This window comes from Rattus rattus, chromosome 16 (genome assembly GCF_011064425.1).
Source record: "Rattus rattus isolate New Zealand chromosome 16, Rrattus_CSIRO_v1, whole genome shotgun sequence".
Classification (NCBI taxonomy): domain Eukaryota; kingdom Metazoa; phylum Chordata; class Mammalia; order Rodentia; family Muridae; genus Rattus; species Rattus rattus.
The window spans coordinates 35,868,418-36,012,596 of NC_046169.1; the positions used below are offsets into that span (position 1 = coordinate 35,868,418).

Sequence of the window (144,179 nt, forward strand, 5' to 3'; positions counted from 1 at the left end):
CCCTTCCTTCCTGTTCCATCCCTTCCCTTCCTGTTCCATCCTTCCCTTCCTGCTCCATCCCTTCCTTCCTTCCATGTTCCATCCCCTTCCTTCCTGCTCCATCCCTTCCCTTCCTCCTTCCATCCCTCCATCCTTTCCTGCTCCATCCCTTCCCTTCCTGCTCCATCCCTTCCTTCCTGTTCCATCCCTTCCCCTTCCTTCCTCCTCCTTCCTTCCTTCATCCTTCCTTCCTGCTCCATCCCTTCCCTTCCTGTTCCATCCCTTCCCTTCCTGTTCCATCCCTTCCCTTCCTGCTCCATCCCTTCCCTTCCTGTTCCATCCCTTCCCTTCCTGTTCCATCCCTTCCCTTCCTGTTCCATCCCTTCCCTTCCTCCGTCCCTTCCCTTCCTGCTCCATCCCTTCCCTTCCTGCTCCATCCCTTCCCTTCCTGCTCCATCCCTTCCCTTCCTGCTCCATCCCTTCCCTTCCTGCTCCATCCCTTCCCTTCCTGCTCCATCCCTTCCCTTCCTGTTCCATCCCTTCCCTTCCTGCTCCATCCCTTCCCTTCCTGCTCCATCCCTTCCCTTCCTGTCCCATCCCTTCCCTTCCTGCTCCATCCCTTCACTTCCTGCTCCATCCCTTCCTTCCTGTTCCATCCCTTCCTTCCTGCTCCATCCCTTCCCCTTCCTGTTCCCTTCCTTCCTGTCCCATCCCTTCTTCCTGTTCCATTTCATCCCTTCTGTTCCATCCCTTCCTTCCTGCTCCATCCCTTCCTTCCTGCTCCATCCCTTCCTTCCTGCTCCATCCCTTCCTCCTGCCCATCCTTCCTGCTCCATCCCTTCCCCTTCCTGCTCCATCCATCCTTCCTTCCTTCCTGCTCCATCCTTCCCTTCCTGTCCCATCCCTTCCCTTCCTGTTCCATCCCTTCCCTTCCTGTTCCATCCCTTCCCTTCCTGCTCCATCCCTTCCCTTCCTGCTCCATCCCTTCCCTTCCTGCTCCATCCCTTCCCTTCCTGTTCCATCCCTTCCCTTCCTGCTCCATCCCTTCCCTTCCTGTTCCATCCCTTCCCTTCCTGTTCCATCCCTTCCCTTCCTGCCCCATCCCTTCCCTTCCTGCCCCATCCCTTCCCTTCCTGCTCCATCCCTTCCCTTCCTGTTCCATCCCTTCCCTTCCTGCTCCATCCCTTCCCTTCCTGTTCCATCCCTTCCCTTCCTGTTCTAATCCTTCCTGTTCCATTCCATCCCTTCCTGTCCCATCTATCCCATGGGATGTTGTAGAGGAGGGTGGCTATACATGGGGACTGGAGACTTAGTCCCTCCCTCCATCCTACCAGCATCCAGGAGTGTCCTCAGTGATCATTTGGCTAAAGAATACAGTGGCCCACAAGGGACTGAAAGATAAAAATCAGGGACTAGTCTCCTGGAAAACCTAGTCTCCTGGTCCCAAATCAAGACCCGAGAATCTTCATTTTTCCAACACTACACCTGTACCTGCTGCCTCTGGTCTCAATGTGATCTTCCTGGATACCCAGCCCGTGGCTGTGGTAGCGGGATGCGTGACATTCCAACACACAGTGCAACAAAAGACGCCAGCCGGCGGAGTCAGTCTGCATTTTCTTTTTAATAGTTTAACCATAATGCAAACAAGCATGAGTAGACTTTGTGTTGGATCCCATAGAATGAGAGGACGAGGGTTATATAGAAGAGAGAAGCAAGCGAGAACACAGCCTGGACAACCTCACGGAGGGCGGGCATGGCAGGCGGTTGGTGGCGGTGCTGGAGCACACGGGACACGTGGCAGAGATTAGCAGCTTAGAGATGCCGGAGGCGGGTGGGTGGGGCATCGGGTTTCTGACAGCTTATAGGTGTTGTGATGGAACCCAAGCTCTGCCCATTCTCTCCAGCCTCCCTGTAGCCCCACAGTGAACACCTCTGGGTGTAACCTGACCCTAATGTCTTGGGACTTCAGCAGGCAACTGCTGAGTCTGAAGTGGGTCGGTTGGTCGTACAGTCACAAGGACAACACAAGTGGGGAGACGGAGCTCAGGGCACAGACGGGGGATGGGGACGGGGATAACCTCAGACCCAGCACGAGAGATGGTGCCTTGGAACATCTATCTTAAAAACACGTAGCCCACCCTCTGGATTGGGACCCTCCGCAAAGCTTTCGGATCTCGGTTGGGAGCAGGGAAGCAACCATTCAACCGAGGCAGGTTCTGCTGACCTCCTCCAGATCTGTAAGCGGACGGCCCACAGCAGCAGGCAGACAGTTCTATGGCCCCTGAGACCCAGCAAGGATTTCTTGGTCCAATGGTTGAAGGTCCCGCCTGCCTTCCCAGGGAACACTCAGTACTTTCTGGTGACCATTGAGGCTGTCACACATGGCAGGAGCTTGCTAGTGACACCTAGTAGGGAAGGGCACAGATGCTGTTCAATCAGCGTCCTGCAATACCCTGTAATACAAAGACTTCTTCAGCTCTGAACAACATGGCGGCCAAGGTCAGCGGGCTCCTGACTACAATCTCCTAGAGGTCAGTTCCCGTTCTGACTTGTCTAGGAGACAGAGGTGATCAGTTCCTAAAGTCAACCCCACTTCTGCCTTCCAGGGACACCTCATGAGAAAAGGACTGACTGACTTGGGCCAGAGATGCCCAGTTATCCAGAACCACGCAGATATGTCTGAACCAAACAAATTCATAAACACGGCTGAGGCACTCTCACCCCCGGCATCACCCTTGCCTCTGATAGGTTGACTGGACTTTGAAGCTCATTCGACAAGAAGTGTTTCGGATTTGGGAATCATTTTTGATTTTGTAATATTTGCATATTTGTGACAAGATGTTTGGCAGGTGGGAGCTGCCTCTAAACATGAGATGGATTCATGTTTCACACAGACAGCCTGAGGCAATTTGTTTGCCGTGCTGGGATGGGGTCCAGGACTCGGCATGCTAGGTGAGCTCGATCCTTGAGCTTCACGTCCAGTCTACGTATTCTTTTAAATACTTTTGTAGAGGAACTGAAGTTTTTAGTTGTGGTAACCTGTTGGCGCTCAAAGCGCTTTAGATTCTGGACCATTTTGGCACTGGGGATTAAGATGAGAGAGAAACAGACAGACAGACAGACAGAGACACCCTGCAGGGATGGGGGTGTTCAGACATCAGGGTCAGAAACTTTCCATTTTGCCTACGGCTAGAACAAAATCTTCACCCTTGCATCCTGAAGCAGGGGGGCTCCATCAGGGAAACCGGCACCCTTGGTCCTGTGCTTTTTGGGCCAACTTAGCTTTCTCCCTTTGTACTGAGGCCCAATTCAACTTCCTTCTTCACCCAGAGGCTGGGATCTCTCTACTCTCTCTGTCTTCACTCTACCACCGACCGGTACCAGGTCTTGCTGATTTAGCTAAGAATCCATGACTCTGCCTGCCTCTCCCCTCCCTCAGGCTAGTTATCTTGCTGCTGGGAAGGGGCAGGTGGAAAGGAAAGGGAAGGTGGAGGCTTATCAGAGCTTGGGTTGGTACTGTCCCGGGACATTCTCTTGCTCAGGTACAATCCGGAATCACCTTCTGCATAAACGGGGCAGCAATAGAATGTGGGTCAGGTCTGCTTGCATCATAGTGGGACCTAAACCCCCCCACCCCCCAAAGAAAGGCACTGCTTTCTCCGAGGACGTGCAGGGAAGCCCTCCCACCTCCCGTGGGCTGAGCTCCTTGGGGACCACAGCCACAGGAACAGCAGAGAGCGTAAATGGGCAAACTTACTCTTGTGAAACAGTTGGAGCTACTGCGACAATGTAAACAAACCAGCTTACCCACTCGGTTCTCCTAGTCTAAGCCGTACTTTTGGGCTTGTTGCTGGGCTTGAACTAAAAACCACCAGCAGAGGGCAGTATTGACCCACCCCAGACGCCCACCTTTGCTTAGCCTTTGGATAAGCTGCTTAAGGCATTTTGAAAAAGGAGCGAAGTACCCAACTGACCTCCAGCCTCCTAGCCAGGAGCCAAGGAAGCTGCCTGTGTCAAGAGTTCAGATGTCTTTTAAAAATATTCTCTTTGCGGGTGGGGTTGGGGGTGGGGGTGGGGTTGGGGGCATAGCTCAGCCTGGAATGTGTGAGGTCCTGGGTCCCATCCCTAGCACTGATGAACAGAAGTCCCTCTTGAACCTGGTTATGTAACTGGTGTCTTTGGACTCTGGCAAATGACACGGGGCTTCCATCTGTCCACTCGCTACTGGCAGCACGGGGATATCCGGGGGTGGGGGTGGGGGTGGGGAGGAGCCTGTCACAGAGTAGCGTTCCTTATTCAGAGGTGTGTGTATGCATCTTGGCTTGCAGAGAGAGAGAGGGCTCTTCAACCGAGGTTGGGCCTAGCGGTTCAGATCAGGGGAATGAACTACTTCTTAAGCATTCCCAGAGGCTTGAAAGGTTGAGGAGAACGTCCCTGGGACTGTGTGTGGGGGTCTGTGTTTGAGGTCAGTAGGAGGTCACTGCCTTACCTTTGGGGTACAGAAGGTGGCTCTGGGGGTACTGAGGGCTGTGTCTCCACAGAGATGGAAGACTGAGTAGGAAACAGTGGTACTAAGGTAGGGCGGGTGTGAGATTTTAACTAGGACCAAGTTCACATGCTAGTGATGGGACCTGGCAGGGTTGTCCAGTGCCACGGGAGACCTGTCTCTGATCTTGGGGGTGGGGACTGAAGGCTGGGGATGTAGCTTGGCTGGTAGAGTGCTGGCCTAGCACGCAGGAGGTTCCGGCTTTGAGCCTCTGGCAAGATCACAAACAGGATGTGGTAGGGTTAGGAATTAGAGGTCATGAGTTCAAAGTCAGCCTGAGAAACGGGAGACTCTGGGGAAAGGAAAGGAAAGGGAAGGAAGGAAAAGAAAGAAGACAGAGAAAAAAAGTGGGTGGGGTTGGAACCCTTAGGGTTTTGGACCCCACAACTGTAAAGAATTTTCTATTTGACAGCCTTCATTTTTAGCATTAGGAAAGCAGGCCCCAGCAGGGTTTGTTTGGGTTTTTTTTTGTTTTTTCTTTCTGCCTCATGCAACCAAACAGGGACACAGAACATGGGACCCCAGAGCCAATCTCTTGAGCCTGGGGACTCTGGGGGTTTCTTGACTGACTGTCAGTAGCGTCTGATGTAACTTTTACTTATAGTAATAAGGGACCACCACACGGCCTCAGAAGATGCTTACCTCCGAGAGCCAACAGGCCACGGCTAGAATTCTGTTGCCTATGCTGCTTGTTTTGGGGGAAGGGAACCACTGTCTAGCAGGAGGCATGAAAAGCAGATACCCTATTCCTCCCTGACATCCGTCAAGGCTCCAAAGCACTGAGAAAGGCCTATCCGCTCGATTAATGAAGACGAACTTGGAAGGGTAACCCAAGTACCCTTGGTGGCAAAGACCTTACTCCCAGCATGCTTCCTGGTACAGTATGGCTGCTGGGCCCAGAGCTAGGGTTGCCTGGGAAAGACAGCTCAACATCCTGTTGGCCCCAGCTGGGGTTGGGGAGAATGGGGAGGAGCTTGGCCAATCCACTGTCTGGTGGATTTCCCAGACAGACCTCTGCCAAGAGGGTCAGACTCTGAACACCTCGGATTCTGTGGTTGGCTCCTCCACAGGGACACCTCCCTCTCCACGAGCGCCTGTCTCCTTCTGTGCTTAGTAAGGGGGCCTGATGTGCTTCCGGGAGGCTGACACAGGCCTGTCATGGTGGACGTGGGAGGGATTGCCAGTATCTAGGAACACGTTTCGTGGAACTGAACATCCTCTGAGAAGGCAGTGGGATCACAGGTCAGGTCAGCACGCATGTGCAGGCAAAAGGACAGAGAATGATCTATCTAGGACACTCTCTCTCTCTCTCTCTCTCTCTCTCTCTCTCTCTCTCTCTCTCTCTCTCTCACACACACACACACACACACACACACACACACACACACACCATCATAAAAAGAGGGTGGAAGGGGGCTTAAGTGGCCAAGGGACTGGCTCAGGGTGACCTGGGGCCCAGCGCCAGCCACCTTCAGACCCCAACAACAGGAGCAACAGCCATGCACCGCAACCTGCCCTTGGCAGCAATCGGGTGGGGGTGGGGAGGATGCGGTTTTGTGAGAGCCACTGCAGGGTACAAGGGTGATGCATCGTAGCCCAAGAGTCAAGGAGAAAACCCAGGGGTGGGGTTGAGAGAGCCCAGAGCAGGAAGAAGGACCAGGACACAGCAACAGGACAAGAGGCAGAGCAGGGCCACTCGGGGTCCCGTGGGGAAGGTTCAGCCGTGTGTGTCCGAGTTTAGTCAACCTGCGGCCGCCCTCGCTTGGGCACTTGGGGCAGCCGCCCCACATCGCACGCACGGGGGCAGGAGGATCCAGTTAGGAGCTGAAAACCCTGTTGGACGGAGAGAAGGCGTTAGTGGCGTGAAAACCAGGCTCCTTGGCTTTCTTCGGGGTGATCAGGGTGTGACAGTGGGGTGTGCCTGTAATCCTAATGCTGGGGAGACAGAAGCTGAAGGAAAGCAAGTTCAGACCAGCCGGGGATGTACAGACTCTGCCTCAAAAAGCAAATCATAAACAGACCAGAAGCCTTGAGGGCGGGAGAGATGTCTCAATGGTTCAAAGGTCCTTGCTGCTCTCCCAGAGAACCTGAGTTCCGTTGCTAACCCCTATGTGGGGCAGTTTACAATTGACCCAGACTCTCCAGGCACCTGTGCACGCAGGCGCAGGCACGCGCGTGCGCGCGCGCGCGCACACACACACACACAGATGCACACGCAGCAATAATGTAAACTGAATGGACTGAGTATGGAGACAGCTGAGCTGTCTGAAGGAGAGACAGCGAGAAGGCTCAGGTAACAGCTACTCTGACTGGGAAAGAGAGCCAGGGCCCACCTGCTTGAAGGGGAAGGGGGAAGGCAGGGGGCAGAGAGGGCAGGGGATGAGGATGGGGGCGGGCATCAACACACTGTTTATCTTGCTGCGTCCGAGAGGAGAAGGTTTAAAGAATGAGACTCCACACCACTGCCTCAGGCTGCTTCCAGCAATTCCTAAAGGCTGAGTGGAATTGTCAAGATACTATCTGTTTTAACTGCATCCAGGAGAGTGTCCCCAATGACTTCGGAGGGGAGGTTAGGGGTGGGGGGAGCAGCAAGAGCTACTGGTTATTGGGGGAAACCACCATTCCACAAGGGGGCACCCTAGACAGGTATCCAGGGCAGGAATTGCCTTGCCCTGGATCCTTGGAGTCCCCAGAGGGCTTGCTAACCACCTTCTGAATGCCAGCCTCAGCAGGACCGGGGTCACCTGGGAATGTACACACCCCCCCCTTTTTTTTTAATTGAGAGGAGGTCTCCATGTGCAGCTCCAGTGGACAACCTTCTGCCCACGTATCGGCAGGATCACAACCACGCATTCTGGTCTGGGGACTCCCTCCCCCACCTCCCATCCCCAGGCCCCTCCCCCAACCTAGACATGACCTACTCATCTGCGTCTTTTTTGCTCTCTTCAATGAAGGCGATGGACTCAGATCTAAGGCGGTTGGTCACTTCATACGTTCTGAGGGTGACTCCAAAGATGTCCTCGTGGTACCGGTTGTCATCCTATGAAGAGAAACAGCCGGGGTGGGGGGTGGTGGCGATCAAATGGCAGGTAAGGGCTTGGAGAGGGACAGAGCGATACACAGGAGAGATACACCTAGACATGACAAAGGCTGAGCTGAAGGCCCTAGGGTCCCTCGGGTCTCTAAGGCTGGGGTTAGCAGTGCTCCGCCATTTTGTGCCTTCTAGGTTAGGTAGCAAAGAATGCATGGGGTGAATGTTTAGAAAAAGGTCAGCTGCCTTGAGGATTCTGAGCATAGAAGGAGGGAGGGAGCTCTAAGTCTGTCTTTCCTTTCTAACTCACCCCTGATAGTTCAGATCCCAGTGAAAGGATGACACCAACTTTGTTTATCTCCATTTAAGGACCAGGCCTGACTTTGAAAAGAAAGCCATAGGCACCAGCTCCAGGAACAGACAGACAATCAGTCCCAGAAACTAGGCCATAAGACACCAGATCTGGGAACGGATCATAAAATCCAGAAACAAGGTCACAAAACCCCCTACCAAAGAACAGCCTGGGGATAGCCACAGGAATGGGAAAATATCTCATCCCAGGATGGGTCATCTGTGCTGGGCAACCCTATCTCGTCCTGTAGTTACACATCCATGACACAGAAATGCAGATCACTGACCAGCTGACGCAAGCCAGCCCCTGTGACCTCCCAGCATCCACCCATCGAATTTTAGAACACCCAACCCACTCTCTAAATATAGAAAAACTAACACAGTAGCCAATCAAAGTTACACTAATGTCACCCTTTGACCCCTGTCTATCACAGTAGAGATTACCTAATCTTCTAGGACTTCTAGAGAGTTCCACTGGTTCCCTGTTAAGGAGGCCGGTGTGCTTTTTGTCTGGGGTCGCCATTTTGAAAAATGGTTGACCCTCGCGTGCTGGTTGTTTCTGTTGTGTTTTTGCATACTAAGTCTGGGGTTTTCCTTTATCAATTGTTGGACTCTTACACCAGCCAGCCTGAACTAAGTCTGAAATGCTTCGGCTGGTTGGTACCAGCAGATGGAGAGGAACAGGAAGGTGGCTTCCTCCGCATACACAAGACCCTGGGTTTTGTCTCCAGCATGGAGGGTGGGGGCAGGTTCAGAAGTGACGGGAGTCCCCTTGGCAGAAGTGAGGGGCGGGTTGGTCAGTTAAGAAGAATATTATTTGAGGGTGACATTTTGGTGGTTGGGAGGCGAGATTCATCATACTCCTGATGAGGGCAGTGGCCAGGAGCTTGGCTTGGCCAGTAGGGTCCCTGGCATAGTCAGTTCTAGTACCCGGCTCCTGCAGCAAGGACAACATCTGGAGAGTGGTTCATTTCCAGTGGGGGGGGAGATTTCTCTGCCCTATTCTCTTCCTAGGAAGCTATTCAAGGATTCCTAGGGGACTGTGTCATCCCTCCTACCTGATACGTCTTTTTCCTTCCCCCTGTGAATGGGTTTGATCTCATCATTTTATGTACTGAGGCAGGGTCTCTCACCTGAGCCTAGAGCTAGTCTCCCAAGCCAGCTTGCTCTGGGAGTCCCCATCTCTGCTTTCCAAATGTGCCGGGAGCACAGGCAGGCTGTCATGTCCATCTGCATTTATGTAAGTTCCAGGGGATTTGAACTCTGGTCTTCATGCTTGCACCACAAGCACCTTTCCTGCGGAGCCCTCTCTATAGCCCCTGCCCAACTTCTAGCAGAAATCTCTCTTCCCTCATTGGGCTTTAGAATCAGGTTTACAGAAGAGATTCTAGAAAAATGTTTGGCTACTGACGGGGGCCACTGAGATGGCTCAGCTGGTAAAGGCGCTTGCCACCAGGCCTGATGACACGAGTTGGATCCCTGGAACCCACATGACAGAGCAGAACACTCTGCAAGGTGTCCTCTGACTCCACATGTGTACCATGACACATTCACGCCCCTCCCCCTGTTGAAAATTGTTGTTCATTTAAGAAAGCATTGTGGGATTCTGCCTCTGGGATTCAGTTTCTATTGGGGGAGGTGACTGGTCACATAGTTGGGATTCTGTTGGGGAAACTGTCATGGCTGCTGAGCTAGCCTTGGAACACAGTAAGAAAAGGCCTTTCCTTCGGGGGCAGCCACACCCAGCTTGTCAGGCGCAGGGTCTAGAGAGCAATCATGGTGGCTATCAGTTCAGATCCATCTGCCCTCTTTGGATGAGTCTTTTTGTTTGTTTGGTTTTGCCACAAACAAACTGTTTTATCCTGTTGTCCTGAAACCCACTCTGTGGACCAGGCTGGCCTCGAACTCACAGCGATCCACCTGCCTCTGCCTCCGGAGAGCTGCGATTAAAGACATGCACCAGAACCTGGTGAGCGAGCTTTTTCCTGAAATGCTAACCATAGGCAATCAATTGCATGGGGCTGAGGAGCAGCCTGACTTAGGAATTCCTCAGGATTCAGGAAGCGTTGAGTTAGGATTGCATCTGTAAAACTCCCAATAGGCTGTCCTAGTTTTCATATATTAGAACCTCTAACTCTATTGGCTGTGTGTACCTGCGTGCCATCTGTCCATCTGTCTCTGTGTCATAGCTAGGTTCAACCCCAGTTGTAAGGTCAGATGGAGCTCCCTGAATTGCTGGTAGAGGTTGGAAGGGAGGAAACTTCTGGATGCTGGCTGCTGCCACTCACCCTCAGCCTGCTGATGAACACACCAGCGTCCTCCTCTGAGAGTTTCCCCTGCTGGGTCATTATGCGCTGGATGGCTTTGAGGACATCGGCGGCCATGGTAACGTCCCCACAGACATAAATGTGGCCTCCTTGCTCCTTCAGGGCGCGGTACACAGACTCAGCCAGCTGTTCCTGCAGCACGTCCTGTACATATTTCTGCAGAAGAGGAGGACCGTGAGCTACCGCCACTGTGAGAGGCTTCTGTGCCCCGCCCACCAGGAAGCCGCCCGTGGTGCAGGGGCTTGTGGGTAGGGAGCTATTTTGTGAGCTAACCTCAGCAATGGGGCAAGGGACTAGAAAGAGTGAAATGGGACCAAACCACCATGTGCGAATGAGCTGATTCCAGCCTTGGGCAGCCGGAGCTTGGCTGCTGAGGGTCCTCTGGGGAGCTGGGAGAGGATTTGGGGGGGGGTGCTCTTTAGATAACCTATGTTGGGAGCACCCCAGAACGCATGGTTCATCTTGACTGTCAACTTGATAAACCTAGAGATGTCTAGGGGACAAACCTTGGGTCGTGTCTGTGAGGGAGTCTCTAGACTGAGTAAATGAGGGTGGTGGGTAAACCCTGTCTGAAAAAATGGCTGGCATTATTCCATGGGCTGGGGTTCTTGACTGGATAAAAGGAGAAATCAACCTGGGTACCAGCATTCGTCTCTCTCTGCTAGCAGACTGCGGCTGCAAATGTGGCCATCTGGTCATGACCCTGCTGCCACGCCCTCCTGGCCATGGCATACTGTAGACTGCATTCTCTAACTGTGGGTCCCAACCCTTCCTTATTTAAGCAGCCTTCTTCAAGTATTCCCCCCACCCCCCGCCATGAGTAACTGAAACGCAAGGGCCTTAGCTGCCTTCTCCTGTCCCCGAGGGGTGGTGGTCACTATTGGGTCAGAGAAACTTAGGGCAGAAAGCCAGGTATGGGCTGCCAGCCTCCACGCCCCTCCCACCTCCTCTGTAAGTTGGCAATCACAGCACGGATGGAAGTCAGGGGCGGGCTAGAAGCTTGTGAACTGAGCACAGAGGTGGGCCACTGCAGGTTTGTTTAATGGGCCAGAAACTCCTCCTATGTGAGGCTGCCATTCAGCTGGTAAATTCTGCTGATGACCGCCATTCTCCACTCCACCCCACCCCACCCCACCCCACCCCTGCCCGCCCCGCCCCCGCCCCGCCCCCCAGGTGCCAAACAGCCTCTTTCCACATCCCCTGATTGCTCTTCTCCCGTGCCATTGGTCCTAGTCTGGCCCCTGGGATCTCCAAACTGCCCCCAACAAGCCCAGTAGTTAGAGCACCAGTTTCATAGCTCATGTTTCTTCTGATTGGTGTTATCTCTTGTGGACTGTAAAAATAAATATATTTTGAGTTTCTTTTTAAATTTTAACTTTTTTTTTTTTTTTTGAAACTATGTGGCTCAGGCTGGCCTTGAACTCATCAATTTTTCTTCCTTAGCCTCTCAAGTACTGGGATCATAGCTGTGGGCTATCATGCTCAGCTAGGCTCCATTTAAAAGTATTTTTTTTTTAAAGATTTATTCATTTATTATATATAAGTACACTGTAGCTGTCTTCAGATACACCAGAAGAGGGCATCTGATCTCTTTACAGATGGTTGTGAGCCACCATGTGGTTGCTGGGAATTGAACTCATGACCTCTGGAAGAGTAGTTGGGTGCTCTTAACCGCTGAGCCATCTCTCCAGCCCCAAGTATTTATTTTTTATTGTTGGAGACATACACAACATAGTGCATACTGTGTTGAAGTATACACCTATAATCCCAGCGTTTGGGAGGTAGAGGCAGAAAGATTACAAATTCTAGACTGGGTTGAGTTAAAGAGGGAGTTCTGTGCCAGCCTGTGCTACATAGCAAGATCACATCATGTAGCTGTTAAATATTTCCAAGGGACTCAGCCCCCCCCCCAGGCTTTCTGAGGACAAAGCAGATTTGGGGATAGGGGGTAACACACTCAGAAGTGGGGTGTCTCAGTTTCCATTCTGTCATGTTGGAACACCCCAATAAGGCAACTGGGGGAGACAGGGTTGAGTTTTTAGTTCAGGTCCACCATACCGTGGGGCCGCCACAGTGGCTGGAACGTGAAGCAGTTAGTCAGGTCCACAGTCAAGGGTAGAGAGGAATGGATACATGATGCTCACTGCTCTCCTGCCTTTCATTCAGTCCAGGGTCACAGCCATGAAATGGTGCTGCGTACATTCAGACTAAGCCTTCCCACCTTGATGAACCCCAAATCCTATTGCAGACAGTCCCCCTCGAGTCTCTCTTCCTGGGCGATTCTAGATGGTTTCAGGTGGACAATAAAAACTGGCCACTGTGTGTTTGCATGTGCACACTCGTGCATGTGTGTAATGTGACATGCAGAAGCATACTCATGCTTGCACACTTGAGGGTGTCCGGGTGTGGGCCTGGTTACCTTTGGCCTGTCCGGTTCCCGGGAATAGGCAGTGTACAGCTCTCTGAAGACGCCCTTGTTCTTGGCCTGCAGGGTCTCCTCTCTGTAGATATGATCTATCTTGGATTGTCGACACCCGAAGACCAGAACCATGGGGCACGGATTCATTCCTGGGGACCGGGAAGACACATAACACAGATGGCTCTGATGCCCAAGTGGGCAGTTGAGCTACAGGCGTTGGGGCGCTGGGACCTCAGGGCATGTCTTGCTTAGGAAAGCTCACATGCATGGGGCAGGGGGTTAAACACACAGGTGCACCCATACATTTGCATCCACACACGCAGGCAAGCACAGTCTGTGCAGAACAGGGGGCATTCTCTAGACATTCCTTGCCTGGTCTCACTCCATTCCTATGCCCACCCGGCCCTGACTCCTTAGCAGCCCAGCCTGCTATTGGAAAATGCTAAGAGCCCAGACTGGAGTCCGATGGTCTGCATCTGAGTGAGTCCCAGCTCTGTGTGGCCCTGAGCACGCCAGCTCCCTCTCAGAACTTCAGTTTCCCCATTTGAAAACGGAAGCACCAGCTTCTTCAAGATGCAAGGAAAATGGGGCTCCCAGGGATCCCCTGGGTATGAATAGCATTCTCTAGAAGTCCCTAAACATCTTCCTTTGAACCCGTCAGTTACCTCTCCACTTAATACAGACTACATTCCATTTCAGTTGTTTGAGGTTGCCGGGGAATTAGATTCCGTGTGTGGGCCGATAGTAATACCCACAACCACCTCTTGGGGTCACTGTTCTGTCAGAAACACAGCTTGGTGTGGGACACAGAGCTATCTATCTATCTATCTATGTATCTATCTATGTATCTATGTATCTATGTATCTATCTATCATTCATCTATGTATCTAATATCTATCATCCATACCCAACCCGCTCGCCTGCCCATCCATCCATCTATCCATCCATCCATCCATCCATCCATCCATCCATCCATCATTTATCTGTGTCACCCACCTACTCACCCATCCACCCACCCACCTACCTACTTAACTACCTACCTAAACTAATCCTCGCTGGCCCAGAACTATGTAGACCAAGCTGGCCTGAAGCCAGTCCATCTGCCTCTGGGTCTTGCGGTTAAAGACGCGTGCTAGCACACCTGGTCTAGGTTTAAATTTGTGTTCATGCTGGCCTTCTCTCTTGTCCTGTTGGACTCCTTGTTTGCTCGATGAGTCTACAACTGGAGATCGCTCCTCTCTTTCTCCCAAACCTGAACTTCATCTCACACAGCAAGCCCTAATTCTTGGGACGGTTCATGAGGCAGTCACGCGCGCACTCCACGGATCCATTTGATAAGGACGCTCGCCTATCCTTGGTGGAATATTGGGCTTTTAGGACCAACTCTTAAGTCAAAGAGATGCCCTCTGAGGATGAGATTTCAGGCCCCTGGGACAGGCTGTGTAGCAGGTCTGAGTGGGCTGTTTATGGCACTTCTAGCCACACTGTGTGGGAGCCCCTCCCTCCCCTCCCCCTCTCCTCCTCTCTCTCCTCCCCTTCCCAGGCAGTGAGGAGGAGCAAGGGCCCGCCCTCTTTCCTGGGTCAGGGGTCAAGGGGTCAGGTCAGGTCGTTTATACCTTTGTGTTGGATGTCAAATTGTCGCTGTTGCCAGAAGCTTCGGAAGGGCGCGATGCCAGTGCCTGGGCCAACCAGGATGCAAGGCACCTGGGGGTTTCGAGGCAGGTGGAAGCTAGGGGCACTGGACAAAAAGAAACAGAAGTTTTGCCTCGTGCTGTTTCCAACCCCCACGATGGAACCCAGGGTAGACCAGGCAGCCATCTTAGAGACTCATGGGCCCTCTTTTAGGGTAAGAATTCACCAACTGGAGGGATTTAAAATGTAAGGGTTGCTGGGGTTTGGCTCTTTCTCCATTCCCACCGCTTGCCATCAGGCTGAGTCCCACAGACATCGAGCTTGAGCAAACCTGGACTTCCTACGTGTTCTGGCTCTGGGGATGGGGGCCCTTGTTTGGGGGGCTATTGTGTGCACTGTAGGAGTTCAGGTGCTACCATGAGCTCCTACCAGCTTGACGTCAGGGGTAACTCCACAGTTATGACAATCCAAGATGTCTTTGAGCGTTATTAAATGTCCCCATGGTGCAGAGGGAGTAAAATCACCCCGGGTTGAATTTTAACTTAAAAATGTTCATTCATATACACACACACATATATCCATGTGTAAGTATTATATGTATGTATGTATATATGTATTTATGATGTATGTATGTTTGTGTATGTGTGCATGTGGAGGTCAGAGGTCAACATTGAATGCCTTTCTATCATTTTTCCACTTTCTTTTTGAGCCAGGGTTTTTCACTGAACCAGGAGTTTCATTGATTTACCTTGGTTAACCACCGCTAAGCTCTGTGGGTCCATCCATCCCTGTCTCCCCAACCAAACGCTGGGGATACACCCTGGGGTTACAGGCCTGTGTCACCCTGCCTGGCTCTTAAGTGGGTGTGGGAATTCGAACTCAGATCCTCACATTTGCACAGCAGGTACTTGACCCACTGAGCCATCACCCTACCCTCGATTTCAACTTTCTACTCCACTCTTGAGAACCGGTCTTTGATCAGGGGGTTGCAGACACCAGTGCCTACACGAGCTTCCTGGGGATGCTAACATGTAGGTTCCTGGGCTACGTGGTTGGGCTGGGCTCAGGCCTCTGGTTTAAAAACCAGCTCCATGAGACTGATGTGGGCTCTAGGTGGACCAGACCACCAACATTCCACCATCAACAGGAGAAAAGAGCGGTAGGCCAAGTCAGTGTTGGAGCAGGGCTTCCACTGTGTATGGGGTGAGGGTCCCAGCTCAGAATCATCCTTAAAATGGGGTAAATCTCCTCTTGAAAGAGGTGTTTAGTACATCCCCATCTCTGAGAAACTGGGGTGAAAGGCAGAAGCACAAACACAACCCAGGGGACAGCTTAGCAGGTGGACACCTGCCGTGCAAGCTGGATGATCCTGGTTCGATCCCCAGAATCTCTGTAAAGGCGGAAGGGGAGAACTGTGACCTCCACATCTGTGACTACATTCACATACCACACACATGCTGATTAATAAAAAATGAAAAAAAGTCAACCTGGTGTGCCTTCCACCCTCTCCTTACCCCCTTGAGGGCATCTGACGACGTCTGAAGATGTTTTGGGTTGTTATGTCTTCAAGGAATAGAATGCCCACTGGTCTGGGCAGCCCGTGAAGGATGGGACCATCATTCCACGGTCTGGGGTACAAGTATGTATTGCTAGGATCGTCAGCTGGCTGTGTGCCCCTTGATCCTGTCTCCCTAGCAATGCAGATTGATGCAGGACATTGGTGTGACCCTTGCTTCCCCTGACATCTATGCAGAGCCCTTCAGGCTGGTCCCTCATACACTCCAATGCATGGCATCGATGCGTTGGTGGGAGACGGCCAAGCACCTCTCCTCACCAGCCACTCACCCTCTCACGAAGCAGGGGACTACATCGTCAGCCTGTATTCTGTTGAGCCAGGAGGAGCACACCCCGTGGTGGACCGGTCCTTCTCCATCTAACAGGATGACAAACGGCCTGTCTCGTTGCCAGTCACTGTCTCACTCCCCAGCCCCACCCTCAACCCCAGTGAAGTCTCTCCCAGCTCAAGGCCAAGTGTTATGCCTCGGAGTCCCAGCTCTGGATCCCTGCCTGTGAAAGCTAACACAACCAGTGTGAGGTTAGGTTGGCTTAGCCTCAAGGTTTGGATTGGTCTGGATGTGAACACTTGGACGCTGTCCGCTTGAGGACCTGGTCCAGGTACTCTGAATAGCTTGTCCACACGGGTCTCAGAGCCTCTAGGCACTGCTCAGTTCCTCGGTCACAAGGGAACGGATCACAGGGCAGTTGGTGTTATTAGCTCCAGCCAGGCCTGTGAGAGACCCCTGTGATCTCTGTGCAGCAGGCCGGACAGGGTGGAAGAGGCCTGTTGTAGGTACCGCTCGAGGTCTGAGACGACCAAGAGAATCAGAGCAGGACTCGGGCTCCCAAACGCACACCTTGCCTATTAACCACACTCAGGGTTAGCTCAGCCATGGGGGGGTGACTCAGCCTGCTGTCTATCTTTGCCCCATCCCCCAGGCTTGGCTAGGGGCATCCTGCCAGATTTGGGATCTGATCCCCAGGCAGTCTAGAGAGAGACCTCCAGACACCTCAGGGGAGAATACAGTTGTAAGGGTCTCCTAGTTGGAGTTTCCCCAAACGCGCACCTCGGGTGTGGTAGGAGACGATGGCCACGGTGAGGTGCACCTCGTCGGGGTACATGTCTGGAGAGGAGCTGATGGAGTAGTAGCGAGGCTGCAGCAGCGACAGCTGAGTGAGGAGAAGCGTAGCCGGCATCTGGATGGACGGGAACTCCTCCAGCACCTCCACCATTGTGGGGTTTTTGCCCCACTTCCACTCCTCATATTCCTGGAGCCCCTGTTGCAAGAGAGAACAGAGAGGGGTTTGAGTCCGGGTTCCAGATTTCTCGTGGGCCTGGAGGAGGGCCTGGGAGGAAGAGAACTGACCTGAGGGTATTCAGTACCAACAGTAGGGAAATGCGCCTCTGGCTTTGAATCAGATGGGCTTTTAACGGTTGTGAACTGTCCCCCAAAAGCTCATGCGTTTGGACACTTTGTTCACAGTGGCTAATACTGTTTTGGGAGGTTGTGGGATCTTTAGAAGGTGAAGCCCAGCTGGAGGAAGTGAGTTATTGGGGGTGGACCATCAAGTGTTAAGAGTCCAGTTCGTCTTCCTGTTCACCGTCTGCTTCCTGACTGCGGCTGCCCTGTGTGACTGTGGCCATACCTTTCCTGTCGGGACTGCTGCACCCTGGGAACTGTAAGCCCAGGAAAACCTTTCTTGCCTTAAGTTGCCTCTTATTGGGCATTTGGTCACAGAGATGGCCATGGATATTCTGAAATACCGTTGGCTGGTTAGTTTGCTCAATGGAAACCTATCATGCAGATCCTGGAGGTCTGTGACTGGGGTGCCGGCCGATCTGGTGTCTGGGAAGGGATGGCTATGCAGGTTCTACCTATGTGTTCTGGCATGGCAGAGGGGGAGGCAGTTTTCCCGGCTTATTTTTATAAAAATGTTGATCTAGTCTACAAGGGTGTAGTCTTTGACTCAATTGACTTTCAGAAGTCTCGCCCCATCTTCCTTCCTTCCTTCCTTCCTTCCTTCCTTCCTTCCTTCCTTCCTTCCTTCCTTCTTCCTTTCCCCTCTTTCTCTCTCCTTCCTTTCTTTGCCTCCCTCCTCTCTCTGCCCCCTCTTATACTGCCAGTCCTAGTGATCAAATTCAGTCCTGTGCGTACTCTACCCTCCTACCACCAAGCTGCATTCCCAGCCCAGTCCCCACCCTTTAACGTCACCCCCTTGTTAAGGGACACGCCTGATCTAACCGAGGGAGTTAAATTTTGATGTGAGACCTCTAGGGGCCATAGACACTCACTCAGCAGCAGCTGGCTATCCACATCCCATTTCTCAGATGAGGACACCGAGGCACGAGGCAGGGAGTCCTGGTTAGCTAGGACTAGGCTTTGCATCTGAGCCCGGGAGGGCAGCCTTTAGCTGGCACAACAATCCCTGACTGCAACATGTGTTGTGTGACCTGTGAGGTAAAAATAGTCTTTATGATTTGAAAAGACTTGCTTTAATTATTTGTGTGTCTGTGTCTCGTGTCTTGTGTCTGTCTGCATGTGTGTCTGTGTCTGTGGCTTGTGTCTCTCAGTGTGTGTGTCTGTGTGCGTGTGGTGTGTCTTGTGTCTGTGTTGTGTGCATGTGCATGTGCATGTGTGTGATTGCTTGCAGAGGCCAGAAGAGGACGTCAAAGTCTCTGGAGCTGGAATTATAGATAGTTGTGGGTCCCTTGATGTGAATGCCGAGAAAGAAGTACACTCCAGTCTTTGCAGGGACAGCAAGTTCTCTTAACTGCTGAGTCGCCTCTCCAGCCCCAAGTGGTTTTTTGTTTTTTTTGTAGAATTATTTATTTATTTTGTGTGTATCTGTCCTCAGACACACCAGAAGAGGGCATCAGATCCTGTTACAGATGGTTGTGAGCCACCATGTGTGCTGGGAATTGAACTTAGGACCTGTGAAAGATCAGACAGTGCTCTTAACGCTGAGCCATCTCTCCAGCCCCAAAGAGTGTTTTTTTTTTTTGTTTTTGTTTTGTTTTTTTTTAAAGATTTATTTATTCTATATAAATACATTGTTGTAGCTGTCTTCAGACACACCAGAACAGGGCATCAGATCTCATTACAGATGGTTGTGAGCCACCATGTGGCTGCTGGGAATCGAACTCAGGACCTTCAGACCTCTGGAAGAGCAGTCAGTGCTCTTAACCATTGAGCCATCTCTCCAGCCCCAGTGGTGATTTTAAGGGTCTCTATTTCAAGTGCTGAGCTGCACTGGCCCCCAGTTGCCGGAGGCTGTGTTACTGACATCTCTTGCTTGCTGTCTGAGTCCCTGACCAGAAGTGACCTAAAGAAAAGTGAGTTGCTTTCCATTTACAATTCAAGGAGATACAGGAAATCATGGTGGACAGGTGGCTGCAGGAACGTGAGGCAGCCATCTCGGCACACACATGCACAGCAGGAACAAACAGGGATGTGCGGCTGGGCTATGAGACCTCAAGACCCAGCCCTAATACCACTTTCCTCCAGGGAGGCCCTCCCTGCCTATTAAAAGTGCAGTGACCTCAAACAGCGCCACCAGCGGGGGACACCAAGTGTTCAAACTGCAGGAGTCTATGGGGACACTGCACATTAAAAAAAAAAATCATCTCTATTATTTTAAATTACACATAGGTGTGCGTGTTTCTCCAGGTGAGTATGTGCATATGTGCACTTGAGAGCAGGAGCCAGCAGAGGCCAGTGTCCCCAATCCCCTGGAGCTGGAGTTAACAGACGGTTGTGAGCCATGTGACGTGGGTGCTGGGAACCAAATTTAAGTCCCCTGGAAGAGCAGCAAGTTCTCTTAACTGCCCAACAATCTCTCCACATTCAGAGAACAACAGAGGTTTGGTGACCAAGAGTCTCTAGTGCAGGACTCTGTATGGGCATTCACCTAAAACTGACCCCCCACTCCCATCCCACCCCACCCCCATCCCACCCCACCCCACCCCACCCCACCCCCCACCCCACCCCACCCCGGCAGTGACTGCTACAGCTGTGTCTGCTGGGCACGGATTCCTGCAGAATGTTCAAGCTTGAGACACAAGTCAAGGTCACCCTTCTAGGGAACCATGACTTTAGCTGTGGGACTCCCCCAAGGACCTTGGCCAGATTTTCAGAAACCACACCGCAAGCTGGAAAACTTCCGCCTGACCACCCTCCCTTTCTTCTTCTCTGGGGTCAGCTTTGTTTTGCCATCTATTTCTTCTCAGTTTGCCTCTGGCCCAGTTCTCTCTCTCTCTCTCCTCTCCCTCTCTCTCTCTCTCTCTCTCTCTCTCTCTCTCCCCCCCTCAGGTGTTTCTGAGAACAATAATTAAAAAAAAATTCCAATTCGTTTATCCTGTCTGGCAACTTGGTGCTTTTAGGAAGAAACGGACTTTATACGGAAACCCTCTCTCAAAGAATGTTATGCAAAATGTTCCTTCTTCGTACTCACCCCACCACCACCACCACCGCTAATCACAAGTTTCCAGTCTAAATTATACATATTCTAAACGTTATAAGATCCCGCTCAGCTTAGGAGGCAGTGACTGCCTCCCGCTCTCCTGTGGCCATCTGTCTCCAGCTCCCCACTTCAGAGGCCCAGCTGGCTTCTGGTGTTTACTTTCACATCTCTTGATAATGTGCACCTGCTAATGAGCCTCTCCTTTTCTCCTCCCCCAGTTCCCCTTCCTGGATAGCAAAAGGAACCAGCCTCTGCTGGGGGCTTGTTTCCTGGGAAGGAGACACCCCTCCGTGGGAAACGCTGTGTTGGGTGGTCCCCCTAAGCAGGGAAGTGTCTTTATTTTAAACTATGTTAGTTTAAATAGACTAAATTTCAGATTTATTTTATGTGTCTGGATGTTTTGCTTGAATGTATGTATGTATGTATGTATGTATGTATGTATGTATGTATGTATACTATGAGTGTGCCTGGTGATTCCAGAGGTCACCATGTGGGTCCTGAACTGAACTCAGGTTCTCAGAATGCGCAGTAGGTACCCTTACACACTGAGCCTCTTGCCAACCCTGTTTGTTTGTTTGTAATTGAACTCTCTATGTAGTTGAAGATGCCCTCGAACTCACGATCCTCCTGCCTCCACGTCCTAAGTGCTGGAAGAACAAGCATGCACCACCGAGTCTAGTGTATGTTACCGGGGATCAAACCCAGGGCTTCCTGTGTGCTAGGCGAAAAGCTCTATCTACTGAGCCACATCTCCAGCCCTAGATACCGTTCTGAGCAAGGCCAGGCTTGGGGTGCGCACATTCATGGTGTCTAGGAAAGGGTTGTAAAGCTAAAGGGTTCATCTAATTATTAGAGGTCTCTTATCTAGCAGTCATTTTTTTGGTAGCTACTCTGCACCAGAAAACACCATTGTTTCTACAGCGGAACCAAACCCCTGCCTGTTAACCTGTTATGAGGGTCTCTGTTCCCTTTTTTTCCATGCATTGGACAAGAGTTCAACATCACAAAGGAAAGTGGTAAGAGTCACTCCAGCGCTGTGGATTGTCAGACCTTAGAGCCCGGGAGACAGAGCAAACAAGCCAATGGGACTGCCGTATGCAAATGAGGACACGCCCCTGCTCAAGACTGCCACCTGCTGTGAACAGTTGGAAGAGCATTTTCAGTGCGCCCCTATTCCCAAGCCTCGCGGGGCTCTCAGGACCCACCCACCTTACTGAGGACCAGCAACCGCTGCTTTTCTTTCTCATTGGTGGCCAGGGAGGCGAACTGCTGCAGCTGCAGAGGCGTGGGTGGTGTGGTGATGTCCAGGTAGTACTTGAAGGCCTGGAAGATGGTGCAGGGTGGGAGGCGAGATTCATCCTTCCAATTACTGATGACACCTGGGGAGGCACAGAGGGGATGAGGCTCCTGTCACTTTGTCCTCAGTCATCACTCCAGGTGAGGAAAAGGAAGCACAGAGAGGTTACAGAATCTGCCCGAGGTCACTCAGCTTTTGCGTGCACGCTTGTATGCGTGTGTATGCGTGTGTGCGTGTATGTGCACATGCACGTGCGCACACGCGGGCAGGCATTCTGGTCTCACACCTAGCTCTAACTACACTGTGATCCCAGCCCTCCATGTCCACAGATTCTGCATTTCAGAGCATTTGACAGAGGAACGAAGTCAATGGAAAGAAAAAGTAATCTCATTTGTACTAAACTGTACATTGTTTTCTTGTTATCCCTAAATGCTACAGTGTAACATAGCACTTATAAGCATTTACATTACATTGGAAAAGCCATCTAGAGAGGGGTTTAAAGCATACAGGGAGATTTGCAACAATATACATAAGTGTTATGTGCCCACAACACCTTTTCTATAAGGGACTTGGCTATATATGGATTCTGGAATCTTCTAGGTGTTCTAGAACTCTTCTTCTAAGAGGGAAGGCTATCCTGCCTCTATGTCCCTCCCAAACATGAGCCCCTGCCTCATTACCATGGACGTCATAAGAATTTCCATAAGATGCCACGGAACCCCTGGTCTAATATGAGAACTCTGTGGGGTTGGGTTCACTAAGGGAGGGGCTTGTCTTTTAACAGTGGCTCCTTCCAAGAGGGTTGGCAGGAGGAACTTGACAGATGGCATGCCATTTCCACATTCTAGTTAGCTCCCCTGTCAAGGTGACAGCCATGGTGTCACAGGCTGTCAGGTGTGGCCACTACAGCTCCTTGTACTGGAGCCTGGAGCCTACCCTTGTCTGTGAGGAGAAGGTGAAGCTTGGAGACCCATCGACTTTGAAGGTTCTTCAAGCCAGGTGTGGTGGCTTGTGTCTGTGGTCCTAGCACTCTGGAGGGTGAGGCAGGAGGATCGAAAGTTTGAAGTCAGTCTGGTCTACATAGAAAGAAGAGAGAAGAAAGGGGGAGAAGGAGGGAGGGGAGAGGGGAGAGGGACAGAGGGAAGGAAAGGGGAGGGGAGGAAGGAGGGGAAGGGGGGGAGGGAGAGAAGGGGAGGGAGAGAAGGAGGAGGGAGGGGAGATAGAGGGAAGGAGGGAGAGTGAGAAGGAGGAGGGAGAGAGGGGGAGGGAGAAGGGAGGGGAGATGGAGGGAAGGAGGAGGGAAAGAAGGGGGAAGGAGAAGAAGGGAGGGGAGATGGAGGGAAGGAAGAGGGAGAGAAGGGGGAGAGAGAAGAAGGGAGGGAGAAAGAGGGAGGAGGGAGGGGAGAGGAAGGAGGGAGAAGGAGGAGGAGGGAGATAAAAAACAGAAGCAAGGAGAGAAAGGGGAAAGAGAAGGGGAAAGAAAGAAGGAAGGGAAGGAGGGAAGGAGGCTATTGTTGACACATTTATTGGCAGGAGTGAGGTAGGAAGCCCTCACAGATAGGCCAATCATGCCCAGCAGCCCCTGCCCACTCGGGGCTGACGCCTTTCTAAGCAGTGCAGCCGGAAGCCTCACCCAGAGCAGTGTTCCTCTCCTCCAGCATCTCCACCTTCACCACGTGGTTGGCGGGCGGTGCATCCTCCAGCCGTTCAATGAGTGCATTCACGAGGTCCTCGTGGTTGCCGGGGAAGACACCCAGGTGGTCCCCTGGCTGGTACTGCAGCTCCTGATTCCCGTTGGTGTGGAGACGCACGAAGATGGTCGATCGGCTGCAGGGAACGAGGGGGAGCGTGGGACAAAGACCACGGCTCCGTCTCTCCTTTGCCCCTGGTCTGTCTCTCTAGGCTGCAGCACACCCTTCCTTCCATGATCCCTGGCTCTGGTCTGCTGAGGTGCAAGCCCATCACTCACCCTGTAGCTTCTGCCAAGCTTGACAGTCAGTTCCCCATCACAGAGCCAACAGCCAGGTCCTGGGCCAGGGACATCACACTTGGGATGACTCGCCTATCTTGGGGCTGGTCCCCAAGTTCTCATGACCTCTTTGATGCTCCCAGCTCAGTTTTCTGCACTGGTCCCTTCTCATCTCCCAAGCCCCGAGCCCAGCCACAACCTGCTTGTATCTGAGATATATCTGTCCCCCATATCTTCCTGCCCCTCCCCTGCTCTCATTACGGTATCCCTTACTTCCTTACTTCTGTGACTAGTGACGATTCTAGGATAATAGGAACAGGATGACACAAGGCATTTATCTACTACGGCTGTGACTTTATCCCCATGATGGGGACTGGCACATAGGTTTGTCCTAAGTCCTTCAGGGTTTCAAGTTAACTAACTGCTAGCCATGTCCTTTGTATCCATCATGGCGCTCTCAGGAACGAGCCGCTCACTGTAGTCACAAGCAGGACGTCTCTGATTCATGAAGCTCTATGCTCTATTTATCATCTCTCATAGAATTCCATGCTCTTGTATTTAACGTGTGTATACACGCATGCACATAGTGGTGACAGTGGCATGTGCTTTCCCTGGTGCATGGGTAGCGGACAACTTAAGTGGCTCAGTTCTTTGTTTCTACTTTGTTGGTCTCAGGGATTGAACTCAGGCTGTCAGGTTTGGCAGCAAGCACCTTTAAAAACTGAGCCCTCCTGCTGGCCCTCTGCTCTCTTTTGCAAGCACTGCCCATTTGTAGTAGAAGGAAGGGCCCGCCAGAGGCTCAGAGTCTCTTGTGTATAGATGTGTGGGAGTGAGGGACTCTAGGAATAATCTGTGTACCACATCACACCTGCTTGGGTTTGTGTGTTACAAGTTCAGGAGGCCCATGTGAACCAGCTGCTTCAAGAACGAATCCCTGGAACTGGAGCGATGGCTCAGTGAGATGGCTCAGTGGTTAAGAGCTCCTGCTGCTCTGGCAGAGGACCCAGGTTCAATTCCCAGTACTGGAGTGGCAGCTCCCAATCCCCTGTCACTTCAGTTCCAAGGGACTAGGATTCCCTCTTCTGGGTACTGCATGTACACAGTACACAGACACACATGCAGGTAAAACATCCACACACATACAATCAAATAAAACTTAAACCAAAAGAAGGAATTCTTGGGGCTGGGGAGTGTTGGCTCAGTGGTTAAGAGCACTGGCTGTTCTAGGCTTGGTGCCCAGCACCCACGTGATGGCTCATGGGTATCTTCAACTCCAGTTCCAGGGGGTCAGATGCCCAATTCTGAGCTCTGGTTCCAGGCATGTGAGTGGTGCACAGACATACAAATGGGCTCAACAGTTATAGGCATGAGCAAATTCCATTTTTGGCCAGGTATAGTAATGTATGCCTTTGATTCCGACACTCAGGAGGCAGAGGCAGGCAGATCTTTGTGAGCTTGAGTCCAGACTGGTCTCAAGAGAGTTCCAGGATAGCCAAGGCTACAGAGTAAGACGCTATAAATTTTTGTTTTTTTGCTGGTTCTCAGTAGAGGTCTTTAATCGATAGTCACCAAGAAGGCTGAGGCAGGAGTATTCCAGATATATGGCTACTGAGTTCAAGACCAGACTGAGCAGGCTAGGAAGAGCCTGCCACATAATACAAAAGCAAAGTAAAGAGGGGGCTGGAGCTGTAGCCCTTGCTTGTGAGCACAGGCAGCCCCTTGTCTGTTAGGTCTCAGACAGTCCTTTTATCTAGAGCTCAATTTGTACTACAGGTGAAACCAGTTCCCATCTGCCCCAAGTAATTAATTACTAGTTAACTAGAGTATCTTCTTAAGTAAGATACTCTAAGTGTGACCATTAAAAAGTTTTAAGGCTGGGGCTGGAGAGATGGCTCAGCGGTTAAGAGCACTGGCTATTCTTCCAGAGGTCCTGATTTTAATTCCCAGCAACCACAGGGTGGCTCACAACCATCTGTGACTCCAGGTCCAGGGGCTCCTTCCCCACCTCTGGGGAGATGGCTCAGTAGTTAAAGTGTTTGCTTTGGAAATAAGAGTGCAAGCTTTACACGCCCTAAACGCACTGAGTACGAGGTGGGCACGGTGGTCCCTCATCCATTTTAGCTTCAGGAAGTGGGACATGGGATCTCTGGAGCAAACCACCTAGCAAGAGTCTCAGGGAGAGCTCTGGGTTTGATGGAGAGATCCTGCCTCACAGAATAAGGCAGAAAGAGTTCCAGCATTAACCTGGGGCTTCCGTGGGCATGCAGGCTTACATGCGTATGTGAGCCCTGTACACGTGAACAGGTATACAGGTAAAAAGAAGAAAATGAATAAAATTGTCCTGGGGCAGATTGATTTCATTTTATATAACATATGTAGATCTAGGTAGGGGTTAACAATGGTAGTCTGCAACCAAGCCAGTCTGTTCTTGGGCAACTCTGAACCTGGGTGAGCCTGCACCTGGATGAGCCTGCACCTGGGTGAGCCTGCACCTGGGTGAGCCTGCACCTGGGTGAGCCTGCACCTGGGGGCCTGCACCTGGTGAACCTGCACCTGGGTGAGCCTGCACCTGGTGAACCTGCACCTGGGTGAGCCTGCACCTGGTGAACCTGCACCTGGGTGAACCTGCACCTGGGTGAGCCTGCACCTGGGTAAGCCTATGCCTTGATGAGTCTGTACTTGGGTGAGTCTGTACTCTGAGCCACAGGCTGCCATGGCTCTCCAGACCTCACATTCTTCCCTCCTTGCCAACTGGTCTCAGCGGAGGGAGAAGCTCGTGTTCTCCCCATGTAAATCACACTTGAATAGACCAAAAGCACTTGCTATTTAGGGAGGTTTTTGGCACAACCAAGAGCCCCTTTGTGCTACGAATAGCCACCGATATTAAAAATAGCTAAACTGGCACAAATCTCCGTGTGTAAGTGGGGTTGGGAGAGCGGGAAGCCATTTCTTGAAGATTGACACCCTGTTTGTGATATGGTGGACAGCCTAGGAGGCTTTACTGTGTGTTCCTAGGGTTCAGGACGTCCCTTTCCTCTCCCAAGAGGGTCTTGTACTCTCTGGGATACTGAGTTTGTCAGTTACAGCATCTCTCTAGCTCTGATCAGCCTTTGGTTCCTGGGAGCAAAGACATCACACGTCACTGTGGTGACAGGGAGAGTGTAGCAGAAGAAACCAACCAGCAGGGGGCGCTGCAAGGCCTCTAATTCAAGAGCCGGCTGCTCAGGCACAGTTAAAGTCCGTGAAAGGCATTCAAAGCAATTTGCATTTTCTTCCTGGAACTTGTTGCCAACGGGAAGGCCAAAAACCTCAACCCCTCGCTGACCTGGCTGACACTCAATTGCTTCCCCCAAAGCCCCATGTTCCTGCCTGTGATCCAGCAATAAAGGAGGGGACAGGATGTGGCCAACAGGTGCATGGAAGGTGTGTCCAGGTGACCGGAAGGTGGGTCCAGGTGCCACAACATCTGGGAATTTGCACGAGATGACTTTACAAGTGACTAGCTGGGCATTTCTGGGTAACCTCAATCCTCAATGTTTTGCTATGATGTTGAGTCTCCCCGGCCACCCCCGATTCAGCTGCAGTTTTAAATGTTCATAGCTTTGGGATAGAGAATTTTTCTTTCCCTTTCTTCATTCATTCACTTCCTTCTTCACCCCGCCCCTTCACAGAGAGGGGGTCTCACATGGTCGCTCAGGCTGGCCTGGAGCTCATTACGTAGCCCAGACTGGCTTTGAACTCTTGCTTCCAGCGTGCCAAGTGCTAAGATTATAGGTGTGAACCACAACCCATATGGTCCATTGAGAAGCGGTGGGGGAGAAGGGCAATTTGGGAAGCAGTCGATTCAGGGCTTGTAATTTCTCTCTCCTCACAGCCTGTCCTGGGTCTATCTCATTTCTTTTAGATACAGGAGTGTTATTTACGTGTACAAATACACACACACACACACACACACACACACACTCTCACATAGACACATACAGAGATTCAAAGACAGACAGGCAGACATTACAGTGGTTCATATTGGCTCACAGGTTTGACAACAATTGCCTAATGCCCCACGTTAAATAGAAAAATCCAACTATCCAATTGCTCCATTCTACCGGGAGGGTAATGAGAGTCACCAGCTAGCCGCCCTCAACAAGGCCATCAATACATATACATAGAGCTTTAGGCTCTGGGGGAGGGGGATGGGAGAGAAGGGCAGGATGTCTTATTCTCACTGAGGGGTCATAGGAGGGGATGTGTGGCAGCAGTGGGTGGCTCGAGGGAGACAGCGGGCGAAGGTGGCTGTTCTGTGGGCTGATATTTGAACATAACGAGGACTCAGCACACAAACAGCCCTGCTCAGGGTGATCTAGAGGGAGGGACGGCAACAGCGTAGTGTAGAAAAAGAGGCAGCATGCTAGGCTAGCATGCTCTTTGTCCTTTCGCATTTTACATTAGCAGTGCCTTTCTATGTTGCCCAAGCTCCCTTCAAACTCATGATGTCTCTGGATGAGCGGTACATGCTAGGGTGATCAGGATGTAACACTCCTCTCGCCTCAGCATTCTGGGGTACTAAAATTAAAGGTATGCACCACCATGCCAGAACATGACTGCAGTTTGAGAGGGGTGATGGCTGGATCCCAGAGACCTCTTCATGACCTGTGTGATCTCCCAGGGACCTCTTCATGATCTGTCTGATCTCAGGGACCTCTCCATGACCTGTATGACCCCAGGGACCTCTCCATGACCTGTATGACCCCAGAGACCTCTCCATGACCTGTGTGACCCCAGGGACCTCTCCACGACCTGTGTGATCCTCTAGAGACCTCTTTATGACCTGAGTGACCCCAGGGACCTCTCCATGACCTGTGTGATCCTCCAGAGACCTCTTTATGACCTGAGTGACCCCAGGGACCTCTCCATGACCTGTGTGATCCCCTAGAGACCTCTTTATGACCTGAGTGACCCCAGGGACCTCTTCATGACCTGTGTGATCCCCTAGGGACCTCTTCATGACCTGTGTGATCCCAGGGACCTCTCCATGACCTGTGTGATCCCCTAGGGACCTCTTCATGACCTGTGTGATCCTCTAGAGACCTCTTTATGACCTGAGTGACCCCAGGGACCTCTCCATGACCTGTGTGATCCCTTAGAGACCTCTTCATGACCTGAGTGACCCCAGGGACCTCTTCATGACCTGTGTGATCCCCTAGGGAACCTCTTCATGACCTGTGTGATCTCCTAGGGACCTCTCCATGACCCGTCTGGCAAAGATTTCAGAGAATCCCCTTTGATCTACAGAAAGCACTGCAGGCTGAGAAGCCGAGAGCTCATCTGCTTCAATTAACATTTTAAAGTGAATTTTTGGGCTACCCTTATTAAAAACCGAAAACAAAAAGCAGGGTTCTTAGGATGGGTAGATATACAGGAATAAGTGTGCTTGCCATGAAAGCAGAGGGCCTGAGTTCAATTCCCACTCGGAAGTGAAAAGCTGGGTGAGGAAGTGTGCATCTGTAATCCTACAGCTGGAGAGGAAGGTGCCTGGGCTCACCGATCAGCTGTTTGGTTGAATCAATGCTCTCCAGGTTCAGTGAGAGCCTATGGCAAAAAGTAAGCTGAGAATGATTGAGGGGGATTCTATCTGTCACCTAGGGTCTCTATACATATATGTACACACATGCACACACATGTGCATACAAGCACATGCATGTACACATGTGCACGTGCACATGCACACAGGTATAAACATGTACACAGATACATATGAACACACGTGCACATACATGCACACAAGGTACACATAGCTACACACATGCACACATGTACACATGCACAGAGATACGAACATGTACATACATACACATGAACACAATGCATACCCAGGCACACACATGCACACATATACACATACATACAAACAAACACACATGCACACATGCATACATATGCACACACATACGCACAGGGCACATAACACATGCCCATGAGTTAGTTCTTCCTTTCCTAGGCATCCCCTTTCTTTTCTGAAGTCCACTCTTCTCAGCAGTTCATCTCAGTCCTTCATTCTCTCTCTTCCTGACTTCTAGAACTTTCTATGTCTACTCTGCCCACATTCACCCCATCACACCGCTTGTACAGATTGTTTTTCCTAATTACTGTTGCCTGTACCACAAGATTCATTTCCGGGCAGGATGCTGGGCAGGGTCGCTCTGGGAGGGTCACCTGCCAAAGGCCATTTACTTCCCTCTTGGCACTTTGCTTGCGATTAGGGATTGTTAGTGGGAAAAATCTGTGAGGTCTTGTTTATGGTTCCCCAGGCCAGAGAGCCATTGCTTTGGCCTTGATCTGGGCAGGTGGGTGAGTTACACCTTTTCCACTCAAAAAATTACACTGATGCACCACATGCTTGCCCTCAGATGTCAGAAGAGGGTACCAGATCCCCTGGAACCAGAGTTATCTGCAGTTGCGAGCCACTATATAGGTGCTGGGCATCAAACTTTGGAAGAACAGCCAGGGCTCTTAACCACTGGGCTACTGTTCCAGGCTGCAAGGTGGCATTACCTTAAAGAGATAGGCACACTTTGTTCCTTTCTCTGCCAATTCACAACCATTTTAACTCAGTTCCCGCTCCTAATGTTGCTTGGACTATTCCTTTGTTAATAATGTTTTGCGAGAGTCAGGTCCCTCCTGGCAGTGGACGGGGGGCAGATTTGAAGGCCATTTGCTGGTTTCCTTGCTGTCTAAGAACCATGATCCAGGGAGGACTCACCACACACTGACTTTTCATTATCCATGGCTCCTCAGAAAGCTTAAAACCTCTCTTCCAACAGTCCCTTCTCTATCAGATGTCCCTATTGCACCCGGTGCTGCATTTAATTGTTCTAAGACGCCTAATATATTCCATTAATGCCTGAGAGTCTTTGAGAGACAGTTCAAGAGGCTCGGGGCTCTGTCCTATTGACCTCTCATAATCAAAGGCTTAGAAGGGCATGCAGGAAGCATGCGTGCCAAATTCGCAGGTGACACGAGGAACCTGGGAGGAACAAGGAGTGTCACTGGATCTTGTACTGTGCCAGCAACTTCAGGAGGCTCCTTTGCAATGGTCACAGCAGTCTGGCAAATGGGATGGAGGCCATCTGTGGAGTCCTTTGGAGCGGCGGCCAGATAACCAGGTCAGCGTGACCTTGGGAAAGTCACTGGCATTTTCTCAGAGTCACTTCTCATATCTAACACGCGAGACACGTTATAATATATGTGTTATAACACAGCATAACGTGTTATAATAAACTGTGGCCTTTGCTGGTGTGGCTGGTGTGAGCGGGAAACTGCCTAGGGGGCTCAGCTCGGTGTGTGGAAGACAGAGTATACTAGATATGGGTGTGCAAACTTGATGCCAGCATTTCCAATATATATATATATATATATATATATATATATATACACACACACACACACACACATATATATACATACACATATATATACATACACATATATATATATATATATATATATATATATATATATATACATATATATATATATATATATATATATATATATATATATATATATATAGTTTGTCTATGGTTACTGCTGCTGCCCATGGAGGCCAGAAGGGGGAGCCAAATCTCTTTAGAACTGGAATCTAGTGAGAGAAAATTGCATGGATGCTGGGAACAGAAACGAGGCCCTCTGCCAGAGCAGCCAATGCTTTTAACCACTGAGCCATCTCTCTCCAGCTCCCCACCGTCTCCCCAGTGACTTTGCCAAAGCCATACAGACCCAATTTGTTTGTTGGGGTTAGTGCCTAGGGCTTTGAAAAAGAATTTAAAAGATCTACCTGAGTTATAACTGAAAAAAAATGGGAAAAAAATTCCTGAGAGGGATTGAGTGCAGAGACTTGAAAAGTGAGAGATGCAGACGGGCGGCCAGTCTGGGTGAGATCAGCCTGGACCCAAGGAGAACACGGGTTTAAAGGGTTGAGTGGGTTGGCTCTGAGGACAGTGATATTAGCATGTCCTGTTCAGACTGGCAATGGCAGTAACTGGTTTAGCACTGATGTTGGTGGGGATCATGCAACTCTGCTGCTGGTGGTAGGGTCTGAGAGTGTTATTTCCAGCGGGCAGTGAGAACCCCGTGATTAAATTCCAAAGCTCAGGAATTCATATATTAAGGGGAACAGCTTAGAGGCTCTGGGACCCAAAGGACAGTGTCCTTGGCCATCCAAATCTCTCATTAGGAAGAAGTGAATTTGTTTTGGGTGTCGCTGAATAGGGCTAACTGGATTTTATGCCAAGTGCTAAGACTTAAAATACAGTTCAGTGATCCAGAACTTGATTAGTGCTACAGGCTCAAGACCAGCATCACATAAAACTAAAGCCATCACCTCAAACGTGCTAAGACAAACACACTTTATGTCAGATAGCAAAGTGTTTGGCCAGATATTACAAAGTTTGCCTTTGTTGGGTAATAAGATAATTTCCAGGGCTGGGGAGATGGCTAGCGGGTAAAAGCATTTACCGTACAAGCCTAAGAGTTCAGAGCTTTATAAGCCAGATGAAAGGCTGGAGAGATGGCACAGTGGTTAAAGAGCACTGGTGGCCATCAGAGAAGACCCAGGTTTAGTTCCTAGCACCCATGTGGTGGCTCACAAATCACCTTTAACTCCAGTTTACAGGGAACTGGCACTCTTTTCCGGCCTTGGCAAGTCCTGCACTTAGTGCGCGCGCACACATACACTCTCTCTCTCTCTCTCTCTCTCTCTCTCTCTCTCTCTCTCTCTCTCTCTCCTCTCTCACACATACATGCACACACTCTTCTCTCTCTCTCTCATACACACACTCTCCTCTCTCTCTGTCTCTCTGTCTGTCTCTGTCTGTCTCTGTCTCTCTCTCTCTCACACACACACACACTCTCTCTCTCTCCTCTCTCACACATACATGCACACACTCTTCTTTCTCTTTCTCTCATACACTCTCCTCTCTCTTTCTGTCTCTCTGTCTCTCTCTCTCTCTCTCTCTCTCTCTCTCTCTCTCTCTCTCTCTCACACACACACACACACACACACACACACACACACGCTGAACGACCTCAAAGTCAAATGCAGAGGACACGTATCTGAATGCATCCCAGTAGGAAGAGACAGAAGGTTCTACAAAAGCCCCCAGGGCCATATCTCCTGGCTTATGTGGCTGTAAAGAGACCCTCTCTCAAACAAGGTGGGAAATGAGAATGCCCACCCAGAGGCTGTCCTCCACTCTCCCTAAGCATGTTGCAATGTGTGCAAGTCATGTGTTACAGTACTTTGTTTTTGAGCACCCATTGCTAATTCACAGTGCAGATGGCTTCTTTCCCAGCCCTCTAGAGCAGCAGTTCTCAGCCTTGCTAACACGGAGACCCTGTAAGTTCCTGGAGTTGTGGTGACCCCCTCCTCCCCAACCATAAAATTATTTTTGTTGCTACCTTGTAACTGAAAATTTGCTACTGTTATGAACCATAATGAACACATTTGTGTTTTCCAGCGATCCAAGGTGACTTCTGTGAAGGGGGTCATTGGACACCCCCACCCCTCCCCCCACCCCCGCCCAAAGGAGTCACAGCCCACAGTTTGAGATCCACTGCTCTAGATAAAAATAACCCACATTAAGAAAATACTTGGGCTAAGCACTTTCTGTTGGAGAAGCTGCCCGAAGAGAACATTTGAGACTCACGGGCGACCCCATGCTGAGATCACCCCAAAGCCCGTTTTCTTTGTCTGCCTCTCCTCTGTCCCTGTCTCTGTGGGGGCACAGGGAAAGCAAGGCAGGGGTCCTGGGACCTGGGGATGAGGGGAACTGCAGCACACTGCTGTGGTCTCTGGGGTCTGAGTTCCCCTTCCTGGCTATGGGTGGCAGTCGGGAGCCTCCCCAGAGGGGATTGATGCTGGGCAAACCTACCTGGACTTAGGGCTTTGCAGGTTTTGGCGGCTGAGGAGTCGAGCGGACGAGACTCGTTTTTTGTGAACATTGGAAAGACCTGTGGGGAGAGAAATAATGGTGGTGGTGAAAGGAGGGGGGTTAACGGTCCATAAAGCCTCCCCAGCTTTGGGTATGTGTGTGTGCATACGTGTAAATGTGTAATGGTGTGTGCACGGGGGCTTGTGTGTAGGTGTGTGTGTATAACCCAGAAAACAACCCAGGTTGTGAGTGCTTAGGTGCTGTGCAAGCGGATCTTTTGAGACAGGGCCTCTCAGCCAGCTACTGGCTAGGCCGGCAGGCTGGTGAGCCCCAAGATTCTTTTGCCCCCTCTTCCCCAGTGTTGGGACTACAAGCATGACCCAATCATGGCTGTCTCTTTCATGGGTTCAGGGGAACTGAACTCTTGGTCTTGGTGTCTGCGAACCCGATACATTAACAACCGAGCCATTTCCCCAGACCCCTCTTCAGAGCTTCCTCTGGAGTGGAGGGGATGAAAGAAAGGGGCGGGTATTCATGGGGCCAGGTGAGGTGGTTACAGACCCTGAACCAAACGCCAAAGTGACTGCAACAGAGGTGAGGATGCAGAGGGGCACAGTCCCCTGCCTGTGGGGACAGAAGTGTGGCCTGCATGTGCCAAGGGCCTCTCTGAAAGGAGGACCAGAGTGACACAGCTACTGTCCCCACACACCCCTGAGGGGAGCTCTCCAGCCCCACCCTCCCCAAGATGACAAAGGTGTCTCAAAGGACGAGTTGGGTACCTTGGGTCAGATCTGGAGCTTCCGCCACATACGTGAGGCGGAACTTGTTCCTCTTCCAGCTTCGGTCGTTGCTAATGAGGGAGTTGTTCGCCTTCTCGATGTTGACGTCGTCCCCCACGCAGAACACATCACAGGCTGCCTGCGGCCCACAGAGAGTTATCCTAGATGTTAGATCAGTTGTGCTAGGTAGTTCCTCCCCAGGAGCTCCAAGTCATGGCATGGAAGTCTCCCTTCCTCTTCCTCTTTCTCTTTCTCTCTTCTCTTCCCATTCCCTTCTCCCACTCTCCATCCATTAATCTAGAGACCCATCCTTCCTTTCACCACCCACCCACAAATCCATTCACTCATCCATCAACCTACCCACCCTTTCATCTACCTAGTTATCTGTCCATCTACCTATCAACCCTTTCTTCCATCCATCCATCCATCATTCATCCAACCATCCATTCATCTATCTATATCCATCCATCATCCATCTATCCAATCATCCTTCCATCCAAACATCCATCCATCCATCCCCCATATACTCATCCATCCATATATCATCTATCCATCTACCCATCCATCATCCATTCATACATCCACCCACCATCCATCCATCCACCCATCTATCTACCCATCCATCCACCCACCCATCCAACCATCTAATCAACCATCCATCCATCCATCCATCACTCATTCATCTATCCATCCATCATCCATCCATCCATCCAATCAACCATCCATCCATCCATCCATCCATTATCCATCCATCCATCCATCCATCCATCCATCCATCCACCCATCCACCCACCCACCCATCCATCCCCCCACCCATCCATCCATCCATCCATCCACCATCCATCCATCCATCCACCCACCATCCATCTGCCATTCATCCATCACCCATTATCCATCCACACCCCCACCCATTTACCTTTCTACTCACCCATCCATTTGGTCATCTCCAACTAATCTTCCATCCACCTACTTATTCATACACCCATTCATCTGCCCCCCCCCACAGGTCAACCTCCCCCACCTGTCTACACCCCCTACCTGTCTTACTCCCCACCTGTCTACACCCCCCCACCTGTCTTACTCCCCTCCCCCCACCTGTCTACACCCCCCACCTGTCGCCCCTCCCATCTGTCTCTCTACATTTTGAGTAGTGACTTGAGGGCCTAACTTCCACATCCACGATGACATTTATTACTAAACCCCACGTGCCCAGAGGCTTAGCATTAAAAATGAAAGTAAATAGAATTTCCTTTCATCTTCAAAAGGTTTAAAACAATTATATAAAGCCAGCACACACTGTCTGGATTCACATTTTTTTTTGTTTCCTTTTTTCGTCAAAGCTCCTTTATCAGCAAACAGAATCCTAAGAGTTACTGCTCAGAACCATTAGTAAACATTTTCTGAGACAGGTTCAGAAAGGTCTTTAACACTGGGGCCCCAGTGACACCCTGCCTCAGCCTCTCAAATAATGGACACCCAGATATTTACAACCATGGGACTACTTTTCAGGGATATTTAAAGTTTTCAGATGTACGTTTTATTATTTTCTGGCTGTTGCCGTGGTCGTCAACAGAAAAATGGAAAAGCAAAATGTCACATTGTTTAATATTATTTGACCACAAAAAGGGGATAAGGTGCTGACACAGGTGGATGGACCCTAAAAAGTTTACAATATGGGAAAGAAGTCCGTCATGAAAGGTCACTTGGTATCGACTTTCATCCCTAGGAAATGAACAGGAAGGAAAGTTCCAGGCATAGAAATGAGTGACTGCTCAGGCAGGGGGTGGGGACAGGAGACCAGGAGTAATGGTTCTCAACCTGTGGGTTGCAACCGCTCTGGGGGTCGCATGTTACATGTCACATGCTTACGACTCAGTAGCAAAATCGCAGTTATGAAGTAGAAATGGAGTAATTTTACAGTTGGGGGGTTCACCACAACCTGAGGAACTGTATTAAAGGATCCAGAGTTTGAGAGCCTGGCGTGAGCTTTTCAGGGTCCTAACCTCGGAGATGCTCCGCCAAGGCTCACTGATGAGCTGAGGAGAGACAGCTCTCTCAGATGTGAAGGAACCCACAACCATCCCGGCTCTCCACAGGAACAGTTTTACAGACACAGCTCCCCCTGGTAACCCACGGAGCCCTGGACCTAAGTTTCCCCTTCTGCACAAGCTCAATGACAGAAGTGGGCAGGACCTTTCTTTCTCCGCTGGTGAGGACGGAGCCCAGGGTAGTGAACGGGACAGAGAGTAAAAGCCACAGGGCTGGTGCTCAATGCTCCCAGGATTCTGAGGGGGAAATGTGTGTGTCGAGGTTACTCAAATTCACTGAAGCTCTCTCCTAGCTGTGTGCACTGGGGAAAAGCCCTCCCTTCCTATCCATCTCCCTTTCCTTCATTTTCCTTATAGTCTCCTTTCTTCCTCCCCCCTCCCTTCTTCCTTCCCTCTTTTTCTCCCCTCCCCCACCTCCCTTCCTTTCCCATACTAGGCAAGCAGCCTACCATTGAGCCATCTCACCACCGAGTCCCCCTCCTCCCCACCATGGGCAGCTTGTCGCTATCTGGGGTACGGTGCGTCCCATACCTTGAAGACTTTCTTGGCCCAGGTCCTGAAAGCTTCTTCCTGCCCACAGAGCTCATCCCCCTCCCTCATCTTCAGAATCCTCTCCCCTCCCAGTTCCTCCAGGAGGGTGTCCACCGCGTGCCCAAAGGCACAGAAGTGGGGGTATGCCCGAGAGCCCAGGCCGAACACTGAGAACCTGTCCAGAAGAAAAGAGAAGGTCTGTGAGGGGGAATGCTGGGTGTGGGAGGTGGGGGGGGTCTGGTACCACGGGCTGATTAGCGTTACTTTGAAATTCACGAGAGTCTTGAACCCCTGTGGGAATGTATGTTGAAATAGGAGCTTTAGGGATCAAGCTTGGGTAAGAGTCCTATCAAGTCAATTTCCTCTCCTTCTCTGCCCCTGCTCTCCAACAGGATGGTGCCACTGACAAGCTAGTAGGAGAAGCCAGCAGGAACCCACCCCTTGCTGAACTCCTACCTTTCAGAACTATGAAAAGACACTTTGCTGTGGAAGGATGATGTCAACCCCAAGGGCTCTTAAGACCCCTTTCTCTTGGTCTCCAAAAGCGATTGCTGCTTCCAGAGAAAGTTCTAGTGGTTTCTGAGGAGGGAGGGCAAGGAGGGCAATGAGCAGGAAACATGGGTGGTTGGACGGACGCTTGGCGGAGTGGTTCCGTTTGGGACAAATTAATTTGCTTTAAGAAGGACAGCAGTAAGAATTCTACTAAACCTCTGTCGGCTTTTCCTTTTTTCTTTCTTTCTTTTTTTTTTTCGGAGCTGGGGACCGAACCCAGGGCCTTGCGCTTGCTAGGCAAGCGCTCTACCACTGAGCTAAATCCCCAACCCCTCGGCTTTTCACTATAGCACCTCCCTCCGACATGTGACTCCTGTCCTCACCAGCCATGGATCAGGTAGTTGACTCATGACAACACTCTGGACAGACTTAGGGGCCCACACCCCACGGTCACTGGGAGAATCATTTTTCCATGACGGTTGCTACTTTTGAGTCCCAAATTCCTATTTTAAACCTCGAAACCAACAGGTGACTAAGTTGTCATCTGCAGGGCCAGATAGCAAAGATACAGATGATTTCAAAGCTGAAGGTGCCTTATGGCTTTCAAGGCGGAGGGGGGGGGAAACAAAACCTGCATATTTTAATGGCTGAAATTAAAACATCACCATAATAACGAAGTACAATTATTTTTGGTGCGTGCACATATGCGTGTGGAGGACAGATGCAGACTTTAAGTGTGGTGTCTCTGAACAGCATTTTGGTGTGTGTGTGTGTGTGTATGGCGGGGGGGGGCGGGGCAGGACTGCTCACTGGGACCTGAGGATCCTCCTGTCTCTCTCTTCATTGGTGCTGGGGTTACAGCTACCTATGGCTGCTTCTACTCCTGCCCTTCACATAGATGCTAGGGATGGAACTCAAGTTCTCACGCTCGTGTGACAAGAGCTGTTCAGACTGAGCTTCTCGCCATGCTCCCAAGTACAATTCTTTAAATACAAGTCCACCAGTGGGAGGGAGGGAGGGTTTTATTTGGGTGGGTGGGGGGATGGGATCAAGGTGGGATGGAATGTTGCCTACCTAGGATATGAAGGTAATGCTAAAATCATGTTCTGATATCAAAACCTAAGAGCTGTTCCACGTTATAAGCAAGACCTGATGCAGACCATCGGCTGGTCAAGATGTGGCCGTGTCCATTGGTATGGGGTGCTGATGTTAGGGGAGGCAGCGTGTAGGGATGTGGAGGGGGAGAAGATGTCTTCCCACTTGCTATTCAATTTTAATGCCAGCCTACAGCTGTTTTAAAGATACAGTGTTGGGCTGGGGAGACAGCTCCGTCAGTGGGCAAAGCATTCATAAGGACCAGACTTTGGATTTCCCCAATCCCACGTAAATCTGGTAGCCTGTGTCCATAATCCCAGAATTCCCGTAGCCAGAAAAGAGGCAGAGACAGAAAGTTCGGTGAGTCGGCCAGCTTGGAGTATGCAGACACGAGAAGAGACAGGAACAGGGTGGAAAGGGAGGTCCCACATGTGAGGCTGCCCTCCAACCTCTACGTGTGCACTGCAGTGTTTGTGCCTGCATGCGATGCACACACGCATGTCACATACACACACAAAACAGGAAAGACTGTACAAAACATAGGCGCAGTTCTTCAGTCTAGGAGTTCTGTGTCTGTGCCCCCTGAGCCTGGTTCTGAGCAGTCATGAAGAAGACTCATCCATGCCTAGGTCTGGACCGTGGACTGACAGGGCGTCGGCCTTATCTTGACCGTTATCCAGAACGAGGCTACACATCCTTATTTCATCTCTCCAAATACTTAACTAAACTGAACACACATCGAATCCCCAAACACTTGTCTTTGTTACACATCCTCCCCCAAAGTGTCTCATGGAATATGACTCTGCTTAGGAAGAGATGGGGTTGGGGAGTAGTTTTCAAATCTGACTTCGCAGTAGAGGTTGGACTTAGAAGAAAAGACGTCAGCACAGCCCCCAGTTCTAGACCGACTGTAGAATCTTTTCAAGTCAAGCTTAGGCATTACACTGGTAGATCGAAAACAGCCCCTCCCCCCCAACCCCCAGGTGGTTTTGTTTTGTTTGAATCTCCTAATGTAGCCCAGGCTGGCCCTGAACTTGCCATCCTCCTGCCTCAGTTTCTCGAGTGCCAGGACTCTAAGTGTGCACAGTCATGCATGGATCTCCCTAGATGGTTTTAATGTGTACCCAGAGTTGAAAAACACTACTTCAACATTGTGGGGTGTCTCCAGAGACCTTCGCTCTGTATAAAACGTGTCTACTTGAAAAAGCGGCCCTGACAGTGGCATCTGGAAACTACTGCCCTTCAGGGCACACAGTGGGCAGACCTTAGTGATGGGATCTGGCGTGGAGTTAGAGGAAGAAGCATCAGAGGTTGTCGGGTACAAGGGTCCTCAGGCGTGGGAAACCAGGTAGTGTGTGTTAGAGAGGGAGAGGCCCCAGAGGAAGGGAGGAAAATCGTGGGGTGGTGGTGGTGGGAATTCTCCAGAACAAAGAACCACCTTGCAGATGATCTGTGCTCTCTAAGAGCCTTTTTCAACCTCAGTCCCTGGCGCCCTTGCTCACCTCACATTGGCCAGGGGTCCAGTACTTTCAAAGTTGTCTCTGAGGTCGGGTCCGTCGCCCGATGACTTTCGGGAGTCAGAATAGGAGGAGACGCTGTTGAATCGGACCTTGTAGCTCCTGTGACAAAGGAATGGGCGGCTGTGAATTCTCTTGGTGCTCCCTCCTCAGGTCAGCTCCCTCCTCACTCAGGATTTTCAATTTATTGGTCCTGCTTCTAGAACCTTCTCTCTAGTATTATATTATACCACACCTTTGAACTGTTAGAGAATTCATCAACTTACCCATAATTCACCACAAAGATAGTCACGTACAGTGGTTTGATTAGGTATGGCTCCCGTAGACCTGTGTGTTTGAATGGTTGGCCCATAGGGAGTGGCATTAGGAGGCGTGGCCTTGTTGAGGTGGGTGTGGCTTTGAAGTAGGCGTGGCTTTGCTAGAGGAAGCATGTCACTGTGGGGGCAGGGATGTGAGGCCTCTTATGCTCAAGCTACACCCAGTGTGGCACACAGTCTCTTTCTGCTACCTGTGGATCAAGATGTAGACCTCTCAGCTCTTTCTCTAGCGCTGTGTCTGCCTGTGTGCCACCAAGCTTCCTGCTGTGACGATCGATAACGGACTGAACCTCTGAACCAGTAAGCCAGCCCCAGTGAGATGTTTTCCTTTGTAAGAGTTGCCTTGGTCATGGTGTCTCATCACAGCAGTGAAGCTCTAACAAGACACTACCCTTGCAAACTCAAATGTCTCCAGGTCTTGTTGACTTGAGAAGACTGAGATCCACAGAGTTCAGGGAGCCCCATGGAGAGGGATGGAAGGACACTGTGACCATGAGACCAGGCCTCCAGGCCTCTCAAAAGTTTTAACATGCAGAATAAGAGGCAACGCCAGTTCAGCAGGGATGGGTAGGGCCTGAGAGTCAGCATTTCTGTCTCTAGACCTCACCAAGAAGCTGGAAACTAGACTGGTACTCTCCAATATGGTAGCCATTTGCTCTCTGTGGCCATATTAATCCAAAATTAATTATAATAAACTAAAATGAAATATAAACTAAGATTAATATAAATGTAAAAACATAATATAAATTTAAGATATAACATATAATAAGATAAAATTACATATAAACTAAAGTTAAATAATATAAATATAAAAAGATAAAAACCCAAAACGTAAATATATAACAAATAAAACTAAAATAAATATAAAAACTAAGTGTCCAAGAAGAGAGGACTTGGTAAAATGTGGGATGCACATTGTAGATAAAATGTGGAATACACAGTAGGTAAAATGTAGGATGCGCACAGTAGGTAAAATGTGAGATGCACACAGTAGGTAAAATGTGGGATGCACATAGTAGGCACTCACAGGGGACTTTTCGGCCACAGACAAGAATGAAGTCACATCATTTGCAGGAAAATGGGCGTGAGCCAACCCCAGAAAGACAAATATTTTGTATTTCCTCTCATTTGTAGCTCCTACATTCTATAAGGATCCATAAAATCATGTATTTATAAATGGCCGGAAAGAAGAGTTGAGGCTGTTGTGTCAGTGCACATTTGCATGAAAAGTTTAAAACCTGGCTCCTTGCCTATGGGAGTTGTATTTCACTCCAGGTGCTCAGTGCCCACATGTGGCCACTTTACAGCCAGCACAGACAAGATGTCAACAGAAAGTTCCTCAATGCTGGCCTATCCCCCCAGCACTCTCCTGCCACAGAGGGATGTTCTTAGACATTTTAGGTCACAGGCCACACTTCCAGGAAAAGTGGAAACTGTTTCTGGCACAGATGGCATGTTTATATCTTATTTTCTAGTCACATTATGTCTTCACATTCATATTATTTAATCTTAGTTTATAGTTAATTTTAGATCTGCGGCACAAGTGGACACTGGGTGGGCTAGTACACGTGCTTGTGGGTACACGTGTACGTGTGTGGAAGCACATGTGTGTTCATGTGTGTGGGTATATGTGCATTTGTATGTGCTGGTGTGTGTGCATGCATGCATGCATGCATGGCATATGTTAGAAGATGCATGGCCATTGTTGGTTGGAACATCCCTGGTCACATTTGAATGTGGCCTCTGTCTTCCGAGTGCTGGGATTAAAGGGGACCCCACCACACCCAGCCGAGCTTATTTAAAATGTGGATTCTGAGGATGGAGCTCAGGGTCTCAACAGTTTTTAGATAAGCGCTTCGTAGGCTGAGTGTCTCCCTGAGCGTCTCCCCGTAGTCTCCAAGGAGGATATCCAAGACCCAAGACTCAGCGCAAGAGGCTCAAACAGTCTGAAAACAGACATCAGTTTCCATCAAGACTTTTCATCTTTAGACAAAGCAAAAACAAGGGCTGGCAGTTGCCGCTTTGGCAGGGGATCTGAGTTCAGTTCCCAGCACCCACATGGAGGTGGAGAACAACCTGTAACTCCAGCTCCAAGAGCTCCAACGCCCCCTTGTGGCTTCTATGGGTACTGTACATAGGCAGACATACACATGCCCACACTCGAATAATTTAAAACAAAATCTTAAAAAAGCAGACTAAAACAAGATTCCCAATATTCATCAAACAGACAATCCTTTTCTTCCCGAATCCCACCCTCCACCAAACTAAGGCAGAATCCCAAGAAACGCATTAGAATGCAAAAGGAGAAAGAGAGAGAGGGAGAGAGGGAGGGAGAGAGGGAGGAAGAGAGAGAGAAGGAGAGGGGGAAGGGGGAGGAGAAGGGGGGGGGGAGGGAGGAGGGGGAGGGAGGGAGAGAGAGAGAGAGAGAGAGAGAGAGGAAGGAGAGAGACAAAAAAAGAACACCCGCGTTCTGGCAGAGCGTCTCTGGGCTGGAAGCTTTTCAAAGTTTTTGTTCTAACAAGGTTCTAAATACACGGATGTGTATTTTCTGTCTCCAAAATAGACTCACGTTGAGTCACTTCTCCAAATCTGTCATGCAGCATACCAGGGGGGTGGCTGTGTGGTTAACGGGGGAGGCAGGGTGGATGGTTGTGGGGTAAAAATATCAGCACGTGTACTGTATGAGGCTGGAGGTTTCTGCCATTGCTTTGCCTGTTGTTAATAATTCCCCCCTGGCCTCGGCACCAGCCTCCAGAGACTGGCATGGCAGAGATGTCTTCCCATTTGCTCAGTGAGAAAGACCAAGTCCACAGAGGTCAAGGGATTTGCTTAAGGTCGTTGAGTTAGTAGCACAGCCTAGGTTAGGTCTCTTTGAGACTCAAATGTAGCCAGGGATGTTCCAACACTGGGTGTGCATCATCTAATTTACAACATGCATGCATGCATGCACACACACATGCACTCATGCATGCACACACACACCAGCACACACACATGCACTCATGCATGCCCACACACCAGCACACACACATGCACACACACACCAGCACGCACACATGCACTCATGCATTCATACACACTAACACACACACGTGTGTGCATGCACACATACCAGCATGCATGCATACTCACCAGCACACACAACATGTATGTACTCATGCCTGCACACACACCAGCACACACAATCCACTCATGCATGCACACACACCAGCACACATACATGTACATGCATGCACACACACAAGCACACACATGCACTCATGCATGCACATACACTAGCACTCACACACGTACATGCATGCATACACACCAGCATGCCTACACGCGCGTGCACACACATGCGCGCACACACGCACACACACACACACACACACACACACATCATGGATGCTCTCTACCTGTGCTGGCTGTCACGGGCAGCAACCAGACTGTGGGCTTCAGAGTCAACATGGGAGAGGGAAGGCCCTTTACGGGGAAAGAAACGCAAGGGTTCCGGGTACCTAGAGCGGAGAACGGATGGCGCCCTATCTCTCCCTGAAGGAGGCAGGAGTGGGGGAGCTGCTATGAATGGAGAGGGGAAAGGTGGGGAGATTGAGGGATAAGATGCTCGAGGTGGTGGGGAGCCGGGAATGCCTAGGAGGTGCTCATGGCTCTGATCCCTGGCGACCCGGAAGCTGGGTTTGGTCCTGTGCTCTCAGGAGGAAACCCAGCCTCTAACTGCAGTCAGCTATGGCATTGCACGTACATCCTTAAGTCACAGGATTTGCTCTTTTGGAAGCAACCCTGTGTTGGGCTCCTTGAGGGGTGGTTCAGCATGTCCCTGCCCTGTGTTCAACACCCCGCAGAAGGTTCTGGAGGTTTCCAAAGATGGTCTGGACCACAGATATTTCTGCCTTGTAAAATGCTTTGAGAGGGAAATCGGTTTTCTCCTTCTGTCCTATGGGTCCTGGGGATCGGACTTAGCTACCAAGGTCAGAGACAAGCAATCCCCTGTCTACTCAGCCATCTTGCCAGCTCTTTAAAATGCCTTTAGAACAGGAGTTGACCCCTTCAAGAGTATGAAATGCAGGTATCTTATTTTTACCCTTTGAACTTGACCTTAGCTGCACAATCACAGTGAGCGTCAGACGGGGCGGTTCTAAGGACAGAGTAGCTCCCACTGAAGTCCAGTGTGGGTTTCAAAGGCAGAGGAGGGACTAAGCTCTCCAAAGACTCTCCCACCTTTATTTTTTTTTTCTGGTTAGGTTCTCAGCACTCAAAGGGTCCAGGTAAATAGTACAATCTTGGCTTGATAACTAAGGAATTGGAGGCACAGAGGAGAGGCACGATTGAGTCAGAGACCAGAACATTAGCCATGGTAGAGCCCGGGCTGCCAGCTAAAAATCTATTTCCAAAGACTGTTCACCACGTCCCGGTCTTCCCACAAGTCCTAGGTGTCAAGACACACTGGTCAAGGGTTCCCAAGGGCATCCTATGACATCAGGCATGGATGTTCACTTACTTTCTCTCCTCCTGCACAGAGTTGGGGTGCCTCATCTCCATTAAAGCACAGCCGAATTTCTAGAAGTCAAAACAATGTGAAGAGCATGTTAGAAGGTAGGCATGAAGTCTGGGGCCGTAGCTGGTAAAAGAGGAGCCCGGTGCCTGATGGATAGATGTCAGGGGTTGAGGTGGGCAGCAATGCCCCAGCTGCAGGTTCAACCCAAGTGTGTGGGGCTGGGGTAGCCATTTGAAGCACAGGTGTGAACTCGCCAGCCCAGTGCACAGTGCACAGCGTGGTCTTCAATGTATGAAAGTAGTGCTCTGCGTCCAGAATCCGGGTGCCTTAAAACACACAGCCCACCGAGGTGACCGTTTATCCAAGGGACACTGATAGAAAAAACTTAGTATCATGCCATTCACCCAAGTTGGATCAAATCAAAGTCTTGGTTTTGGGGATCGGGGAGGGCTCACTTCTGAGTGGGGAGGGGTCCCAGCCTGGCTATTTTCTTTGGGGGGATGGGACCCCACGTTAGGACAGGGGCATCCACTCACCTCCCCGTTCTCAGGGGGGTCTCCATTGCCAAAGGTGCTGGTGACCACCAAGACCAGTGCTTCGTGCTCCAGGTGCACGATGTCATACTCCTCCATGGACATTGCCTGGGCAGGGACACAGGGGAGGGAAGAAGAGGTGAGCCGTGATGGGGAGAGAGAAAGTGACAGGAGATGAGGGTGTGGGGAGGAAGAAGGGAGCAGTTTGGATCTGCCTCCTTGCACGGGGCCCAATGGTCTAGATGCTTACTATTTTGTGGGCTCACGCAGGTAACACTAACACCTTTCGCTGACATGATTATCTTGCTATGGCCACTGTGCCCTGAAGGGCTATGGGAATCCTGGGTCCTGGTCCAATGAAATGGTTGCAAGGAGACTAGATCTTACCTCCCAGGTGCTAGGACTACAGGCAGGCCACCACACACCTGCCATTTACATTTGGGAGCCGGCCATTCAAACTCCAAATCTCATGCTTGGATGGCGCGTGTTTTACTGGCTGAGACAGGTGCCCAATCCCCAGGTCACATGATCAGGTTTCATGATAGTGGAGCCCTGACCATGGTTAGCCAAACTTGTCCTGGCAGTACCTGACCAGACTTGTCCAGTCTTCTCTAACCCTGCCTCCAGGGTCCCAAAGGACCTGAGCCCTTCGAGGCTGAGGTGCCCACCGTGGGGCGAGACTGTTATCCATGTCTTGGCATTACTTATATATTTCTCAAAATATGCTTTAAGGAACCCCAGGCTCCTTAGGTGCTCCAGGAGAACAAGGGATCTGTGGTCAGATATGTCTGGGAAATACATCATTTCCCATGTTATAATGGGCATTCGTGGATGAAGGTCGATAGTTAACAGCTCTGAAAAGTCCTGCGCTCAAATGACCCACGGAGCTAGGTCTCTCACACTGACCCCCCCAGGGCAATGGACTCTCATTCATCCACTAACATTTTGCTCTGGGGTAGGGGTTTCACATGGTCTGGTCTCTTGTAGGAAAATATTTGTGTATTTATTTCCCATGAGGGTCTAGGGAGCTGGTCCTACTTGCCCACCTTGGCATCGAAGGCGTGCTTGAAGATCTCACACAGGGTCTTGGCATAGGCTTGTGATTTGCCTGTCTCCGTGGCGTAGAGAATGGTCGCCTTGACCCTCTTGGCCATGGCCTGCCCCATCAGCTTGGCTGAGAACTTGACGGCCCTGCAAAGGAGCAGGTGGAGAGAAGAATGGGGGACGGAAGGAGGGACATGAGATGCTAAGACTTAGGGACCCCCTAGAGGCATGCCACACCCCAGAGCTCAGAGACCTATTGACTTCTACATTAGTTCCTCAATGCAACAGGTTCTCAGGTCCAAGGTTGGCAACCTGGATGTCGTTGAGTGGCTGTATCTAGTCCCGAGAACCTTAAAATGTCACCAATAATGCCCAGGCCCTGAATTAGACGGTCTTTAGAGATTTTTTTTGAGAAAAGAATTTATGTCACGTATGTATTTCTTGCGTGTGCATGAATAGCCATGTGATTCTGCCTTAGCCCAGGCATGGAGGTCAAAGGTCAGCCTTCCCAAATTGGTCCTCTCCTTCCGTCAGGTGGATCTTGGGATTTAGACTCAGGTCCTCAGGCTTGGCAACAGTGCCCTCTGAGTCATTTCACTGGTTGGACTTCTGTGGGTTTTAACAGCCACAAAGGGAGATCCTGATTGCTTTGTTTACCAATATGCATCCAGCCCAGGTTCTGCATGGGACTTGGTTACCTAGTGGGTACCTAGATAGATATCATGTATCTCTCAAAAGAAATTGTGAATTTTTAAAGATGCTGTACCTAAACTGGGAGGAGTTGGACACTAAGTTGGGAAAACTTTAAGCTAGGGCTGCACTGTTGTGGAGATGGACATGGGATAGAGAGGGACAAGAAAAAGGGAGGGGCAAGGAGAGGGAGGGACAGGAATGTCTGCCCACCACAGATTTAACTGTACCTGAACTTCCATTCCTCCCCTTACTAGAAATCTAGAAAACAAATTACTAGATATTTCCCACCTGGGGCTTTTTGGAGGTTAAGTTCGTCATTTTATACAATTAGGGATGCCACCCACACTGTAGGAAGGCTTTGAGCTCAGGGGGAGGGAGAGAGAGGAGCGAAAGGTGTCTGGAAGGCTCCCCTGGAAGGCAGGCACCCAGAGAGCATGTGTAATTAACTCACAGGGTCTCCCCCCTGAACTTAGTAACATTGTTTCTTCCGTGTTTCTTTCAACTGCCTTTCTCTTCCCCAGTCTGCAGGATGAAACTGTAGCCAAATTTGACTGTTTAGGGTACTCTGGTAGGGAAAGGAGGCTACTGGTGAGCTCTTACTGGCAGGAAGTTGCAGAGATGGAGGGAAGTAGGGATGGAGGGAGAGAGAACAGGAACATCTACTAGGTCCAAGTTCAAGAGGCCAGGTATTGTAGGGTGGGCGGGAGTCTTGCCTCTGGGGTCCCTAGTATAGTTGGTACCTGCTGTATACCTGGATGCCACACATGAAGGTTTTAGAATCTGGGGGCAGAAGACAAGCTAGCTTAGATTGTGTCAATGTCTTCTGAAAAACAAAGGTTCCTACTAAGTGGATGGGTGGGGTTTCATTTCTCGGGACAAAAGATTGGTGACCCCACTAAGTCATCCTTGTGGCATACATCACATATGCCAGCTTGACTCTCGATTCAAAGTGATTCCTCAGGGGCACTGGTCCATAGCTTCTTGATCTTCCATTTGACTCAGTAAAACTTTACTACTACTACTACTACTACTACTACTACTACTACTACTACTACTACTACTACTACTACTATTACTACTACTACTATTATAGAAGACAGGGTCTTGTTATGTAGTTCAACCTGGTCTTCTTTAATTCAGTGTGTGTGTGTGTGTGTGTGTGTGTGTGTGTGTGTCTGTGCCTGTGTGCTGGTGGCGTGGGATGGATGAACCCCATCACCGAGTTGGCACAGGGTACAGCACCTGCCCAGCTCCAGGCACTCCCAGCTTATGCATAAATAGATCCCTCCATCCCTCAGAGCAGGGCACTTACTCTGCCAATTTCTTGAAGCCGATGGCTCGCCGCTTTGTGGGGGTCCCATTGGTGCCCTTCCACACGTGGGTGTTCCATGGATCAGGCTGGGAAGAGAAGTGAAGATACCAGTCAAAGCCCTGGGGAAATCCAGTCCCATCGGGAGATACCCAGGGTTCCCTGGGGCTGGGGCTGGGGCTGCCCAACCTTCAGTCCCACAAGGTAGGGATTGAGTCAGGGACGGCCACACGTGTCCCTGTACAAGGTAATGGGCACACCTCCCTGCAGTGTCTCACCAGCCCTTCCCACTCAGCCCCATTCCCCTCAGACTCTGTGTTTGAAATAGGGTCTGGATGCATAGCCCAGGCTGGCTGCAAATTCATCATCTTTCTCTCTCAACCATCCTGACTTCTGGAATTCCAGGTGTATGTCAAACTCTTCCTGGATCTATACTTCCTCTCCCTGAATACCTACTTCCTGTCTTTATAAATGTCTTAGGCTACTGGGCACACCAAGGTCCACTGCACTGACCTGTTTGAAGATGACCCTTGGGAGTTGGGAAAACTTGGCCCATGCATGGTGGGTCTCAGAGGAGAGGGGAGACTGGGGCAGGGTGGGGCAGGACCTGGTATTCAAAGGACGGGGTGAGTCTATAGTTGAGCATCTCCTGGTGGAAGACAGGGGTGATGCTGCCTGACATGGGAGGCACAATCCACACCCAGTCGGCGGGGCAGCCCCCTCTGCAGCGGTACTCATTCTCCATGTGCTTGATGAAGGACTCCGTGGCAGAGTGGTGGTCAACGATGGTCACCTTGTCACTCTGCAGGAGGAGAGTGGGCACAGAGTTAGGAAGGAAGAGAAGGTAGGATGCTTGGGTACCTTCCCTACAGAGTCTGCCAAAGGACAGCCTTGGATGAGTCTAAGCTCTTTAAATCTAATTGCACAGGAGAAAGGTTCTGCTTGGTGCTAGTCTATCTCCAAGACCTTCCTTACCCGCCTTTAGCCGGGGGTGGAGCCTCAGGTGGGGGCTAGACTCTCAGGGTTTTGGTTTTTCTTATGTCTGTGTACTTATCTCCTGCTCTATTAACCTTGTATAACTATTTATAGTGGTGAATTAGAACCCTCTCAGCGTAGACAGTTTTGAGAGTGAGTTTGAGCCTATTAGAGATCAAATGAGTAAGGCACTGTGGCCATTTAAAGATGCTTGGTCCTGAGACGGGCACTATTTGGAGGTGTGGCCTTGTTGGGAGTGGGTGTGACTTTGTTGGAGTGGGTGTGACTTTGTTGGAGTGGGTGTGGCTTTGTTGGAGTGGGTGTGGCTTTGTTGGAGTAGGTGTATCACTGTAAGCATGGGTTTTAAGACCCTCATCCTAGCTCCCTGGAAGCTAGTATTTTCCTGGCTGTCTTCAGATGAAGATGTAGAACTCTCAGGTCCTCCTGCACCATGCCTGCCTGGATGCTGCCATGCTCCCATCTTGATGATAATGGACTGAAATTCCGAACCTGTAAGCCAGCACCAATGAAATGTTATTCTAAGAGCTGCCATGGTCACAGTGTGTTTGATCATAGCAGTAAAACGCTGAGAGAGGCAGTGTGGCGGTGGGCAGAGTCTAGCACAGGCTGGAGCTGGTGGGCATGGATTCACACTGTCAGAGACACTGTGCTAACTCCTTCTCTTCCCTTCCTTCACCTCTCCTATGTCCTGAGTGTATCCATCAGGGGCCAAGTTCTGATCATTGCTACAGCTCCTTAACTCTCCATGGGAGGTTGCCTCTTGCCCTGCCACCTGCACAGACCTCTGCACCCTGATTTTCTGTGAGGTGCCTGCCCTATTCATGTACACCCACCGTCCGAATGAACACACATTATCTTCTACCAGAGCAAGGTTAATGTCGAGTCTCAGAAGCGGCTGCTGGATACCAGTTAGTATCTTTCCACTTGGCATAACGACAGCTCCCACCTTGTGCTCAAAAGCTGCGTGGTCTGAGTGGTCTATTTTCCGCCCATCTTACTATAACTCCTGATGTGGGGGAGGGGCAGGGATCTATGTGTCTGAGGGTAAAGATGGGTGTCGAACCTGTGATGGGTAAGTCTGAGTCTCTAAGAGATGGGAAAACATGGAGAACCCCGTCACCCAACTGCAGAATCTTAAATAACAAGTTCAGACCTTCCTCTCACTTCTTTTCATCGAATGTCTACCCTGCCCAGGCCAAGACGGGGCAGGCATGTGGACAAGAACTAAGTCACGTGACTTATGGGGACCCCTGAAGCTGATCATGTTTTGGTGCATGTACTTATATGATGTGAATGGGGAGGTCGGAGGGCAACTTTGGGTGTCATCCCTCAGATGCCTGTTTGAGATAGAGTATCTCATAAGCCTGGAACCTCACCAAGGTGGGCAAGGCTGGATAGCCAGAGAGGATCCGGGAACTTCAGCCTCCTATCTCACTGGGGTTACAAGCATTCATCCTTCCCCTCGACCTGGCTCTCTGCATGGGCTCTGGGAATTCAACGTAGGACCCCATGCTTGTGAAGCCAGCCCTTCACTGACTGAGCCATCCCTCCAGCCCCCGAAGGTGAGCCTTGCTAGGCAGAACCCTTGGTCCTCTGCTCAGAGTCTCTAGAGCGGAAGTTCTAACCTTCCTGATACTGTGACCCTTTAATCCAGTTCCTCTTGTTGTGGTGACCTGCTACCTGTAAAATTATTTCCACTGCTACTTCATAGCGGTAATTTTGCTACTGTTATGAGTCATGATATAAATCTCTGTTTTCTGATGGCCTTAGGCCACCCCTGTGACAGGGTCCTTTGACCCACAGGCTAAGAACTGCCGTTCTAGAAGGTTCTTCCCCCCCCCGCCCCTTTCCTTTGAGGCTTGAGCTGAGCCCAAGGGTACCTGGAAGCTATATAGAACAGCAATGTTGATCTCCACCAGTGCTTGGTCCTTCCAGAGGGACGAGGTCTTCCTCATGTCCAAATCCATCTTCTTGGCTACTTCCTGGATGGGCAAAGAAGGCATCGAATCATGGGCTGGCTAACTCAGGATTTCAGACCAAAGACTGCAAGCGGCGTTTTGCGTTCCTAATTATCAGTTAGCCACTCATGGGCTGACCGACTCGCTCACTGGTTCCATAGATTTGCTATTGACAACCCAGTTGGTAACTGAAGAGATATGGCTGGCCCCTAAGCCACTAAACTCACGTGTCAATCAGTGTGGGAGAATGTGTGTGCTCATGCAGACCTTTGAGGCCTGGAGACCCAGGAGGTAGCCGCTTTCTAAGCCAACGGCATTCGAGCAAAAATAACTCGAAAGAAATATGTCCTGGCATTAGTAGTTGACATCACAGAAATGAGTACCCAGGTCGCAGGGACAGAGGCCCGGAGGCAAACTCCTTAATTAAAGCTGTGCTTTTCCTCCCCTTTCCCTCCCTTTGTCAAGGCTGGTCACTGGTGGGAACCCAGGTCTCATTACTAAGCTCAGATGCTACCATTGCTCAATTTGGGTAAATTGCTCCTCAGCCTGGCCGGCTGACATCGCTTCTAGCTGCTGGGGTGAATTGAAGGGCTGGGGTGACAAGAGTCTCTCATTTAAGCCATGAGGCGACTCAGGGAGCAGAGAGGAGACTTATTAATTCACTGTCCGAGGTGAAGGCTTTCAGAGTCAGGGACACCTCCACAGGAAGGGAATGGTTCCTGCTTTATGTAAATCTGTCTGATGCCCTGGTAAATTTCTGGATTGGGGAAGGGTCATATAGCCGGGCACTATGCAGCATTACATTGGCTAAAAGAATAAGAAAAACTGTTGGGGAAAATGCCCTTTTGACTTGAAGAAAAACCGAAAGAAACAAAATTGAGAAACGAAACTCCCAGATGTCAGTTGAATTAGGATACTGCCTTGAACTGGAAAAACAGCCTAATGTGTTTTATTTCTTTCTTGCCGGAGGCTTGTATATACTGGTGTCCAACTGCTGGGGAGCCTGAGAATTTTGATACCCAGACCACACCCCAGACTGATAGGGAAAAGAATCCTATGGGCTGGGGCACTGCCACCATGAAATTCTCTAGGTCATCCCAGCAAGGTTGGTGACCCTTGACACTAGTGAATATTGCTTTATTTTTTTTTCATGTTTTTTAAAACAGTGTGTCATGTAGCCCAGGCTGACCTGGAACTCTCCAGGCAGCAGAGGACAACCCTGACTTCTGAATCTTCCTAATTCTACCTTCCAAGTACAAGATGGGGGATGGGCTTGGGAGGGATCGGTCATTCGTGTTACATGAATGCCAAAGCTTTTACCGTGATTCACAGAATATATGCCCCAAGTTCACAGGGTGGGGAAATCAAGGAAGCACAGTGGAAAAAAAAATGGAACAAAGAAAGAGGAACAAAAAAAAACAAGAACCAATTTAACATTGTTACCGCCTAGGTGTACCACCCACATGTACGGTCCAGGGCAAACAGAAAGATCTGGGCGTTCCTCTGTTAGGAACAAAAGGCTTCCACATGCATCAGCAAAGGTTCAGCAGGGGTCAAACAAAGTAGGGCTGGGGAGATAGGTCCATGGTAGTGAGCTTGCCTTGTGGGCTTGGGGACCTCAAGTTCAACCCCAGTATCATAGAAACGAACAGGAAAATGAAAGGAAACCAAACAAATGCAATACGCCCAGAGCCCCAAGTCACACACACACACACACACACACACACACACACACACACACACACACACACACCCCGGATGGCTTCTGCAGCCTGCTCTCCACTCCCAGCACTCCTCAACGGTAGGATTGGACTGCCTCCATAAAGTATGCATCTGTACAAAGCCTGCGAAGCCATGTCTCCTGTCACCATTGCTTAAACTGTAGAGTGACAGCCATTTGTACTGCATCTGGAATCATAAAGTCGGCTGCAGAGGGTTCCGATAACACCACAAACTGCGTGTAAACACCACAGAGTTTTATGTATGGGACACGGGTATCTGAGGTGTGAGAGTGTGTGTGTGTGCGCGCACGCACATGTTTCTGTATATGTATTGGTGTTTCCATTCACATATGTGTGTGTGTGTGTGTGTGTGTGTGTGTGTGTGCACATACATGTATATTCATGCAGACATTAGCCTCTGGTGTCTATTGTTCTTCAGGGGCCAGCTACCTTGTTTACCGAAGCAGGCTCTTACACCAGCCTGGAACTTTCCAAGTAGGCTAGGCTTCCTGCCAGCGAGCCCCAGAGACCCACCCATCTCCACCCTCCTTGTCCTGAGATTAGGTGCAACCGCTACCATGTCCGACTTATAAAATGGAGGACTAAACACAGGTTCTCATGCCCTGGGTGGGAAGCATTTAACCTGCTGGGTCATCTCTCTGCCCATCTGCAGATTTTCATATCTGAAGGGGTCCAGAGAATCCTCAGTGAATGTCAGGGGAAGGCTCACGTGCGAGGTTCTCTCACACAGCGTTCTCTCTGGTGGTGGCTGTGCTATTTGCTACCCCGACCTTCCCAGGAAAGAAAACACCTGCTTCTGGCATTTCTAGAAGATATACCAGGACTGCAGATCTGTCCTGACACATCCAACCTTCCAACCCCCAAACTGCAGAGCAGTGTCCTCTGTTCCCGCATTTGGGGACCATCGAGGGACTTCACCTCCAGGATGTTGTATCGAGAGTTGTCACAGTAGTCACGGACGCCGATCTCTGTGCCCATGTACCAGCCGCTGAAGGGACAGGCGCTGAACTCCAGGCCCCCGATCTCCAGCAGCATGTTGGACACAGCGGGGAGGCCATACCATTTGAGCCCCAGGTCCTTAAACCAGTCGAACCTGCAGAGAGTAACATGGCCCTGCTCAGCATGCGGCTGGTACCTCCTGAGCAGCACCCTCAGGCTGAGGATGCTCCAGGCCCAGCACCCATGGGGACCGCGCACACACCCTGATACTGACAGTTCCTTCCCCCATTATCTCCTCTTTTCTGCACCTTCATCTTTAAATCTATGCTTGTTTCTCTCGCTCTGGGAGACCTTCCCAGTGTCCAGTTGGGTTCAGGCAACCTCATATTTCCCCTTTGCTGTGCTTTCTCGGAACTGACTATTTTAGGAGTCATTGGTCTATGGTCTTCTCTTCTTTGACACAAAGCACAGAGGCAGGGACAGAGTGGGCCCTGAAGCTAGGGCAATGATGCATGGATTGAAGACCACAACGCAGTCTGAACAGGCCTAGAGGTGGACAGGAGTAAGCCAAGTGCTCCCGGGGATCTGGTTGTGTTCCAACACATCAGACGCCTTGGACAGGTGTTCTCTGTTCAGGGAAGACTCAGGTAGGGCAGGTGGGGTACCAGTCCCGGGTGAAACCTTCTGGGGGTCCCCAGATGGAGCCAGCAAGATCAGCACTGTTATTTGTGTATGAGGTATTTGAAACGAATCCACACTTTAAAAAAAGTAAACATTAAAAAACAACCCTCTTTAAATAGACAGGCTCCCTCTCCTGTGACTTCCCTAACTCGCCAGACCCTCGTGTCAGGTCTGGGCTGATCCTGTGTTTATTTAAGAAGTTGAGATGTGGTTCATCACAGATTAAAAATAATTAACTGGATTTTTAAGATCTATTTTGCATATGACTTAAGTTTCTTAGCAACCTCCCTCAGGTTTGGCCCCAGTCTAGCACCTCAAGGTAGTGTTCATTCATTTTACAGTTACATTTGTGTGTGTGTGTGTGTGTGTGTGTGTGTAATACATTTGTGTGTGTAATTAAGTGTGTGTGTAATACATTTGTGTGTGTGCATGTGTGTATGTGCGTGTGTGATACATTTGTGTATGTGCATGCATATGTGTGCGTGGGTATGTGTATGTGATACATTTGTGTAATTAAGTGTGTGTAATACATTTGTTTGTGTGTGTGCATGTGTAATACATTTGTGTGTGTAATTAAGTGTGTTTATAATACATTTGTGTGTGTGTAATACATTTGTGTGTGTAATTGTGTGTGTAAGCATGTATGCATATGTATGTAATACATTTGTTTGTGTGTGTGTGCATGTGTGTAATACATTTGTGTGTGTAATTAAGTAAGTGTGTAATACATTTGTTTGTGTGTGTGCATGTGTGCGTGTGTGTATGTGTGTGTGATACATTTGTGTGTGTGCGTGCGTGTGTATGTGTGCATAATACATTTGTGTGTGTAATTAAGTGTGTGTAATACATTTGTTTGTGTGTGTGCATGTATGTGTAATACATTTGTGTGTGTAATTAAGTGTACGTGTAATACATTTGTTTGTGTGTGTGCACGTGTAATACATGTGTGTGTAATACATTTGTTTGTGTGTGTGTAATACATTTGTGTGTGTAATTAAGTGTGTGTGTAATACATGTGTGTGTAATACATTTGTTTGTGTGTGTGTAATACATTTGTGTGTGTAATACATGTGTGTGTAATACATGTGTGTGTAATACATTTGTTTGTGTGTGTGTAATACATTTGTGTGTGTAATTAAGTGTGTGTAATACATTTGTTTGTGTGTGTGTGTGTGTTTGTGTGTGTACAAGAGGACACTTTATAGGAGTCAGTGCTGTCCTTTCACTGTGTGGGCCCTGGGATTGAACTCATGAAGTCAGGCTTGGCAGCAAGCTCCTTTTCCCAGCTGGGCTACCTCACTAGCCCAGTGTGTTTTTCACTCTGGAAGTGCACATGCTTCTCTGACCTTGGTCTTCTAGCTACTTCTGGGTTCCAGATTCTGTCTGAACTTGGTTCACCCAGGGTCAGTCCTTGTATGCAGCTTCCTCTAGGAGATCTCTGTGTCCACAGCAAGACAGTAGGTATGTTTAATCTTGTGACCCCAAGGGCTGGGCAAAGGGCAGGCCATGGAGTTGCTTAGAAATAGAGGCTTTGGATGGTCCAGAGGGACCCTCGCATCCCAGCATGACAGATAGGATGGGACCTAGGGCCCTCTTGCTATCTGTTGGAGCTACAGAGATCCTGGAGTGGGGGACATAAGATGGACAGAGGAGGTGAGGGGGGAAACCCCCTCCCCAAGGGCACTCCCTCTTACTTGGGGTGCCTGATGGGCACTTCCAGCACCAGCTCTGGGGGGATCTGGAAGAGCTCAGGGTCGTTGCCATTGGCCTGAAGCAGGAGAGGCAGCACGTCGAAGCGGCCTCTTGGGGCTTTCCAGCCCTGCTGTATACAGATCTACAAACAGAAACCTCTAGTCACAGCTCTGTCCCTCCAAACACAGCGCACATCGGATATGGGGGTGGGGGAGGGAGAGTGGGGGAGGGGGAGGCAGGGGAGATCTTCATGCAAGCCCTCTGAGGCCTCTGTCATGAGCTCTGTCTGACCTCACCACAGAACCAGGGCAACTTCTCCAGAGGACATAGGTCAGCCTGATCCAGAAAGGGTTTCCTTTGCCCACTGAGCACAGGGACGGGATGAGGGCTGAGTCCGACTGACTGTGGCTTCCCCCACGGGCTAGCTTTTATGTGTGGTGTTAAGTGTCACCAGATACAAAAGAGATCTCCCATGCCGTGGCTCTCCTCAGAAAACGCGTGTGCACACACACGGCTGTTCACAGGCACAGCGAGACACAGGAGATAAAATGTTTTGGAAGCTTAGTTAAGAAAGAAAAGCTCAGAAGTGCGGCACGTTTCCTTAACACAGTTTAAACCATGAAATTTCAAAGCCAACAACGTCTCTCACGTGAGTAACCATTCGTTAATAACGGACTGAGGCTTAATCAGACGTTTGACACTGAGGTTGAATAATGTGGCACTTGTTCATTTACTAAACATATCTAACCTACATTTACGGAACATAATAAAGTAATCAATATTGGTTTATTGATTATATGCATTTTATTACTTTAAGTTCTCTTTCTGTGGTGTATGTATATAGTGTATGTATTTATGTGTGTAGGCTTTCTAACTTAGTTTATTTGAGACAGGGTCTTTTTATAAAATGCCTTTATAATAATATTATTGTAATTATATTATTATTATTATTATTATCATCATCATTTTAGTTGATGTGTGTGGATGTTTTGCCTGGGCGTATGTCTATGCACCAGGAACACTCTTGGTGCCTGTGGTGCCTAGAAGAAGACCCCAGATTTCCTTGCATCCTGTTATAGACAGTTGTGATGTGGGCCATGGGAATTGAACCAAGGTCCTTTAGTCTTTTAAAGAGCTGGCAGTGTTCCGAGCCACAGAACTATCTCTTCAGCCCAGAGGGTCTCGCTATGTAGCCCTGGCTGTCCTGGCACTGTGTAGACCAGGCTAGCCTCAGAACCTAGAGGTTCATCTGCCTCTGACCCTAGAGTGCTGGGACTGAAGGTTTATGCTACCACACTAGGCTCCCGAGACATGGCCTCTGACTACACCCAGAGCTTGGCGATTTGTCTAGAGTATGATTGATGATAGATTGATCGATCCCCCTGTCTCCAGCTCCTCCGGGCAGGGATGACAGGTCTGTGTCACTGCGCCCGTCTCTTTACCTGGGTGCTGGGATCCTTGTGCAGCCTGCCCATTACTCACTGAGCCACCTCTTCAGCCCCACGTTTGCTTGTGAGACAGAGTCTCGCTATGTAGCTCAGGCTGGCTTCAGACTCACGGCCCTCACACCACAGTCTCCCAAGTGCTGGGAGTGCAGGCGTATGCCACCGTGATGCATGAAGGAGGACAAAACGATCGAAGCGAATGTATTCAAATATGATATTTAACAGTAAAATTGAATACGCTTAATCCATTAAGTCCCCGAATTTATCAACGTGCTAATCTGCTCCACCCCCATGGTATACTCTGCTATTTTAATTTCAAAATATATTCGATATAACAATATAATGGGGGCAGGTGGGTGGAGAGGTGTCTCAGAGGTTAATAGTATTACCTACCCTCCTAGAGGACCTGGTTCAATTCCCAGTACCCACGTGGGAGTTCACCACTGCATCAGGGGACCTGACATCGTCACGCCAACATTTATGAAATGAAATTAAATAAATTATTTTTAAAGGGAATTAATGAGTCGTTTCTGCTTTTTTGTTTGTTTGTTTGTGGTCACCTTGGAGAACTCTTGGTTGGGGTCAGCTGTGAAGCATGCTGACATCCACATTCATGCACGGTCACTATCAGGAGGGAAGTGACGGGCTCCAAACAGCCACATAGCCAGGTTGGGGGGTGTTTCTTTGTGCTGTGTGAGCAGAAACCAGGAGAATGTATCCTGGCCATGGAAGGTTCCGGACACGGATAGGGAAGACAGAGTTGCAGTCCACAGCCGTGTTCAGCTAAGCAGGAGGCAAGGTCAGCCAACTACACGCTTAGCAGTTAGCGCTCAGCCGTGTGGAACGGAGTCTGGGGAGTCTGGCTCAGGCTCTGAGTGCACAGGTGCGGCTCCTGGTTGCCCTGGTTACAGCCGGTTCTCAGGATTATCACATTTCAATGAGAAAAGCCTTATGCATGTGAAGTCAGCAAGCCAGGGAGAGGGGAGAAGCAGGTGTGTGTGTGGGGGATGAATAAAGGGGGACCTGGGCGTTGGCATCTGTCTGCTGTCGTGTACCAGTGGGCACGGTACATTTGAAAGTGTCTCTTCCCTGAACTGAGCATCACCTTGTTCATTTGGAAGGGACCCTGGGAGAGGAGATGGGTAGTCTTGGTTTTCTTGGTAGCCTTGGTCAACTTTGGTCCCCAGCATGGACATATACTGATGTCTGGGACAGTCAAGTCTGACAGTCAAGCCAGGCTAGCTCAACACTGCCCCTGCCTCCAAGTGATCGATCCCTCTGTTTCTGCTTCCTAAGTGCCGGGATTTAAGGCATGTGTCACTGAACCTGCCTCCAGCTGCAGACCAAGGAGCCATGTATGTCAGCTGAGGAAAGGTGGCCCCGGGATGTGACTGAACAACGTTGGTATTGGTGGGAGTCTGGGGGACCTTCCCTGGGGTCCTAGACATCCTTCCTTCATTGAATAGTTTAGGATCGGCACTTAGCACTGAAGAGTCGATTTCAACTCTAAAAGGGGGCAGAGGCTTCCACAGGGAGGGTTGGGGGAGCCAAAGGGCTGTGGTGGACTTGAGGTGCAAGAGCCAAGTCTGAGTGAGGAGTGGTTCCTGTGCTCCTTGCTGGCTGAACCCTTAGGGATAAAAACATTAAACTGGAAAAGCACAGGGATGGGGGAGGGGGCGATGGATGGAGGGTCCAGCGGGGGTAGGCTTGAGGTATCCAGGCTCACCTCCGTGAACTGCACATTGGCCGGATCCCCCAAGGTAGAGCCATCTGGCTGCTTGTAGCCCGCGTAGCGGATGAGCTGCGAGTTCCACACTCGGAAGTCATGTTTGCCGTCAGTCCTCTGAGGGAATATCGTGATGGCCGACCTTGGGAGAGGAGAGAGGACAGGAGTCACCAGGGTGGGGCTTGCCCATTGGAGGACACAGGGACAAAGCTGGAGATGAGATATCCAGGTCTCTTCCTGTAGGAAGGAGCCAAGTTACCAGCTCCTCCATCAGAACCCTTGCAAGGGAGAAGGCAGAAAAATGCACATCCTGGCCTCGAAGTTATGATCCTCCCTGCCCCCTCCGGCCTCCCAAGGGCCAGAGTGAGAGGTGTGTGTCACCACACACCACAGGGCATAGGCACTCTACGTGAACATTATCTTGCATCTCCCTCATTTGGAATCCCTCTCTGCTGTCACGGGCTATTTCCATAAATAGCATCCTATCTGGAACTCACCAGACCCTGCTTGTGAGCACATTCTGTAGGTCTTCCTCTCTAAGCATTTGCTACTGAGGGGCAGGATGTCACTGATGCCAGAGGGTGAGGTTAGACCTTGGGCTGGGAGAGTAATTCACGGAGCCATCAGGGACGTACGTTCTCCATCTCTTAATGAGAATCTCTGGAGCACGTGGGAGACCACGGAGCCCGAAGTGGGCTGCCTTCCCTCTGGCATCGAGACTCACGGTTGTGCCTATAGGTGGCCACCAGCCAGAGCCCGTTTGTGTGCACATACATTTAAGAAGCCTGTTTATAAACACCAGAGCCACACGTCGCCGTGAGTCGGGTGTGATACTCACTTTCCGTGTGTGGGAACTGAGACAGAGAGGGGAGGGGAAGCATGGCCGCGCCTCCCCTCGCCTGCTTCCCTGGGGCTGTTACCTACCGGCAGCTTGAAGGCTATTTCTGCTCAGGGAATATGTTCTCTTATGTCTGCTGAATGGCTTTTAGAACTGAGGTTTAAAACATAGGAAACGATCCTAAGTGATTATTTTCTTCCAACTAGCTCTCATGAAGATCCCCATTCCACAGCTGCAGAATTCGGGGTAACCCCTCCTCTTGCCAGCTCACAGTGTCCTTTGAAAACCACCAGAGCAGCCCCTAAGAAACTTGAGGGCTTAGCCTTTGCAAGGCCTGACATTCATGGCTTAGAATATGTTGGAAGATTCTTTGCCTCTATCACTGTCTTTTCTCTTTCCTCCCACCCCCCTCTCTCTCTGTGCTCATACATGGAAGCCAGAGGTCCACCGTTCTTTTTGAGACTAGATTTCTCACCCCTCCTGGAGGGACAGCCAGCCTCGGAATCCCTGCCTCCACTACCCCAGCAGTAGCGGTCAGATGGTAAGCACTCATCCCTATATCTGGCTTTAAAAACATGGGTTCTGGATTCAAACTCAGACCCTGATGCTGTCGTGGCAGACACCTTACCAACTGAGCTTCCTCTGTAGCCACTTGTGGGCAAGTTCTCTGATACTGTATCAGGGTGAGGTTACTTAGGAAAGAGTCCTAAAATGAATTCCTCTCCTACACATGATTTCTGTTCCTACTGATGGCTTAGGCGGCAAGGAAATCCATGCCTGAGGCAGACAAGTTCCTTCTACATAAGCTCAGGGAAGCCCAGGGTGTCTGTGTGTGTTGTGGGGAGGGGTGCGGGGGGGATCTATGGGAATATCCCTGAAATAGCCTTGGGTGTTTCTGAGTTGGGACCAATTCTCAGTCGTGGGGAACAGATGTCACCAGCGGGATTGACAAGTGCAGCCAGCTGTGTGTGGGGCCTCAGCTGTGAGGGAGCAGCCGAGGCCAGTGTGGAAGTCACAGACCAAGTTACTCCCCGCCTTAGCTGGCTCCCTGCAGGCTAAGTTCTTTGTATGGGTACAAGAGTCCAAGGTGGGGCTAGGGGGTCACAGAATTGGAAGGCACGGTGCCACTGGGCAGAACAGGAGGCAACCACAGTAGGGTGGGATGCTGCGAGAGCTGGCTCTATTCAGAAATGGGAGTTTCTTCTTTCCAGGGATCTTAACTAGTTTCCCGTCCTCTCTGCGGGTGACAAGGATCTCGGGTCCAGCCAGGCTTTCAGTTTTTGTTGTTCTTTCCAGCGGAGGAAGGGCAGGGGATCAGAATGCTAGGCTACTTCTGCCAGCTGGGCCACCTCCCCAGAAGGGGCCGGCCGGCCTCTTCCTCCTGGCAGCTGAAGTACATCCAGAACTAGGACCGCATGTTGCAGGGTTCTCTCACCCTACACCGTCCCACCCAGCAGGGCGACTCACCTGAGGTTCCCTTTGTTGGTGGCGTACTTGACATGGTTACAGATGTAGTTGAACATGCCGTGGGCTGTGGTGCAGTCTCGGGCATCGAACACCTGGGAAAAGTGCATGATGGGAAGGACGGCTGCCTCCTCTCTCCCCGGCAGCCCCAGGGCCGAGTTCCTTTCCAGGGGACCCTGAGCCCACTGTGGCTGCTCCCTGTCTTGGTTAACCAGCCCCCTCCTATTCTTATAACCTAGACTATATTTTGTAAAGCCTTTTTGTTTTATGCTCCGCCACGACAGGCTGGTTATGTTTTCTGAGGGGCCACCAGGCATTTAAAAACAAGGAACAATCGAATAATCTAGAACAGAGGGTGGAGGTGGGGGCTCAGGAGACCCCGCTCTGTCCTGAGGTACTGGCAGGAGACAGATTCCCACTCTCTTTGATGGCATAGGGCTGGAAGGGCGACCATGCTCCAATGACGAACCCACACCCCTCCTCCTGCCAGCAGCGCTAATCAAAGTCAGCGGCTCGCAGAACATAAAAATAAAAGATAGGACGTTGAAGTCGAGGGGGTCGACTGGGAATGGGAATGGCACCAGGGACGGTAGTAAGGGCTGAACGTGATCAAAATACTTTATATCAACGAAACTGTCACGATGAAGTTTATGAGTCCGTATAATGTATGCTCACACAGAAAGCATGATCCTGCAAACCAATCTATTTGTAACGGTAAGCTACTCCCTAGCACAGACCATACCAGAGACACAGACTTGAACTCCTTCAGGTGGGCACAAGTAAAAGGGAGCGGTAGGGTCTGCGGCAAAGAGGACAGCCTGAATTTTACTGAGAGGCATGGCAGTTTTAGTCAATAAAGAACAGCGTTGTGATGGATCCCTACCAGCTCTGTCCATCCCCCTTGGCTTGTTCCCTCCCAGAGGGTCTCCCAGATGTCATGAATGTCACCATCTACCTGCAGCTTGGACCACTGGATCCTCCCCACACATCGAGAGGCGTTCCGCCAGGCGTGCTTGGCTCCATAGATGAGCTCGGTGTCCTTGAGCTGGTAGGTGCTGGTGCTCTCAATCTCCTTGTTCACCTCCTCCAGCCTGTCCATGTGGGCCTTGGAGCCAAATCTAAGGGAGGAGGAACAGAGAAGGGGCTGCAATGGGACAGCCTGGTAGTGTTCCGTGTGTGTGCGTGGGTGCACAAGGGAGTGTGTATGCATATAGGTGTGCATGTACATGTGTGTGGGTGGGGTGCATATGTGTATGTACATATGTGCATGTATGTGTGCACATATATGGGGTGGGGGTGTATGTGAATGTATATTGCATGTTTGTGTGTGGATGCACATGTGTGAATGTGTATGTGTGCATGTGTGTGTAGGGGTGTGTGTGCACATGTGTATGCATGTGTGTGCATGTGTATGTATGTGCACAGGCATGTATGTGTACATGTGTGTACATGTGTATGTGTGCATATGTGTATACACGTCTTTGTGTGTATGCATGTGTATATGTGTGTGTGTGAATTTGTGTGTACACATGTATGTATAGCATGTGTGTGCTTGTGTTTGAGCATGTATTAAAGGTTTGGAGCCCTGTGCTACCACCAGGTGATGGAGCCTCTAAGCTGGGGAACAGTGAGTGTCTTCTTCTAAGTCTCCCCACTTTTTGAGGGAGGGTGTCTCATTGCACCTGAGCTCTCAGTGAGCTCTAGGGATTTGTTTGTCCCTACTCTCCACTGCTGGAGGTGCAGATGCATCCGGACATGCTCTCCCAACATACTCTTCCCACATGCTTTACTTTCACAAGGGTGCTGGAATCTGAATCAGGTCATCACGCTTGCATGGTGAGCATTCCCCCCCACTGGTCAAGCCGCCTTGCCCCCTGTACTTGCCTCTTAATGGATGAGTAGTATTGGTCGAGAAATTCTTTGGCTAGAGGGAAGAGCTGGTCCTTTGTGCGGACATCTTCTGGCTTCCGCGTGTGCTGGGAAGGCAGCATGATCGAGCCCATGCAGATGTGCTCTGTGCACCCCGTTTCCTGAAGGCCAAGAGGGATGTGGGTGAGTGTCTGGCTTCTCCCCACCAGGGTTGGCAGATGTCATGACTGAGAACTGTGGTGCCCAAGTTGTTTGTGCTGGTCAATTAGGGAAGGGGGCTTTTTCACTGGGATACACAGCTATGGGTGCAACAACCTAGTGTCTATCTGCCTCTGTCATCTCTACTGTCGCCCCTATTATCAATCGTCTCTCCATCTATCACCTATCTACCTATCACTTATCATACATATAACATCTATGTATATATGTATCTATGTTTCTATCTATTTATCACCTATCATCTCTCTCTCTCTCTCTCTCTCTATCACCTATCTATCTATCATCTATCTATCTATCTACCTACCTATCATCTATTTTTTTGTTTTATGGCAATATTTCATGTAGCCCAGGCTGGCCTTGAACTCACTGTGTACCTGAGGTTGGCCTTGAGTTTTTGACTTTCTGCCAAAGTACAGATATGTAACCATCACACTCAGTTCCAGAAAAAATATTCCATTCTATATTGATCAAAGAGAACTGATAATGGCATCATCATCATCATCATCATCATCATCATCATCATCATCATCATCATCATCATCATCATCATCATCACTGAGACAGGGTCTCATGTAGCCCAGGCTGGCCTCAAGCTCCATATATAGCCAAGGCCAAGGGTGACCTTTGAATTTCTGACCCCGCCACCTCCACCTCCTGAGTATAGAGATGACAGCCACGTATCCCTACTCCACTTATACACTGGGTATGTATGGCTTATTCATACCCAGGGATGTGCAGATGCTAGGAGAGCACTTTGATCGAGCTCCACCCCCCAGCTCCTAAGATCGTGTTTGAACACACCCTGTGGCAGGTCGATGTCCGAGGTAGCCATAGTTGTTCCTTGTCATGCACATTCATTCTTTGCGATGTGATTTTGCAGCACCTCTCCTGAGATGCAGCCTGTCCCCTCACCCCTTATGTACACATTAGTCTGAACCTATAGAATGTAGCAGGAGTGACCCTGGCCCACTTGCAAGCCCAGGACTCAAGAAATCTTGTGTGTTAATAGAAAACAGAAAGATCTTTCATACTTCTGCAGCCCTGGGGACAGACTCAAGCTTGCTTCCTGGAAGAGGAGAGACCACAAAGAATGGAATCTTCTCTGCTGGGGCCATCCTAGAGCAGCCTGGCCTTAGCTGCCATCTTGGGTGACTGCAGGTATCTGAGATAGACCCCATCACCATCAGACATTTCTTGGCTGGGCACACAGAGCCCCCTGGCTAGTTGGTGGACTTTTAAAAAGTGATGGTTGTTTTCAGCTGCTGAGTTTGGGGCCTGCTTGTTACGCTGCATTAGCTGACTGAGACATCACTCCTTCAAGAGCTTCATATTTTAACAAAAAACAGAAGGCAAAGGGTTGGAGCGTTGAGTATTTAGAATCTGGCATAGAACAGAGTCCACAGTGTGAAATGGAGGAAGGGCTGGCTTAATACCCCATCCATGATGACATTGGAAGAGGCAAAGGACACTCAAGGACCCTTACATTCTGCTGGGGGCAAGGTGCTCACCTAGAGAGACTTTAACTGATCGCATAACTCCTTGATAGAACATCCAGGGAGGTCTGAGGCCATGCCAGCTGTGACCCTCTGGCTGTCACAGCGTGGGTGGGGACTCTGACCTCTCATGGGGGTGGGCTATAGGTCGTGTTTGTCATGTTCATCATAGTCACATTGCCATGCACAGGATTCCCCAACACAGGTGCCATTCCCCCTTCCTCTTGTGAGGTGAGTCAGTCCCGACACTCACCAGTGTGCTCTTCAGGTGCAGGGTGTCGGTGAGGACCACGTCCGTCTCCCAGTTCTTGACCTTGAGGAAACGGGGGCACCTGGAAGGGCTGCCGTTCTTGGTGGGAGACTGTTTCCCCGAGGCAGGGGACTGGGAATGAGAAGGAAGTCATCAAATGAGGGGCTGTTGTGTCTTAACTGAGACATGAAGACTTTGCCTTTTCTAGAGTTTTCTCTGGGTTACCTGTTCCCTTCCCAATGAGAAGGGCTCAACCTTCCCTGAGACCAACAACTTTGCCTATGGAAAAGATGTACCATGGCATTGAAAAATGTTACAGATTCGATCTGGGGGCAAGGAGGCAGGAGATCAAAGGTGACTGCTTCAATGTCTGTCACAGAGTCAAGACTATATAGAATAGACTTAGATTCTAATCTTTAGAATACCACACGGAGACCCGGTGGATGTTTGTTGAGTGAGTCAACAATGGAGCAGAAACTACCAGGCTTTGAATATGGTCCTTTGAGATGTAGAAACCCGGTTGTTTGCTTGGTGGGCACACCACCATGTAATAGGTAACACAGAGAAGAGGCGGGTCTGACCTGTGTGACTCACATATTTTCTGTCTTAGGGTTTCACTGCTGTGAAGAGATACCATGACCAAAGCAACTCTTTTAAGTACAACACTTAATTGGGGCTGGCTTATAGGTTCAGAGGTTCAGTCCATTATAATCAAGGTGGGAAAATGGCAGCATCCAGGCCGGCATGGTGCAGGAGGAGCTGAGAGTTCTACATCTTCATCTGAAGGTTGCTAACAGAATACTGACTTCCAGGCAGCTAGGACTAGGGTGTAAAAGCCCACACCCACAGTGACACACCTCCTCCAACAAGGCCACACCTCCTCCAACAAGGCCACACCTCCTCCAACAAGGCCACACCCACTCCAACAGGACCACAAATCCACTCTCTTGGCCAAGCATATTCAAACCATGACAATATCTGAGTTTCAACTCACAAGGTCTCCCAGGGACACCATCTTAATTTCCTAACTCACAGCCAAACAAGCTCTGTTAATGGACATATTGGTGACCCCGCAGTACCCTTGACCTTCTGAAACAGGAGAGAAAGGATCCACAGATACAAAAGTGATATGAGGTGGGATGGGAACAGGAAGGAAGGATGCTGGCTAAGTGGAGAATTCGGGTGAAAGCAAGGGTCATGATGTGCTTGTGGAGGTCAAAGGACCAGGGGTCTGGGTGTATGGGGGAGTTCGATGTGCTGGGGGGGGGTGTTCAGCAGTAAAGTATTTGCTTCACCAAGCACAACAGACCTCAGCTTGGTTCCCAGAACCCATGAGAAAAAAACAGGCCCACTGATGTGCAGGGAGGCAGAGACAGGAAGACACTTGGGGGACTGGCTGGCCAGCCGGTCTAGCCTAGTTCGTGAGTTCTGGGTCAGTGAGAGACACTGTGTCAAAAGAGTAAGTTAGAGGTGCCTGAGGAATGATGCCCGAGGTGACCTCTGACCTCACTACACATACACGTGTGTAGATGCTCATGAAACAGAAGCAAAGCCCCAAGGGACCAGAGCAAGGAGGCCGGTGAGGTGGACGCATACAGCGAGGGAGGAAATAGGACAGGAAGGTTAAAAGTCAAGCTTGTGGCTCAGGCTTGGCGGATCCGAGGCAGGAGGATAGCTGTGAGTTACGTAATGGAGCTAATGGCCTTGATCTTTTAACTGTAGGGTGTGGCAGGTTGATGGGCACCTCTATCCCTTACCACCGGGGATCAGAGAAACTAGGTAGGTCAATGAGAGAACCTGGGTAGCACACTAGATACCTCACTGGGCTGTTGTACTTTGGTTTTGGTCACTGGTGACATTGGATGATCAGGGAAGGGATAAATGCGAAGGCGAGTGTAGCAGACAGGGTCCCCGCAAACAGGACACAAAGGGCTTTTCTGAGTGGGAACCAAGGTCTCCAGGCACTGAGAACCATGAGGCTGGAGAGGGCACTTGTGGACAGGGGGCGGCCACACTCATCTGTTCCTGGCTTTGTGTCCAGCCATAGCTTCTGGGTGGGGGGACACCAGCTCTAGCTGGAGGCTTGGTGCCCACAGACAGTGCAAAAACCTTCCTGAACTCATTCTGCTAAGGGGTTTGTAGAAGCCTGAGAGAAAGACCTGGGCACTCTGGCCTCCAAAGGAGGCTGAGGGTCTGCACACAGGTGGCCAGGACAAGTCCGTAACTAGGGAGCAGGCATGGCTTACTAACTGTTCTGAGGTAGGGGTCTGGGTTCTGTAGTCTGTGTGCCCAGCCAAAGAGTGCCTCCGTGTTTCTGTAGAACCCAGGAGCAAGGCACGTTTCCCAATTTTTAAGCTGTTCAGTATAAAACCACACACAAGAATAGTATTTTGTGGTTCACGAATGTAATACGAACCAAAGTTTCAGTGAAGAGTTTTGCGCTGGTCACCCTGTGAGAGGCCAAGAGTGAACCCAGCCTTTCACGCATACCAAGTGAGTGCCCGCCCACTGAGTGACATCACCAGCTCTCTTTTGACATTTATATTTTGGGGCAGTTTTGCTTAGTTTTCCAGACTAGCTTCGTACTTCCAGGGTGACCCTGAACTTGTCATCCTCCTGCCTCAGCCTCCTGAGTAGTTGGAGTCACAGGTCTCTGCCCTCAGGCCTGGGAGTCATGGGCCTCTGCCATCAGGCCTGTGTAGAGTCAGAGGACAACCTTGGGTCTCATCCCAGGCACCATGCACTTTATTTTGAAACAGGGTCTCCTACTGGCCTAGAGTCCACAAGCCGTGTCGGTCAGTTGCCCAGTGGAGGGGTCCATTCATCTCTGCTTCTCCAAGTGTAAGTTGCAAGTTCAAGGTACAAGCTCCATATCTGTCTTTCTTACTGCTGCAGGTGGCTCATTAGAGATAGCCAATAGTCTAGGTGGGTCTGAAGCTTGTATTCTCCTGCCTCGACCTCCCAAGCATGGGGGTGAGGGGCAAGAGTCACCACGACCAGTATTTCCTGTATATCCTTGCACACCCTGTATACACCTGCATGTCCTGTGTACACCTGTATGGCCTGTATACACTTGGCATATCCTATATAAACCTGCATGTCCTGTATACACCTAAACACCCTGTATATACCTGACCAGCCTATATATACCTGCATATCCTGTGTATACCTGCACAGCCTGTATACACCTGCATGTCCTGTATACACCTGCATATCCTGTATACACCTGCCCAGCCTGTATACACCTGCATGTCCTGTATACACCTGCATATCCTGTATACACCTGCCCAGCCTGTATATACCTGCATGTCCTGTGTATACCTGCACATCCTGTATACACACCTGCACATTCTGTATACACACCTGTACATCCTGTATACACACCTGCACATCCTGTATACACACCTGCACATCCTGTATACACACCTGCACATCCTGTATACACATCTGCATATCCTGTCTATACATGCATGCCTTGTCTATGCTACACACGCATGCCCTGTATACACCCCCACACACCATATACCTGCATGCCTTGTATATAGCTGCACATTCTCATAACTTTTATTTGGGGGACTTGAACTTACTATATAGTCAAGGACGACTCTGAACTTCTGATCTTCCTGTCTCTACCTCCAAAGTGCAGAGATCACAGGTGTACACCACACTCCTGTTCTAATTTTCATATCATATACATTTACATATCTATACAAAGATTCAGATCCAGTTGTCTCTTTGTATCTATGAAAATAGGGGCTAAGACCCCCATGGATACCAGAATTGCAATCCCTCAAATAAAAAAAAAAGCCATCTTCTTGGCCTACAACCCATGCACCCCCTCTTACAAATATTAGGTAAATAGTTCTAATGTTATATAGTTTAGGGGAATATGACAAGAGAACGAGTCTATGCATACACACATACATGCATACATACACATATACATACATATACACATACACATACACACATACGCACATACATACACACATACATATATATATATATACACATAAACACACACACACACACACACACACACCAGTTTCCAGGGAATGGATGAGGGTATCATGCACACTAGGCCAGGACTTTACCACTGAGCCTCATCCCCAGCCTCCAGCCATAATTTTTTCCCCACTGGATATTTTCAACACACAGCTGGCTGAATCAGTGTATGTGGCTTCAAAGACACAGGAAACTGACTTCCTCATCTGCCTTCTCCTTGTTTAGCTGCCTCTTCCCCAGCTTGTGAGGAATAAGCATTTGGGGGCCTGTCACAGGCTGAGTTGCATCCCCCAAGTATACATGCCAGAACCCTAATCCTTTGGTGACAGGAATTTTTGGAGGTCATTGAAGTTAAATGAGGTCTTCAGGGTGGGACCTGTATCTGCTAGAATTAGCAACTTTATGAGATTAGTCTCTCTGTCCCCCTCTCTTGCTTTCTCCCCACCCCATATGCCTTTCACATATTAGAGACACAGTAAGAAAGACCCTTCTATGACCCCTTACCACAGTGGTTCTCAATCTTCCTGATGCTGTGACCCTTCAATACAGTTCCCCATGTCGTGGTGACCCCCAAACATAAAATTATCTTGTTGTTTTACAAATGTAATGGTTGCCCCTGTTATGAATCGTAACATAAATGTCTGATATGGGTGACTCCTGTGAAAGGGTCGTTGACTCCCAAAGGGGTTGGGACCACAGGTTAAGAACCACTTCCTACCCAGAACTAGGCTACCCTGACAGCCTGATGCCAGACTTCAGCCTCCAGAAACCTGGCAATGAATTCCTAACATTTAAGCTGTTACATGTGTGGGACCATGTGGGCTCAGTTTGAACAGATTAACACAAAGTTTACACATCCTTGGAAATGTGGAGTGACCTAAATGTATGGCCAAGGGCTCTGCTCAGGTCCCGATTTAGTGGGGACAACAGATCCATCAAGATGCTTGATGTGAGGGAGTGGCTGATAGAAGGCAGGGGCAAGTAAAAGAGGTGCCTAGACTTTTCCTGGGGGTCTCGACCTGATAGACCCATCGTAAAAGGAAAATTCATCCTGACACCTAACCCACAGGGCATCCCAGCTCAGGAGGGAACCTCATTGTAGAGTGCTGGGTGTTTCCCCTAGTGATTTCTCACTAATAAACGAGCTACAACATTGGGCTGCATAGTCTCTCAAACCCCCGAAGTATAACTCCTACAGAATAAATATTGCTTTCACACCACGGTGAAAATGAAATGCTAAGTGAAGCCTTTTTGTAGGTCAGGACTGGCTATCTGAGATTGCCAGGATTGTGGGAGGGAGGGGGTGAGGACTGAGAATCTCCAAGATGTATGCTTTCTCAACAGTGAGGCAAGGGGGGTGTGTGGGGTGTGGCTGGGTAAGGGGGCGAGGCATAGCTGGAAGTTAGATCTTCAGGAAGCTGGGATAAGCCTGGTGTACAGGAAGAACAACTGACAATCTGGGGGTGTAAGAAAAACCGAGTCAGCCTGGTGGCTTCCTGTCTGGGTCACAGGAGTTCCGAAAACTCGATGAGGCACCAGCAGACTCTGGGAAGCAGGGAGGAGAATTTGGAAGCTGGATGTATTGGAGGCAGGAAGCCAGGCCCTCAATAGGACAGGAAGATGTCGGATCAGGGGCCAAGGACTTGTACTTCCCAATACCTGGGTTCCTTCAAATCCTTACATTGTCCCATAGGTCGGCGCCTCTGAATGTGACCACGGTGGCTCTCCTTCACTATCACTTAGGAGGATGCAGAATCACTATGGAAACAGGCCACTGGGCGCATCAGTAACAAAGTGTCCAAATTATGCTAGTCGCAGTGAGAAGGCAGACCCTAACTGTGAATGCCACTGTCTCATGGGCTGAGGGCTTGGAGTTGAATACTAAGGAGAAAGATGGCTAAGCACCTGGCATTCATTTCTCTCGGCTTCCTGACTGGATACAATGTAATCAGCCGTCTCAGGTTCCAGCGCCATGTCTTTGCCTCTACCGAGGACTGTAAGCCTCAAACTGTAAGCCAGAATCAACCCTTCCTTCCACAGTGGCTTTTGTCCGCTAGTTTGTCACAGCAACCGGAAAGGAATTGATACAGTATCCCTAACTGAAGACAGGGTCCCTATAAAGGTAACAGCTTAGAATGAGGTCACTATATAGTCCTTGACTTAACATGGCTGATGTCATGTAGAAAAGAGGAATTCTGGGACAGACACTTCCCTATCCAGAGAGGTGGCCTTGGGATTATGAAATTGGTTCTTACCAGCTATACAGAGAGGGGCTATTCTGCCAACATCTTGAGTTGGGCTCCCTCTGTCATAACTGTGACACAAAGTATACAGTTGTCATGACTGAGTTATGTAGCCTGGGTGAGTGAGGCCTGAACTTGCCCAGAATCAGCCAGCATCTCCATTCTTCCCTGCTGGCATCAGCCACAGCTGCTCTGTGATAGCCCTGAGTCAACCTGCCTGCTCTAGACTTATCCTGAAATGAGGACAGCAAGCCAGGGCTAAGCTGGGCAGCGGGCCATCACACCACAGGGGCTAGACGCCACCTCCTGTGATCTTCCTGCAGCTCTTGTCAACATGTGGGGACCACTTCTTCAGGATGGCCAGCCTAACCCAGTTATGGACCCCGGCGGTGTGGTAGCCGCGAGCATATGGCTGCTTGGAGGGCGGAACCAACTGTTTTCAGGACCTGGAGAAAGATTTCTGTGAGGTGTGAGCAAAGCATTCTGTCCAACGGGATCCAGTCCCTGCAGTCCAGACCCTATGGACACCTGCAACCACTCACCATGTCACCTCTCCCCATGCTACTGTGCTCCAGTCTGTCACAGTGAGGAAGAGGAGGACCCAGGAGTTAGACCTGTTCTAGTGTGGGAAAAGCAGCATCTCAGACCTCTGAGATGGAGAGGCTTTTAGGTAGAATGCAAGGGAGGGATGGCTCGGTTTCTGAAGAGTTAGCTGTGCAAGCCTGAGGACCTGAGTTCAGATTCCCAGCCCCCAGGGAGAAAGCGGGTGTTACAATGTGTGGCTCTGACTGGTTGGTCCACCCAAAATGAGTTCAGATTTCTGACTCAGAAACCCAAGTGGACTCATCCACTGGGGCGTGAACAATCCACTACCAGCCACACCAACTACATTCGTCGTGTGTATACACATATACACACACACACAACCAAAAAACTCCAAAAGGACATGAAGCTGGGAGGGAGATGGGAGGTGTGGAAGTTGGGGAGGGCTGGAACATGGGACCAGGGATAGGTATTAACATGATACAATGTATGCATGAATGGATCTTTAAAGAAGGAAAAAACAGTGGTGAATGATTGAAAAGGACACCTGGCGTTGACCTCTGGTCTCCACATTCACACGCACAGGTGCGCGAGCATCCATACACATATGCCCCTGCACGCCTGTGTGCCTACCCACACATGCACCCCCAAAAGCAAGAAGACTTACATCGACCCTATCCTGGAGAGACTGCTGTGTGTTCCTAGATCACCCTGAACTTGGTCCCATGGCTGCATCAGAGTGGCTACGTGCCCCTAGAAAGTAATTTTAATAACGGATCCTCCAAGTCTCCGTGGCTCGTTCCCACCATCTTGTCCTGGGTGTGAACTTGCTAATATGCGTGTTAAAACATATGCGTTTAGGTGAAGGAAGGGAAGAAGGGCGGGCTCTTTAGAGCTTCAGAATCTCTGTTGGGAAGCTGGTGGGCCACAGCTATGAATTGGGAAAGGGGTGGGCAGCTCGGCCTGAGCTAGGGTTATAAGAAAAGGGTTTTTGATGGAGAGCTGCACAGTGACTCACATTGAGAGAATTCTCCCCAGTTTCCCATCAAATGTCATGGCCTGCTAGGTGGGACAGAGTGCACTGAGCAGACCGGCTATGGAAACAAACCATCAGCAGAATTTGTGGAAGTTCCTACAGCGCTGAACCCAAACATTGGCACAGGGCATTCAAACCCCATTTCCTGGTTCCACCCTGGCTCTGACCCCCCAGATAGCAGGACTTGGTGTCCGTGTGCGCGCGCGCGCATGTGTGTGCATGTGAACATGTGTCGTATCTCTGACTGTTGGTACACATGCATGTGGATGTAGAGTCCAGAGGTCATTATTATTAGGTCATTATTATTGGGTGTTTTTCTCTATAGCTTTCTGTTTTTTGTTTTGTTTTGTTTTTCTCTTTTTGAGACAAGGTCTCTCTCATTGAACATGGAGCCTGCTGGCTAGTGAGTTCTAGTAACTCTCCTATCTCTGCCTCTCCAGCCCTGGATTACAGGTGTATACTATGGTGCCTCACTTTTTTACATGGGCGCTGGGGATTTGAACCTGAGTCCTCATGCTTGTGCAGCAAGCACTTTACTGACAGAGCTATCTTCCCAGAGTTGATGACTGTCTTTTGATGGAGGAGCCTAGAAAGACCAGGCGGTCACCAAACAGACCGCTCAGGTGGAGGGAAGGAAGGCATCAGCAGAAATTCTGCCACTGCGGTGCACAGAAGGCCCTGCCGCCAGGAGAAGTTTCGGGAACGCATGGTTTTGAAGGGCAGCAGGACTCAGTGTAGGCGAGCTGACCCAGATGAGGTGGGGCAAGGGAATCAAACATTGGCTTTGTCTGAGAGGGAGTCAGCTCAAGGAGGTCAGAGTTGGCTCTCAGGGAAGGAACCCTCTGGCGCCCCGAGATTTCAGCCAGAACAGAGCCGATGGCGTCTCTCAGGGCCAGTTGGGTGGACCATGTTGGTCACGTGGGTGCACGAGTCTCTGAGATGTCAGCATCACAGTAGTAATTTCTGCTGTGTCTGTACCTAGCTCGCTTTAGAGTGACGCTTTGAGAAGCCACGGCAAACAAATACTTGATGAAGAGATGATAATCAGGCAGTAAACTCTTTCAGAGATGTGGCCGCCCTGAGTTTCATCTGTGTTTGAGCCATCTCTTGCAAATGCCTATTTGCTGCTCAGCAGGGCCCAACCCATGAGCAATCTACAGACTCTGCAGTCTTCACTGACAGATCAAGAGACAAAGAGGGTCTGAGGGGCCAGGTGACAGGACTGGGTGTGTATCCTTAGAGAACGGTCCCTGGGAGACACAGGTCATCGTGCGGGTGACAGAAGGACCATGATAAGAGAGAGTCATAGTGTTCGTAATCCCCCTGCCTCAGGTCAGTGATATAGTAATTAGTCAAGCTCAGGCTGTTAGGCTTGGTGGCAGGTGCCGTTAGCTGCTGAGCCATTTCACCAGCCTCTGTTCCTGGCTTCAGCGAAAGAAAAGTTTTCCTTTCTCCCTCTTGCAACGAAGGGCGTTCGCCGCAGGTCTGGTGACCATGGCCTTCATTGTGTTGGGATACTCAGTGTCCATCCCTCCATTCTTTGTGGACCATGATCTTATTTTCTGGTGACCTACTCCACGTGAGGCCCTGCTGAGTGGGGACTCCGAGATGGTAGGACTGTCTCCAGCACTTAGCGATCCTCGCTGATTCAGTAAATCTCTGTGCCTCAGTTTCCTCTACTATAATATAGGGATGACAGAGGTGTGTGCTGTGTGGTGCATGTGTAAGATGCGTGTGTGCATACGTACATGTATGTCTGTGTATGTATACATGCATGAGTGTGTGCATGCGTGTGTGTATGTGCGTATGTTACACACTTGACTGTGCAGGTCACGTGTTTGTGCCTGTAGAAGTCAGAGCAGGATGCAGGGTGCCAGGTGTCGTCTTCCATCAGTTCACCTTCTATACCCTTGAAGCAGGGCCTCTCACTGAGCCTGAAGCTCACCACGCTTGTAGGCTGGCCAGTTAGCCTGCTCCTGTGGAGCCTCCTGTCTCCAGCCCTGAACCCTACCAGGCCTGCCTTTTTATGGTGGTGCCAGGGATTTGAACTCAGGTCCTTGTGCTTGCTTAACAAGTGTTCCTACCGACTAAGCCACCTTGCCAGCCCAGGCTCCTTTGTGCTTTAAGTCATCTTTAGGAACATTACCCTAACACCTGTGTTGCCATACAATGTAGGAGGTAATAAAATGATGATCTGATGCAATTTTGTGTGTACTTTTGGCCTGTGCCCCAGTAAATCCATGGGTACGTAGCTGAGGCCTGCGGGGTGCAGACAGAATTACCCTGGATGGGGCTGAGGATGGAGAGAGATGGCAGTCCTGAAGTACTCAGTACAGCACTGACATTGCTCAGTAAGTACCAGGCATGGTTGCTATGGTTACTGCCATTATTTAATAGTCTAACCCATTCCATCCCCCAAGAGGCCTTCTGATGAGGGCTAGCCTTAGCTCCACGCTAACTACTCATTTGATGGAGGTCACCAGTGAGGACCGAGCCATCCCGGCCCCACCCACCGGCACTGTCGGCTACCATGCTATGGTCATAGAACCCTCGGCTCCTCTGATGGCCGCACGTCCCCATGGCTGTGGTGTTAACCACCATGGTCCATATTTTTATTTTGACATCACTAACAAGCTTGGGTCAGGGCCGATTGGGGTTCCCTGCGAGGTGGTGTGCTGGGAGCTGGGAAGCAGGGCGTCTGCTCTACTCCTCGGTTGCCCAGACCCAAGGCTGTTGTCCCTCTACTCTTCAACAGTGCACACCCTTCTCAGAGACCTCAGGTCCCCTGCGGACTGGGGAGTAGGGGCTCAGGAGCCTGACCCCTCCTGCCTTGTAATTTGGGAGCTCCCCAGAGGCTGAGGGGCTGGTGCTCCCTTGGAAATACAGAGATGGTCCGATCTACGCTGGATTCTGACATTTTGAAAGTAGCCAGGAAGCCCTGGATCCCCAGGGAGAGGAAATGCCTGCTCCCACTGGAATGAGGGTGGGGAGGGAGGTATAAGAAAGGCCACCGCAGTGACCATCTGATCATTTCAACCACCAGGAGGCTGGAGACAGGATGGGGTGCTGGGAGAGAGACGTGAACCCCAGGGGAGAAGTCATTTCAGCCTGGAGCCTTCTGTGTCTCAACGCTGTGGGTTGGATAAATGATGTATTAGACTCTGAGAGCGGACGTCTGGCTCCAGACAGCATCAAGTTATTTCTTCAATAGGCGAGCAGCCGGGGGCGTGCGAGGGTCAGACCATCAATAAGAACGGGTGCCGAGAAGGGCTGGGTTCCAATCCTAAGGTCCTACAGAGGGTTTCGGTTTAACATGGCTCCCACAAGCTCATGTGTTTGAACAGTAGTCCCCCTCGAGTGGTGATGTTTGAGTGACTGGGAGCCCGGCTGGAGGAAATGAGTCGCTGGGAATTCAGCACTGAGTTTATATAGCTCTCCTCTACTTCCTGTTCTAGCTCTGCTTCCTGATCTGTCAAGATACGAGCAAGCAAGCCTCACCCTCCCTCAGCTGCTGCAGGCAAGATGGCTCCCTTAGGCCTTTCTTGCCTACCCCGGAACTGTGATACCAAAATAACTTCTCCCACAAATCTGCTGGGTCAGTCATTCTGTCACAGGAGAGAGAAAGGAAATGAACACGGGGAGAAGGAACAAGCAGCACTGCTAGCAAGTGACAACGCACACTCGGTCTTGCTGAGATGGTGACCGTAATGGGTGTCAGGGACTGTCAGGAAGTGGAGAGTCTATGGAAGGAGGATGGTCTACATAGTCGGCTGTCCCCCCATCCCCTGTGGTGGTTTGAATAAGAATGGCCCCCACAGATTCTCATAATTGAGTGCTTAATCGACCAGGGAGTGGAACTTTTAAAAGGATCAGAAGGATTAGGAGGTGTGGCCTCGTTGGAGGAAGTGTGCCACTGCGAATGGGTTTTGGGGTTTCAAAAGCCCACACCATGTCCAGAGTCTTACTCCGCCCCCTGCCAGTCATGGTTTGAATATGCAAGGAGTGACCTTATTAGGGGGTGTGGCCTCGTAGTAGGTGTGGCCTTGTAGTAGACCATGGCCTTGTTGGAGTGGGTGTGGCCTTAGAGGAGTAGGTGTGTCACTGTGGACTTGGGCTTTAAGACCCTCATCCTAGCTGCCTGGAAGCCAGTCTAACACTAGCAGCCTTCAGATGAAGAAGTAGAAGTCACGGCTCCTCCTGCACCATGCCTGCCTGGAGACCACCATACTCTGAACCTGTAACCAGACGAAATTAAATGTTGTCCTTCTAAGAGTTGCCTTGGTCATGGTGTCTGCTCACAGCAGTATAACCCTAATGAAGACACTGTCTGTGGATCAGGAAGCAACTCTCAGCTATGCTCCAGCACCTGCCTACATGCCCCCATGCTTCCCTCCTGATAACGGACTAAGCCTTTGAAACAGTAAGCAAATAAACTCTCATGACAGTTGCCTTGGTAATAGTGTCTCTTCACAGCAATAGAACGGTGACTAAGCCCCTAATCAGATAGGCTCACATATGGCTAGATAGTGTACATTTTAATGAAGAAATGTATTTTTGTGTAAAACCTTGAAACAATGACAAGAAATTAAAAGTTAGGCTCATCTCTTAGGCTCAACAGACTGTACACCCAGCAAACTGTCCCCAAGCCTCAATCTGGCTGAAGGTGCCACTTCCTGTCTTTGTCTCAGGAGGGTTATCAGTGTATACTTCATTTTTAATAAAGGATTCTATAAACTAGTGTAGTGGTGCACATTTGTAACCCCAGCGATTTCGAGGCAGAGGTTTACAAGTTCAATGCCAGCCTGGCCTATACTCCCTTTCTTGAAAAAGCCGAGGGCTGCTGACAGAGTTCAGCCTATGGTACTTTGTGCATGCCACGTCCCGGGGTTTCCATTCTCAGGACCTCCCTCCCTCCCTTAAAACAGAAAGAAATGATGAAGGGATTTTTAAAGATCACAGTTGTTTGTTTTATTGTCTGTGAACAGGGGCCCTGATGTTCCAATGTGGGCTTGGTTTGTTTGTGTTTGTTTGCTGGGGTGGATCCAGTGCCTCCTGTTTGCTAAGCACATGCTCAACTCATGCGCCCGCCCCAGCTCCAGTGTGGCCCTGATTTTTGAGGACAGTTTAATGATGCTCATCCACAAACATTCCTGGGTTGTCACAGGCTGAGGGAGAGTCAGCCAGGAGGATCATGGAATTTCCCACATGTTAGCCACCAGCAGCCAAGGAATGCCACTTGTGCTGTGGTTCAGGCTTGGCTCATCCTCCTCCGGAGTCCTGGCTCCGATGGACTGAAAGGCTCTGTTTGTGCGCAGGTGCTGAGGAAAGGGGTTGCTGCTCTCCCTCCTCCAGACATCCCATGGATCACCCCACTCCTGCTGCTGGGGGTGAGGAGGGATTGGTAGGACACATGGGCTCTTTTTCCAGGGTCACTCTGCCTGGCCCATCAGCCACCCAGGCAAGAGAGATGAGGCTGCTGATCTCCAGCCAAACCGAGGCAGTCTTAGAGAGAGATGGTGACTCAGCTGTCAGCACATATCTCAGTAGACTGGCAAGGACTGAAACACTTGGTAACAGATGGAGCTGGCGAGGCTGTGGGCAAACAGCCCCACCCCCAGCCCCGGCACTTATCTGGTAAGATGGGTACAGCCACTGGGCTGTAAATGTAAACGGCTTTTGACTCAACTTTAACGGTTCTAGGAATTTTTTTCTCTCTCCTGGTTAAGTCTATTCACATGCCAAATGAGGTATCTAGACAGTGCCACATGGGACAGCATTGTCACAGCCAAAGAGTGGCAATAGCCCAAGCGTCTGTTAGGAATGACTTATTCAAGAAAGGATGGCATGGCGTCATAGTGGAATATTATATGGTTGTGAAAAAAGAACCAGGCCTGCTATACAGACTAATTTTTATGTCAACTTGACACAAGCTAAGAGTCACTTAGAAAGAAGAAACCTCAATTAAGAAAATACCCCCGGGGTTGGGAATTTGGCTCAGTGGTAGAGCGCTTGCCTAGGAAGCTCAAGGTCCTGGGTTTGATCCCAAGCCCCGAAAAAAACAAAACAAAACAAAACAAAACAAAAAAACAACAATAACAAAAAAGAGAAAATACCCCCAACCAGATTGGACAGTGGGCAAGCCTGTGGTGCATTTTCGTGATTGATGATTAATGTGGGAGGACCCAGCCCACACCTCTGGGCTGGTGGTCCTGGGTTCTATAAGAAAGCAGGCTGAGGGGTTGGGGATTTAGCTCAGTGGTAGAGCGCTTGCCTAGCAAGCGCAAGGTCCTGGGTTTGGTCCCCAGCCCTGGAAAAAAAAAAAAAAAAAAAAAGAAAGCAGGCTGAGCAATCCATGGGGAGCAGGCCAGTAAGCAGCACCCTTCCATGGCCTCTGCATCAGCTCCTGCCTCCAGGTTCCTGCCCTGACTTCCTTCAGTGATGAGTGGAAGTGTAAAGTGAAATTAACCCTTTCCTTCCCGAGTAGCTTTTGGTCATGGCGTTTATCACATCGATAGAAACCCCAACTAAGACAACCCCTTCTAGCTGGTACTTATCTCCTAGATGTATTAATACACCGAAATGCAAAGCCAAGCGCTGACCGACACTTTAGTTTGTACAAAGGTACAAAAGTAACACGAGGACCATTTGTCTGTGTATATGTGAGGCGTTGGAACACACACACACACAAAAACAACCAATATTGCTGATCTCTAGGGTTGCCATGAAGGGTGAGAAAAATATTAGCATGGATATTTGGTGTCTTTAGAATGTGGTAGAAACAGGAAGGTTAAAGTGTGAAGCAATTCCAGGTCCACAAACACTGGTAACCATGACACATTCAGTCAATCCTCGAACATCAGACTCCGTGCCCCTGGGATCTCAGGCTCCGCCCCCCCGCCCCACCCCTGCCTCTCTCTCCTCCCCTCAAGAAGTGTGGGACCTCAGGGCCCAGCGAGTCTTGCTTACCTGTTCCTTCTCTGAATATGGGTTGTTAAGGACCACGGGAACGTTGCCCTTTCCCCACAGGTCATTGAAGACGCGGTCATTCTCCCCGCCCAGGGGCGGAGCTTTGTGCGATTTGCCATCGAGGTCTCTGGAAGGCAAAGAGGCTGGGTGAGAAAAGGTGAGGGCGGAATTGCTGCCTTGATCTGGGAGTCCTGTGTCTGTAAAGAACCCCAGCTTACTCGGGTCTCTCTGTGTAGCCTGTGGGCCCACGCATCTTCATCAGGGATAGTCTTCACCATCACCATGATCACCATCATCATGGCTGCCTTCATAATGACCATCACTATGACCACCATTGCTACCCAAACCATCGCCACCACCATAGTCTTCGCCATCACCCTGATCTCCATCACGATCATGACCATCATTGCTACCCAAACCATCACCATCGTCTTTACCGTCACCATGATCACCATCACTATTGCCATCATCAACACCACTATTACAATAACCATCAATATTACGAGTACCCCAACCATCACAACAATCATCATTTTCCTTGCCCTCCATGACTGCCAACTACCACCAGCGTCATCAAAGTAAGACTCACACAAGAAAGCTGGGGACCAGAGAGGAAGTCATTAGTTCAAGTCACACTCCTCAGCCACAGGCTTGTGCCTCACTCCAGAAACTGATCTCCTGCCCATGAAGCCCCAAGGCCTCCCTGCCCTTTCCTCTGCTCAGCTGTCTGAGTTAGGGTTTTACTGCTGTGAACAGACACCATGACCAAGGCAAGTCTTATAAGGACAACAGTTGAGTGGGGCTGGCTTCCGGGTTCAGAGGTTCAGTCCATCATCATCATCAAGGCGGGAGCGCAGCAGCGTAAGGCCACTAGGAGAAGACTGTCTCTCACGTGGTTTGGAGGAGGGTCTCACTGCTCACCCCCCCAGTGACCCACTTCCTCCAACAAGGCCACACCTCCTCCAACAAGGTCATAATAATGCCACTCTCTGGGCCAAGCATATTCAAACCACTACACCAGCCCAGGCCGAGGCTCTGTTGGCAAGGCCCTATAGGGTAACCAGCCTTGGAGAAGACTGAACCATACCGGGGTCACCTCTGTCCTTTCCTTCTCTGCTCCCCATGTCTGTTGACCTTGCATCCAGTTGCAGTTATACCTTATGGTCATGCCCGGTCCCCACCTTCAGGCCACTCTGCCACTTTGTGTCCCTCCTGGGTATTGGTCCTAGGTATGGGGGTTGTTCTTGTGTAGCCGTGTGCTACCTTCCCAGTTTGGGGGACTTCCCCCTTTTCCGGTCTTCAGGGGTTGTCATTTGGAGTGAAGCAGAAATTGAGAACCTGGTTCTGGGTGTATTGCCCTACTGGCTGCTCCAATGGGGCAGCCCGCACCTCCTTGCTGGGCTCCTCCCCATCCCTGTGGCCCATGTCACAGCCACTTCTGTCCTTCTGCGGGTGGGGATTACATCATCCACAGAACATTATGTCTCACCCTCTTTAAAATGTCACCAAACTGTCCCTTGAGTGGTTCTTGATGGCCAGCGTTTCCCAAGTCAACGGATTACCTGCGCGGCAATTAACTAGGGAACGGGCTCTGTAGAGAGACGCTTCAAATGTCACTGAGCTCCATTTCAGCTCTGTCGTGCCTGAGCTGACAGCATCACATGACCACAAATGGGGCCTCAGCAGACAGGGGAGGAGGTTAATGCGTTTGGGGACATCGGTAATGTACCCGGTACTTGTACACCGTTACTTCATCGCTCTTCAACAGCCATTCCCAGCTCTTGGTTTCAAGTGAGAGAGCGGAGCCCAGAGAGGCAATGCAAGTTCCCCAGAGGCCTACGGTCTGGAGCTGAGCAGAAGTGCAAAAGTAGATCTGAGTGATGGCTTCTAGCTCCCATCCCTCCTGTGATTAAAAATAATGGGGAGGAGGGGCAGAAAGGACAAGCCAAGATACTTATATCCTCAGCTACAGGTGACAGAGCCAGATCCCAGCGTTTGTGAGGCCGGTCACCCAGGCAACTCTGAGGTGGCTTATCTTGTGACCTTGTAAGAAGGAGCTCGAGGGTTTAACACCTATCTTTTGTGGCTTCTTTCTTCCTTTCTTTGCTTCTTTCCTTCCTCCACCCCCACTCCCTTGTCCATGAACACCTTTGTTCAAAGAATGCATTTGGAATTGTTCAGCTAACACACGCTGAGTTTTAGAGCCGTGCGTGATCAGCGGGGAGCGGGCATTTTTTAGTATGGAGCCCAGGGTATGTCAGGGCTGAGCTGTCTGATTCCTGGGCACTCAGGACGAATTCAGGAGTAGACTCCCTTCCTCTGGACCCACAGCCAATGGGAGGAGGCTAGGGAGGACCCGGTGAACCCCAGAGGTTCACCTGCATGGTGGGGGCTCTTAGAGTATCCCGAGGCATCTGCTTACGGTGGCATGCATATAGCATGCTGTATTGGGTCTAGGCAGAGCCAAGTTTGATCTGGCTAGGCGAGTCTGGATGTGGAACCAGCTCCAGTGTGTCCTTTGTCACTTGAGAGTTAATGACAGTATGGACCCACATGGTACTCAGCTGAGGGCACCTGCTAGTGACTCTACCTTCTTGCTCCTTCGCCACCACACTAGATAGGAGAAAGGGACGTCTAGGCCTTCAGGGCCTTTGTCACATCCATACCATCTGGTATGGGCCATACGTGGCCATGAGACACTTGAGAAGTTCAAGTCTTCTGTAGTTAAGACTCCCACAATTCTCAACTCTGATCTCCACTCTCCCCTCCTTTCTGCTCCCCTTGGTCTGCCCTCAGCCTAGGGCTAGTTCCACCCATTCTTCGAAGTCTGTGGGATGGCTCATCTCTGCTGGCCACTATGTGAGGTCCCCTGCACACCATGTCACAGCCAGCACAAATAAGGCACTCGCTCTGATGATAATTCCTGAACAACAAAGGGAGCTGCAGCACAGAGAGGTTGGGCCATCTGTCCAAGATCACACAGCCAGAGAGAGAAGCTTGCTAAGGCTTGGTTTTGCTCTTGTCATAGCTGGCCATCCTGGAGAACAGGGCTATTACGTTGGGGGAACCCTGGAGGTATATCGAGCTAGATCACGTAGCTAGCTCACTCCGTCCACTGGGCAAATGCAGACATGGTGGTGACTTTTTTATTGTTTTCCCATGAAAGTGCAAACACCGAATCGGGGAGCAGCTGTCTCGTGCCTTCCGAGAAGGCTAACTGGATGACTTCATTTTGCCACCATTCCAACCCAGGACCTGTCTGGCTGCCTTGAGTCACCTCTACGTGGTTGAAACTATCTGGGCCTGGACCGGTGAGGTTTTGAGCCAGAGACTTCCCTTCTGTGAAGTCTGCCCCAGGCCTCGAGGGTTGTTGAGCTTTGTGCTGGTCTTCTATACCCACCCCATTGACTGTAACAGCACCACACCTCACGATGACCTGCAGAGCTATCTGTGGACACTGTGCTGAGAAGCGCCCATATCAATCATCGTGTCAGCACCTCTGAACCCTCACACAGCCTTGGCCAGGTCCTCAGCAGAGGGTACATGGGAATCAGGTTTCTAGTCTCTCACAGAACGGACAGGTAACCTGGTCTGGCTCCTCGGAAAGCTCCCATGGCTGACCACTGGCCAAGCCCGAGGACCTGGCAAGGAGCAGGTGTGTCAGGCCCGCGTGCCAAGGCCCAGGGAAGGTAGAGGCAGTTACCAGACGACGGGACTGCTACGGAGCAGCTGGCCTTGGCAGAAAACCTGCCCTAGCTTTTCATGGACAAGTTGGCAAAGCTATTCCCATCCTCTTTGCCCTGCGCCAGCAGCTCTTTGTTGCTACTTCCTCCCGGTCTCAGATACTGGGGGGCTGCACTAATACAAAGGCTTTACATTTATGGAGGTGGGATACGGGATGTCTTGGCTAAGCTTTCCCCTTGGCTTTATTGAGGTGCTGTCGTCCTGGTGGGGAGGTGTTAGTGAGAATGAGGAGGTGCTTCTCTTTTGAGATAGAACTCGGCTGCCTTTGAACTCAACTGTGTAGTCAAGGATGGCCTCGAACGTCTGAGCCTCCTGCTCTTTCCCCTGAGAGACAGGATTATGGTCGTAGGCCATCAACCCTGGTTTGCATGGTGCCAGATTTGAAGCAAGGGCCTTCTGCATGCTGGGCAAACATTCTCTCCCCTAGCCCTTCTTTTGACTGTTTTGAGACCGCCGAACTGAACAGCCCAGGACCGGCTTTGAACTTGCCGCCCGCCTGCCTCAGTTTACCAGATGTCAAGATCACAGATATGAACCGCCAGGGTAGGCTGTAAGGTTTGCTTCAGGGGGACAGGACTCCTAAAAGGAATCTGGAAGCTGGGAAGAGAGACAGGGCGCTGGGGCCTGCCATGATTCTAATTATGGATACCCAAAAGCTGGGCAGGGTTTATAAACCCACACCTGCAAAAGGGGGTAAGTAAAGAAATTGGGGGGGAGTGGGCTGAGTTTGCATACTGGGGGACAGGAGAACTTGTATTGCCTGACTCAGCCTCTGTCCTGTCCCGCTTGGACATGGAGTGTTAGAGCCAGCCATATTTGCTATTCAGCGCAGGTGCCCTCAGTATCCCTGGGTAGCTACATCTCTGAGAAAGGGTGGACTTTGCAAGGTAAAGCAGGAGGCAGGAAGTTTGCAAGCATGAGGACCCAAGTTGCTCAGCACCATAGCTTTCCCATAGAAAGTTCCTCTCACTATTTACTCTTCATCCCTTGGAGCTTTCCTTCATCTCTTTGAACTCCTCACCCCGGTCCCTGCCTCAGGACCTCTGTTCCCGATGTGCCCTCTTATCAGAGTCCTCCCCCCCAGCCCCCAGCTTTCACATGACTGGCACCTCTGTCTTCCCCCACCTAACATCCTCCTCACCCTGAGCTACTTCCCCCCAAATCTCTGGCCTATTTCCTCCCTGGCATGAGTCACCACGAGAGATGACGGGCAAGTGTCTATTTGCCTATTCTTCTTGTCTCTGATGTGACCAGGGAGGGGAGAGCCTTGGCGAGGCCCCAGCTCCAAGAGCCGAATCAGGGGCAAGACTACGCTCATTCCAAACTTCACTGGGTGGCAGTGAGAAGCCCGCTGGGGACAGGTCAATGTGGAGGGGAGGTAGACGCATTGAGCTCTTCCACAGCTCATTCAGGATGAAGGGTTTGAGTGTCCAAGTGACGAGACAGAAAGGGGACAAGGCAGGAGACGTGCCCAGGGAAGGACAGATTGGGGAAGACACGCGTGTCTGATGAGGGGGGAAATGGAAGTCGCTTTGGGTTGGGGCATTGAAGTTTGCGGAAGAGACTTTACAGTGTCTCTCAGCTGTGTGCAGCACGTGCCGGCTCAGGCAGCCTGGAGCCAGCCCTGCTGAGGGTCACTCTGTGTGTGTGTGTGTGTGTGTGTGTGTGTGTACACATGTGCATGCACATGCTCACATGAATATGCACATGTATGTGAAGGTCAGAGGCCAATGTGTTGACACAGGGTCTCTCCCTGTGTTAGAATTCTCCAATGAAGCAGGACCGGCTCATCAGCAAACTACACAGGGAGCTGGTTAGCTCAATCATCTTAGGGCTTGTGCACGCCTGAGATCTCAACCCAGGTCCTCGTTTTCCAGAGCAGTCGCTCCTGCCCCCTCTTTGCCACTTTCACGATGCGCAAATGCTTATTAGTTATGCAGAAACAGGCCCGACAGCTTGTCCCATTACAGGAGGACTGGACCTGTGGGCCTGTCTCTTCCATGGTGACAAACGGAGGATTGGGGAGCTCACTGGACCCACCCGACAGACTCTTCCATAACTTGTGCAGGCCCCTCCTCATCTTGAAGGATGACAGGTCTTGGTTGTCTTGACCTACATTAATTACTCGGAGCCCAGAGGAACTGCAGGATCTCAGTTTCCCTTTCAGGCTCAGTTGAAATATTCTGATGGCTTTCAGAGGCCAGCAGCCAAACACCCCACAGGCAAGAGAGTCATCTACGAGGTAGTCAAACACAGCCTCAGACCTGAGTCTGGTCTGGCTGCTTGCTAGCTGTGTGACCTGGGATAAATGACAAATCTTCCATTCTTGCGTTTGATATCACAAAAATGGGGCACTTTAAGAGACAAGAGAGAGACTGACTTAAAGATGTTAGCATGGGGCCAGCCTCTCTGGGAGTGGTCAGCAGAGATGGACACACAACACAGTCCTCCAACTCAGGATTGTCACAGAGCCAGGGGGTGGGTAGGTGAGTCTGCAGGCTGCACTTCCCCGGCAAGCTGCACTCCAGACACTGACTGAGAGGCCTGTCCATTATGAACAGGGCTGTGTGGCCTTTGCTAAGTGGCTTTACCTCTCTGAGCCTCAGTTTGTTCATTTGGAGAAGTGGGCTGAAGCCATGCGTCCTACTTCCATGGCAGCGTCTACATGACCTCTGAAGAGGCGCCTAGGGACTCACGGAGAGCTTTGCAGAAGGGTATAGAGGGGCAGGTTGGTTATCTGATCAGGGCCAGGATGGCCGGCTGTTCCAGATGGATACTGGACCAGGGACCTTGGCCTCCTTAGAAGCCTGCCTCAGGGTAGCAAGCTGAGCAACCTCGATATCCTCTGACACTTTATTTAAAGTGACCGCTCTCAAATGTGGAAGGTACTAGAAGTCTGGGGTTCCTGCCTCTCTCTCACTACTCCTTGGGGCCACCTGGCTTCTGCGGTGTGGGGACGACGGGTCTGTCTCTTAGAGAGACATGTCATATTTGGTCCCCGAAACCCCGTGATGGATCAGGGAGCTTAGTGTAATCACAGGAGGAAGGAAAGACCACAGAGCTGGGAGAAAAGCAGCATCCTGAACTAGCAACTGGCCGCTGCTCCTGGTGGCCTTAGGAGTCACTCGATAGTTGAGCGTTCCCTGGATGTGGGATCTGGGCAGGTCACTCCATTGTCTCCCGAGTGGCTTAGGGTGGCAACCATTCACCCAGCCTCCAAGTTGCTAGTTTCAATCCTTAGTCCCAAGCAGCATCTGGTCAGGGAGGTCACTGGAAATACAAGACAGTCCTTGCTGCTATGCACAAGGGTCCCCAACGGTCTCAGGGGTGCCAGTGTGAGACTGACCCCAAGGAGAGTGTGACTTTGGACTCCAAGTTCCTAATTCAGGACTCTGACTTCGGGGTTTGATTTCAGCCCTCAGGAGGCTGCATGGCAGTGGGTGGAGACACCGTGGGCTGTAGCTCTCAGAATTCAGGGGTGCTCCTTGCACTGTGTGGAGGTAGCACCATCTGGAGACAGAAGGACCTAGCATGCCAAGGACAAGCCCCACCTAAGGACAAAGGGTCTTGATAAATCACACGGCAGGCAGAAGGTCCTGGGCCCTGCCTTATGCACACTGATAGCTTTGATCTTCTAGGTGTGAGCCTACACAACTGGGCACATGGAGCAAAGCCAGACCGACCTGTCGTCTCATCGAGAACCGCTCATTTCGGAAAACTGTGTCACAGATGGTGACACCATTGTGGCACTTGAGACACCAAGCGGACACAGCTATACCTGTGCTCAAGCTATATAGTTTATATCTGGTGCTCCTGTGTGTGTAGTTCAGGGTCTGGGCACACACCTTTGACCTGCTGGCTGAGGTCTCCATGTGCACTGACACTTTTGATTGCTGGCTCTCTCCTTAGGGGACGGACGCTGTCCCTTATACCATACTTAGGCCTGTAAGGTCCGAAATGAGAGAAATATCTAAGAACGTCAAGTAGGGTCAGGCCGTATCAACCACACGCTGGCTTCAGGCGAGGGAGGTGGGCAAGGTACCGCATGAGCTAAGGGAGGAGGTGTCTTTAAGAAATGTACCTGTCCCTTAGAACCCATTCCCGTGGGTGGCCTCCCAGGGCTCGAAGCCTTCCTGGGTGGCTTTCTCTTAAACCTCATCTGGGACTTTTGGCCGAGCCATTGCCAAATCCACATGCAAGGTGCATCTGGGCAGCCAGATGAGGGACCGTAACCGGGGAGAGATCTTACAGGGAAATTCTCAAGAATCCCCTCAGAATGGGTGTGCAGCAGTGTCCTGTGTTGCCTGTGCCTCCTTGGAGAAGGAAAGGCAGGCGGCTGTTTCTATGGAATGGAGTGTGTGCTGCTTTTACAGTCTCTGTTGCTCCGTAACTACACTAGCACCCCCCTCTCTCCCAGAAGGCAGCCACAGTTACTCCTCTACCATTCACGGCAAGAACCTTATATTCTGTGTGGCAACTTTGTGTTCTTCTGCGTCACGGGAGGGACAGGGTCAAATTAGCCACATGGTGGGGAGTACCCAGTATTCTCTGTGGGTCTTCTGGGGGGTGAACCCACGTCCTATAGGGCTCAGGAGTGCATGAAAGAGGACCTGAGGGGTCCTTGCACCCACAGCATCAGGCCCAGTTAGCAATCACAGTCAGAGGCATGAAACATTGATCCGGTTGTTGTCAACTGCCCTTGGCCAAGGGACTCTCCCGTACCCGCTGAGACGCAGTCTCATTTAAAACTCTCTGAACTTCTCTACTGAGGAACAGGATTGGTTGAGTAGGACCAGCTTGTGTCATGGGCATGAGGGATGGAGCCCTGGAGCTAAGGAGCACGGCACGGGTTCAGTGGGTACCTCAGATGCACTCAGGGTTCAGATTCTGAGTGGTCCCATCTCCACCTTGGCAGGATGGGGTGGGTTATAGGGTTTGACAGTAGAAGAAGCAGAGGGAATTCCTTAATAACTGGGCACACAACCCTCCGTCAGGGCCAGCTGCTCTCTTCTCCCTCAGAAGGAGCTGCCATCGCCCGCTGGCATCGCCCACAGTTTGGTCAGATCCCTTCCGCCAATGATTCGAAAGGCAGCAGCTCGGGGTAACAGGAGGGGACCTTCCCAGTACTTTAGAATCAACCCCCCCCCCAGGGCACGACACTGAAGGCTGTGGTTTATGGGTGTAGCAACTAATTCTGGGTTCCTTTCCCCTCTCCGGAAGCCTCCCTTGTCCTCAACGGACGACAGAGAGGAGAACGTGGAACAGGGCTCAGAGCTCAGCTCTTCCCTGCTCTTGGAGCACAGCATAAGCTACACGCCTAGTGAGCCCCGTGCATATACCTGGACGTCCCTCTAAGGTCATCTCCATCTCCCCGAACCCCCGTCGTGACATATCTTTCCCATATACCACCTTACGGGACTCTGGGAACATACACGGGACAAACACGCAAAGACACAATTCCCTGGACCGTGATTATTAATGACTCTGGGTTGCACAACGTGGGCTGCGTCCTCAAATGGCGCTCCCCTCACCATGCATGACTGGAATTTTAAGGGAGAGAGAAAGGGTAGCCAAGCCATGTTGGGTGGGTAGGTGGGCAGGCTGGCTCCCGGACTGGCGGTTGGAGCCTCCACGTGCACACCTACCTACACACAAGCACACACTTGCACACCTGTGGAGCTTACCTGTCCACCTGGATTCCTGTGTCTTTCATCTCTGCTTTGGCTGGTCCCCCTCTGTTGGCAGCTTTGCCCCCACTGTTGAGGATGCTCAGCACAGGTTCTATCTCTTTGAGCAGTTCATCATGTTCCCCGATGTCCTGGAGGTTGGCCTTGGTGCTTTTCATTGTGGGGTCAATGGCCACACCATTAGCTTGGGAGACGGAGCCAGCTCCCTGCCCATGGCCTTGGGCATGCTGAGGGCCATTACCCAGACCTGTGACTCTGTCTACTGCTAATGACTGGTCTTTGCTGGCTGAAGGCTGATGAGACAGATCGACGGCTTTGGTGGGGGGACCGAGGGGCTGGGTCACCCGGATGGTCTTGGGGGTTCCATCCCCTGTGAAGGTGGTCTCCAGATGTGTAGTGAAGCCCTCAGGGCCCCTCAGAATGAGGACCACGTGGGTCTCAGAGGCAATGCCCCTGAGAACCTCCAGGGCACTGTCATAGCTGAGGTCTACCAAGGGCCGATCGTTGACGGCGAGAATGATGTCTCCGGCTTGGATAAGGCCGCTCTGCTCCGCGGCACCTCCTCGAATCAGGTCTGAGATGATCACGGGAGGCTTGCTGACCCGTTCCTTCACCAGGAAGCCCAGACCTCCCACTTTGCGTTTGAAGAGACGAACAGAAATGACATTGGGTTGGATCTGCTGAACCCCAAACGTGTTCTCTTCCATGGTATCTGTGTCCTTCAGAAGACTAAGCTAAAATGACTCCTGCAGGAACCTGAGCTCCTCGGGGGCAAGAGCTGGCTGCAGAGTTTCTGTCGCCTCTGTCTTTGACGTCAACTTGGCGTCATCTGCTCATTGCCATTCGGCCTTGGGTGGCATGATTTCAACGTGTCCCCGCCCCCTTCCTTACTCTCTAAGGAAGTCAAGGTTGACCAGGCAGACGTCAGGGGCAGCAACGGGATGTGTCCCTAAGCAACAGGTCAGGAAGACTGGAGGTTTGCCGTGTCTGATGACTGTGACTCACAAGCATAGGGTCTAGTCTCTGGGCATCTTGGTCACCAGCTCGTCAGACGCAGAGGTAACATAGGGGCTTCTACCTGGAGCTGAGCAGAAGGAAAAAGAGAGTAGCTGAGAGGAGAGAGAGAGAGAGAGAGTGGAGCGGGCACTGAATACCTCAGAACGAGGATGGAAAGTCCTGAGTCACAGATGCCTGGTCTCCTTTTTCAGTTAGCATTGGTCACCTGGCTTTATCCCTGCCGTCAAAGCTCTCAAAGACCAAAGCATCCTTGGGGATGCCACAGCCAAGACAGCCAGGCAACCCCAGAGACTCAAAGGTAAGGAGCCACTGCTCTGACTGTTACACTGTCCCCGGTGCCCTGGACTTTGCAAACATTTTCCATTCATAGCTCAGAAGCTCCTCCAGAACTCACCTTTGGGCTCCCCACTCTGGAGGCTCCCCATCAACCTCCCCACCGAGAAAAAAAACACTACTGGGCAGATATGGATGCTGTACTCCACGGTATCATGGATGGGAGAGCCCAACTAACCCCCAAAGCCATTTTCCTCATCATCGCTCATTTCCATTTCACCATGTTACGAACGCGTTCAACACCAGAGAGATAGGTCCACGCACAGCTCGAATACATTTGTCCCCCACGTAATGCATGAAACGCCCTATCAAAGGAACAGGAGGAAGACAGGCCGTGACCCTCTAGGTTCAACAACGGCACATAGTATGGTTCAATCAATAGTCACTAGTGGGAAAGAAAAAAAAAAAAGCAAAGAGAAGACGAACTCAGCAGTTTCTGAATACTTCCCTTCTCAACGGTGACTTCTCCCCCTTTGATGTTCACAGAAACCCAGCCCTACACCCGAAGCCCCAACTTGAAAGAGGGCTCAGGGCCTTGTCCGAGGAGTAGATGGGGAGAGATAGGCCAGCCTCGCTTTCAAGTCTGAACTTTGAAAGTTACCTGCTAATTGCTTTCGATGTATATTTTCACAGCTTCAATATTTACTTCTTAAAAACTCCGTCAGTTTTCAGACTATCAGCTGTGCCAGTGAAGGGATTTGGGGTGTGTTTGGGGTGCTGAAAGCCAACATGGGCCAAGCTGTAGAGTGGCAGTAATGGCTCAGATCAGGTAAGTTCAGGAAATTGTGTGTAGGAGAAACTGTGGGCTGTGACAGGTAGGTGATCCTCAGGGGTGGGAGGGTGGGGGGGTATGGGTGGGTGGGGGATGGTGGGGTTGTGGGGGTGGGGATAGATGGATGAAGTGGCTTGGGAGTTGGTAGGGATGGTGTGGGGCTGTGGGGTGTGGGGATGGATGGGGATGGGTGTGGGACTGGGGATGGACGGAGGACTGGGGGATGGGTGGGGATGGATGGGGATGGGTGTGGGGCTGTGGGGTGTGGAGGATGGATGGAGGATGGGTGTGGGACTGTGGGGGATGGATAGAGGACTGGGGATGGGGGGATGGGGGATGGATGGGGATGGGTGGGGGATGGGCAGGGGGATGAGGGTGGGTGGGGGATGTGGGGGAGATGGGTGGGAGGTCAGCAAGCCCATCTTTTCATCCATTTCTCTCCTCCCCTCCACAGCTCCGGTTCTCCCTGTATCCCTAGACTCCTCCTTACAGCATCCCCACCTTGACTTCACACAAGGAGGGACACCCATGGGCCCTCATGACTAACAAGCTGAAGCGCCTTGCTCTTCCCTTTCTGCCACTTCCCAGGGCCACCCCAAGGGCTGAGTCAGCTGACAGAAGTGCCCACCGCTTCTGAGAACAGGAGTTGACTGCAAAATCCCCTCCTGCCTTTCAAAGGAGGTCCCCCCCACCCCCCGCCCCAGGATCCCTTGAAGGAGGCTGGTTAGTGTTTTTGCAGCCTGCATTACGTAACCCCACCAGCCGCTCTGTGTGGGTTGGGGAGTAACGAATCCCTGGCCCAGCCTGGGCTGCCTCCTCCATCTGGTGCTGCTCCTGTGTGTGTGTGTTTCTGTGTATTCAAGCGTCGCCCTCACGCTGTGGCATTTCTCTGCTGTGTGTGGCCCGTGTGCCCGCAGCCTGAGTATCTTTTCTTGCCGCCCGGGCTCCTGTTTGCAGGGAAGAGCACCCAGGATCACCAAGCCTTTCCTCGTCTAGGAGGATGGCTTCACTCTCTTGCTTCTTTAGGTTTCCATAAGCTCCTGGTCTTCCGGGGACCAAGCCGTAGCCATAGGTGGAGACAGCTGGGGTTCTAGAGCTCTCTCCAGGGTCCCCATTTACTTCTGGGTTCCATCTTTAGTGGAAGAAGGGTCTGGAAGGGGAGGCAGGGACCCGGAGGTTATGTGTTACAAATGCTGGCTTAGGCCAGACCTTAATAAAGAAGAGTGCGCAGACTTGACCTGTGGTGTGCCTTGCTTAAGAGAGGACAACCAGAAACAAAGTGTGTCACAGTACTGTCCACTCTCAGCCATAGCTAGGCCTCTGTCTCTGCTGTCTTCTAGGAATGAGTGGGACTCTTGGTGCTTGAGAAACAAGGATCTATCCTCTTCTTTTTCCCTCCCTTCTTTCCTTCAAGTGGTTAGTACTGGAAACAGAACACAGATGACATCCCCAACCTTCTGAATTTTTATTTTGAGACAGGGGGGTCTGGTGAAGTTGCCCAGGTTTAACTCTCTCAGGTTTATCTCTCTCAGGGTTAACTCTCTCAGCAGTTCAGGGGGACTTTGAACTTGCTCTCCTCCTACCTCAGCCTCCTGAGTAGCTCTGATTTACGGCCTGAGCTGCCCCTCCCAGCATCTGTCATAGCCATAACCCCACAGTACTCAACTTTCCTTTTCCATCTAAAAAAGCCACTGTATCTTCCATCACGATTTCTTCTTATCCTGACAAAGGTCAGCTGTCCCTCCTTTGTAGGTAGATGTTCATAGGGACATGTATTTGTCTCACTTTGCAAACATCCAGTTCCCTGGGCCTCGGAGAAACTAGCTAAAGTGATTCCTGGCTCCGTCTGTGTTTTGAAGCTGGCTCCTTATCCCCGCCCCCCAGCCTCAGTTTTCTTATCTGTAAAATGGCTTCCTAGTAGCAGCCACCACACTGATTAACCTGGAGAATTCAAAAGCACAGAAAACACTGGGACAGTGATACCTCAGAGAGGCCTGGCACTCAGAAAAACTGGCCTCTGGTTGTTATTATGTAACGTGATGATTTGGGCCCCCTGGGTTTTAATCGTTATGTGTTGGTTTGATTATTTTTGCTCTATCAGTGTCTTTTTTGTGTTCATCTCTAAGGGGACCCTCCCCTGCAGATGTGAGGATTCTGGTTATTGTGGGAACACTGTCTTCAGGGAGATAGAAACTAGGCTGAATGGCCTGTCTGGTTGTCTCTACACTCTGGAGCTGAGATTCTCAACAAATCATTCGAGCACGTGTGTGTACACACACACACACACACACACACACACACACACACACAGAGTACATACCATAGAAACCACACTTGGATGTGAGTCTCTGTTGAACACTTTGCTTGCTCTCCGTGTATTTCTTTCCTGTGAGGAAGAAAGTAGCTGACTGTCGGAGGGGACCGCCCGAGAGAAGCAGCCAAAGCAGGGTGTGTTGGACACCACCTCCTTGTTGTGTGACCGTGGGCAGGCAGCTCTACACCCTGGGACGCATTTCTACAATGGGAAAAATGGGGAGAGTGGGAGTTCTTGGCTAGGAAGGGTGTCACACTGTCCGTGTGGAATTTGATCCTCGTGGCTGCCAGAGGAATAAAGACTCCTGCTCATGAGGGGCTCAGATGTGAATGTTTATGTTATTTTTCTGGTTTTGGTGGCGGTGGTGTTTTGTGCTTTGTAGTTTGGAAGGCTAATCTGTTCGGCTAAGGTATCAATATTTTCTTACGGGGATGAGCGGGAAGGGAGACTCCGGGTATGTTTAATAGTCAGGGTTAGACCTAGTCTAATGCCCATCTCAGGCACAATGACACCCCATCTCTCCTCCAGTGCGGCCTCCCATGTTAGCCAGTGCTGCTCAAGGTCATGCCCAGGGGCACACGTAAGCTGCTCTGGGGCGTCGTTTGTCCTGGTTTGTTGGGATTTTCCATTTCTAGACTGGAATGAAGAACTAGTGAGAGCCCCTAGTGTAGTTCATTCAATGAAACACAGGGAGCAAAGCCTGGAGAATCGGGTTGGGGGACACATTCAGTGTTGTGGACTCAGATTGAAACGCAAGATCTGAAGTTCCTAAGAAGAAGAGGGGAGTGAGGAGAGAGAGAGAGAAAGAGAGGGAGACGGGGAGGGGGAGGGAGAGAGGGAGAGAGATTGAGAGAGATCTTTCCTTTGTTAACTGTCTACAGGCTAAAGGACGGAACGCTGAGAACATGAAGGGTTGGAATGTTGCCGATCAGAGTCAAATGTCTCTTCAGCTGCCCATGCCCCACCCCCGTGTTGGACCCAGTGTCCTTGTGACTATCAAAACTTTAAAAAGTGTTCTTAGCTAGCTACTGGCTCCACGGGTCCAGAAGCTAAGGATGTCATCAGATGACACCTGTAGCAGCTTCCCCACCTTTCTGTGACCACCCACCTGTGCCCCCACTAAAGAGGCCAGTGAAGAGTTTCAGACTCTTCTGTTCTGTAGCTAATCTCATGTAGCTACTTCTCATGGCAGAACGTGGAGGATGAGGAACCTGAATCTCTCTATTCCCAAGCCCTGGTCACTCACATTTCACTCCAAAATAAACTCTCTCTTACTCTCTTTGGGGTGAGGTTTGTGGTTTTGCATTCGCCAGCCACATTAGATGGTGGTGAGCCACATGGCCCCAGATGGCAGGGGCTCGCTATATGTCGGCTTCCTTCACTGCAGTTACAAGGTTCTGGAAGAGGCCAAGTGCATCATGGGCTTCAAGGACTTGCATGAGGAAAATATTGCAAGACATGTTGCCTTTTCCTCCGAATTAAGTTTTTACTATGTTAGCTCAGGCTGGCCTTGAACTCATGCCCCCCTTGATGATAGTTTCCCAAGGGGCAGGATTACCGCATTAATAAATTTATAACATTGTTTCCATCTAGAAAGGATACTGTTATGGATATGTTAAGCTAAGTCAAATTATGAAAATGGCTTTTCTTTGTTAGCTGCCTGCCTGCCTGCCTGTCTATCTTAATATATATTTTTGTGGTGCCGAGGATGGGACCTAGAACCACGCACGCACGCCAGGCAGGTGCCGACCCACTGAACCGAGACTCTTTTCTCTCATTACTGTGATTACCAAAGCTGACTAGTTTACCACGGCTCTTAAGGCATTGCCCTCTGACAATGTGGGTCTAAACTGTGCTAGGCCTGTGAGATGGCTCAGCGGGTGAAAGTACTTGTCACCAAGCGACGACCTGAGTTTAATCCCCACGACAAGCCTGATGACCCCAGTTCAATCCCTAAGACCCACACGGGGGGAGGGAGGGAAGGAGAGATCGACACCTACAAGTTGACCTCTGACCTTTACATGTGGCTGTGGTAAGCATGCCCATTTGATGAGTCCATAAATGCTTGTTAGGTCCCTGCAGTCTCCCCTTCCTACTGCCCTCTGAGAATCCACTGGAGACTTAGCTGGGCACAGGCACAGACGGATGGAGGAGAGGGAGGTCAGTGTGTTACACTGGTGAGGCTAGAGCGGGTGAGTCCTGGACTATAATAGTCTAGCACCTGGAAACCTGCCTCTGGGCATCGGAGGAATCCTCATCCATCTATATAGAATGGGTGTGTTTCAGAGAACAAGATTGATATCAACAGATCAGAAAGGAGCCCCCGTGTATACACAATCAGGTGAGAAAAATGCACGCATGGTGAGTTTGGCACACACAGATACAGTGATCACTCTGGAAGGGGCAGATGCCCAGTGCAGATCTTCCCGGGCTCTGCAAGTTGGAGGTCGGCGGGCACACCCTCATCACCAAACACCGTCCTCATCGTGGGACGCCATATCACTGAGGTCCTGACCACGGAGGCACTATGTTATAGATGAATGAATGGTATTAAAGAAAACAAAACCTAGCCGGTGAGCTTGTAACCGTTTTTGCACTTCGCACGGCCACAAGGTCACTCTCCGCTCTCCGTGCCACACAGCCTTGTGGCCATCTCCCTCTAATCCTACTTAAAAACAGATTTCAAGTTCCCAAGTCTTAAAAAAAGCACAAGAAGACACAGCCACCACCGCCCGCCCCATACAAACAAAAGACAAAAAGCGGTGCCCCCTTTAAACAACACCCCAAGCGAGCAACTTCCGTAGTCTCTTGAGTCACTAATTTGCAGCCTCTAAGGATCCAAGTTGAAGGGATCTCTTCCCACGCCAGCAAGCCAGAGCCCCGGGCCTGCCACGCCCCTGCAAGTCAGCAGGGTGTGCTGGCACCCTGTGCCTTGGGGATCCCAGAGCCTTTGGGTCCTATAGTGAATCCCCAGGCAACCATGGAACACCCCACCCCACCCCCCACCCCCGACTAGGCAGCTGCAGCCTGCTGATGAAGACTTGGACTTTCTCAGACTGAATCTACAGCTGGGAAGGAAGAGTTTCAGCTCTGAGTCAGGACAGAGGAAGATTGTAGAAGCCTGACCCCGATGGCCAAGGGATCCTGGGGATGGGTCCCCTCTTACATTGTTGCTTGGTACAGACTCTTAATATTTGACAATATCAGCCCTCCATTTACATCATACAGGCCTTCTTTGGCATGGCTAATGGGAATTTGGATGTTCTCCTTCAGATAAACCACATAGGATGTAAACCATATAGGATGTCAATAAACAAGCACACAGGTAGACGTGCACACAGGAACACACACACACACAAACACACACACACACACACGGAAATACATATGTGCATGGATACACACATGCATACATGCACATACGTATGTTCATACAGGCATACACATACATACACCCACATGCCTAAGGACCCACCGATAAGCCAAGGGAAAGCAAACACGCCCTGTGGTGCTGCGTCATGCTGGGCCGGTGTTAAGCTGGGGTGGGGCTGATCTGTAAGGCTCTATCAGGTCAGCCCCCAGGAGTACTAGCGAGCTGTTCAACATCGAATAGTCCTCCAGGATCCAGTCTGTTTACCCACAGATCAGCGCCGCTCCCTGACCTCAGCAGAGACAGTATCTAAGCGTCACCAGAGTGCACAGCCACCAGTGGAATATCCAGGTCACTCCCCACACCCATCCAGGCTCTGGGAGCATCACAAAAGAGAGTGTAGAAGGAGTGAAAGAACCAGGGGATGGGGAAGACTGGAGCGAACCGTCTCCTGTACAGGACAGGGCTGCTGCACCCAGGAACTCATACCAGCTGCGGCTGCCTGTAGGAGATCAAGCCAGTTAGCCGTCCAGCTTGTCCAATGGCTTCTGGGTGAAGAAGATTCAGTTTTCTTTAAGGGCGTGGCTCTAGATAGGTTGACCATGCTCCCGGGAATGGCCCAACATCCAGGAGTATGTGGGTCCCACAAGTTGTGGTCTGTAGGTTGTTAAAAGACAGAGGCGGGGAGGACAGGAGGTTGGTGTTGGGGGTTGAATCTGGGAGGAGTTAGGACGAATCTGATCAAAATACGTTGTATAAAGTTCTCAAAGAACAAAAATGTTTTTAAAAAGTTATCGAGGAGTGACGTTCAGGATCTATAACTCTGCTGTGCGGTGGTGGCACAAGCCTTTAATCCCAGTACTCAGGAAGCAGAGGCAGGTGGATCTATGAGTTTGAGGCCAGCGTGGTCTACAGAGTGAGTTCTAGGACAGCCTACGTAGAGAAGCCCTGTCTCAAACAACAACAACAACACCACCACCACCACCACCATCATCATCATCATTATCATCATCATCATCATCATCATCATCATCATCATCATCATCATCCATTGCTCCTTTTCAAATGCAATGTGAACCACACGGACATAGGACAGTTAGTTACATATCTGATTTACTGTCCACATGTCCATGTAAGTTTGACTTATACCAGTTATTTCTGGAGAATTTCTAGGGCCCTTGGAATCGGTACTTCTGGGAAAGGTGTAAGCGTTGGGTTGTGAATGGGAACCTTCCTTTTTGGATATTCTTTTATACTTGGTTATAAAAATGGATTAACTGTTTTGCTCATTTGATTATTAGTTTGATTTCTAATTTTTAATCATCACTTTTCCCAATCAGGACAAGGCCTTTGAAGCTGGGCTTGGCTTTGTGACTGTGGGAAAGTTACTCGATGTCTCTGAGTCAGTGTCACCATCTGTAGAGACGGCGACAGTGCTGGCGTACATCTGTGTGGACGGAACGAGATGAGGGTTATTAGGATCTACGTTTTCTTAACGCGCCATAGACCAGGGAGTGTGCTTTCCTTATCCTTATACTTCCATGGAGCTGAGTCTGACTGTTGACTTTATCTTTCTACTGAGAGCCTTTAGTATGGTGTTCAGGGCACTTGGGTACTGTGGATTGGTCCTGGTTCCCAGGAGAGTGAGTGCAATGTCCCCCCGGGTACCAGCTCCTCCTTGGGATGTAGAAAGAACCCAGAATCAAGAATGCTGGGATGCCGAGCCTGAGAAATGCAGCAAGAGACACACACACACGAGCCCCCAGAACTGGGCGGTGAGCCAGCACTGTGATGAAGGGGTGGAAAAGTCAGTCTACCACCCTGGGAGAGCTACAGGGCTCTGTCCCCCGTGCTGGAAGAGATGAAGGGGACCGAGGATCTTTCATCTTGGCTTGGCCTCACAAAACTGAATTACCAGAGCTAGCTCAGCCACCTGCGTGCTATGGCATCCATCACGATGACAGAAAGTTCCAGAGTTCAGAGTGAGGCCCTTTCTATTTCCTTCTGCTCATCTCTCACCTTGGCTGGGCCTGCTCCGCCACTGGGTCGAGGTCAAAGCCATGAATCTGGAGCCACAAAGAACTTGGGACCCAGGTTCACTCTCTGCTAGCCTCAGATTCCACATCTGTGACGTGGGACTGCTGATGGGCTCCATCAATGAACTACAGAAGAAAATTAAGTGGGTGTGTGCCCGGGGAGGGGGGATTACGTGGGACTCCTGTGTGCCATTCTTGACTGTTACCTTTGGAGTCACTTTAGGTTAGTTGTCAAGACACACGCAACTCAATGCCCCAGAACTATTCACAGTAGCCAGGGACACAGAGCCGTGAGGAAGGCCATCAATTCATGAGTAGATTAAAGAAAAGGTGGGGTATGTGTGTGTAACAGAGTTTCTTTGTAAAGAATGAAATTACATTTGTAAAGGATGTAACTTTCTTTTTCTTTTCTTTCTTTTTTTTTTTTTTTTTTTTGTAACTTTCTTTTTCAGTGAAATGTATGGATCTGGAGATCACCAGCAACATTGTTACCGTATTAAATGAAATAAGCCAGACAAAGAAGGAGAAGAAGAAGAAGAAGAAGAAGAAGAAGAAGAAGAAGAAGAAGAAGAAGAAGAAGAAGAAGAAGAAGAAGAAGAAGAAGAAGAAGAAGAAGACGACGACGACGACGACGACGACGACGACGACGAGGAGGAGGAGGAGGAGGAGGAAGAGGAGGAGGAGGAGGGGCTATATATTTTCTCTATGAGAAACCTGGACTAAGACATTTTTAGGATGTCAAAGTAGAAAATGGGGGCTATGTTGGGGGGAGGAAAAAAATCAACAGAAGTGGCTGTAAGTAAAACACACTAAGTACACGCAGCACTCTGTCATAACACAGCCTACTATTCTGTACAGTGGTAGAAACACCCTTTGGACTTTACTCTGACAGTGATGGTGAACCTCAGAGGTACTATGTGGGCCGTGGTGAGATTCTGATTTTATAAACATTGTCCTGGTTGCTGCTGGCTGGAAGATTAAAGGAAACCCCAGGCTGGCCATAGGGGTCATTCCAGGTACTGGGTGGTCAGCATTGGGTGGTGACAGTTGGGGGAACGAGGCAGGGGGCAGGATTCAGAGAAGGGAAAGGTGAGAGCTGGAGCTGTGGGGACTGGTGGGGCAGAGGGCTGAGGGAGAAGGGATCTCTCGGCTTCAGTTGGGTAGGGTATCACTTCCTGGAGGAACTCAGGCTGTGTGACAGAAGAAAATTCTAGCGATTCATTCGTGGAACTGTGACTCCCAAGTCCAGATGTACGACTCAACTGTGGTCTGCTGGATTGCAGGAGTCAGCAGTTTGTGATCCTTGGCTCTCGATATTCCAAGTGCCCATGGGGCTGACAGAAACATCCTTGGTCTGGCTTATTCTCCGGCATTTCCCCTGCCTGGCAGATTGATGCTAGGTCTGTCCCCTAACCGTCTTATTCTCCATTGTCCTGTTAAATTGAAAACTGCTCAGAAGCAGTTCCTGAGGATTTTGAAAAGATCCGAGCAGATGGAGACTTGTAGAAAATGCTTTGTAAACTATCATGTCGCCGGTAAGGGGCCCTTCTCTTTAAGGGGGCATTGAGGATGGCGTGCCACAAATTGCAGCTGAGTATTAACCTGAGACTTAGTCAACTTCCCCCTCTCCTGCCAGCCATGCTTAGATACAACCTGGGGGAGAGAAGCTAGACCCAGAATGTGGGAAAAATCTACTCCTGGAGGGAAACAAGGTAAAACCTGTATTTTAAGGGACAGGTGGTGGAATTGAGCCCCTTAACTTCAAAGATCCCTCTAAATGCATCATTATATCCATAGGGTCCTTAAAGAACCCTGTAAACACATCATATATCCACGGGGTTCTTAAAGATTCCTGTAAACTCATCATACATCCACAGGATCCTGAATTAAAGAATTTCAGCAAAGGGAGAATCTGCTAGACAGGAAACACAGCAACAGATGTGGCAGTATCCCCCTCAGAAGACAACTATGCCCATAGTAAAAATAAATGTAACCGGGTCAAATTTGAGTAAAAGGTTAAGGCTCTCACACTGGATAGAATGCACCAGCAGTTGCCCTGTAATGACATGGCTATGGGAACACGTACCCAGGACAGGAGAGACTAGTCCCAAAGGTGGGTATGGACCCAATACACAGCTGCTGACTGAATGGCTCTCAGACAGAACGAGTCTACTTTTAATTGAAGAATTTAATAATACAGTTCTCTCTCTTCTTAGAAGGTTATCAGTCTGGATGCATATACTATTTATTTCTGAATGCATATCCACTTTCCAGAAGTATTTTCTACTGAACATAAGTTTTAAACATAAGACATTACAGTATGATGAGTGAGATGTACCAGTTCCAAATGCCTTGACTTTAGAATTCTGAACATTTTTATATAGAGACTCTTAATTTTAATTGAATAATTAATTAAGATGAGGTCGGGGAGTCTCATGTATCCCAAACTGGCCTTGAGTTTAATATACAGCCAAGGATGATCTTGAGCTTCTAATCTTCTTGTCTCTGTCTTCCAAGTGCTAAGATTATAGACATAAGTCACCAGGCCTGGTGTATGTGCTAGGGATCAAAGCTTGCCAGGCAGGCACTCTACCAACTGAACTGAGCCTTTAGCGGGATCTTTACTGGGTGGTGTAATTGAACTTAGAAAAAATTCTGAAAGACAAGGCATTATTTATCTCCCCTTAACAGACAAACATCAAGACTCAAGGGCATTACAGGTAGCTAAGACAGCCGGAGTCACAGTGGGGACATAAGCTGAGTTCATCTAGACTCGAAGTCTTTGTTTTTTAGTCATTTTTAATTAGCATTGTGTCTTAGTCAGGGTTTCTATTCCTGAACAAAACATCGTGACCAAGAAGCAAGTTGGGGAGGAAAGGGTTTATTCAGCTTACACTTTACACATTGCTGTTCATCACCAAAGGAAGTCAGACTGGAACTCACACAGGGTAGGAACCTGGAGGCAGGAGCTGATGCAGAGGCCATGGAGGGGTGCTGCTTACTGGCTTGCTCCCCCTGCCTTGCTCAGCTTGCTTTCTTATAGAACCCAGAGCTACTAGCCCAGAGATGGTTCCACCCACAATGGGCTGGGCCCTCCTCCCTTGATCACTAGTTGAGAAAATGCCTTACAGCTGGATCTCATGGAGGCATTTCCTCAATGGAGGCTCCTTTCTCTGTGTTAACTCCAGCTTGTGTCAAGTTGACACACAGAACCAGCCAGTACACACTGCTTGCTCGTACCTTAAGTAGCCTCAGTGTAGAGGTGAGCTGCAGTCCCAGTAACAGGAAGGGGAGTGAGACTCATTGGGCCCTTCACTTCAGCCTTGCTATGAAAACTGTGGATGTCCTTAGGGCTCAGGGAACTCAGAACACTGGAGTCCGGTGCCTAGGCATTCACTCAAGTGGAGTCTATGGTATCATAGTTTTCCAAACTTGAAGGGGGAGGGGCATGTGGCTCAAGTTAACGGGTGAGCTCAAGGTCATGGCTGGAAACAGATTTTCAAAGAGTTTTCTCAGACTCTTGGAGCTAGGAGCAAACTCAGGACCCCCAGAGTCACACCAGCTCCCCACTCATTTCCTCACACCCCACAAAGTCTCAGAATGCCGGCTCTAGATTTATGGGCTTTTTCTACCCAGGTGCTTCTAAGACTATTCTAAATGAGCCCAGATAGTTACAAGTCGCTTCCCTTCCTGGTGAACCACCCTCAAGTACAACCTGCATCTCGGGATGGAGAACGAGGTGTTGGAGGAACTCACAGGTACTGGCGAGGCAGGGGGATTGTAGTCACTTCAGAAAGCGAATGTTTCAGAGATCAGTTCAGTGCTTCTGACAGAAGACTATTGGGCAGTGTTCTGAGGGAACTGTAAAACACAGTTGAGTTTTTTTATACTGAGAAGGATCGTGGTCTCGGAAAACCCTGCTATAATCCTCTCATCAACTGTTTTTTACTAACTACTTTGTTCCCAAAACAGAACCAAACACTCTGACCAGCCAAGGGAGCTGTGAGGTCAAATGCTACTTGATGACAGAGATCAAGGTTCTTGGGTTTATTGCCTTCTCAGAAAGCTACTTGGGCTTGGTGCATCTTAGGTGCTCGATAATCTAGGAACAGAGCTTTTGAGTCTACACCGTTGGCAGAATCAGAGAGTCCAGGATGCCCAGGGTGTGGCAGTTCCAGCAGGAGTTTGCTACAAGGTAGGGATGAGGCAGGAATCCCCTCACTTCATCCCAGCAGCTGCGGGGAGGAGTTGAGGGTTGCCGGATAGAGGAGAGGAGTCAAGTAGACGTCACAGCCTCGGGGAAAGCAATCGAGGATTCAGGAAAAGGAGAGGTGAAAAAGAGGGGTCTTGGTGGAGTCTTTGAAGCCACCAGGGATGGATGCCATCTGGTGCCCTGCTCTCCAGAGCTGAGGCCACAGACCAGGATCACCAGTACTGTTGGGAGCAGGTCAGAGATACACACCCTCAAGCCCCGCCAGACCCCTTCCTCCAGGAGCCTCGGATTCATGACCACAGGGCCATTCCGGACACCTGAGGCCGGTTTCCCTCCGAATGCCTGGTGCACCTTCTCCAGGCAGTTAGTCCCTCAGAGCCTCCAAGAGAAGACTGCTAGGTAGCAAGCGTGATACCATTAGGCTAAACGATACAAAATTGCCGAGTTACTCAACGATTCTGTGACCTACAAAGATGGCGGTTTCAAATGAAACTCCAATTTCAGCTCAATCTGTACCCTGTTCCGAACAAAAGCGTTTCTGATCTGGGGTACGGAGGTTTAAAAAAAAAATGCTCTGGCCGGAGTCTATGTATACCAGCCCATAGGTATGCAGGTGAATGTGTGTGGTTCACAGCATTAACTCCCCCTTCCGTTAAAAAAAAAAAAAAAGATGTTTAACATAAGCTATCATCAGGCTATCTTTGTGCCATGGAAGATGGTCTCATATGAAGCTTAGATTTCTTCAGGTACCGTTTTCCGTCTTAAGAGGCAGGTGAGGCTAGTTCTTCGGGAGGGGAGGTGAAGTGATTTGTAACTTAATGAGGGTCGTTGAGAAGCACCTAGGCAGAAAGAGCTGGAAATCTACAGCTCATGTCCTGAGACTAACGTGGCTGTCAGACACAGCTGGGGTGGGTGATGGCGTCAGGTTACACGGGCACCCAAGCTCTTGGTCACCTTTGGCCACTACCAGCCTCCTTCACGCCTGTTTCCTGTGAGGGTTTTGGAGGGCAGGCCTGACTTAAGATTCCTTATAAAGTGAGTTTTAGGAAGAAATAGTGAAGGCACCTTTTGGAGCTCCTTGACGAGGGACCACAAAGCAGCCGGGTCTTAGGGTTTCTCGGAAGTCACACAACCTTGGGGTCTCCTAAAGTCACACAGCCTCTGTTGAGCTCATGCCTCTGGCTGAGACTCCCTAACTTCTCAGGCCCTGGTTGAAATCCACCGCCGTCTGCATGCATCCTTCACTGGAGTCTTACTAGGCCGGCTCCGACTACTACCCAGACTCTTGCTAGGTACGTGTCCCATCTAATGCTCCTCTCACCGTGGGGTGTGTTCTGAGCCCTTCTTGCAGTGACATTTCTCACCAGGGCTTTTCCTCTTCATCCCGCAGTCCCCAGAACAAAGCAGACGCCAGTCTCCATTCTCCATACAGAGGGGAAGGGGTCATTCCAGGTCCCATGTGTTTTCCATGTAACTATACCTGCTGATGCCCCGGAGACCGCAGCCTACCTCAGCTTCAAGGATACACTCCCTTTCTGTCTGGCTCAGAAGAACGATACAAGTCTCCCCCAAACTGCAATCAGAGGACAAGGGCAGCCACAGCCCGTTTATCAGTCCGGGATGACTCAGAGGGCTGTGTGCTCCTCTTTCAGGGGTGCCTATCCTACTTTAACCCCACTGCATGGCCCCCAAACCCACTGTGCCTGCTCCTTCGGACTGGGTGGGACCTGCTTCCTCGTCCTAAGTTCCTGGTTACATCACTCTCCTTGTCAGAACCTTTAACTGTCCATCAAGAATGGCTTCAAAAATAATCTTGGAAACCCCAGCCACAGTTTTCTTCTGGGCCCTGCTGGGATATTGGCAGTTATGTCTGTGCTCAAGTTGAGCCAGGGAGTCTCCCGTCTTTGCTAGTGAGCCCCAAGTATCTAATTTATGATAACAGCACCAGGTGTGAGGTGGATTAACCACAAGAGAAAAGGGAGGCTTGGGAGAGGCTTCAGAGCCACTCGCTCAGGTTACAGGGCTGAATTTGAACCTTGCTTGAACTAACTCCTGAGCCCCCAGTTTCATCATGGCTTATTTGGAGGTCTCTAGTATTTCACAGGCTTGATCTCACAGGGCTAGCGTCTCCAGAATGACAGGCATGGGTGAAGGCTTACTGTCTGTCACCAGGGAGGTCAGAGTTGTTGTATGGACAACCCCATAGAGCTAGAAGAAAAACAGAGATTGTAGGCACGGCCAGGATGTCACAGTGGCCTGGGAGAGACCAGCTTACAAAGGAACTCTTTTTTTTTTTTTGGTTCTTTTTTTCGGAGCTGGGGACCGAACCCAGGGCCTTGTGCTTCCTAGGCAAGCGCTCTACCGCTGAGCTAAATCCCCAACCCCACAAAGGAACTCTTAAAGAGTGAATCACCAGTTCACTGCCCGGCCTCCTTATCACACGGCCGCAGCCGCACGTCCACCCCATGCTCCCATCCACTCACCCGATGTTCACCACGAAGTCCCCTCGTGTTCACAGAACATTTGCAGCAGCTTCATCGGGAGGTCTAGGACCTGATCTGCTGCTGGCAGCGGCTCAGGGCCCATGAAATGATAAACCCGGAGAAAGAATGCTAGGTGGGGACTTGCAGAGCCATAAATGACATTGTCACCAGACTTCAGAAGGCAGAGACGCACAGCCTTAATTAAAATGTCCAGGGACAAAGTAAAGAAAGGCTCGCTGGGGGTGGGGGGAAGGTGAGTTTTTTTCCTAAACCTAGGGGATGGGGGAGGGGGAGAATCTTCCAGGGGAAGGAGGGAAGAGAGTGGGTGTTCCGGGGTGCGTGCATGCCTGTGTATGTGGGGGTGATGGTGCAAAATAGGAAAGAAAAAAATTTTCCATTATTTACTTATTAACTTTTTAGGTAAGGTCTCATGTAGCTCAGGTTATGACGGCTATTCTAAGAGACCAGGAAGTTGAATGAGGAGAAAAGTTTCACTGAAACTGTGCCTCTCAAGTTGTTGTTAAGAAATCATGCACATACACACACACACACACACACACACGCGGATGCACATACATGCCCCCCTCCCTTTGAGAACACTCACACCTACATTCTTTGTTGAGACAAGGTCTTGCTGTTTTAGCCAAGGATGGCCTTGAACTCCTCCTGCCTCAGCCTCCTGAGAGCTAAGATTACAGGTGAGCACCAGTGACTTGTCAGGAAATATTTAAGCACAGAAACCCTAAACAAATAGCGCAACATCACCCTCAGAGTTTCCATCAGACTCTGTAACTGTTGTGTGTACAGTCCCTGACAGAGCATCGGCAAGCTATCCATTCGTTCTTCTACCTGCAAGCTGTTTACGGATCCAGTCATCTGCCATTTCCTGCCCGCCTGTCCATCTGTTCATCTACCTCTTTGTCTTGACTTATTTGTCTGAAACCCGGACCTTGAGTATGCTGGTGAGGGGCTCTATCACTGAGCCAGAGCCCGGTCCTTACAACGAATCATCTTAAAATAAGTTGGAGCCCCAAGTAGTGACAATGACAGAAATAATAACATTATATAAACGTGTTGATGTTAACAGTCATTAGTATGCTATCGGATGTATTATTATGTGTTTATTTTTCAAGACAGGCTCTCATTCAGTAATTTAGGCTGGCCTCAAACTTGGGACAGTCTTTCTGCCTCAGTTTCCCGAGTGCATGAGCCATCACTTTCAGTCCTAGGTTCTTAAACACTCTGTATTTTTAAAAATTTCCCCACATACCCATTGAAGGCATGTGTGTGTGTCTATATGTATGTGTACATGTGTGTGTTATTATTATTATTATTTTAATGCCAAACTGTGCAGGAAGCTGAAAGCTCAGTGCTCGAGGGAAAGGCTGACATCTTGCCTTCAAGCACGGTGAGCCACGAGTTCAAGACCAAGACCGGAATGCCTGCCTTTGACAATAGCTTTGGCTTAGACTGGAAATTTAGTCTGATTACACCCATGTGTTTTAAAAAAAAAGCTCATGTATTCTTGTACCCAATGATATGATAACCTTTTCCTATCTTCCATTCCCTGAGAGGGCTTCTTGTTTCTAGAGTCCAGGAGGAGGCACTAACCCAAAGGGAGAGTCAGAAGGAAACATCATGCTTCAGACAGGCTGGTCTTGCTGGTTCCGGGGATTGAACTCTGGACATTAGACTTGGCGGCAAACCTCTCTATCTGTCGGGCCATCTCGTCGGCCCTGTCTGCTTTCTCTCGAAGCACTAAGGAACTGATTTACTATTTACACTGCATTTATCCCCACATCAGAGACCAGGAACGTCTGGTAAAAAAAAAGAAGATAATAAAAATAATAATAAAAGCACCCAGATAACTAAAAAATAATAAAAGAAAGAAAGAAAAAAAAAAACCCATCCAGACGGGAGACCTATCAGGTCTGGTGAACTGTCTCGCTTTGGAGGGAAACAAAGGGGTCTCTGTGACTGCATCACAGGGGGTGGGAAATGAGAGGGGAAGACTTCGCTTCGTCAGCAGGTCTGTCCTCGACTCTGTCGGCTACCTGAACACTGGTTCGTGATTGTAATTGGATTCCATTTCACTTGTTGAGCGTTTCAGGGCTGAGCTACGGCTCCAACCATCAGAGAGACAAAGGAGCCCATAAGACGTCAGTTGTCACTGACATCTATCTATAAGTTACCCCCTCCCCCGGCCCGCTTAAAACTCCCAGGAAGAGAGACAGCCTGACATGGTGTTTTTATGGCTAAATGGGACTGACTGTACACGCCCTGGGCATACAACTGGATGCCTCTTAGACCCTGCAAACATCTTAGCTCGGTGGGTCTCAACCGTCCTTATGCCTCGACCCTTTAATACAGTCCCTCACGCTGTGGTGACGCCCCCAATCATAAAATTATTTCATTGTTACCTCATGACTGTAATTTTGCTACTGTTACAAATCATATTGTAAATATCTGATATGCGGGGTGTCCGACATGTGACCCCTGTGAGAGGGTCGTTTGACCTCCAAAGGGGTCGTGACCCGCAGGTTGAGAACCACTTACTTGGCAGAAGAGACCATCGTATCTTTACCTGATGTCACCCGCTCTCTTGGGAAATCTGACCGGAGTTAGGAGTTCAAGGCTTGCTCCTGAAAGCAATCCACCCAGCTCTTGTTCATGTAACAAGAAATCAAACCCCTTAGCTAAGAAACGACTGCTGCTGCTGTCTGGGGCGGAACGGGCTTTTGATTTCATACAAGATCCTTTCTTCATGTCTAATCGTAAATGGGTTCTAGAAATATCATCTTATTTTTTTTTCAATTTGATTGCCAGGTCTTAACAACAACAACAACAACAACAACAACAACAACAACAACAATGGCAACCATCACAGAAGCCATTTCTGAGAGTTCTTTAAGGCGGAGATGTTGGGCCAATGTTTCCGACAGACGCTGAGATGACTTTGGAAGCCTGGAGAATTGATTCCAGTAACTGAAGCACAACGTGACACCCCGGACTCAGGACCGCGCTTTCTGGAAAATCCCCATCGAGACAAGGCAGTGTCAGTACGTCATTGAGGCACAGAACACGGAGACATGCGAGACAGATGTGCCTCCCTGCTGCACAAGGAAACTACGTCCCTTGCAAAGGTTTTCTGCCTTCTATTTGAACAGGAAACTCTCCTTTTGGGCATAGCTTAGGGACTGCAACTGAGCAGCGTACATCTCAGGTAGGGAAGAAGACATTGACGCCAATGAGCTCCAGGCCCAGGGCTCGTAGCCCAAACACCCCTGAGGTCAGGCAAGTGACATGGGTCGTACGTACAGGTCCCTGAGATGAACAGAATCAATGAACCTAATCAAATGTAACAAAAGCCCGTAACAGGAGCCCCCAACCAAATCCAAGCCAACAAACGCCAACTGAATGCCAGCCTACCACAGAATCTCAGTAGTCATGTAGACGGAGCCACCATAGATTTCAAAGTCTCTGCTTCGCCGATAGAAAATGGAGGCTGAGCATGAGGAAAAGGCTCGGACCAAACAACTGGCCAACTGAAGGGGGTCTCTCATTTCCAGGTTCCTTCCTTCTGCCTTGGTTGCTGGGTTCTGTCCTCTTCCACAATGTTGAGCCACTGACTCCCCCTGCCCCCCCCCCGCCACTGAGGGCTTCCAATTGCGTGGTTGATATGCCAAGGGTTGGCGAGCTCAGCTAAAGCCCCTGGATGCAGCCCAGAATGATGTATCCATTGATTCTGAGACGAGACACTTTGTGATTTGACTGTGATCAGCTCATAACGGAAGAGGCCCTGTCACTGAAGAGAATAGTGCAAATTGGCCCCTACCTCTGAGAAGTCTCCCATGATGCCCCCAGCCACACCACCCTGGCAGCAGGGCCAAGGTATGCCTGCCACTACCGAAGAAATATCACACCCGGCACAGGGCTTGCTGGATGCCCCACTGTCTGGTTCTAGCCAACCTCAGGGTGGGGCTCATGTCACCTGTATCAGGCTCCTGCCCTTGGACATGTGGCGCTAACCCATACGTGATGTCACATCGGACACACACTGGTGTTGATTTGTGGAACCACTCACGGTAACTGCCCTAATTCTCAGCTTTTCTCGCTGAATACAATTACGGCAAGACGTAAGCCCAGAGAGCCCCGGGAACGGCTGCTCACACTGAAGACTTAGTGGCATTTTCTGTTGATGCATTATTTGCATTGAACGGCTCCAAGTGTACTCCATTTCCCAGCGTGACAGGCTACTCACCCCCTCCTTCCCAGGGTCAGGAGCTCAAGTGCCACAGACACAGTCAAGATTCACCAAAGGCTGGGCCAGGGTTGAGCACAAAGCAAGGACTTTGACGAGACCAGTGACAGTTAAACCGGGGGTGTATCTGTTTGATTCTGGAGTTATCTCTGATGGGTCACATTAAAAAAGGAACTTGCTCTCTGAAAGGATTAACTGGTGGGTAAAGGCGCATTGGTAGGTAGGACCTCAGGGCTGATGGCTAGCAAGGCTGAAGTGGGAGGAATCCCCAAGAGCTCACTGACATTACAGTGACAAGTGGAAGAGAGAAAAATCCTACCCTCTTCCCTGCCTGACTCTGAGGCCTCTCTACGGTGAGGACGACGTGAAATCTCATCCACAAGTTCAAGACAAAATGTCAAGACATGAGGATCCAAGTTTTGACGAGTCACATGACCTCTCCGAATCTTAGCTTCCCTCCTGTACGATGACGTCAGGAACCGAAGGCTTTAGAATCTTCTGGAAAAACTCAGTTTAACTGCAGATAATTCATAGCTCCTGCAGGAGAGGAGGACTCTGCAGAGGGGTTCAAGTTATCTCTGATTCCGGGTCACGGCCCTGACATTGCTGGTCTGCTGGGAAGGCGCTTGATACTCACTAGCTGGGAAGATGTCTGACAGTGGTCAGACATCAGGAGACAAAAGGGTGTGTCTACATTTTCTGTGGCCTTTATGCTATTAACATTGTTTTGGGGTGGGAAGGCAGGCCCCTTCGTGGAAACAGCCTGTGTGAAAATCCCTCCCGAAATGCCAAATCCAACCTCTCAGGATGCCGGCCTCTCTTGTAAGCACACTTCTCGCTTGTTCTTAACCGCATTCTGAAGTACATCCACCCCTGACCAGACCTATGGGGAACCTGAGTGACAGGCAGCGAGCTGAGAGATGTCATAAGACACCGAGGGGGGGGGCATGGTACAAATTTCTTCATGCTTACAAAATCTAGGCAAGCTGACCCCCAAGTCATCCCTGCCAGGGCTAGAAATATCCAGAACACTTTCCCCTAGCACCTCGGACAGCTCCTCTCACCTCCGTATAGAGACCCTCTCCCCAAGGGGTGGGGGTGGGGGAGTTTCCACCTTAGCGCACTCTCACTGACCTCCCAGGCTCGCAGCTTTCCCCAAGGGTTATTCCACAGAGATAGAGCCTCAGGGGCTGGCAATGTCCCTTTGGGGAGAATGATCAAGAGGCAGGAAGAAATTCTAGAGCTCATGTTTGTTCCAGGGCAGACCTCCTAACTTGGGTTTTCTTCTCTTTTATTAAAGTATCGGCAGCTTCAACACGGGACTGGTATCTCCACAACCCCTGTTACAGACCTCACATCTTTAAAGCAGCTCAGGTAGGAGCGATTGCTCTCATTTGACAGATAATGGGACTGAAGCTCGGAGATGTTTGTTACGTGACCGGTTTGGACAGTCTCGCCGCCATGGAGCAAACTTAGCTTCAGACAGAAATCTCCAACAGGTCTCCACTATGCTGCTGGTTCTTTCCCTGCATGGTCTGGGATTGGGGGTGGGGGAATCAGACTTTATGGAGTCTATTTGAGGGTAGTCTGGTTGTGTGGACCCATCTGGAAGAAGATCCATGTGCACCAAAATGGGGTTACAGGTCAGGCTGGCCTCAGGTTAGGAGGCCATGAACCCGGTGAAGGTCTTCTTGTCAACTATGGACAGCTGGCTCAGTTTACCCTATCCCCATTTCTACATCTGCAAAGTGAGGTTCAGGTAGTTATCCTAGGTATTGGGAAAGTCAAGATATTCCAGACACATCCTGAATGCAGTAGAAGCTTGCAGCATGCGCAAAAACGTACATCCCTGGGTTTCTTCTAGAATCTGCTGGGGCAGTGACACTGGCAACCACGGGAAACCTGTCTGCTGGGACATCCAAGGGTGAAGAGTAAGGCCTGACCCTTATTCCATTCTGGTATATACCCCAAGTTTAAAAACCAAACCCCCAAATAACCCCCACTATAAAAAGGGGGGATCAAGAAAATCAATTCTCCAGGAAGCTGTGCTAATGTTGCCCCCACCCCACCCCAAATCCACAATTTGCTCTGATCTCGGTTTGAGTGGGGATTGACAAGGGGGTACTTCCCCTCACACTCCCTTTGGAGGAGTGGCCTGAGGGATCATCTCCTTTCTGTCTTCCCTGCTATAGAGGCAGATACTTTCTGGGTGCCCGGGGGCTTGCCTGAATATCACCCTTGCCAGTTCACCTTTGGGATCTCTCCCTCCCTCAGTAGGATCCCCAAGAGCTCCCTTCACAGTCTGTATATATATGTGTGCGGGAAGCGAGGTTTGGGTTTCCCTAGGAGTCAGACAACATTTTTAGAGTCTCATCTGCGGCAAAATGTGATGCACTTCCCCAGGGGCTGCTTGGACAGACGGGGAGATGGAGGTGGATGCAGCCTTAATCACCCTCAGGAGGACCCTCGATTGGGTTTATGGGAACCCACAAGACTCAGAGGCCCCCGGATCTGTTCTGGGTTACATCAGACCACCAGTACTATTTCCCGCGCGCTGAGCACCTGCCCATAGCTTCCCATAGACATTTTACGATGTTTTAAATGTTTGCCAACAGATCCCCAGGAAAGGGCCGTTTCTCTGTTTCACACACGAGAAAAACAGAGGCTTAGAGAGAGGGAGAAGAGACTTACCAGAAACGGTAGCTCTAGGATTAGAAACCCCAGGGGAATCTCTCTAAGGTCCCTGCTGGGGCTGTACACCTGTGTGAGCCTTTCTCGCTCGAGAAAGCCAGGTTCACAGTGTGTAGACAGCTGTGGATGCTGAGACTACCTTGCCTTAAGGACGAAGGCAAGCTTCACACTTCCTGTTCCCTAGGGCACAGCCCAAGAGTCCTGTAAGGACCCAAGTGTTTGTGAGTGGCCAGGGAAGCTGGGAATCCTGGAAACCCTGTCTCATTCCTAGACCACTTGGATGCAAGGATCCTGAGCCCTGGCAGAGTTCCCTCTTCTGCTCTGGGAACCATTAGACGCTCTTAACCGTCTCCTTGGCGGGAGAGGTGAACTTTCCGGGTTGGGGGAGTAGTTGCTTCACTGGATCTCGCTAGCTGTTAGCATTGGCAGCGCAAAGTTAGAAAGCCAAGGAGCAGCTCTCCAGCAACACCCTGCAGCTAGGTGCCCCCTCTGGCCAAGACAGAGTCCCTAACAGGGTCACGGGGGTAGGGGGTGGCTGGAGAGAGGACGAAGGGGTCTCTTGGATGAGGAGGTAGCTGAAAGTTGAGGCCCCCGCAGGTGCCAAGGTCCCCAGGGTTGTGTATCCCCCAGTTTCAGGCTGCGTGCGTGCGCGCCTGGGGTCATGATTACCTCTGATCACAATCGGATCTCTGCCATTGTACGGAGGTTGGAGACATGCAGGGAATGGGTGGGAGGGTCCCCTGCCCTTGTAAAGTTGGAGCGAGGTGGCAGGACCCACCTTTCCAGGAGCTCACAGCCCGGACCCGGGTACGCCCCATTGCTCGGAGAGCCAGGCCGCCAAGGAGAGAGCCAAGTTGGGGCGCACACTGCCCGCCAGAGCTGGAGCGCAGGTCCCGGAGAAGGGACATGGGATACCTTCGGGTCCAGGGCTAAGAACTCACCTGCTGCCGAGCCCGCGCAGTTCCAGGGCTGTGAATCCCGCTGATCACCCTGTCTTCCGCGCCTCCTCCTCCCGCAGCTGCTGAGCGCGCGGATCCAGAGCCTCGCTCCGGGGCAGGATGCTCCGGGCTCCAACAGCGCCACAGGGTAGGAGCTTCCAGAGCGAGCGCTCCCCGCCCCCTCCCAGCCTCTTGCTCCCGCCTCGCTCCGCTCTAGCCCAGCCAAGTTCAGGACTGGAGGCTGCCAGCTTCCCCTCGCACAACCTGGCTCACCCCGGCCGCAGCTGCCCCTAGGAGCAGTCGCTGTGCTAAGTAGCCGCTCGCACCCTGCGGCTGCATCAATATGCAGGAACCGCGCAGCGAGCTCGGCGAGGGTCGTGAGGGGGAATTTATTTCTTAATGTCCCTGCTTTATCCTATCACCGCTGAAACGAATTAGTGGTGACGTCCAACCGGCTGGTTTATGGGCGTGGGGAGGGAGACGTCGCAACCCTCATTAAAAGGGCCGCTCTGGGCTTGGAAGCATACATCTTTTATGTAACCTAATTTCCATTTTTTTCTATCAGAAAAAAAAAATCAACACATACACACACAATGAAGAAATTGGGGACCCTAAAGGGGATTGGATGTAGTGACCACAGTGGGGAGGGAGGCTGTTTTGGGCAGAGAAAAACCTAGCAAGTGGTTGTCTCTGCCCTATCTGGTGGAAAAATTCCTTAATGGGACAAATGAAGCTTAGCCCCCTCAGGGGCAGGGCAGGAAGCCCCTCTCATGGAGCTAGCAGGAAGCAGCCTGGGTTACAGCTCTGGTTCTTGGGTGGGCAGACATTCTGGAAAGGATGTCTGATTCGGGTGTGTTTTCGGAGCCGAGAATAGGTATGACATCTGGGAAGGGTGTGAAACCCCCTGGGGGGGTCTTATTCCCCTATGGCTAGGAGACCCCATTGCCAGGAGAGGCCAAGAGCTAGGCTGGGGGAGGGGCGGACTCAGAGAACTCTTCCTTTTCTTCCTTTCTTAGGGGCTCTAACATATGGGTAACCATATAAACCCGTCTTCAAAGCTGTTTCTTCCTGGGCAGATTGCACAGGCGGTTTTGCATTTAGCTGTCACTGTTGCTCACACACTCTTGGGGAAAAAGTGTGTGTGTGTGCGCGCGCGTGTGTGTATCGGGGGCTGGGGCTGGGGGTTGGACTCAAAGAAGGGGAGGAAGAATTCAGACCCAAACACACAGACTCACACACACCCAGACACCTGGCTGCTAGCTTCCTTGTCTTTCTCCCTTAGTCTCACCCGGTGGAAGGCACAGCACACCCAGAGTACAATTAGCAGAGGCCAAGGGCCAGGCTGCGCCCCTCCTTGTCTCTCAGAAATAGTCTTCGGATATCTTACGTGTCAAGTCTGAGGAAAGGGGACATGACCTTGAGGGGTGCAGGAAGAGGACCGGGGAGGGGGAGAAGGGGAGGAAAGCATAAGGAAAAAGCCCGTGGGGTGTGAAGAGGGCTGTGCCCAGGGAGGGCCTGAGAGATCCCATCGGCCTCCAGGGCTCCGCTACTTCCTGACTGGGTGTGCCAAGTCTGAAGCCTGCTTCCTGAGCCGGACGTGGGTCTTGGGCTGTGGCAAGGCTGGTCTGGTCAAAGGATGGTGGTGATGCTCTTAGTTTAGTGTCTGGCAGACAGTACCCGTTCTGAGAAAAACAACCATCCCTGTGACCCCGAAAAGGACCAGCTCTATGTCCATGAGAGTCCCACAAAAAGAGGATGGAGTGAGTCCTTGCAGCCTGGGCCCAGCTTCTGCCCGATCCCTTTCGAAGTTGAGCACTGGGCTTCCATGGTGTTGGGTCTCAACACTGCTCCTTCAATTACCATGGCAACTGGGGAAAAATCAGGAAGCCAGGAAGGGAGGCTGCTTCTCCACTGGGCTGGCAGTTCACCTGCTCCAGAGCCTTGTGCGAGCGCCTGCCTGCTGTGTGGGAGTTGGGGCAGCAGAGGTATACAGAGTGAGGCATCTCCTATCCTGGGCTGTGAAACTGAAGGGTGGTCAGTGGGGAAGACAGAGCTATGACATGTGGGGTCAGGGCCAAGGTTGGGCTGTGCCTGCAGAGGTCTACTGAGGGAGAAGGAGACAGAAATCCCACTGTCCCCTCCCTCCTCCATTCTGTCCTTGTTGCTAGGCGTCCTGGTGCAAGTGACATGAGGCAGGACCTAGAGGTTCTAGAGACCCTGCTGGTAGGACAGATCCTGAGTCCAGGAGAGGAGCCTGCTGCCATGAAGAGTTGTGTGTGTGTGTGTGTGTGTGTGTGTGTGTGTGTGTGTGTGTGAGGGGGGGGGCAGATACAGAGGAATAGAGACAGAAATAGATGTAGGTATTTACGCAGAGACCAAGAGACAGAGATAGCGTCTCCCAGACAGACAGACAGACAGACAGACCAACACACTCACCCTTATTTTCACAGGCTAAGGAGACTAGGGTGCATGGCAACTACTGTGTTAGAAAGGAACATGGTTCTTCTGAGAACAGGACCCCCGTTGAAGGAATCAGAGAAAGAACTGGAAGAGCTTGAAGGAGCTCGAGACCCCATATGTACAACAATGCCAACCAACCAGAGCTTCCAGGGACTAAGCCACTACCTAAAGACTATACATGGCCTGACCCTGGGCTCTGACCTCATAGGTAGCAAATGAATAGCCTAGTAAGAGCACCAGTGGAAGGGAAGCCCTGGGTCCTGCTAAGACTGAACCCCAGTGAACTAGACTGTCGGGGGAGGGCGGCAATGGGGGAGGAAGGGGAGGGGGAAAACCAAAAAAAGGGGAGGGGGAGGGGGTAGGGGGGAGTTGGCCCGGAAAACAGGAAAGGGAAAAGCAATCGGAAAGTAAAAAAGAAAAAATCAAAGTAATAAAAAAAAAAAAAAAAGAAAGGAACATGGTTCTTGCATCCTGATCATTCACATTTTTCTGGTTGGAGCCAAGCCCTTTACAGATAACATAGCTCGTTGGATTGTCACCAACCCGACGAGAAGTGGCTCCCCTCCTCGCTCCTGCTTGATGGAGTGGACATTGGAGGCTCCAGAGACAGCCTCCTCTACCTCCCCAAGCAGAGGATGAGGAAGTGGGATGTAAGAACCCTGAGATCGTGGCCGGGGGAGGGGGCTGGCTCAGAGGTAGCACCCTCTGATGGGCAGGAGCACCTAATAGTAAAAATGAGATGGCGCTCAGGTCCCAGGACCCCAAAGTGTCTTGTAGAGAAGGGGAGAGAAAGGAAGTGAAAGCCACCATGCTGTGGGTGTTGGAAAGGAGGGGGTGGCTCTTGGCGTTGGGGAGCGTCCTCACTAATGCTAGGAGCTAGTGTTCCCAAGAAGGATAGAGAAAAGACCAGAGACCTTTGCCACTGACTTGGTGGCTCTGGGCAGGATACAGCAACGGTCCCCCCAAATGCTTTTTGGGAATGGTGATTTACATGACGCCATGACTATCATGTGCCCTGTGCACATCAGGGTAGGTGATCAGGGAGTAGCCTTTCTCAGTCTGAGAGGATGGAGCTTGCTGGGGTACGTCCAGACATCTGCTCCAGGCAGATACCACAGAAACAGCTACCGTGGGACCTCACCCCAAACCCCTGCACGGACAGTGAGTAGGCAGATAAAGTGGTACCGTACCGTCTCTCCCCCTGTATCGGCCATGGCCCTCTGCTCAGAGTTGGCCCAGGGGAGCCAAAGGAGGAAGGGACTCGGTTTGCTTACTCTATGTGGCTGCCACTGAGGGCTAATACATTACCCAGGGCTAATGAAAACATAATTATCTTCTTTTGGCTGGAGAGAGGGGCTAATTTAATAGGCTGTGATCGAAAGGCATCTGCTGAATTTACCCATCATTGAAAACGCTTGAAGGGCCTGGGAGGGGAGAGCGGAACACCGCTGGCTGGCTGGCTTGCAGCTGTGTCCAGGGTGCAGGGTGCCTGCAGCTCAGACAGCAGCAGCCAAGGGCCCGAGGCAACCCCAAGGTGTCTATGCAGGCACAGACCTAGGGGCTCTACCTCTGCTGTGAGTTCTCAGACCCCTCTCTTGCCACTTGCAGCCTCTGCTCCCTCATCCATAAACGGGACTTACTCATTCCTGTTACACTGTAACTCGAGGGACAAGTGAGACGATGGGGAGGGGTTTCCAGCACATTCTATGTTCGCCAATAACTTCTCTTCACCTGATTGGACAGGCTGTACCGAGATGTGGGGTCTCTGCCTAAACACTCCCTTTCTGGAGAAGGCCCTGCTCAGGGCTCCCATCATGCTCCGAATCCGCTCTACACCCGAGAGTATTTACAAATTCAGAGTTAGACTGGGGAGAAACCAACGAGGGTGGAGGGCTACTGTCATCTCACCAAGCCGGCATTCTCAAAGACTGTCCCTGGACAACTAGGTTACTGTGCTCTCGGTGATGCTCACCCCAGACCCACTGGAGCAGACGTTCAGGGCTGTGTTTGAGATGCGTACTTTGTGGGGTTGGTGAGACTCTCAGCGCCAACCAAACACTTGCCTGAATAAGTGCATGAAGAGCCAAGATGTCAGGTTCATTTAACGGAACGGCAGCTCCCTTAACAGGAGCTGTATACGCAGCTCTGTGCAGGGAGCCTTGCACCAGCCTCTTCTACACTCCCATTCTCTCCGACCTCAGTTCTGAGGAATGCCCCTGAGCTGCAGGGGTGACAGCAGGCTCAGGTCTGTCCATCTGTTGCCACGCAACCAGATCCCTTCTGTCCCCTTCCCCCTCCCCCGAAGCAGCCCCACCTTGTCTCTCCCCCGGGTGAGAGCTAGCGGTTTCAGAAATGAAGTTAAGCTCAGTGTCTGAACTCAGCCCTGGGTGTCTGCCTGGGAGTTGTCGTTCCAACACGTTTGTTATGAGGCCCAGTGCCCATCAGTCTCCTTTGCAGTTAGAGAAATGGGAGGCTTTGCAAATGCTGCTGGGCATTACACAAGGAGGCCAAGACCAGAAAGTTTCAGAGCCATCTAGGGGCAGCACCCCGTGGGTGGCTGATTAGTTCTTTCCCTCCAGCTCAGGGATCATAAGAGGGAAAACATTTTATCTAAGCAGCCTTGGGGCCAAAAGGCTGGCAGGCCAGCTATGACCCAGTACTGGGAACATTGGTATCTGAGAGGAGAGCATCCTTAGGGAAGGAGGGGGTGCCCCAGTCCCTGAAGATGTCAGCCTAGACACCAGAAACGATTTGTAAGACTCGGGCGGAGACAAGGGAGGAACCCCTTAAAGTTTATAGGAGCAACCCGGACATAAGAAGTGACACTATCTGGTACTCACAGGCCGTGTGAGCTTGGGTACGCAGCCTGGAGTCTCTGGACCTCAAAAGATAAATTAGTTTAAAGATGGATCTGCGATGTAAGTTATGTGCAAAATCTAGCACCAAAAGTTTTGTAGTTTCCAGAGCCTTTTTACAGGACCCCGACACTGGTAGTTTGTCTCCGGGTCCCTGAAAGCTTATAGCTTTTCCAAGCTAGCTCAGTAGATGCAGTTCCAGAAATGACCGACAGATGGCGCTAAGCCTTCACGGTAGCCAACTTGCTTTCCGAGGGACCCATCGCACGTTGCTTAAGGCTTCTTGAAGTCAATTTTTGGGGCCTCTGGCCAGCGTCCTGGCCAAGGTGGGCTGATTTGGGTGGCATTCTATTACTAGGCCTGTTAAAATCTTATAGGCTCAATCTGAGCTTTTTCAGAACCCTTTGGTGTGGACAGCTGAGTTGGAGTTTATGGTGTGAAGGGTGCAGTCAGGGTTTAAGAGTCTTCTAGAGGGTTGGGGATTTAGCTCAGTGGTAGAGTGCTTGCCTAGCAAGTGCAAGGCCCTGGGTTTGGTCCCCAACTCCGAAAAAAAAAGTCTTCTAGAGAACGCATGGAGTGGGCTAAGTGTGAGGTATTGGGGAGTGGTGGGGTCGGCAGAAAACATTTTAATATTTCCACTAAATTAAAGCATTGGGGCTACCTGTTGGAGAGCTCTGGCCACCGGTGTGGATTTCAACTCCTGTAAGTGATGCTGGGTACTGTTGTAGGAAGTCTCCATCAGTGTCACAAGCCAGCAGGTGCCTAAAAATCCTCCCAAATTCATGCATGAGGCCCCTCTCCCCACAAAACCCCATGGACAGCTAGAAATGGTGGTGTCTTCAGCAAGCTGTTGGGGAGAATGAGGCAGATGGCCTCCTGGTTCCAAGTTGGCTGTTTATGGCGGGAAGGTCACCCAGGTAACTGGAGTAAATGGATGCCAGAGCTCAGGACCTTCTGACTGGGGGAGAATAAAGTGGCTTCTCTCAGGAAAACTTTGAAAGTGAGGGTAAGGCTGACCAGGTCGTCCTGTGTGGGTGCGGACCTCAGAGACTGCAAAAGCCCACTCTGGACCTGCAGACATCTGGAATTCAATGACACAGCTTCTTGGGAACCATGACACCCCTCCCTTATCTGAGCAGAGATCTCCCATGGCCACACCCCTCCCCACCACACCTCAAATATTCACGAGAAGATCATACTCTTGGCTACTACTGAGCAGTCCCTGGGGGATGTCATTGGGGAAGTGGAGGACAGAGGGGCAGGTAGAAATTCCAGCTTCATATTCTAGAAAGCCCCCAACGCCACAGTTGGGGATCAGAATACTTCACCCAACTCTTCCTCACCTGCTTGTACCCTGGGCAAGCCTGCTCCCCTCTCTGGCTTCCAGAAAATGAAGGAGGTTGGACTAGAACATAGCTTCTGTCTCCACTCTGGGTTTGCTCTGGGCTCTGCAGCAGGTGTAGGCTATAGGGCGAAGGCTGTGGAAGGCTGCCATAGCCTCAGGTACCCCTCAATCCAGAGGCTCTGACTTTTGTGTTTGGCTTTCTTGCCTGTACATCAGGAGAGCACTGCTTCATGCAGCTACTCACACCTCTCTCTTTCTGATATGTGTGTGGGGAGGCCTTTGCCAGGCGGTGGGTCGGTTAGTCCCTGAGGCAGGATTTTTTTCCACAGCAGTTCCCCAGAGTGCCGACGCTCTTCGGTCTCTGATGTCCGCACCCTCACAGCGGGACCTGGCCAGCCTTATCCTCACTTTCAAAGCTTTCACGAGAGAAGCCACTTTATTCTCCCCAGTCAGATGGCCCTAAATTCTGACATCCAATCTGACTCAAGTAGACACTCTCTAATTGTGTGGACAGGCACTCTTTAAAGGTGTGGACGCGGGCGGGATAGCCTGTGCCATTTAAAATGTGTCATTTAAAAGCCTGGGACCCAGTTCTGGGCTCTGCTGACTCTTAGATATGTGGTCCTAGGCTAGTTTTTGAAGGTAGCAGCCATATTGGAATCTATTTTGTTGATTTTCAATGTCTAGCAGTTTGCTAACCCGTCCCAGGCATTCAGTAACTTAACCCAGTTCCCTGGGAGGATTCGGCAGTTCCTCCATGCTACCGATTGTACAAGGTGAGCCGCCCTTGGACCACCAGGACCACCAGGACCACCAACACCACCAACATCACCAGTACCTGGGCTGTGTGGCACCTGAACATTTTCTGTCCTTGTCCTAGTCAGTGACACTACAAGAGGGGCAGAACATGAATACTGTTTCTTCTCTCTCTCTGCCTCTCTCTGTGTCTGTGTCTGTTTCTGTCTCTGTCTCTCTATCCTTGTCTCTCTGTCTCCCTCTCTCTCTGTCTCTGTCTCTATCTCTCTGTCTCTGTCTATCTCCCCCTCTCTCTGTCTCTGTCTCTATCTCTCTGTCTCTGTCTCTCTATTTCTGTCTCTCTGTTTCTCTCTGTCTGTCTCTGTCTCTCTGTCTGTGTCTATCAGTCTCTGTCTGTCTTTGTCTGTCTCTCTGTCTGTGTCTGTCTATCAGTCTCTGTCTGTCTTTGTCTCTCTGTCTCTCTGTCTGTGTCTGTCTATCAGTCTCTGTCTCTCTGTCTCTCTGTGTCTATCAGTCTCTGTCTGTCTTTGTCTGTCTGTGTCTGTCTATCTGTCTCTGTCTCTTTGTCTGTCTCTGTCTCTCTATCTGTGTCTGTCTCTCTGTCTGTGTCTGACTGTCTCTGTCTCTCTGTCTTTCTGTCTGTCTGTCCCTCTCTCTGTCTCTCTCTGAGACAGGGTCTCACAGAAACCAACAGTTAAAGTATGAAGAGAATTTATAGATGTCGGAAGCACACAAGAGACCGAATGATCAAAGAAGTTCTTTGCAGAAAGAACACCACCCAGAGGGACTGTGCAATGTGTAGCCTCAGATTGTACCACAGAGCCATAGTGACAGACAGTCCCAGCATGCTGCCAGCACCAACCAAACACAGCCAGTTGAACAGAACAGAGGGACCCGAGATAAAACCATGCTTACCAAAACTCTCAGAGCACTGGAGAAGAGACAGATGCTTCAACAAATGGTGCTGGAGGAACTGGATATCCACGGGAGGAATCATACTAGGCTTCCCACCCCTCTGTGCAAAACTGAGCTTGCAATAGGTCAAAGACCTTAACGTAGGCTGTCACATTTTAAAATACAGACACAGACAAGGACTTTCTGGAAAGGACTCCAGCAGATCTGGAAATGATCGCAGGGAATGTCAAATGGGAATCATGAAGTTAGAAGCTGCTGGATTAGCAAAGAGAACAATGAAGTGAGTGCAGAATGGGAGAAAGCTTTTGGCTTGACAAGGGATAGTATCCAGAATATATAAAGAGTTCAAACAACTAAACAACAACAATGAAAATCCATCAAATCATTAGTGGGCCAATGAACAAAAATTTATCTTAGTTTGTTTTCCTGTTGCTGTGATAAACACCATGACCAAAGACCAGAGGAGAGGGTTTACTTCAGCTTATAGTTTCACAGCACACAGTCTGGCACTGAGGGAAGTCAGGGCAGGAACTCAAATAGGGCAGGAGCCTGGAGGCAGGAGTTGATGCAGAGACCATGGAGGGTGCTGCTTACAGACTTGCTCCCATGGCTTGCTCAGCCTGCTTTCTTACATACCCCAGCACCATCTGCCTGGGAGTAGCACTGCCTAGAGTGGGTTGGGTCTTCTACACCAATCATTTAATCAAGAAAATGCCCCACAGACTTGCCTTCAGCCAATCTGAAGGAGGCAACTCCTCATCTGAGGTTCCTTCTCCTCATGAGACTCTGGTGTGAAGTTGACAAGAACTACCAGCATAAAATTGAACACACATTCAAGAAAGAAAGAGAGAGGGGGGGAAGGAAGGAAGGAAGGAAAGAAGGAAAAGTAGAATTGACTGATGAAAACAATATTCATTTCACTACAAAAGAAACGTGAATACTAACAAGTGCTGGCATGGACTGGGGAGGGATGAACATTCAGGTCTCCACTGGTGGGGATGGGAATGGGTCCAGGCACTATGCACATCAGTGTGGAGGCTGAGAGCACAGTCAGTCATAATGGATCACATGCCTGTCACCTCAGCTCAGAAAGTCAAGGCAGGAAGATCAAGGCTACATGGCAAGTTGCAGGTTAGACTGGCCACAGGTGGAGACTTTATCTTAAATAACCAATCTAACCCCTGACCCCAGCAACCAAACAATCATGTGACTCAGTCACACAATTCCTAGCCACAACCCTAAAAGAATCTAAGCTGGGAAACCCAGAGGGCCATTTGTGAATCCGAGTTGCTCCCCGCATCCCAATGCTCACTATTGCGCTATCCACAACAGTCGCAATCAGCCCAGACGCCCGCCAGCAGATGGCTGGATAGAGAAAATGGGGCACACACACAACACAAAGTGTTACATTGACGTAAGGAAGGATGAATTTGTGTCATCTGCAAGAGAATGCATGGAACCGGAGATCATGACGCCAAGCAGAATACGCCAGATTTAAGGAAAACAGACACTGCGTGTTTCCTCCCATACATGTAATCAAGATATGAAAGTAAACATGGGGTTGAAGGTAGAGAGGGGACTGTCGTGTGAAGAGCAGGCCATGGGAGAGACAGGGGGACCATGGAGGATGATGGGAGAGAATATGATTGAAGTCTATGTACATGCGTGAAAATGGCATGTTTTAGCATGATTAATATACACTCATAAAAAAGGACTCTCTGGAATGAAAAAAGCAACATTTCTGTAGGGAAGCAAAGAGGCATAGGAAGGAGCCTCGGGGAGGATAAAGACCCCTTACCCTCCTGTCCTCCTCCAGGAGCCTCTGAAACACTTAGGACTCACAGGAATGCAGCTTTAAGAGCACCGCTTATGGACTTTTCACCTTGCTGCTAGACCTACCCACCAAGCAGCCTGTCCATCTGTCCATCCATTTTCTGTTATCTATCCACCTGCACAACCTTACACATGTGAATCCCACCCATACATCCATGAACACGTCCATCCATCCACACATCCATTTACCCTTGTGTTAGGGCACACAAGAATATGTTTATCTACCCACCCACCCACCATTCTTCAATGTAAATATCTCATCCATGCATACATGACCCCATCTATCCTTCATCCATTTATATATTCATCCACTTACCATCCATCTACTTATGAACTTGTCCATCCGTCCATTCACTTTTCATCAATGTATGTCTAATCCATGCATACATGACTTTATCCATCCATCCATCCACCCATCCACCATGACCCACTCACATCCAACCATCCACCTACACTCACATCAATACATCATCAATACATCATCCTACCCATCCACTCATCCCCCATCTACCATCTACCCATGCATGTATAGGTTCATTCATACACACACCTTCCTGTGCCTGCATTATTTCACCCATCTGCGCATACACGGATCCATCTATCTATTCATTCATGCATACATAAATCTATCCATCATGAATCTGTCCATTACCACCCACCAATATATCTGTCATCCATTCATCCAACCACTCATCTATGCGTCTGTAAATCCATCCATTATCCATTAATGCATCCATGTATCATCTACTTATGCACACATGAATTGATTCACCCATCAGTCTATTTGATGTATCTATAGAGCCACTCATCCATGCATCTATCTGTCCATCCATCATCCATGCATCCATGCATCATCCACCCATCCACCCATCCACCCACCCACCCATCCACCCACCCATCCCTCCCATCTATCTATCTATCTATCTATCTATCTATCTATCTATCCATCCATCCATCCATCTATCTATCTATCTATCATCTATCTATCTATCTATCCATCTATCTATCTATCTATCTATCTATCTATCTATCTATCTATCTATCATCTATCTATCCATCCACCCATCCACCCATCCACCCATCTATCCATCCATCCACCCACCCATCCACCCATCCATGCATCCATCCGTGCATCTATCTACGAATGCTTCATCCATGAATGCATTTGTCCATGCATCCATCCACCCACCCATCTATCCATCCATCTACCCATCTCTTCACCCAATGACTGTATTTGTGGAGATCTCATGCCTCTTGCCTTTCTACCTGTCTTACCAAGAAGACTGTTTCCAAGCATGCTTGTAAAGAGGACAGCATTGGAATACAGACACGGTGTGAGCATTCAGAAGCAGGGCGTGGGTCACATGCTTGCCATCACATCTACAAGGATACCAATTGCCTCTGGGACAGAGAGCAGGTTTTCCCATCATGCAACAGTTGGTTTCCTGAGTTTCAGAGTCCTTTCCTGACGATAATCCACATCACCAGTTCCTCCTTGTGCTGCCATAGCTTACAGCTCCTCCCATAGGCTACAGGCATAAGGCACAGCCCTGAGTACAGAATTGGTCCCAATGCTGATATCCCGCGTTCCTACTATTGATGTGACTAATAAAGCCCCACGCCTGTGAGAAGGACATCTTGTGTCACCTGCAGGTGTACATGAAACTGCCAAAGATCACATGCCAGCTTATGATGGGCAGCATCCTCCAAGTGTCACAGCGTTGACACTTGAACAGTGTGAGCCCCTCTGTGCTCAGCTCTGCATTGATGCCATCTTTATACTTAGGTGACAGTGATACAGCCTCCGAGAGCTCACAGTGGCTCCTCCGAGGGGAGGGTAGAGATGCCCCAGGTCTCCAGCACTGCTGTAAGACATCTGGGGGAAGCTTTGGAGCAAACAGAGCACAAATAAAGCAGATAGACACCAGGAGGGGTATCCAGGTATCCAGGGAGTGGCTGAGCCCTCTGGCTCTGGTCTAACACCCTCCTCTCCTTCCACAGCTCAGTGCCATCCAGTGCCTCTGCCTCAACTTGTGGTGTTGGCCCTCAGGAGCAAGTACTGCTTCTCTACCTGTAGGGTCCTAACACTCCACACCAGTGGTAAGTTCATGGTGGTCATTTAATAAAGGTGTGCTGATTTTCAGGGACATTCCAGGCAGCATTAATGGTGGTGATGATCACTGGTTGATAAATAGAACAGCTCCTCCCATAGACCAGCAGTGCTCCCTAACAGCTCCTCCCACAGGACAGCAGTGCTCCCTAACAGCTCCTCCCACAGGCCAGCAGTACTCCCTAACAGCTCCCCCCACAGGCCAGCAATGCTCCCTAACAGCTCCTCCCATAGGCCAGCAGTGCTCCCTAACAGCTCCTCCCACAGGCCAGCAGTACTCCCTAACAGCTCCTCCCACAGGCCAGCAGTGCTCCCTAACAGCTCCTCCCATAGACCAGCAATGCCCCCTAACAGCCCCTCCCACAGGCCAGCCGTGCTCCCTAACAGCTCCTCCCACAGGCCAGCAGCGCCCCTAACAGCTCCCCCACAGGCCAGCAGCGCTCCCCAACAGCTCCCCCACAGGCCAGCAATGCCCCTAACAGCTCCTCCCCATAGGCCAGCAGTGCTCCCTAACAGCTCCTCCCACAGGCCAGCAGTGCTCCCTAACAGCTCCTCCCACAGGCCAGCAGTGCTCCCTAACAGCTCCCCCCCCACAGGCCAGCAGCACTCCCTAACATCTCCTCCCACAGCCCAGAAGTGCTCCCCAACAGCTCCTCCCACAGGACAGCCAAAGTGTGAATTCTCACCCACTTGGTAGGTAGCCTATGGGTCCTCAATCTAAAACCAAGGAAGCTCCAGATCCAGAACTTGGCTTGCCTCGGTTTAAGGCCAGGAGTGGAAAATTCCACCCTCGACCTCATGGGAAGTCAAAATAAAATTGCACTAATACTACTATATAAAACCACCTTCAGCCTGGGTGTGGGAGGTATACAGGAAAATGGAAACAAACTTTATGCTAAGACCTCAGCACAGCTCATTGTATAGACGCAAATATTGCAAACTCCAAAAAACACCTGAAATCCACACTTCTGCCCCCAAGCATTTCGGAGAAGGGACTTGACCTGTTTTTCACATTTGCACACTGTTTGCTGCCTACTGGTAAGTTGCAGAGTCGAGTCCCGGCCTGGGAGACCTCTCTCTGGGGTCCGTGCCCTTCTACAGTACAGTGGCAGCCAGTGATGAAGGGCGAGGCATAGGGCACAGCCCTGAGTACGGAAAGATGGAGAAGAAATGGCATCAGAGTATCATTGCTCCACGATCTCCATGGTTACACACTTGCTCTGGCCCACCCCTCCTCCTCTCTAGCTGCCCTGTGAGTCTGTCACTACTGGCTGAACTTTGGGGGAAACTGAGGCTCAGGAAGCATGGCTTAGCAATGGCGGCGTTGGATGCACTCCCATCTGAAAGGGAGAGCCCGGATGTGAAGCCTGGAAGAACAGACGGGGCTCAGGGTGAGATGGGGGCAAAGGTTAGACGCTGGGACCAGGTTGAACTGACGTCATACAGATGGGTGATGGGAAAAGTGGGCACCTTTTCCCTCCCTGAACTTTTTATCCCAGGCTATCTCCATCGCTGTTACACCCCACTAATCGACATGAAGAGAGGCAGGATGACCTTGGAAGCCACATGAAACCGGACTTAACAAAGCCAACCACATCAGCTACCTAACCTCTCAGAGCATCTCCCTGCCCCAGCCCCTCCTCTCATTCATTCTTAACATTCATTCATTCATTGAGAGTGTGTGTGTGTGTGTGTGTGTGTGTGGAATGTGTGTGTTGTGTCTGTATATTGTATGTTGCATGTGTGTGGTGTGTTTGTATGTGGTATGTGTGTGGTATGTATGTGTGTATATGTATGTGTTTGTGTGTATGTGGTGTGTGTATAGTGGTGTTTGTGTGTAGTGTGCGTTTGTGTGATGTGTGTGTACTGTGTATGTGTATGTTGTGGTTTATGTGTGTGCTGTGTTTGTGTTGTGTGTGTTGTGTGTTGTGTGTTGTGTATGTGTGTGTATGTGTGTTGTGTGTGTTGTATATGGGTGTGGTGTGTGTATATTGTATGTTGCATGTGTGTTGCAGGTGTGTGTGGTATGTGTGTGGTGTGTATGTGTATGTGGTGTGTGTGTATATGTGTGTTTGTGTGTGGTGTGTGTATGTAGTGTGTGTGCTGTGTGTTGTATGTTGTGTGATGTGTGTGTATTGTATGTGTTGTGGTATATGTGTGTGTGCTGTGTTTGTATTGTGTTGTGTGTGTGTGTGTATAACACAGGGGAGAGCTTGCAGGGGTCAGTTTTTCTTTTCCACTGTATGGTTGCTTAGGATCAAATTCAGGTTGTTCAGGTTGGTGGTAAGAGTCTCTGCCTGCTGAGCTGTCGCCTACATTAACTGTTTACTGTATTACTATTCACTTACTAGAATCATGAATTCCCCCAAGGTTTTGTCCTCAGCTATACCAGTGAATAAACATATACACATTCATCCCAGCACCATGCCAATCGCCCAGACCATGGCTTAGCATTCAGACATTGGATGAATTTGGGGCATTTAAGACCAGGAGGAGGAAAGTAAACCACCAGGCCTGGGCCAGGCCTCAGGGGGCCTGTATTCTCATCCCGCAAGCAAACAGAGAAATAATTGAATGTCAATTGGCCACAGTTGCTATGATGCATAGTAGGTATGACCAAAATGGCCGTGCTGAGACCGACTTTACACAGTAGGGCCAAGAAGACATCTTGGAGGCTGTGAACATAGTCAGTGCTCCACAAATGCTTGTGAAATACAGAGACCACCATACAGTTGATGTGGGCAGCTTTGAGACGAAGAAGAAAAAATCCACGGGAACTTTGTCTGCCATTTTCAGAACCACAGATAGAGTTGATATACGTCCTGACTAAGTTTTAACTCTCAACCTGACACAGTCTAGACCAGTAGTTCTCAATCTGTGAGGTTGCAATCCCTTTGGTGGTGGTGGTGGGAGGGGGTCATAAGACTCTTTCACAAGGTTGCCTAAGACCGTGAAAAACAGATATTTATATCATGATTCATAACAGTAGCAAAATTTCATATATGAAGTAGCAATGAAGATAACTTTATGGTTATCACATGAAGAACTGTATTAAAGGGTTACAGTATTAGGAAGGCTGAGAACCACTGTCTAGAGTCATCTGAGGCAGGAGGCTCAATTAATAAATTACCCAGTTCAGATTGGCCTATGGGCATGTCTCTGAAGGATCGTCTTGCTTGTTAACTGATAGAGGAGGGTCCAGCCCACCGTGGGCAGCACCATTCCCTAGGCATTTCCTGGGCTACATAAGAAAGCTGGCTACAGTGATTTGTCACAACAACCAGAAGGAAGCTAGAATAATAATACCTCATTGGGAAATCTTCTAGGTAACCAACTCAATGGCCACCCGAAAGGCAGACTTCATGAGTCATCAATCATCAGGTGACTCCACGCAGGGCCGCCTGAGGGCCTGGAAATCGTAGGCATGGAAAATGAATCCTGACATGGATTCTGCCTCAAGGCTCAAGTTTGAGAAGTGGCTAAGGCCTGTGGAAGCTGATACTTCCTGCTTGTTCTCTGTGCTCCAGGCTCCAAGCTAAGTACCACACCATTAAGACTCAATGACCCCATTAGGAGCCCGGTAATAGAATCTTACTATCCAAGGAAAGAAACTGGGGTTCAGGGGAGGTCATATAACTTGCTGGAAGTTGTATAATGACCATGAGACATGTTCAGGCAGATGGTGCTTGGAACACGGAGGAGGGAATCTAGCCCAGCCTGGAGCAAACAAGTTGTGTCTGCCTCTGTGGAAGAAGGTCTGAGTTGGGGGAAATGTGTGAAATGAAGGCTGGGAAGTGGAGGACTGTACTAGAACTATGTGTGTGTGTAGTATATTTTGTATGTATGGGTGTATGTGTTGTATATATGTGTATGTGCTGTGTGTATTGTTATGAATATATTTATATATGTGCTGTGTGTTATATGTGTGTGTGCTGTGTATGTTGTATGTATGTGTCTTATGCATGAATGTATGTGTTGTGTGTATTGTGTATGTGTGTGTGCCATGTGTTATATGAGTATATGTGTTGTGTGTATTGTATTGTATGTGTGTGCTGTGTATGTTGTATGTATGAATGTATGTGTGTATATGTGCTATGTGTGTTGTTATGAGTGTATGTATGTGCTGACTGTTGTGTGTGTGTCGTATGAGCATGTGCTGTGTATGTTGTAGGTATGAGTGAATGTGTTGTATGTTGTGTTGTGTGTGTTGTGTGTGTTGTGTGTGCCATGTGTGTTATGAGTGTATGTGTTGTGTTTTTGTTGTGTGTTGTATTACTGTATGTATATATGTGCTGTATGTTTGTGTATGCGTACTGTATGTATTATATATGTGAGTGCATGTGCCACATTTTGGTGGCTTCATTACCCCCCAAAGTTGCAGGTTTAATTTCTTGCCCCTCCTTTGGTCAAGGCTATTTCATATTCATGTCTCTGTGTCTGTAAGATGTAGCTACTCTGGGGACAGCAATCAAATCTCCACCCTCCCATCAGTGGCTGAGCGTTTGCACAGGGCCATGGAATTGGCTTGGGCTCGTGGGGTTCCGGAGCTATGGGGTCAACAGCCAGCTAGGTCTGAGGATATCTTACAGGACTCTGTTCTCTCTCTCCACCATGGGAGTCTCGGCAACGGAACTCAGGTCGCCAGACTTGGTGTGGTAAACGCCTTTCCTGGGTGGAGCTCATGGTGGGGAAGGGATGACAGCCGGCTTGTGAGGCTGTTGGTCACATTGCATGCCACAGTCACGAATCAGGGAGAGACGAGGGCTAATGACCAGGAGTCGATTTCTGGTTTGCACAGTCTAGTGTGTTTGCCCAATTCCATGTACTGAATATAGGTTAAGGAATATAGATAAATATCAATATCAATCAATATAGATGGCTCTTCACAACCATAGCCAGAGGCTTGTCTCCAAGGAGACAGTGTGGTGGGGCATGTTCCTGCTCTCAGTGCTGCACAGGCAGAGATGGCGGGATCTCTGGGGCTCTCAGGCCAGCCAGTCCAGCTTGATTGACAAGTCCCAGATCCCAGTGAGAGACCTTGTCTCAAAGAATGAAGTGGATGGTGACAGAATGCACTCAACACTGATTTCTGCCCTCTACACACATTCATGCACACCCACCCATACCCATGAGTATGAACATGCATTCAACATTCTCTCTCTGTCTCTCTGTCTGTCTCTCTGTTTCTCTGTCCGTCTCTCGCTCTCCACTCTGTCTTCACTTTGTTTCACTCTCTCCAGCCGCCTTTGTTTTTCCAAACTGCACTTCATTCTCCTTATGATGCATATCTCCCCCCCCCCAAAAAAAAAAGAAGAAGAAGAAGAAACCCTTGAAAAAATCTTAAAATATGTGAATTGTTTCCCTCTTCTTTAACGGAAGGTATGAATGACTTCTGAGCTTTAACGAAGCAGCAACTGGGAAGACAGCCACTGCTCTCTGAGTCCAAGAAGACAGGAGCTCTTCACCAACCGTGAACAGCATCCGCTTCACATCAGGTGGAAGAGGTCGCTAGGGTACGGGAGGGGCCTGGGCCAGCGGTGTACTTTGGGAATGTATAATCTCGCAGATGGCATCTCAAGTGCACAGTAGGTACTCAATAAACACTTTTAATTGGAGAGGGAGCCATCGCTTACTTCTTCCTTGTCAGTCTTTGGAAGTAGGCAGGCACCAATCATCATGAAGAGATTTCAAAGCTCTCCGCCCCAATGCCCTGCTTTAAGCCAAAGAACCTTCCATTCCTTGTTTTCCTCTTGTGTGCTCCTTGAAGAGCCTCTCCGAGCTCACAGCAGCCTGAGAATCACGCTATTCACAGCCTGAATGGGGGTAATTCTGGCGATGCTTAAAGCCGCCTTCCCGCTGCAGCGGGGAAAACACTGCCAGCTCCGGTGCCATGAAAACCACTTGAATGGCTGCCCGCAATTCCTGAGAGCAGCTTCTTCGAAGAGTTTGGGTTTGAAAACAGAGTGTGAAGAGGTCAGGCTGGGCCTCAGTCGTCCCGGCGTGAGAACTCTGGTCTACCCCCATAGCTTGTACAATAATTATTATTATTTACTCCATGGGGTTTCAGTAGGGCTGACGCAGAGGGTTCTGGGTAAGATGGGACTCATCGTGGCTAGGGAAGAGATACCCAGCCACACTGACGTCACCACCCAATGCTCTTTGTATCAGAGTGGCAGGCTCAAATGACCACAGGAGCCAAGGCATTAGTCAGGGAAGCAGGTCACATGGGGATCTCAGAAAATCGTAGACATGCAGACTAGCGGACCCTGAGTCAGCCAAAGTGATTACTAGGAAGGATAGTCCAGGAGGGTTATGATTCTTCATTCTTAGGAGGAATCCCGAACTCAGATTTAGTTGTTAATTGTGTGTGTGTATGTGTGTGTGCTCGCGCGCTCACTGCATGTTTGTGCACCATGTACATGCAGTACCCCTGGAGACCAGAAGAGGGCGTTGGACCCCCTGGAACAGACAGTTCTAAGCTGCCACGTGGGTGGTGGGAATTGAACCCCAGTCCTCTGGAAGAGCATCCAGTGCTCTTAACCACTGAGCCATCTCTATAGCCCTCAGATTTAAAAAAAAAATCAGTAAAATCGTTGCTAATTGATGGCTTGATTGAGTGCACATGCCACGGGGCGCAGGTGGATGCCAGAGGCTGTTGTGCGGAGATGGCTCCCCGCTTCCTCCTGCAGGGTCTTGGGAATGGAGCTTAGTTCTTTAGGCATTGAGGCAAGTGCCTCTTAGCTCACTGAGCCATCTCACCAGGCCCCAATTCAGACTGGATATAAAATCGGTGTGTGGCAACTATTTACATGTGAATGGGGTCTGAATAAGCAACCTTTGCTGTTCTTCTGATGCCTGAGATTGAAGCTCTTGGCATCTGTGGAGCGCACAGGTGCCTGTAGGCGTGGCCAAAGGGAAGGAAGGGGGAGGGGAAGGAGGGCGGGCAGGGGGGCAAGGGGTTCAGAAGGAAGTTAAGTCTCTTTTTCTCTTTCTCTCTTTGTCTTTCTCTTTCTCTCTTTGTCTTTCTCCTTTCTCTTCTCTTCTTTGACAAGGGTTCACTCTGTAGCCCTGGCTGCAATGCTAAAACTCGCATTGTAGACTAGTCTGGACTTGAACTCAGAAATCTGTCTGCCTCTGTCTTCCAAGTGCTGGGATTAAAGGCGTGGGCCACCCCTAACCAACTTTACTTTTAAGTTTTTCATCTAGAGAAGAAAAGATAAATTGTGGCCGAGAAAGTGCTAGAGTTTTGGGAGGAAGCAAGGTCTGCCTCTAAATAAAGTCATGAATAAACAGAAATGGGCAGATGAAGGCGGGACATCCACGGAACTCAGCGAGAATACTCCCCTTGCTACAGTGGGCGGCTCCTGATGAAGGCCTGGACCATCCGATTACAGCCTCTCTTCTGGCAAAATGCTTGGTTTGAAATGTGAGCATGTGACTCAAGCAGAGCCAATCAGAGCCCTTTGCTGGGAATAAACTACTGTTGCTGGGTGAAGGAAGCCATCTTTAAACTAAGGCTAAGCATGCTTTGGTTATCTCAGAGTGGCTTTATTATGGCCATTAGGTAGTGGCGGGAAGTAAAACTGAGATCCTCGGCATGGAGAAATCAGGAGAACAGAGGAGACCAGGCGTGTAACGCATCCCTTTTTTTCTATCAGGACTTGGTTTTCTGTCATAACCAAAAGAAGCCTGAATGTTACCGACTTTTCTAGACTGGGTCACACCTATTGCCCTCAACAAGCCTACATTGGTCTCACGTACCCTAAGTGAGGAACGCGAGACTCAGAGAGACTGAGAATTACCACACAGCAGCCAGCATGAGAGAGGATGCAGGGTCTGTGTTGTCCGCACTCCCTCTTAGAGGGCAGGGACATCTTAATTAAGGCATCTAGAACTTCTAGCTTAGGGCTTGAGAGGGTACCTAAGGCTCGGAAAGCTCTGGAAGGCACAGGGGACACGTGATCGGAAGGCTTCTGGCGAGTCCGTTTCTCATCAGCTGGGCAAAGCCAGTTCGTTTTAGCAGCCTAGGAGTGCGGCCTGGAGGAGGTTTTGGAGAAAGTTCGGAGGACCGAGAGGTGGCAAAGCACGTGGAGGGGTTTAGAAATAGGAGCCTCAGGCTATCAAGCTGCCAATCTTGCCTTCCCTCTCTCTCCCCTTCCTTCCTTTTCTCCCCCCCATTCCCCCCCCCCCTTTAACCCCACGTTCCTCCATCTTCCCATCATTCCTTGCACCTCTCCGTGCCCTGTGATAAATACTGGAGTCGTCTTGGGAATTGAGGTAACACAGCCTCCCAACTCCACCCCCCACTTATCTAGCCCTTTCTCCGTACAACAGTCAGGATGATTTCTGGTCACTTCCTTTGAGCCCAAGCGACTACCCAATGCTCTCTCTCAAGGGAGAGTTTGCCAGCTCAGCCATGTCCGCCACCTCCGCCACCTCCGGGCCTTTAAAATAAAAGCTCCTCGGGGTTGGGGATTTAGCTCAGTGGTAGAGCGCTTGCCCAAGGCCCTGGGTTCGGTCCTCAGCTCCGGAAAAAAAAATGTATATAAAAAAAGCTCCTCTTGATGCCCTGAATGAACACATTCCCACCTGGTCTTCATGTACTAAACCTTATAACCCTCCAGGCACCAGAGGACCAGGTCCCTCCCCACCCCTCTTCTCAGACAGGGTGATGTAGTCCTGCTCCATAGCTAGAGTCCAAGGCTCACCCTTAGGTCAGCAAGTTCATATTGCTCTTTGCTTGCTGGTGGCCAGTTGGTTTGCCTTTCTTTGTTGGGCTTATGACGGACCGCCCCTTATCGATATACCTACAGAGTCTCAGTACCAGGGGCTGGGCAGAGTGGTGTAGGGGTGGGGAGGGTTGGTCTGGGGTAAGGATATGCAGTAGGAACTCCCAATGTTCTATGGTACAGTAGGCTACAGGGACCATAAGGATGAGTGCGAATGTCTAAGTAGCTGGATAGGTCTTGCTGCATAGCCCAGGCTGGCCTCGAACTCCTGATCTTTCTGCTGCAGCCTCCCGAATGCTGGGATCACAGAGACGCTGAATGACCCCACCAATGTTTCAGGCAGATTTGCTAATGACCCTGATGTGACGGTTATGGAGAATGAATGGATCAGAGTGGCACACTTTGTAAATGGTGACTATTGAGTGTCACCGACCGGAAGGCGGGCAGGGAACTGGAGATGGGAGGGGAGGGTCATGCGCAATGGAAGCTGCGGCTGCTTTCACTTCTGCAGCCCTGGCACCTACTGACACAACCCAGGGGATGACAGAGGTCCTGGATCCCCACCATGGGGACTGAAGGTTCAGGAGGAGCCCCTGTTGGCCAGAGCCCAGTTTCCTACAGTGTCTGAAATGTCATAATAGAAACGCCATTGGCCAAAGCAAGCATCACTACTGAATGAAGGATCTCAGACCAAGACCTCACTGAGATTGTGTGTGTGTGTGTGTGTGTGTGTGTGTGTGTGTGTGTGTGTGTCTGAATGTGCATGTGCATTAGCACTGTGTGTCTGTGTATACTTGTGTGTGTATGTGTTTGCTTACAACATGTAGCTATATGTACATGTATATGCATGTGGCTGTGTGCACATATATATGTGGCTGTATGTATATATGTGTGCATGTGACTGTGTGTGCACATATGTGTAGCTATATGTATATATGTGTGCATGTGACTATGTGTGCACACACATGTAGATGTGTGTATACACATGCTCACATAGCTGTGTGTGCGTACACATGTGCTATATGTATATGTCTGTGCATATGGCTGTGTGCATGTGACTGTATGTGTGCATGTGGCTGTGTATGCCCACATGTGGCTGTATATATACATGTGTGTGTGTGTGTACACACACATGTGGCTATGTGTATGTGACTAAGTGCACTCCTTTCTGCATGAACTTAGAAGGATCTCTAAGTCATGTTTGCCAAAGGTGACGTTCCTGGTGGGTCTGGGGTAAGGGACTACTGGTAGGAGGTTGTGTAACACTGGCTGGCTGGTGCTCGCTCGCTCGCTCGCTCGTGCTCTCTCTCTCTCATTTTTTGCTGACTACCCAGTGAGTCCCAGGGATCTGCCTCTTCAGCACTGAGATTACAAGTGTGCACACCATATCTGACTCCCTGGGATTTTTTAAAAAATGTTTTGTTTTTCTTTAACGTGGTGCTAGGGGCCAAACTCGTGTCCTTGTGTTGCAAAGAGAAGGAACCCTTACCCATGACAGCCATCTTCCCAGCCCCTGTGGGTTGCATTGCTCAACGAAAGCCACTTCCCTCCCACACTGGAATCCTGACTTGGTTCCTTCCCAGCTGGGTGTGCCAGGGGAAAATCAGTGAATGTGTCTCTCAGTTTTCCTTTCTGCAAAATGGATCTACTTCTGAAGCAATGTCTTTGGGGATTAAAATGGGCATTTGGTGACATGCGTCCTGGCGGTGTCCAGAGGAGCTGAATGTGGTAAACATTTGATTAACTTCTAGTATGGCCACTGCCCAGCTTTAGATTTCAATTTTGACTCTTCTGGCCCCCGCTTGTCTGCTGCCCTCCTGGGTGGCCCTGAGGGAGTCCCTTCCCTAGGGTTGGCTTCCTGTATGTCCCTGAGTCTTCTTCCTAGGCCTCGGAAGTTGGCTGTAGGGCAGCTGGGGTTACCTACCCTCATGCCTGCTTCTAGGGGATGGGAGGGTGGGGAGCAAGCTGAGTTACCCAGGCTGATGACTTGGTATGCCTGCAGGGAGCTGCTAGAATGGGTAAAGTGACGCCAATCCCAGGGTCATGGTAGAGTGAGCCTTGCCGACATGTCCTTGGCCTTCCTTGGAAAGTTTCTTGTCAACAAAGCCTCTCTGTCCTGGCACTGATCTGGGGACCATGGGATGGGAAGCTGGCTCTGCTCACTGAGTGGGGTCTTGGAGGGTGCGGGGAAACAAAGGAGAAGTCAGGCCATATTGCTTGTGTCTGTCCCTTCCTGGGAGGATCAGCGACTATGTGAGGTGCAAGTGGGGAACTCTCCAAGCCTTTGAGACCTGGCCAGGCATGGCTTGCCTGGACTATACCCCATCTCCTTTTCTTTCATCCATTCTACCTAATTACTCAAGATGTAGCTCAGATGTCACCCCCTTGGCCCAGGTCTTCAGTAGCTCCTCTCCAGGTAGGTCCCACCTATCCCTGCTTCCTTAGCTGCACCCTGGGAAAATGATAAACAGCCTGTGCCAGCCTTTGCAGGGTAGCTCCTGGGGCCCAATGTGCTGAAGGTCCCTGGAACACCATCTGGAATTCAGTAGGTGCCCAGTGTCTGTAACAACAGCAAAGTCTGGAAAATAGGACCAGAGATGGTGAGCACCGTGATTCTGAGTTCTTCTTTGGCTGACTGCCTCCTCTCTCCCTGCCTGAGAACCAGCCTATCCATCCTGGAATCCATCCCAGCCAGTAGCTCCTTACATAGTGTGTGTGTGCGTGTGCGTGTGTGTGTGTAGTAGACATGGGTGTGCAAGTACACCTACACGTGCGAAGCCAGCATTGGCTGTCTCCCTTGAGTACTTCGCAGCTTGTCTTTTTGAAACAGGGCCTCTCACCGAACCCACAGTGAGCTGGTATGGCTGGGCCGCTCCCAGGGATCCCCAGGAAGCCCATCTCTGTCCACACCTGGATTTTATTTTATTTTTTACATAAATGCTAAGGAACCAAACCAGGGCCTCACGCTTATTTATAGCGAACACTTTATCAACTGAGTTATCCCCCAGCTGCCTCCATATGTGTTTATTTAATAAATATTAAACCATACATACACAGCTAACCTTTGACTCTCCCGAGTCTAAGGGGACCAGAAAGGTCCCACAGAAATATGAGAATCACAACATTTGTTGGGTGCCCATGACATACCAGGAAAGTTGCCCCAGGCACCCTTAGGAGTTCTATCTCCTTAAACACAGAAGGCGGCTGTTAGCTGACACTGACTGAGTACTAATGTCCACATGCCAGACCCTACAGGAGACACACGAGTCCCGGGGTGGGGGCGACTTTATCCTCCAGGACACTTGACAATGTCATTTTTGGTCATCACAACAGGCACATGAAGAGGGTAGATCCCAGAGATGATGCTCAATGCCTTACAATGCCCTGGCACAACGACCTAGGCCAAGGCTGTGACACCTAGCTGTATATGTCATATCTCAATGGCCTCAAGCTCCACAGAAGTGGAAACTGAGGCTCAGGGAGGACCAGAGGAGGCAGGATGTGAGCTGGGTCATTTGGGTGCCAAGCCCTGGGTCCTCGGGCCCTGCTCTGGGGTGGCAGTCTGGGAGGAGGAGTGCTAGAGGCTGTCCTGGGCAGGTGGCAAAGGGCCTGCTTTCCTGATTAGTGGCACAGAGCCCTGTCTGAGGGTTACCAGAGGGTCAGGAGGGAGCTGAGTGCCTTGTCCAGAGCCCAAAGCTGGTCTGTGGGGAATTCTCCCAGCCAGCCAGAGCAGCCACCAGATGGGGGACTGAGCAGAATTTAATATGCGACCATCTGCAGCCAGCAGCCATGGAACGTGACAGGCAGCTCCTCCTAGGGCGGGGGGTCGGGGCTCTGGGGTCACCAAACAGATCAGATTGTCGGGCAGAGTGTCTCACAGACCCGCCTATACCCCCTACACCCACTCATACCCAAATCATACATATCACTCTCCCTTGTTGCTTGCACATGGCCTCCCTCCTTGATAGGCAGGAGTGCAGATGAGTACTGAGAATTTGAATGGCCATGGATTCCAGACCATCTGCTCTAGGTCTATACCCCGCCACCCATGTCTCTCCCCGCAAGACCAACAGTGTGCAGCCAGGATGGACTGTTTCTTTGTATTCTGGACTAAACTTAAACCTGAGATTTCTAAGAGTGAGGGCTCACTGCATCCAAAGGAGACATGGGAGGTAGCAAAGGGGAATAATACCTTAAGTGCCCCCACCCCCCCAAGCCTTTAGAAGGACCCTATCCCCTCTCCTACACATGAGCTGCCAGCAAAGTCTTCGTTCCCACTGCCTTAGCCCAATACTCCTGCTTGTGAGCTGTAGGCTCTCCTGTACAGACCGGTTCCGGGTGACAGTGGGAACCACTGTTGCCTGGGGAATCTTTTCTACCTCGCCCCTGGGTCACTGTGGCAGCCTTGCGAGGCTGACACGAAAGCTATTTCCTGATGCTCAGGGAAGTTGAGTCTTTTTCTCGGGGTCACACAGCAAACACACGGTCTCAGGGGTTTCAGGAAAGCTCTCTGCAGACCGGGCAGATGGCCCAGATTCACCTGTGCCCTGTGATTTCCCCACGAGCCTGATTTCCTGAGGGACCAGAGGCACCTCTGGCCATCTACCAAACACCCGAGGGGACAACATCAAGCAGACACAAAGGGAGGGGCCAGAAGCCGGCTGTATCCTGCCGAGAAGCATGTCTCCAGTGACCTATGCCCTCCAGCTAGACCGCAGCCTTTAAAGTTTCTAGAAACTTCTAGAATGACATCGAGGGCTGAGGAACAGCCTTTCACCCCATGAACCCACCAAGAATGGTTCAGATTCTAAGCTACATGTTGGGCACCTGGCATTCCCTGTGTGCCCTCCTCTCTGTGCATTGGATTTACGTCATCTACCCTAAGGGACAAGAGACGGAGCTTCGCAGGGTATTGTGAGTTGAGCAGGGTTCGAGGATCAGATCACTGCTGCCCTGGGATGTTTAAGTCCCCATTCTTCTTGGGTTTGGTTTCTGTGCATATCTGGAGGGTTGCCTTACTCAGAACCAGTCAGGGTCACCATGGAGACAGGCCTGCCTCCTGCCACCTCCAGTTGTTGAAGGTACTTTCCACCCCAGTGGAGTCAGGGCTTAGCTCTCTTTCCACAATTTCAGCAGACATGGACAGAGCTACATAAGTCAAGGGCCTTCCAGCCTCCCACAAGACCAAGCCAGACAGGCAAGGAAGTTAGTTGTTCCTCCAATCCGGGATACACCCACCCCCACCTCCAGGCAAGGAAATCGCATTACTAAGCTATGATTTGTTTTCTAGGTTCCCTGTCCAGCCCGGATGCTGGCCTCCTGTCCCCATTCATCAGAGGTGCCACGTTCCAAGGTCAGGGCAGCCAGTGACCTGTAGCTACAGCCTCACTTAACCCTCCTGGAAAACCTGCTTTGCGAGATAGACTCACCTGAGGGTTAGGAAGCTGCCGGGTTTCCGAGCCCCGACCTTCTCCGGTCCAGCCAGCATTCCCCCATTTAAGATGGAGTTTTGCTATGACAGTGACCCGGCTGGTAGACCATTTCCAGCTCTCTCTGATTTGTACTGCAGGGTGACCATACTTGGAGCCCTTGTTTGGGAGGGACCTGGTGACTTGTTTCTGGCGAGAATACAGTGCAAGGGATGGGTGTCGCTTTTGAATCCAGGGACAAGAAGACAGTAGCCTCTCTTGGGTGGGGAGCTGGTATCGCCAGGAGCCCCACGGCAAGCTCAGATCGGAATTAGCCAACCATTGCTTCTCTTGGCCCAAAGGGAGCAGCATTCTGAAGCCACCCAGCCCTCATACCGAATCAAGGGCAGCTACCTACTTAGAAAACACTGCCCGTGGGAATTTAGTGAAAGCTGTGTAGAATACGGAGTGGTTGGATGAGACTGCCATTCTTGGTACTTGGGCGGCTGGGGCAGGAAGACCATGAGTTTAAAATTAGCCTAAGCTAGGTAGAGGGTTTGAGGTCAGCTTGGCTATGCAGGGAGACTTTGTCTCAAAAACAAAACAAGGCTTTGTGAGGCTTAGATACATTCATCTATGCATGCTATCCATGCTACTAAGGTAGGATACACGCAGAAGTGACCATTCCCAATATGTGTTCATTGGGTCTTAACAGTGGTCTTCCAATAGCTCCTTATCTGCTCCAGAGAGTCCCTCGGCCCACGGAAGGGATCCTATTTGGGCCTGTGTACCTCCCAGGGCTCTTAGGTATGGCACCCACAAGGCCCCTGGTAAGGACTGGCCCACACCTGCCCGGCTGAAGGAAGAGGCACTCCCTCAACACAACATAGCCAGCCCAACTCAGGGAGTCTCATCTGAGCAGAAACTGGCAATGATGACCTCATCCCCACCCGCCTGTGCCTGCTTCCCCATAATTCACAGTGGTGGTCACATTAACTGATGGGCCTGGGCCACGGACCAGGCTAATTGTTTGCGAACATTGGATTGCAGGGATCCTGGGCATATTAGGATGGGGAGTGGTGAGGTCCTGCTGCCATGATCCTTAACGATGATGGCCTCCAGGGACACCATCTGCCTGGATGAAGTCCTCTGTACCACAAGAACACAGGAAGGTCCAAACACCCTCCTCCATCTCTAGGACATGTGGGTCTCTTGCCTGGAAGGAACAAGGAAATTTCCTGTTTTCATCCTGTTTTCCTGTTACCCCCAAGCTCCTAAGAAACTATATGCCTTCAGGTCACCCTGGAAGCGAGGCAGTGATCTCAACTCTATACTTCAATAACCAGCTATCATCCATCCTTCTAGGTCTCATTTAACTCATGCTCAGCTCCAAGGGGACAGTCACCGACAACCACTACTGTCTGACAGATAAGGAACCAAGGTACAGGATGGGATTCTAACACAGCCAGGACGTGGCAGATTTAACCATGGGGGACTTTAACCATGGGCCATCGTTTTTGTTTCTGGGTCAGGCCCTCTACATTCATGTTCCTGAGCTGTTCCAGAGTTTCTCCCCATCCCCTGCCTCCTCACATCTGGATCCTGGAGGCCAGAGGGGAAAGAGGAAAAGGAAGCTAGGAGAGGTCATTTTGTGTAGGGTAATCTCACTGGCTCCTGAGAGAGCTTCCCAGGACTGGGAGTGATCTTACTATAATAATGTGGTAAGGAAGAAACCAGGGCTCAGACAAGCTTCTAACTTGTCTGAAGTCACCCACAAACACAAGTGGCAGAGCCAGGAGTGGCCTGTCCCACAAGGTGCTTTTCTTGTGACATGTCGCTTCTAAGAGGTCACTCTTATGGAATTGTCTCTGCCTCTAGCCAGACAGCTTTTACAGTGATGCAAGAAATTAATCATTTGCCCTGATACTGGCAAATGTTTTTAGCATGGATGCCCATTCTACTCTTTCCCATGCCCCTGTCAGACATTAGCAATGGATCACAGCACCTACCCCTGTCAGACTCTACTAATGGATCACAGCACGCGCTCCTGATAAGCCTGGATCTGCTTTCAATGCAGGGACCACCAACCACCAAAGCCTTAGAGACAGCACTGATGACCCAGTGTCTTCTGACTATATGACCCATCACTCAGAGCCTTGGTCCCCCAAATATGAGAGCCTTGGTCTCATATTTCTGAGAATATGAGAGTCCTAGAAAACTTCTTAAAACATTGCTGAGAACAAACCACCCCAGAGTTCAGCTTCCCGTCTGGTCAGCCAGCCCTGGGACTTGCTCTTTCTGGAGTAAATATCACTTGGATGTAATTTGTTCCAATTCTCTATTTCTACCTTTCCAGGACCTGGGAAATAGGGCATTTTCCATCCAGGTGTGCCTGGAAACAAAGGCTCAAAGGTTTGAATGTGACATTCCCCTACAGACTCACGTATTGAGATCACCAATCGGCGGTGCTACCTGGGAGCCTTTGGGACATGGGGCACCAGAGGCTGGCCTCGGGGGTTACAGCCTGGCTCCGCTTCCTAGTCAATGATAGCAGGAACCAGCTGCAAGATCCTTCTCTGCACACTGGGCTGCCCCAGCCATAACGTGTCTCCCCACTCCCCACCCCTCCCCACTCCACCCTTCCTGCATGGACCACATCCCCCAAGTTATCCCCAGGTTAAAACAAACAATCCCCTCCTGGGAGATGCTGCTGTCTGTACCTGGTCACAGCTATAGAGAGCAGCCAATATATCTAGTTAGAGGAAAGTGACATTTTTCACGGCAGTAACTTGTCCCCCACCGGCACTGACTGAAGTCCTGTGTACTGAGCCTTTTCTCTCTGCCATCTGCTGATGTCTCTGGCTTGTCCTGACTGTCCCCATCCTTTGAACAAGGATCCTGTCTCCCTACACCGCCTTGAGCCTTTGCCCATAGTTGGGTAACAGACACCCCCAGGCAAGACCTGCAAAGGTGGCAGCTATCAGCCGTGTCCCGCCACCTCCCGGAGGCCTCCTCCCACTCCATCCTGGCCACCATAGCTTCAGAGGCTCATCATCCTCTGCCCGTTTGCTGTCTGGTTCAGTTCCTAGAATGTGAGGCCCGGTGACAAGGGCTCAGTCCCTTCTGTTCCTTAATGATCCCTCGTGCCTTAGAGAGGTGCTCAGAAAAGACCTGTCAAGCTGTGGCACAATTCAAACTGCATCTCAGAGCTCCTGGATTAGGTAGCAAGTCCCTAATGCTCTGGGTGGGGGGGAACCAAACCACCCAGCAAGCCCCTAGATGACTAAACAGGTACATTATGAGAGAGAAAGCAGGGGTGGGGGAGTGGGGTAGGGGGCAGGCCAAGTGAATCGAGGGTGATTAGAACAGAGCCTTGCTTTCCCCTGATAAACTGGAAAGACCATTGTCAGCCCTAGAGATCACATAGACAGTCACATCCAACAAGGGAAAGAG

At 50.3% G+C, this 144,179-nt stretch overlaps 1 protein-coding gene across 1 annotated transcript; it reads right to left on the reverse strand.

Annotated features, from left to right (window-relative positions):
* Positions 1–3,638: 3,638 nt before the first annotated feature.
* Nos1 (nitric oxide synthase 1) lies at positions 3,639–114,768 on the reverse strand. The gene is made up of 30 exons (XM_032886874.1): positions 114,319–114,768; positions 89,885–90,971; positions 80,457–80,583; positions 65,667–65,795; positions 63,717–63,862; positions 62,788–62,950; positions 61,836–61,927; positions 59,531–59,672; positions 56,362–56,501; positions 53,966–54,140; positions 51,228–51,329; positions 48,959–49,153; positions 48,355–48,440; positions 46,352–46,496; positions 45,309–45,413; positions 44,776–44,834; positions 43,673–43,774; positions 39,943–40,059; positions 36,854–37,028; positions 34,275–34,413; positions 33,496–33,574; positions 23,234–23,427; positions 21,513–21,682; positions 16,910–17,120; positions 16,131–16,218; positions 14,270–14,391; positions 12,654–12,802; positions 10,196–10,390; positions 7,447–7,565; positions 3,639–6,358 (listed from the first exon to the last, which is right to left on the reverse strand). Exons 2-30 carry the CDS (start codon positions 90,592–90,594, stop codon positions 6,343–6,345), a joined length of 4,392 nt encoding a protein of 1,463 aa, XP_032742765.1. The 5' UTR covers positions 90,595–90,971; positions 114,319–114,768; the 3' UTR covers positions 3,639–6,342.
* Positions 114,769–144,179: the final 29,411 nt, after the last annotated feature.

Bases quoted from the DNA above. Each gene is read 5' to 3' on its own strand.
- Nos1 (XM_032886874.1), bottom strand. From the start codon at position 90,594: ATGGAAGAGAACACGTTTGGGGTTCAGCAGATCCAACCCAATGTCATT. The intron at 34,414-36,853 runs GTATGGGACGCA...TGTGGGCCGCAG, and splicing joins GGGCCAAGAAAGTCTTCAAG to GCAGCCTGTGATGTGTTCTG. The intron at 10,391-12,653 runs GTAACCAGGCCC...CCTCTTCTGCAG, and splicing joins GGGAACCGGACAGGCCAAAG to AAATATGTACAGGACGTGCT.